Below are 142,594 nucleotides of genomic sequence, written 5' to 3' on the forward strand. Positions count from 1 at the left end.
GCTTTAAAATCTCAATCACATCCTAAAATAAAAACTTAAAATGAGATAAAAATGAATAAAACGCTGCACTTTTGGCCTTCCTCTACTATTATCGCGAAACGAAGGGTTAAATGCGTTATTTTTAGCACGGAACACCTGTGGCAGCGCCGCCCTGTCTAAGGCTGGGGAGGTTTTAATGCTAACAGTATTTGATCATAATCTTTGGAGGCTAATAGAAGAGAAGAATTGGAAGGTGATGAAAAACATTTCTCTTCAAGAAGCATTTTATAGACATTAAAATAATTCTTCCCGTTGTGGAAATCCAGCTTTTTGTCGTATCTTTAAATAATTGTCAGTGTTTTTGTCAAGAGGCCTAGAGCAGAAACGCAAACGTCCGCCGGTGAAGGCCAGATCTGTACACGATGGACTTATCTACACGCACGCACGCACGCACACACACACACACACACACACACACACACACACACACAGTGCAGACACATAAGGTCATATATTATAATGACATCACATTTTGTCAAATACCTTTTCCTCTGTGCAAATTTTTAACACCAGTGGTTCAATATAAAAAACCTTAAAGAAAACAACCCCCCCTCCCGGAAAAAAAGGTCTCAAAACGGCATTAAAAAAAAAACACAGAACTCAAACATAAATTGTGATATCCGTCGCCCTGGCGACAAATGTCCGGATGGTGGTGCATGCGAAACAGTCAGCAAGCGTTTCCTGCGTTTCCTCCGTCCGATCGTGGAGCAGATTTTTACGGTCTAATATCAGATTACTGAAGCTGCCCACCCGAGGACAGATGGGCTCCTGGCTTCCTGCCCCTCCGTCACACGACAGGAAGGGAAGTCTCCCGTCTCTCCGTTTGCCTCCACAGATGTACAACTATACACACACACCTATCTACAGCCTTTTTAGTGATCGTCCATCAAAAAAATACTACATTTATATTTACAACAATTAAATAGGTCGATTAAGCACTTATGTGGCGTGGTGGTGGGTGTAGCTGTGGCGAAGTGATTTAGTCCGTTTCCGCTTTTCTATTCTTAAAAAAAAAAAAAAAAAGAGCGCGAAACAATCCTGACTGTTACAGGTTACATCATGCCACAATAAATAATAATGTAGTAAAAAAAAAAAAACAGTTAAGAAAAGGTTGAAGGAGAAAAAGATTCTCTGTGCAAGATGGCTCTTCTGTGAAGCTTTAGCGCAGTAGCGGTAGCGGTAGTAGCATGTGTAGGCTAGTAACAGAATCAGCGCTGAATTGGGACTTCTGTGCTGGACGACGTTCTCCCCCCCCCGTGTGCAGGGGGGAGAGGCGGGACGGCGACAGGAAGCATTCTGGGTTTAAGTCGCTCTCGTCTGTCTCGTGTGGAGGGACTGGCCTCAGACCGGCTATTTAAACCCCGACCCACGCCCCCGCCCCCAGCTGCTCTACTACAACACGGAACACGGATCAGACGGGGGGTTGGCCGGGGGGTTGGGGCGTGTGTCTCAGTAGCTGTTTTCATGGCCTGCCAGGATGTAGAGGTTGCTGTGGGCCGTGGGGTTGTCTGTGGGTCGACTCTCCAGGACCACCACCCTGCAAGACAAACACACAGCCGATCTAAAACCAAATAAAAAACGCACGCCATACCCGGGTTCACCCCAAGGGTTAGTCCCAGTCTTCCAAGGCCAGATGAGAAGACCCCACCCCCCACCTGCGTTTGTGTTTCCACACCGAGGAGGACCCGGTGTGGAAACGTAAAGAAGGCAACAACCCAACAACAAGATTCTGGGCGTGGCCAGAGGCTGTACCTGAATGGAGGGCGGCCTCGGCTGGCAGAATCTACTGGGTCTCTACGGTCGGCACGTCTTCAGTGACAAGCATCAGAGAGGATGTTAACAGGTGAGTGCGTGTGTGTGTGTGTGTGTGCGTGCGTGTCTGTGCACTCACCTATCTGACCCCAGCAGTCTGAAGATGCGTGTGCTGTCAGAGATCTCTTGAGTGATCTGATGAACAAACGGAGAGTCAGACAAACCAAATCGTCACCGAATCCAGATCCAAGCGCGAGTCTCAGTAGAGCCCCCACCTCATTGGTCTTGAAACTCCGCCCCTGCATGCCGTGCCTCCAGAAGGCCAACACACTGTCTTGGAGACAAACTGCAAAGACGTAAAGATGAACGGCAGCAAGGATTATTGAACGGTCTCATTTAACATCGTCTCTGCTCCTGGCAGCGCGTCCTCCAACGTTTCCTCCCGTTTACCTGTGGCCTCGATCTGGAAGTTGAAGGTGAGCTCGGCCGACAGCTTCCTGCTGGATTTCAACCTTCCCTGGAGGTTCACGATCTTTATGCATCCTGCACAGAGAGCGAGGAAGGCAGAGTCGGTTTTGTGAAATGCTAATGCTAATGCTAATAAACGCAAAGAAAAGCGCTTATTAGCATTAGCATTAACTCTGTTCTTGGTGGTGAAGCTACTGTTGTAGCCGCAGCTGCCCCGGGGGGGGGGGGGGTAGAATGTCCCCTCCTGACCACCACCGACATTCACTCGCCCACTGCATTCACACAGGCAATGTGGGCGAAGCGTCTTCCCTCAATCATCGGACGCCCCGCCCCGCCCCACCGAACGTTTGCTGGTAACAACTCCACTCACTGTCCAGGCAGACCAGGATCGTGTCCCTCTCCAGCTGAGTGACGTGGATCACGCACGTCTGCGGCGTGTCTGCAGAGGAAGACGAGGGGAGCGCGTTTCAGAAGCAGAATCTCGATGCCCACGAACCCGTCCGTGAGCCGGTCTCTCCCCCCCCGCTCTGACCTGATTCTGTAAACCAGGAGCAGGCCGTGTTGGGGTTGACGGTGCCGAAGCGGACCACCTGGTTCAGCTCGGTGCCTTTGCTGACTGCCACACAGATCAGAGGGTAGATCTCCTCCGGGACCACCAGCATCTCGAAGACCTCCAACGGACACGGCAGAGGGAAGTCGATGTTCTGAGGAGCAGGGGGGGGGAGGAGCCTCAGCGTTGCCGTGTCAACGTAGGGGATGTTTGGAAGGACAGAAGCTCACCTTGATGAGCATGAACTTCTGCATTGACTCCACCCACTCCAGCAGCATCACACTGGACTGAAACGCTCCACACAGGTACTTGTGGCCTGTGTACGGGTTCCGAACTGAACCACAAACAAACAAACAAACAAACGCATTATCTGCCACGTCTGTACAGACGCGCCAGAGACGTGAAACACGCAGAACGGCTAAGCTACACACGAAACGCCGCCGCCCTCCGACACCGAGACTCACCGACGCAGCACTTCTGGCACCCTTTCGTGTCTGGAATCTTATTGGACACCGCAAACTTCCTGTAAGTCACACACGGACGCCGGCGTCACGTTGCGCAGATAAAACAGCCGCGTCCTTCAATTCAAATGCCTCAGACTAAAAACGTCCGTTTATCGGACATCCATTTCCCCTCCTCCCAAACACCGACTCCACGCCGCCGCCTCCTGCGCCAGTTACCTTGGAATCATCTTGTCAGGCAGTTTGTGTGTGGGAATGGCTACTGGCAGCTTCTGCAGCTGCCTGGCCTGCTCGAACAAACCGCTCAGCGTGTGGGAGTAGAGCTGAGAGGCCTTTCCTGCAGCAGGATGAGACCGATCCAGATGTTGGATGAATGAACGCAGACTATTGACGATCGATCGGCACACAGGGTCGCGTTTATCGCTCACCGGATATGGAGAGGAGACAGTTGTTCATGACATACAGCCAAGTGCACCGCCGTGGAAAAAGCTGCAGACGTACAAATTAGAGATACGAAACTAAATTAGATCATTCACCCGATTCTCAATCCTTGATTTGTTTTTTTTAAACGTTATTTTCATTGTGCTCGCCTGCTCCATCGACGTCTCGTGCAGCTCGTTGAGGTTTAACGTGTAGATTCCCTCTTCAGCGCCGAATATCAAATACTGGTCTGCAACACACACACACGCACACCAAATAAATATTGAACAGCAGCAGGGTTCATCGCCCTTGTGGCTTCCCTATTGGTTACCTCTGGTGTCGGGATTGATCCAGGAAGTGGCGCAATGGATCTTCAAGGGACAGCCGTTGAACACCTTGGAGAAGCATGCGCCCATCTGCCAGGGTGGAGGCCACAAATAAATGCACTTCCACGTTATTCCCTTGCCGTCAAATGCTTTGATTGAATTACATCTCGATCTTGATGTGATGCAGGTAATTAAAAAAACACAAACGATTATCTGTCCAAAACAAATAAATATTCCCCGAAGGAGAGAGAGAGAGAGAGAGAGAGAGAGAGAGAGAGAGAGAGAGAGAGAGAGAGATACTCACGTGGACTTTGGGCGTCGGCGGGAGGCCGTTACTGATGGGTTTCTAGGACACACACACACACGAGGAATAATCAACATTTAGATCGATCCCGTGTGTTATCTGATCGGCGTCCGTCAGTCAGTGGGGGACTGAGTGTTAGCATTTAGCTTAGCATCTTATTGTGATTCAATTCTGGAGCATTTGTGGAAATTAAGCCTCTCACCCTGCAAGATTCCCATTTACACTTAACATTTAGCAGCCCCCCCCACCCCCCCAGTCTCACTTTATTCATTACTTTTCCTTGAATAGGAGAATAAACAGAACGTGAACAGTTTGCCGTCGGTGCTTCTACGCTCCCATTTAGAGGCTCAGGAACTCCTGGTGGTCATTTTTACCGGAACGTCCTTCTTGTCTTTCCGTATCGGGACACTGGGGGGCATCGTGAACTGTCTGTCTGCTGGCCCCTCCCTGTCCTTACTGTGTTGAGAGGTCAGCCCGTTGCCTGCAACAGAGGAGACACGTGTGACAGAAACAGAGAGCGGAGGGAGAGAGAGAGAGAGACGTGTTGTAAGACATTCAGTCGGTTTAAATGAGGGAAATCTAATGACTGGAGACAGAGGAGTAGAATTAAAGCAGGGGGGGGGGGGGGGGGGGGCTGGCAGGAAGAACACAGAGGAGGAGCACAGAAGGTGACCATTCGCCATGTTTACGGCTGCTAATTTATAAAAATAGAAATAATGCGTATTAAATAGTGATTGGGAAGGCGTTTCCTCACACCGAAAACTAAAACATTATCATTATGGAGGACTATTTTATTATATGTCCCTGTCTTTCAGTGAAAGAATAAAACTAAATACATTTTAAACACCACGAAGGTGGAAGTAGGGTACATCCAAAAAGCTCCAATCATGCTGAATATTCCCTAATAAGTGGATTCCTATCCAACGATAATCATTTTATTGGAATTTAAACTGGTTTGATTTGACCTAGGTGCTTCTGTGCATTTTTTTTAAATCTGAAAATTACAAACAAACAAACAATAAAAAGCCTTAAAAAGCATGTTAGCAACAACTAAAGTTGCTTTTAGAACTGACTGAATTAATTAAGCTGCTTCCAAGAACAAGAAACATATTTAAAGCTAAAGCAACACTAAATTGGCCTTTAAAGGAGAAACAGAAGTTCGGAGACGATGTTTCCTCCTCGTTCTTCTTCCTCCCAGGGACGGGGGAATGATAAGAAACTACAAGCTTCTAACCGATTGGATCAGTCGACCAATCAGACGTCACAAGGACTGACAAACACGGAAACTGAGCAGCAGCTGATGGACGGAACATACAAGAAGTTTGGGGGACTGATGGGACGAAGGAATCGGACTACGAGGACACAACCATTCCGACGGGGTCTGTGGACGCTACTGGTGGCTGCTCTTACTCTCTTCCTCTTCCTCCTCTTTCTCCTGCTCCTCCTTCAGCACCTCCCACGCCTCCTCCAGCTCCTCTTCCGTGTGAGGCGTGTGGAGCCACTGCCAGAAATGCCTAAAACTCCCATCATCCTCTGGGCCAGAGTGTTCAAAATCCGTGCGCTTGGGGCTCTCATTACCTAGGCTGCTGCGGCGGTGGGGCGGCAGCTTCGGGGGCGGGGGCCGAGGCGGGACGTTGGAGGAGGGCTTGGCGGGGCTCGCCGTCTGCGGGACCGGGCAGCGTTTGATGGTCCCGCCCCCTCCAGCGTCATCCTCGCTGTGTGATTGGCTATCGTCATGTTTTTGCGGCTGCTGCTGAGACGAGCAGATGGACTTGGGCTGAAGAAAGACAGCGAGGACTTTATTGATCATATTCTGGGCTATGAACTCCCGAGTCGGTGGGGAGACCCATTCAGTTTGACGCACCTTGGGAGGAAGTGGAGGCGGGACCCTTGGTCGCATGATAGTGCTTGATTTACTGAAGAAGAAGAAGAAGAAGACAGTCACCATTCAGAAAAGATTCTTAAAATAAAGAATCACAGAAAATATCTCACACACACACACACACACACACACACACACACACACACCAGGACAAAACTGAGGCATGGCTGAACTTGGCATTTTAAAAAGGACAAGTTTATTGTCCATGCTAGCCCTGATCTTTTAGAGATACCCTTCAAATGACAGAGGAGACCAGAGGTAGCATTTCACAGGGAGATCACATGTTAAAAGAAGTCTTTAAATGACAAGTGTAACCACAGCCTGGCATTAGGAGACACTTAGACCGAGAAAAGGTTTAAAAGTGACACTGGAATGTATAAAGTCTCTGAGAGTTGCAGCGCCGACCCAAAACGGGAAACAGACAACTGTCTCCCGTTTTGGGGCTTCCTACACCCTCTTAGTGCCACGAAGGATCAGCGCCGCTTTAGCAGAGAGTTTATCCATTTGGATTTGAAGAATTGCCGAGCGGCTTGTTAATGACGGACAAAAGAGAATCAGAGAAAGAAATATCTCAGAATGATAATCGTTGAACCGAGACGATGATTTGGCGGAATGACGCCCAACAGACAAATGGCTGAAGCAATGGACACAGTTTACACTTCGGAGTTTAGCCGACAGACACCGCGAGCTGCTGGCGCCCAGCGGCAACGTTCGTCAGCACGTTACGCTGAAATCAGAGCGATGCCGTTTCAGTCGGGAATAAATCAGACAACTGTCGCGTCGCGGAGACAGTCGTACGCTCGATTCGCTCGCTCGCCTTCCGGTATGTCGTAAAACACGTTGTAAACAGACAAAACACAACAACAACAACAACAACAACAACAACAGACCAGTGCGGTCGGAAAGTCAAACCGTCTTCAGGCGCATAAGCCGGAAGACAAATTATGGGTTTTAGCAAAGCATTGACCACCATTAAAAAAAGCCTGATCATTAGTAGACAGAGAGCAGTGATGTCATTGCTGCTTATTTGTCCTTTATATTGTCGTCACTGTCATATTTCCCCATTAGCAGCATTGTAATTCACATTCTACTGGCTTCAGACATGCTAAAAATGCTACGGTACATACTGGTATCATATACTAAATAAGATGGCAAGTAATTTTTAGTGGTCAATGGTTGGCTGCGTGTCGATTGGCCGATTGTTGGCTTATAGAAATGTTCAGCTAATGTTCTCAAAGACGGTGACAAAGTGTTAAAACTTTAAAGTGGAAATGACCAAACCTACACGAGCCGCACGATTAAGAGAGCTTAGAAGTCACCCTCATTTATATTCAGGGCCTGTCTCTCTGATTCCAGCCTCGTCATTGGCTGGTAACAGTCTGGTAAAGGCGAGAGAATACAGGCGACAGATGGCGAGCGGAAAACAAAACGGCAAATCAGATGTCAAGGTCAGGGGATCAGTTATGCAAGCAACAAAACCACACCCACGGCTCATTTCAAATAGTCAGTAGTCGGGCTTCCGAGTCGTCTTTAATGCCGACTTAGAACCGAAAAAAAGGTTCTATGCAGGAACAACTGAACTCCTCATGAAGACCCTCAGGGGAGTTTATAACGCTGGGGTTCCAGTTAGTAGCCGTTAAACGTCACAGTGGCTCCAGCGTAGAAAGCAGACAGGGCGTGCACACACACACACACACACACACACACACACACACACACACACACACACACACACACACACAGATGGCGTGACGGTGGGGTGTGCGGCACAAAGATGCGTGGATGAAACTAAAGGACGACGGGAATCATTCCAAGACTGAGAGGGAAGAGAAAGAGACCAGGGGGAGAGACTTCCTCTTCTACGACTGGGAGGAAAACTTACTGAGTGTGAGTTTCATCATCATCTGCATCATCCTCATCCCCATCATCCCCTAAGTGTGCCACATGGCCCCTGGGAGAGGAGGTGAAGATAGGGGCAGGGGTGGGTGGGGGGGGGGGGGGAGAAAGGAGAGGGAAGGGGTGGGAGAATTTAATTAAGAGGGTTGAGGTGAGGGAGGTTAAAGGAGAAAGGGAGCAGACAAAGGTGACAGCAGGAGGAGGAAGAGGAGGTGGAGCGGAGATCTGAGTGAAGTTTTGCTCAATCCTTTCCTTTCAGCAAAAAAAACGGATAAATCAGTGAAGGTCTGATCCTTCCTGCTTCCACGCCAGACACATCCGACCCCGACTGACCCGATCAGAATAAAGAAGTTAGTAACTCTCATCATTTCTTAGGTGAAAGAAGTTCAAATACTGAAAGAAGATCGATGCACCAAAGGAATAAAGAACAACTCGGATTTAAGAAACTGCCTCATATAAAACTTTTAATTTACACGCTCAAAACAGTTGAGAAGGCTTCAAACCCAAAGACGCGTCTGGTTTCTAAAAATGGAGAACCGAGGTAGCGTTTTTTTAACCCTCTGTTTTTTGTCACAGCTCTCGTGTGTTTTTTATGCTGAGAAAAGGATTCAGAGAAACCAAAGATTGTGACATTGCAATCCGCAAAGGCCCAAAGATACTGATCATTAATATCCTTGGCTCGATTAGAGAAACAGTCTCCACAAATTTGCCAGAAATATTGTCGTCATTCCCAGCTTTGAAGCAAAAATTGTGTGTGTGCGTGTGTGTGTGTGTGTGTGCGCGTGTGCGCAAGCCATGCTTTGCAAAAAAGCCCCTACGAAGCACCGTTTTTCCTGATGACATCAAAGCGTGACACAAGCAGAGGGAAAATATCAGCCACAAGAATCCAAAATGCCGAGAGGAGCAAAAAAACAAAAATAAAGCCTCAAGTCATTAAGACAGTGCTAGTGGCAGGTGATTGGTTGAGATTAGTCCTGCCATGGACAACCATTGGCCGATGGGTGGTTGTCTGGTTAGAGCACCGGCGAATCAAAAGGGCTTGGCTGAATAAGGAAGTGACTTACCTCTGCTGTAGCTCCTCCTCCACGGATTTGAGAAGACTCCTGAGGAGGAAAGTGTGAATGACAAAGATTCTGACGACAGCAACGAGAAACACGTCTCTGGCGTACGAATTTGGGTCAGATCAACACGCTTTAGGAATCCTCTTAGTGAAAACGGTTGAAGCATCAACATGGGGGGGGGGGGGGGGGGTGTATAAAATAAACTCACTTGTTTCCTCCCAGCAGACTCGGTGAATCGTGGCCGTACTCGTGCAGCTGCAAGTCCAACAAGAGAAACAAGCTGCGTTACAACAGGAGGCATTAAAAAAAACCCAAAAAACGTTCTTTGTGTTTGATTCCAGTGAAACCGGGCTGAAGCATAAACCACACACACGTAGCGCTAAAACAAAAAGACCCCGTTCAGTCGCCAAAGCCCTCCAAGGGGCCGATACTGTAGTCGCCGTGGTGACAGTTATAGTAGCCTGCAGGAAGAAATCCCAAATTTAACAGCGGCTTCGATCAAAAACAGACATACGCGGCGAGTCAGAGTAACGCCGTTCACATTGTGGCCTTAAAGTGAACACAGGATGTCAGCCACGACAACATCCCTCGTTTTCACATTTAATAAAGGAAATGCACCTTTTAAATGAAACTTTTAAGATTAAGAATAATAAACTATAAACAGTCGATTTCTGGTCTGTGCAAGAGAAACGTAACACTTCAATGCCATTACATTGAACACAAATCGGACAAAACCTGCAGTCATCCGTTCGTCTGTGGCTTTAAAATGATCACAGCTGATGTTTAATCTACCATCATGCAAGAAAAAAAAAGAGGACGCTCAAGGTCAAATGTCTTCACGTTAGCCCGCAGAAAGGTGAACGTTTTAATTATTTCAGGGGGAAAAAAGGTCAATACAGAAAGATTGGACAACAAATATACAAGAGGCTTGCTACTAGCAGCTAGCTGGAAAGTTAAGCTAGCATGAAGCTACAGCATGGGAGAGCTGGAGCTAATAAGCTGCTTCGCCACACCGCAGGTTAGAACCGACGCTCCGAAGGCGTTTTCGGGTTTGAGCGGAGGATTCTTTACACAAACAGGATCGTGGTGTTCTAATAAACGCCATCGTTTGGTTCGCCATTAAACCGGCAGCTGGACTTGAGCCAGATTCACGTCTTCATAAATAAATGTTTATAAAGGAGTGAGAAGCCATGAAATGAGACGTTATTAGACGTGTTGCATTCTGGGTCACGCCCAAGATAAAAGCAGTCGTGTTGAAAATTATAAAACAAAGCTGGCAGAAGTTTGAAGGCTCACCGCCACCTTCGACTTTTTGTAAAGCCACAATGTGAATGCAGCACTTTGTCAGGTGATTTTAAAGACACACACACACACACACACACACACACACACACAACAGGATGGAAGAAGGTAGCGCACAAATACAGAACAAAAATTCTGTAGAGGACTATTATGAAACACAATACAGGAAACATTCAGTGATTATCGTGTATGTCTGTAAATCTCAAATAAAAAGCAGAACGTTTTGTGAAGAGGGCAAGACATCATTGTCAGATATAAACCCCCCCCCCAAAAAAAAATATATAAAAAAATGAATATGTTTGTTGCGTGTACTTTATGGATCAAACCAATAAAATCATGGCTCATTCCTATCACCATGACAACTACAACACCAGCGCATCAGGCAAAAGCCAGGCCTGGAATAAGATAAACAAAATGAACCGGAACAGATGGATGGAACAGAAGAGAAGGAAAAAGTGAACAAGAATAGAAATGCAAGTTGGACGCGGAGCAGTCGAAGCAATCAGCGCTCTGGAAAGTCTTAAATGAAACGGGGACAGTTTAAGCTGAGCCAGCGAGACAGAAGGAAGGATCAGGACGAGTCAACGAGTGTGAAGAGAAAGACAGGTATGAATGAAGTAAAGATAAAACGACTTGATGTTTGGGTCACAGAGGAGGAGGCCGGACGAGAGAGACAGAAAGAGTACTACCATATTAGATCTTGCGGTATAGTAGAGCTCCTCAACACAGTCCAGATAGGGCTCAGAATCACACTGGTCAGCAAGACAGAGCGAGAGAGACCGTAGTTAATACATTAACCTGGACTCATGGAGGGGATAGGGGGGGAGGACATGTACACAAGGGAGCGACTGATGGGCGAGAAATGGCTTGAGGGCAAAATGTGCTCGGAGGGCTGCAGATCGGCGAGAAGTTATTCCATATATAATCAGAATACTTATAATTGAACTAGGAAGGAATTTAATCATATACACCCGAGAGCTCTTCATGAAAAAAACGTGAACTAACATTTGGGACTGAAAATATCTCACCTTGAATTTATGTTAAAATATATAATAACACAAACGTACCAGTTCAAGTGTTATTTCATTCACTTTAATTTTAAATGTGCACGCTTACAAAATCGATAAAGTGTGAACTGCATTCAATTAAAATATTGGGTCCGCGATGGCGCTCAGGAGTACGACTTTAAACCGCGATCCGGCGTTCCGTGAGCTGGGGAGGCACGACGGCGAACACGGCATCGAGCAGCGCTTCGTGCCGAACATCGAAACCTTGCTGCTATTTTATTACAGATTATACATCAGATTATTCATGTGGTAAAAAGAATTATTGCATTTGAGACGCCATGCGTGACACAGAGTCCCTCCATCGCCCGTCTACCTTGTGATGGAGGGAAATACCAGTCGAGAAGGAGATGGATGGAGACGAGTGAATGAAAGATATCACTCCAGGATTCAGTGGGAAAGAGAAAAGGGGGAATCGTTTTAGAATAATTGGAGGGGAAGGGTGCTTTGAAAAGCAGGATTTATGTGGAAAGTGTGAGTGCAAAAGAAAGGATGGAGAAAGTGGGATGTGCTGAGGAAGATGGTGCGGCTGTGCAGGAAGACTTTTACTACTTCTTTTGTCCACCGGTCAAACTTCTTTCCCGAGAATTGGGATTGTTTTATTAACGGACCAATTTAACAAGCGACGGGGGCTCAAGCCGCGACGTCCCTTTTTAGGTTCGAGTGACTTAGGCTAAAATTCCTTAGCTTCCATTAACCTTTGCCGCGCAGCCTCAGAGGTAGCACGGGTAGCGTCTCCCTCGAGTCTGCCCCAACCCGGATAAATGCAGAGGGCTGCGGCAGGAATGCCCTCCGGCGTAAAACTTAGCTAGAAGGCTCCTCCTCCCCCGAAAGAGGGAGGAGGAGAACCTCTGTCAGCCGGTGTTGCCACCACAGCCTGCTGTAAGGGTCTCTGCTGGGTCGGGCACGGCCAGAAACTGGAGCGTTAAATCCAGCAACAGAAAACGGGATACGAATTCCAGGTCCAGGCACTCAAGCTAGTTCAAGAAGTAAAAGTCGAGATCGAGTCTAATTCATTTTGAGCAACGGATTCTACTCTGAAGTCTTTCTGAACATCAAAGCTCTACACCATGTCCCAACAGGAAGCGAGTCAAGGCAGGTTGTGGTTGGAAAACCAACTCGGAGACGGCAAAGTGCGGCAGCCTGCTGTCAAGACTCCGGTAGATAGGGCAGTAGCAGAATTCCTTCCATCCCACTCAAAGGTCTTTGCGAGGTCGGATCCGGGCTGAACACGGGGAACTATGTGGACTTTGCGTTTGGTTTGACACAGATTGACGACAACACGGACGGATGGGGGGGGGGGCGCTTCGTCGGATTCAGTGAAGATCAGCCATGCTGGTGTTTGGTAAAAGGGGCCGTCCCAAACGCACCCCCCCCCCCCATCTCAAGCACTCGCACACGCACACGTTCACACACCAACGTGCCACGGCTGATAACCCACCGGTTCGTGATGAGGCTCCGTCTCCTTCCTCAACGGAGGATCGAACTTCACCTGACCAACTGAGGAGGTTAAAAGGAAGAGACGGAGAAACAAGGGATGAGTCAGGAAGTTCAAAAGAAATCTGGATGAGAATGTTTAAACTCACAGTTTATTTCCGACAGCGTCTTTTCCTCTCGGGCACTCCTGCTGGTGGAACGGATACGATGAGGAACGGAGACCGGAGACTGTCGGGGGGGGGGGGGGAGGGGAGAAGGAGCGGCTCAAAGACTACTCACATGTTTCATGGTATGAAAGAAGGTTGTAAACACCTATATATATATATATATATATATAAATAAAAACAACAACAATCACTCGGTTTATTTTCCCATCAGCGGGATATGATAACACAGCAAAACAGGCAGCAACCAGTCCGTAACCAGACCAGCTAAACAAAGCAAGTAACATTTAGGGCTCCAACAAATCGTGTGTGGAAAACACAGCAACTCGAAACCATGCTTCAAAACGCAAATCAAGAGCGTCAAAGCGCAGATCCAACGATTTAAACCGCCCGGGATCACGACACACAACTCAGAGTTAGTTCCCGCAATGGCCCTGTGAATGAAGATGGCGCCCATAAACGACATTTACGGACGCAACGATGCGCAAACCGGCGAACCAAAGACAGGATTCAGTCCCCCTTAAATCAAAGTTAGGATTTTAAGTCTCTGAATCATCCTGGATGAGGTTCAGGTGGATTATTTAAGATGTGCGATGACGTCACAGGTTGGGCGCCATCGTCATGATTTGAGCCATTTCTCTATTGCTGCCACAGAACTTGAATGAAAAGCGCTCGCGGACGTGAACGAGGTTTGTTTTGTGTACGGTTAAACGGTGCGTTTCAGCAGATTCTAAGAACTGGTGCAGCTATGCGTAAAGTAAAGCGATCATTTGACTGAGGAGAATGATCGGGCCGAATCCTCTCCCTGGTGTCAAACTACTTGGAAGTTACACGAACGGTCAAAACTGCTCACTGGTATGTCGAGACTATTTGTGTCGGATGTCATGGTAATCCAGAATCACATGCCAATGCCAGTTTCCATGACAACACCAGTAGGCACTGAAGCGAGTGGAAATCCAGTGACGGTTTCTTTTCATTCATTTCTGTGGTTCACCCCAAAGTCAAAAAAAACCCAGCCGCGCACGAGAGTCGCTCGCGTTCAGACACTTCAGACACCGCAGCCTTCGCCGGTACCTTTCTACGGGCCGCAAAGCGGGGTGCACGCCGGGCACCGGGGCTTATGGGTAGGAAATATCCCCTGTACTTAAACTGAGGAGGAGGCAAGGGGAAAGAATACAGTATAAAAAAAAAATAGGAAGCGGGAGAGAGGGAAGATGAGCACAAGGAGATCCAAGGTGAGAGGCGTGAAATAAGAAATGGATGAGGAGGAAATGATAGAGGGAGAAGGGGACGGACAAAGAGCCGAAAGATGAGTCATATGTGGGAGGGGCAAGACAGACTGAGGCTGAGGAGGATGAAGGGCGATTGATGAAGAAGGAATTCAAGGAGCAAACGAGGAGATTGAAGGAAAGGAAGTGAAATCCAGCAGAACATGATCAATCACTCCGTCGACACATCTGAAAGCTTCGGCATCCAAACCAGAGGGGGGGGGGGGGGGCAAAGGTTACCTCGGGTTCGGGGTCATCGTCGTCAAAATCGTTGAAGGTGCTGTGGTCGGGGTTGTTGGATTTGTCCAGCAGCTCTATGGCCAGCGTCCTGCTGAGAGGCTGGGACACGAACGGGTGCTGGAAGGCAAGCGAAGGCGAGGCCCGCGTGACGTTAACGCAACGGGCCGCGACACACGGGACGGGTCGAATCTGCATCGGATTACAGCCGACCTGCAGCAGCTTCTCCGCCGTGGGCCTTTTCTTGGGGTTCTTGGTCAACGACAGTTTGGCAAAGTGGTGGAAATTGTTTGTCCTGAAGACAGAAGCGTTGTCAGGTAAACGGGAGACAACAGCAGCGCAGGCGGAAATAAAAGAGTCTCCCTCTCACCACTTGAGTTTATCTTTTAACTTCGGAGGCTGGAAATTACTCTTGGTCATTAAAAAGAGAGCCCTGCAGAAAAAAAAAAAAAACAGATGTCAGATGCTGAAGGGTTCACCTCCCTAATGTTAAAAACACATACTTGGTATCGCCACCATTCTTTCATTGACAGTTGATGTTTCTGTACCTCATGGGGTGAAGGTCGAACATGGGCGGCTGCAGCTCAGCCAGCTCTATGGCTGTAATTCCCACGGCCCAGATGTCACACAGCTGGTTGTAACCTCCTTTCCTCTCAACTGCTGCAACCTCTGGAGCCATCCTACGGAGACGCAGACAGAAGTGCACGTGAGTGAATCCGCTCGGTTTCTCTACAACGGCACCGCGCCGACCCGAACTCGGCATGACGCACCCGCCGAGACGCTGCCGTTCTAAAAGCAAATCTGGAACCTAGAAGTGAAGTTCGCATTCCTGATGGGTTTTGTTGCCGCCGTCAGCTAACACAATACACACGCATTTACAAACATTTTTTTTTTTCTCTTTACACTCGCACCGATCCGAACAAACAGCGGAACGAACGGAGGAAAACCAGCACAACTAACCAGTAAGGCGTTCCAATGAATGACTTCCTCTTGGCCAGCGTGGCGGTGATCTGGGCCGATACGCCGAAGTCCGCTGGGCAAGGGAGGAGATAGGATAAGATAAGAAAAGCAGAAATGAACGGCGAGCAGAGAGACGGCGTGAACGGACGATCCTGTCCAGACTCGGGCCCCGCGCGCTGCTCTCACCTAGCTTAACATAGCCGTTGTCCGTCAGCAGGATGTTGGCTCCCTGTCGGGGACAAACGCGCAACGTCAGCATCCGACACAAGAGAACCGCATTCAAGTCAAATCTTCCCGTGGAGCGGAAGTGCAAGTTAGCTGCAGAGTGGTTTAGCATCGATCAGCACGGCCTGCAGCTATAAATGAAGAATAAGTGCATGCAATCGGCACCGAGAGTGCCGGGATAGAGTTACACCCGACAGGTAGCACATTCCATTCTCCAGTGTTCTGCACACTCACCTTGATGTCTCTGTGCATTTTGCCTTTGTTGTGTAGGTAGTATAAACCCTGTAAAACACAGCCACGGAGAAACTGGTGCAATCAGAGATGTAAAAACAGGAACACGGAATAAAAGCACACTCACTTCCAAAACATTTCTAAGAGCTTGGATTCACGCGGATACTTTATACGGCAGCAGGCAGTCGCCTCTCATCGCTAAAGCGTTAGCGCAAACAGCCGAGTAAAAGCACATTCTGGTGCCTTCGTCTCCATGTCCTTTGAAGAAATGCGACCAGAGTGTAAATAAATAGATGCCAAACGCTACCTGCAGGGTTTCCCGTGACATGTAGGCTATCTGAGACTCTGACAAAGGCCCGGTGACTGCAGGAGGGAAAACGACAAAGCGTGTGAGACGACGAGCGACTCGTTCAAACATCGTGCGTTTCGGAGCGTGATGTTCTTGCCGTGATAGATATCCTGCAGGGAGCCTCCCCCGCAGTACTCCATACTGATCCACAACTTATCTCTCCTGCACAGGAAACACACACACACACACACACACACACACACACACATCAACACGGCCCTCTAAGACACTTCTGTGACGTCTCCCTCGCGTAAAGGAGTGCGTCTCGGGGTAAATCGATATCTCGCCCTTTAATAACAGAAGCAGAAACACTTACCGGAGATAACTGCCGAAGTATGCCACGATGTTGGAGTGCTTGCAGTCCTTCATCATGATAATCTCCTGCTGGACGACGGCAAAGTCCTCACCTGGAGCAGCACACGACAAGTTTGCATCTCTGTTAGTGTGTGGTTAAATAAAAAGGTGGCTCGGCTTTGTCTGTTCTTTCTTTAGTGGAGGAGAAGGGGTCAGAAACAGATTTAAGGAGACCGATAGCAAGGGAAGGATGTTTCCAGCTTGGGGATTGTGGGGAAAAAAAGGGTCTGAAGAGAGGAGAACGCCAAGGAAGAAGCTGGTAAGATGACGGCAGGGAGAAGGAGAGGAGCTTAAAGCGGCGTTTAATGTCAGGATAGAAAGATGAAAGGCTCACCCGGTTCCAGTTTGATGACTTTGATAGCAGCCAGCTCTCCTGTGTTTACATTACGAGCCTAAAGGGGGGAGGAGAGGAGACAAAGTGAGCTCGGGAAGTCTCTGAAGAACGGAGATCTGGCAACACAAACACACCTCGGGTTGTAGAGGAGCTGCAGGACGAAAGAACGAACAACCAAAGTCGGGTTGGAGAAGGTATCGAACCAATAAACAATCAGCTGGATGAGAAATTGATATCGTTGACGATAAGCGAGTAAAACGTAGAGATATTGTTTAATATATTAGTCAATAACACAAGGCTGAGCTGCTTTCATTGACTTTATCACAGCGGCTACCCCCTCAGATAAGGCACCAGGAAGCCGCCAATAAACGGAAGAGAAGAAGAAGCAATCAGAGAATCAGCCATTCAGAATTTTCTCTGCAGCCACTTCAATATTTCCTGAAAAGCTGACCTCTACCAAAAAGTGTTTTTCTTTTTTTCCAGGACTGAGATCTATTTTCTATAAATAGTGCGTTGTGTTGACATCCCAGCAGCGCTGGGGTGAGGCGGGAGAACAAACGCATGAATAAAAGACGCTCCTTCAGAGGAAACGTGAATTTCTTGCTCCCATAACGCCAAGAATGTGAAACTCCGAGTGCATGCGAGGAAGAAAGAGACGGTTCACACTTACAGATAAAATCAAGTCCCTCAACAGCAGAGAAAATAAGAGCTTTGATTCTACGAGCCGTGGGAGAACGATGCGTCACGTCTGGAACACGGCAGCTCTTTATATCGAGTTCAACTGTAAGCGTTTGCAATTTCTAGTTACCATGGACACTGATAAAAACATCCCTTCTGAAACATGTCCAACTTTATATAGAGCATTAGGAATATGACATCAACGACTGCTTAACTGTAAAAATGCACCCCTTAAATTTAGAATCGCTATAAAAAAAAAAAAAGAGAAGTCTGAAAAGATCTTAGATCCAGATGAAGATCAAATCTAACGTCGGGTCATAAAACCCATTCGTGGTGAGGTGAGAAGATTCAACAAGGTCAAAGTAGGTCTGTCAAACCGAGCTGCCGAACCAACTATCAGTAGGAGTTGTCATGGTTACCACAGCTTCAAGACAAAAGTTCCTAAAGAAGACGCCAACAGGAACCCGACTTCAGCACAAACACAAAAGCAGTGAAGAAGAAAAGATCTCACGGATGACGGAGGGACAAGCAGCTGCACCGCTGAATATTTGTTATTATTCATTTCTTACGCACTGTGGTGGGAGGGAGGAGATGAAACATGCGGGATCAGTAAAGTATATTTCTATCCATCTCTCTGTACAACAAAACGCACAGAGAAAAGACAAAGGCGGTAAAGACGGAGCAGAGACGGCTCAGAGGTGACTCGTAGCATCGGCACAAACGTAGCATTCTTCTACGTTTTTAATAAACCGTTACGCAAACGGGCCTCGGTCTCCGCAGCGGCAGAATTCAGGCGACACGAACGCAGAACGGAACGGCGGACAAAACGTGACGGGGGGGGAAGACGAAAATGTCCGGTTTGTTTTTCCACCACACAGCATCTAACGGGAGTCGTTTAAAGCCAAATTTAGCGTCACAATCCTTCCATTGAAGAAAGCAAACGAGTGAGTTTCCGCTCCAACTATTAAAAACTAGACAATCGGTTGCAGAGAAAAACAAATAAAACCACTGCGGAAGAATTGAGTCTGCTCTAACCAGAGAACTTTAAACCACCAATCGGCTCGTTTCACAGCATTCTTGACTTTGTGGCTGGAATTTTAAAAAGAAGTCGGCTTCACGGACGTGACTGAGCATCCTTCTGCGCCGCTGACATCCATGTTCAGACGCGTGCCGAGCAGCTCAACACGCTAACCCGAATGCAGGTTCCGTAGGAGCGCGCAGTCACACAGACTTGGCTTCGAGCCCCCCCCCCCCCCCCCCCAGCCCAATCACATGAGCGCTCAATCTCAAAATAGGATTTGACACTTTTACCAACCACGGTGCCAAGATCCCCCCCCCCCCCCCCCCCCCCGACCTGTTCGGCAGCAGTCGCTCCTTGGAAGCCGCATAAAAATGACGGCGCTCCGAATAAGCCTGCACACGTTTCCTGTCGTGGTTACTTAGCAGCGATCCAGCTTTGAGATAAAGTGATGAATCATCGTTGCAGGAGCGGCACCGACCCGTCATCGACTCCGAACTATTTGGGTGTCGGCATGCATGGTTTCTGTGCCCTTCTGCTACAGTGCCAGTTAAGCCTTAAATTATTTTAATGACATTTACCGAAAATGCTTTTTTTTCTTTTCCTTCCTGAAATTATACTAAAATCATGACATTAAACTATTTGTGTGGATTTTAAACAGTCCGATCACCCCCATAGTTCGTGGTACAAAGCGAGATTGTGACGGCCGAAAGATCAATGAAGGAAATAGAAGCCGAAACAATAGTTTCCCTCTTCAGGAGCCACGGAATTTTGACAGCCTTGCTATATTCAGAGCTTTTCTCTTCATTCATGCTGGAAAGCAACAAGTGACAAAAACAGGATGGCTCTGGGCCGGTCAGTCAATGTGACGACACCACCTTCGGGTTTCGTGTTGTCGGCCACTAGAATAGTATGAAACAATAGAACACACAGAGGAAGTGACCATTCCTGTGGCTAACCAGCTGTGCCACACACACACACACACACACACACACACACACACACGCGCACAGATTTGTCATTAACTCATCTCTATCCCTGCTGAAGGCCGTTTTCAACTTCCCCAATCCAGAACAACAAGGACTGTCACCTTGATAAGACGGGCCACTCCTCTAACAGCAGCTCCATCAGGCGTCGGAATGCGAGATGATTGGTCGGTGAAATCACGTGACTCACTCAGGGACAACCCTCAACGCTGTGCTAAACAGCACGCAGCGGTGTTTACGACGCAACGCCGCCTCATCCCGCCCTCGGGAGAGACCGCGCCAATTCGTCCGAGTTTGGTACCGAACGACCCAAACGCTTTGACTGTGTTGGGGGAGTGGAGTAATCACGGGTGCCGCCTCCCACAGGAACCGCCGACGGAAGTTTAAGAAGGCTCTATATTTGTGATCTTGCGGTCGGCGGCCACGTTCCCAGCCGACGCTCTTCGGGTTAGTTGATAGAGAGAAAGAGGCGGAGGAGACGACGAGCATCACGCGAGCTCGTCGACTCAAACATTCCGACCCAAGCCGCAGCAGAACCGCCAAATATAGTCATCGATGAGGCTTGTTCAGCAGAGCCCCGGTGCTCACGGCCTTTAACCCGAAGGTCTCGGGTCATTTAAACCTTTCAATTATAATAATATTACAGAAAAAAAACAAAAGGCACCTTGCATTCATTTCTGGTGATTAAATTAATCACATTCATTTCAACATGTGATGAGAAATTTTGGGGTCTGTTTGGACTTGAATCCATTACCGTTTGGAATGTCAGCAAAAATGCATGTTTAGTCAAAAGCATGTTAAATACCTCTGCGACAAAACCGTTATAATATCGCTGAAGTAGAAATGATTGAAAGATAATTATAGTTTACTGGAATAGGCCTGAGAACACTCTGGCTCAAGATGCAAGTCTCCATATCTGCCACTGATTAGAGGAATATAAATTCATGGCTTCCAAACATCCAGAGAAGAGGGAATACGAAGATTTGTGTTAAACTTTATTTTATAATAAAGCATTCCAGAAGGACTTCACATTATCCTGCATGACATTTATTTACTGCGTTTATCCGACGTAGCATGGAGGAAAACGCATTCGTGACTGTAATGGACTGGGGGGGGGGTCGTCGTAGTTCAGAAACGTCCTTTGCTTTTAGGACGTCGGCTGTCTGCTCCAAGCACAGGCCCCGAGGCAGGAGTGAGGCTAAAGCAACAGTTTAGCTCCAAATCCCGACAGCTTCGTAGATATTAGCTTTCTAATTTCTAGCTAGCTAGCTAGTTAAAGCTCGTTAGCTAGCTAGCTTTAGCTGGTGTTAGCGTCGAGGCTATGTTGTTTGTAGCTTGTACAGCGGAAGCTTTAGCCAGACTTGATTTCATCTGTCACTTTTCTGTCGCGGCTAAACGGAGTTAGTTTCAGACAATTAAGCAAACGCTCCGCAATAGTACGTTTAATAGTGTAGCTATTACTATTACTATCCAGTTGGTTTTCTCGCAAAAGCAGCAAATCACTGCGTGTTGTTATTTTCTTTCTTTTTTTCTTCAATGTCTTCACGAAACAACCAAGAGCCTAGTTAGCTTCCAGCTGCTAACAAGTAGACAGGCGCCCATTGTCGGACAGCTAGCAGCTTAACCTCCATGTTCTTTCAGCTCTCGTTTATTTATTTTTTTAACAGTAACGTCGCTAATTATAGAAGTACTCCAGACGATGACCGCAGCAGAAGAATGTCACCGGAGCATACGCGGAATCTTTAGAAACGTCTCACACTTGTAGAGCAGAAAGTAACAGATTCTTTTGCTTGACACATTCAGATTTGTTTACCCGAGCTCCTGCTGCAGGTTTACGGTTAGCACTAGCGGTGATTGGAGATGCTTTCTCGGCAGCAGAACATTATTTATTTAGGTCTACGGCAGAAGTCCACAACGTCTGCTGAATAATCGGGGAGTAATGCCCGAACAGTGACACTTAATTAAAACAGCCTTGGCGCGAGTAGAAGAAATATTGCATCAGTAAACAGCAGTTTTAGCGGCACTAGCTTATTATACATACATAATATGCATTTACCTATTGTGGACAACGCGAATGAGTTAGAGTGGCACACTAATGCAAAAAAAACAAGTATTTGTCCGATAATGGAACTCTGCACTTGCACCCGTACTGCAGTTTTACCTTGTACACATCTCCGTATGTGCCGCTTCCTATCCTCTGGATCAGCTCGAAATCCTCCTGCGGGTTCCGCCGGGACAGGTCGACACTGGAGTTCATCATTCCCGCTGCCGAACGCGCGTCGTTGACGAACTCCGACAACGTATGAAAACAGATAATTTAACAAAAAAAATAAACATACGGCGTCAGAAAATCCCAGCCCGAGCACAACGTAGCTCCAACATGGCTGCCACTGCCGCATTGCGCATGCGCAATGAGCATTATGGCGTACCATCCGCAGCCAGGCGAATGACTCGCTTTGAAGTCGCCTCTAAATGCTTTCATAAATCAAAGGGAGTAATAACTTATGTTGGGGAGTAATAAAAAAAAACTCAAAGTGGATGTATTATTTTAATGAAACAAATATAATACATGTTACCCTTTATTGTATATATAATAATAAAATGAACATGAAGCTGTTTTAATTCTAATCTGCAAACACACCGGAGCAGGGAAATGGATGAACACAACGACGTGCTGCGCGGCCTCATGCGGCTCCGACGCGAAACTGGGCTAAGCGGGGCTGAACAGAAGCATTTGGCAACGACAGAGCGCTTCAGCCAGGCTCTGCGAACTGTGCAGCGTGCAGGAGTCCCTCCATGACAGCCAACAACACAGTTGTCGTTTCAGTCCGCTCAGAAGATCATTCATGGTGTTACGTCACGTTTTTGTGCCCATTATAAACAAATGCAGCAATGAATTCCCAGTGCAGGAGATTAAAACAAAGAACAACAATAAAACATCACAATAACAAATGTCGCTTTGGGCTTGATCTTTATAAAGCGCTTTGGATCGCACACAGACTCGGTTAAAATATCTCCAACAATTGTTACTTAAGGCTGTTTGGCTGATACAAATAATAATAATGTTTCCAATCCACAGGTCTCACAATTTAATAAGGTACATAATCAACATTTTATGTACAAATAAAAAAAAGCAGATAAAAAGCTCCATTAAGTGTTACTTTTTAATGATAAGCCAATAAAATTAGCCATTTACATTACAATGCAACTTCCACCAAAGCTTATCAAGCGTCCATCTTGACATATTTATGGATAAGACCGTCTATTAAGCCTAAGCTGACTCTCAGGGTAGCCTCATGCTTCAGGGAGGAGACGACGGGAGGCGGACTGTGCTGCGTTCCAGGCTGACCGTCCGGTTTCTGGGCCGGTGGGGACTGGATTCCCTGGTGCATTCGGACCGTTTGCTGCCTGGTGGAAGACAGTGATGAAGATGTGCGGTCAGGCGTCCCGGATTGAGGCTTTGGCTCCTTCTGCATGATGAGTTTTTTCAGTTGACAGGATAACGTAGGACTCAGAAGGAGAACCATGGTACCACCGACACAGAGGACCCTAGACAGAGAATAAAATCACATTCAACATATTTAGACTGTCTCACAAATGTACATGAAATGTGCTTTAATAATAATAATAATAATAGGACAGAGTTTATGAAACCACAGACTTTTTCTTACTGACTGACCCAGTCTAAATGAAAACGTGGACACGAACCTGTCCATCTCGGCGAGGATGAGTGGCAGGTCGGCAGCCATATCTGCTTTGGTGCCAAACTTTTTGCCAAATGGCAGATCACAGACGACAGAATCCACGCTGGCACTGGGCAGAGGCAGCGCTGCGCACACACACACACACACACACACACACACACACACACACACACACACGGGAAAACAAACCGGCCAGGACGTAAAAATCTAAACGCTTAAAAGACACACATCCAGCATCTTTCCAGGTTTCCTACCCACGGATGAAGCTTTCAGCAGGTGTACCCTCTTTCCCAGCTCTGCAAACTCTACATTCTCATTGGCCTTCTGCAGCTGTCCGTCATCTATGTCCACGCCCAGGAAACAGGCAGCCTGTAGATAGATCCCAATGAGGGCGATCGGTTGAACACAGCAGATCGACTCGGCATCACTTTGGTAAACATTTCCTATAAAAGTTTTCTTTGCAGCTATCCAAGAAGTTCTGTCCTCACCTGGTGTTCCCGTGCAGCTTCTATTAAAATGGTTCCCACCCCACACATCGGGTCGAGCACTCGGGTGCCTGGCTGGGGAAACGGGAGATAGCATCCAGTGCGACAGTGAATTACGTTCCGATCGCTGCACGTTGCAGATTGTTCAGGCTCAATTTTCACATTGATTTGGGTCTAATACCTCCTTGCTTTTTTAGCGGAGCATAGCTGCACAGACTACCTGTATTTGACCCAGTGAGGCCATAGCCCAGGCTACAGTCGACCTCAGCCCTGTGGTTTTGATGTAGCCTCGGCTAGCCAGTGGCAATCTGAAGGAAAGCGATAGAATACCCGTACATTGTGACATGCCAATCAAATGAACTGGGCCTGACAAGATAGCATAAAAAAAAATATGAATGCTAAAATATAACCTCGTAAGTGGGATTCCCAGCAGGCAGAGGTCATCACTCAAATAAACATTCACCTGTGGGACAGTGTAAAAGAGAAAAACCCCCGTTAGATTTTAGAGGACAAGCGACACCATTATTATTATTTTAGATACAGTCGTGAAAAGAAAGAACAGGCAGCTTCTTTTCCACCTCCAACTGAGGATTCTTCAGGTCAGTCCTCCATCCCAGCCGTCGTCTCACACCTACTCCAATCACTTTACTCGCCTCCTACATGAAAACACACAAACACCAAAGGACGCGGCATCAAACTGCTAAACTGGCAGATTTGTAAGGATCTACTTTCACCGGCGGCATCAGTTTGGGGACCCAAACGTTTTGAGATGCGCCAACCTTTATTTCACGATTGACTTTGGGTTTAACATTCTACAGATCTGCTGTTAAAGCACGATTCACGCCTCCAATACAGAATCCAATGTCCTGTCACTGTTTGAATCACAACGGTCGCTGACTTCCTCTACCTGTGAGCTGAAGTGTCGGGACAGAGATCCTGTACATTTGCAGCTGATCCGGAACGAGGCCGGGAGAGAAGGAGGCTCCGGAGCAATCCTGCTGAGCTGCAATCGATTCTGATCGCTTCCCTCAGTAGATTTCTCTTTTAATACGAGGGCAAAGATGCAAAAAGAGACCAAGAAGCAATTAAAAACAGCAACAACAACAGAAGTGAGAACTTAAACCCCAAGTTAAAACTTTATTGAGATTAAAATCTTCTCACCGTTGCCCACTCTTTCCGAAGCTCCGTCTTCCACCAAGCCACTCGTCCTCCTGCTCGTCTCCACCTTTAGGTCTGCTCCTGGTGTCTTCCGGTCTTTGTCAGGGGAATCCGTTCCTGATATCGTTCCAAGTTTAACATTTCTCGGACTCCTGTGGAACTTTGTTAGCATTCCATTCTCTTCTTCTCCTTCTTTCTCACACATCATCTCCTCCTCTACGCACTTTTCACTCGCAGAGTCCTGAACTGCACTCCCTCTTTCCTCCTTCTCCTCCTCCTCCTCCTCCTCTTCCTCCCTCTTTCTCTTTTCTCCCAGTGTTTGTGCTCTTTCATGTCGGCCACTTCTCTGGCTACTACTCGCCTCCCTCTGTCCTCCTGTACAGTATCCAGACTGGACTCCGCTCCTTCTCTCCTCCTCACTCCCCTTCGTCTTTCCGGCTGCCATCTCCCCCTGCAGGCGACTCCATGTCATTGCAGCACTGGTCCACTGAGTCCCGTCGCCCAGCAGGCTGGACCTCAGCACAGAGGCAGCCTTTGCTATGAATGAGAAACACAGTAAGTCAAAACCAAACAAGCGCATTTGGCTTTAGAGGATTTGCTTCCTCATAGAACTTTCTTTTCAGTGTGTAAGGATAATTGTGTGTTGTGCATCTTCATTTCGTGTACCTGAGCTGGTGCGAGCAGACAGGCACACAGGTGCTTCCTGCTTCAGCAGCAGAAAGAGTCTCTCCGCAGCCTTCAGCTCACCGACTCTATTGATGTCTGCGTACGAGCTGAACAGAACTTTACCTGCCATTTGACGGACCTGGACACACAAAAAGAAACGCCATAAGACGAGAGGAGCAACACACCGTAAGGAAATGCATCACGTGTCGGCTCACTGATGAATCCTCGGGGTTTCTGCTGGGTTAGAAGCAGAAGGGTCCACCTCTTGTAAGAAACAAAACAATGAAAATACTTCTAACTTCATCACTGCAGAATCTGGAAGTTTAATTTCAGACACATTAAGATTAAAAACAAAACGTATTTCAGACATTTTTCTCATTTAAAGTTTCACACTTCTAATTTTGATTTACGATGAAATGGAAGTGGATGACAAATCTGACTGAGCCCAAATTCTGTTTTGGTAAATATTGCATTCACCCTATAAATTCACGCTGGGACGTTAAGGGATGAAACTGTGTTAACAGCTCAAATATGATGACCTGTTTTCCATCAACAATTAAAGTCTGACATGTATCTCATCACTTCATTGAGAACTAATTCTCATTTACAATCACGACCTGGATAGAAGTTGCGTGTTTTTGGTGGTGGGAGGAACCCGAATAGAACCCACGCAGACACGGGGAGAACATGCGGAACTGGATTTGAACCTGTGACCTTCTTGCTGTAAGGCCGTTCATTTGTTTTTCCGGCTTAGCTTTTTAAAATGACATTTGCCTCCTTCGAGCGAACACTCACATCTTCCGCTGCCAGTTTCTTCTTCACCTCCTCCATTAAGAAACGCTCCATCCCGTTTCCGGCGGTACAGAAATAACGAACTAAACTCCCTTCACTAATCGGCTCGGTCATTGTGTGGGGTGATGTCTCTGCAGCGTCATTAAAGGCAACTTGGCTGTCGCTCTGACTTCCCCCAGAGCGTAGCCATATTGGATTTGTTGTTTACACCGGAAACGGAATTACGTCATACAATTGCAGCGACTAACCTATGCCGGCAGGGGTCTCTCTCTCTCTCGCAATGGAAAACCCTGTTGATGTAACTTAATAAAAACATGTTTAAACTGCAACATTGCGTTTTTTGCTTTTTTTTTTTTTTTTACATTATACTGATTGATTGGAGCAAAATCTACTGAAGAAATGTGAATATAACTAAAATGAATTCATTTTGTAAAGATATTGAGATAAAAAGTATACATATTTATATATATTTTTCCATTATCTTGCTGATTGTTGTAAATGCCGTACGTTCGGTGCTTTTAATCGTAATCAAGTTGTAATCAGGGTTTGGCTTTAATAAGTGTTTCACTTCAGCCTTTCAGTCATTGTTCTGTTGTTTCATTTCATTTGATTTCTTTTTTGAGTTAAGATACTGACTGAAATAAAATTACTACTACTACTACTAACATAATTACAAATTAAATATAAATCCGAATAAGCTACTTCAAAAGAAATACCAGGACCAATGAAGAAGAAGGTCATTGAAATCAATCACAGAGTGACAGGACTGGAAACAGAAATGTGTCCTTCATGATGGATAGTTCAGCATGTCGTACAAGTGACACGTAGTACGGACACTTACATGGTTAGCAAGTGGCAGTTTTCATTAAAAATTATGCATGTTATTGTACAGCAATACATAATTCAGGCTCACCCTTTTCTTTGTCCTTCAACTACTTTCATTACTCCACAATATTGGATGTGTCCATGTAGAAAGAAGACATTAATATTACTTTCAACAGCTGCCTTTTTGCAATAATTATCCCATTGTTGCTAAGCGACTACGACACTAAATGGATGCTCTCTGGTGCAGCAGCCATGGCGTGATGTATTACTGTACATTAAGCTTGTTTTTACTCTGGTCCACATGCCACAAATGGTCTGAAGTAGGGAGGCAAAGCAGACAGAAAAGGGAGGATAATCAGAAGAGAATAGAGGAAGAGGAATGATGGAAGGTTGGTTAGGAATGGATGAATAAAAAAAAGACTACCTATTACAATAAACGTCATCACGTTGGACTAATTAGTGCCCTCAATTGTTTTTGTAGAGATGAATAGATAGGATGAGTTTTGACATTGATGCACAGTGATCAGGTTTTTGTTTTGCATAGATAATAAAACACACAAAAAAGACTCCAATGCCCAGATGTGACCTTAATTTCATTTGTCAGCTCAGGCTATACTTTATTTGCACCTGTGGTTCAATTGGTTTGCAGCGAGACGCACATCAGACAATACATAAAAACACAAAACATACAGCCACAAAGGAAAGTAATGCAAAAGGTGCCGAGAAGTTCCAATCATCCAATAAGAGTGATAAATACGTGAACAGCTAGTAGAACGAGTGCAGAGATAAAATAACTAAAACAATGTGTGTCCGGCAGTAAGAATCTCATCAATGGTCTGATTTGTTCCACTCAATAACGGCGACTACAGAACCATCTCCACTCCAAGATGTTGAATTTACACCCAGAAGGAGGAAATTGGAATTTGCTCTGCAGAGAGTAAAACGCATCAGTTAAGACTGAGCTGGCTATTCCCTGTGACTGCCGGCAACGTAAAGACGCTGACGGCGAGCCACGGCTCCCCGACCAGCTTGACCATTTCACAATGTGGTTAAGAAAGTTTCACTCTTCCAACGAAAATATAAATAAATAACAGAATGAGTTCATCATGGGAGTGGGAACCATTTATCAGTCAGAATCATCCCTGGTGTCGCTTCACACAAAAATAGAAGCCGCTTGCCCTCCTCTGAGCTTCCTTTCTTTTCACGTTTACTTTTACATTTACTACAAAGAGACAAAGTGGAAAAGTGCATCCGTGTGTGTGTGTGAGCATATTTAAATACTTGCTGCTCCCAGAGGAGTGTGAAGAGCGTCAACAGAGCCACCCACGGAGAGAGAGAGAGAGCGAGAGAGAGAGCTCATCCAGTAAATTCTGCATCAAACTGTCAGAAGTCATCAAAATCAACAATAGCAGGAGAAGAAAGGAAGAGCAGGGGAAGCAGACTGCAGGGACAGGAAGATGCATTCCTGTCTGCAACATAAAGATGGCATTCTTCATTGTGTGAGGCCTGAGCATGATGAAGCTGAAGATCTAGCCAGTTCAACCTCCATAAACGGAGGATTCCATTGAGCTGCACACTAAACTCGGAGGCTCTACGGAGCCTTTGTCCCAGTTAACAAAGAACCGTTCACACTCCATAAAATCCCAAATCCCTTTGACCCATATTTTATGAAGTAAAAAAGAAAAAACAGCCCAGCCACGAAGGCGGCTGCTCCATTCAGCTCGGAACAGAGGAAAAGGCTATTTATTGATGCGAGTTTGTAGCTATTGCTTGAACGCTTCTTCAAGGGCGTCTCTTTACTTTACTTTATTATTACACGATACCAAAGACTAAAAATAAACTCAGAGCGATAGATAATCAATGAGCGCTTGTGTGTTTTAATGAAACAAACAAATGGTGGCATTCAAGTCACCTCATTCATTATTGCCGTTAGCATCACTTGAGAATCCTGTCGGAGCAACACGCATGAATTCATTTCGACGCTTGATAATAAATACGAGCGCGTCAAAAGTACGACTCGGCTTTAAAACCGATCACTTCATCATTGAACGTTCACGTGATCAGCGCAGCTCATAAAAACGCGCCGCTGGACCCAGTCGTGAGTTTTACACAGCTCCCCTCCTCTGAAACGTTAAGCCTTTCACGCCGAACTCGTCCTTCTGCGGAAGGAAAAACAGCGTCCGGCCCGGCGGCGAAAGGTCATCCATCCTCGACCGTCTCTAGAAGCCACCTGGGAGAAAAGAGAGGCTGAGGAACGAGCGTCTGCTCTGCTCCTCTCACCCGTCCACGGTCGAGCAGAAGCAGGAGGCTAATGGATTAGCTTGTTGCACGACCGCTGCCATGCGCCGCGATGCAGTTTTATCAGGCGAGCGAATTTCCCTTTCACGTTTATATTTTCCAGCCTGCCACCCCCACGCCGAAAATACAAAACCTGTTAGTCAAGGACACGACTTCATCGGCGCCACGGCCGCGTCCTTGTGCACTGCAAACGCAAGCCGTCAGCCCGCCTACGCCTTTCCAGCCCGCCTACCCTCCAGGTCCACTCCCAGGAATATCCTGGTGTACTCGTAGACCACGTAGGAGACGCTCACAGCCGGGATGACTTTGAGCAGGTTGGGGGAAATGCCCCGATAAAGCCCGGCCGCCCCCTCCCGGGTCACGATGCTGCGGAGCAAGCTCAGCATGGAGGGTTTAGGGGCTCCCTTTACTGAAACTGTGGGTCGATAAGAGGACTCGGGTCAGGAAAAGGTCGCGCAGCTCATCAGCGCAGATGTGGTGGACGCTGTGTCCCCGACGGCGATCATCCTGACCTTGCGCCTGCATTCGGGTGCGAATCAGAGCCAGCGGGTAACTGGCCAACTGCCCACAGGTGCTGGACACGGCGCCGCAGCAGACCAGCACCATGACCCCCGGGTCGGCCAAGCCTTTGTTCCTGGTCAGCCAGGAAAGCTTCAGCGTCTGTGGAAGAGAGGAAGGTGAAGGCAGGTCAACGCCGAGAGGCCGTAAAAACGGCGTGTGAGGTCATGCCTCTGACCTCATAGACCGCCAGGTCGATGCCAGCGTAAGGAACGATGCTCAGCATGTTGGGTAAATAGCCCTTGTAGAACGCCGCGACGCCCTCCCTCCGGATGATCTGTCTGGCGCAGTCTGCTATTCCAGAGTACTGGCCGGTTTTCCTGAGGGTGAGGCGAGTCTTCAGCACCTGTTGCAGGAAAAGAAGAACAAGAAAACGGGCGTGAGTCCCGTTTCCTGAAAGAGTCTCCTTGCAGCTCAGGTGACTTTACTACCCCGGTATTACCTCCATCGGGTAGATGGCCGTCTGAGCAGTCGCCCCGGCCAGAGAGCCGGCCACGAACCTCTCATGAGCCCTCAGGTTCCTCTGATCATTCCCGCCACGCATCACCTTCTTGATCTACGGAGAAAGAAAAGGCAACACCGTTCATGTCTTCCCTCCTGCTGCTCCCGATTAGGTCTGCCGGTAACATGTACACAAACAGAACTGGGCCGACAGCCTGTTCCGCACGGAACTGCGGAGGTGAACACTAGAGAAGCGTAGCGTCGGCCGTTATGCTCCGCCCCTAAACACGCTTAGACAGGAAGGGGGTGGGATCAAATTACTAATGCAACACGTCCGCGATGCCTCAAGCAAAGACGTGATTTGACATGGGATCGTGTGTTTCTCGGGTTTAGCGGTGACCCCCCCCCCCCCTGTGGCGAGGCGGCCATGACACAGGTGGAGCTTCCAAGTCTTCATGCTAAGCTAAGCCGAGGCTAGTTTATGCCAGCTGGAATCTATTCCAGAAAGTGTTTACCCCCTGAAACATTTGCATTGGAACGAAAATGAAACATTACACAGAGAGTAAGCTTTCATACATTATTTCAACTATAAATTATTCAAATACAAACAAAAGAAACGGGCCTCGACTCCGCCCCACCTGGTCGTAGGCCGTGAACTTGATGGCAGTTTCTGGGGCAATTTTCAGAACATTGACTCCGTTGCCTCGCCACAACGCCGGCAGCCCTCCCTCTCGCACCATGAACCGGAAACTGCTCCGGACGTTCCCTCTCAAGTCGCTGGAACCGTGGACCTGGAGACGAAGCAGCCCAGAATGATCACGCCGCTGGCTTCAGGCCAGATGATGTCATAACCGCCCACAGACCCGACCTGTCGGAAAACTTTGACACGATCTAAGGGGGCGGTTCCGGTCCGAGCTACGCACCCCGCCACGGCCCCGGCCAGCAGCTGCCGCCACACATAACCGGACTTCTTCTCCTCTTCGGAGAACTCGGCTGGGACCGTCAGCTGCTCGCCGATGTCCAGGATCTGTCGGGACCGTGAGGAGAGAAGTGATGATGACGAAGTGGAAGAGCTGCGGCGCCCACTCAGAGGAGAAAACCTTCCCACGCCACGCTTTTTATTGGACGGCGTGCGTTCCAGGCATCTATTGCCTCCCGTTTCACGCTTTGCTCGTGGGCTCGATCCAACCGCGCGAGGCCTCACCAGCGATCGCTTCCAGTAGCGCGCCACGTCCTCCATGTTACTGAGAGGGTTGAACAGGAAGTAGTCCCGCCACTCGCCCCAGTCAATGGTCATGGTGCCGTCTTTGTCCATTCTGAGCATCAAACACACACAGAGAAGATCAGACATCTGAGGGAAGCAGCAATAATCTGGAGAATTCCCTTCACGGACGCGCGTCCTGCGGAGCAGCGACACGACTCAGATCATTAACCTCCAGGCGAGCGGGACGCCTGCACGAGGAGGCAGACGCCAGCGGGCGCAGACCTTTGCAAAATCCTGGTGGCGTCCCGGAGGCTGATGTTCACGCCGATGGAGCGCAGAGAGTGTTGGATCTCTGAGGCGTCGATCCGTCCTGCGGAGACGCGCAGATTGAAGTTTGATACGATGCGAATCGTTTTCACGAGGGTGAAGCCGCTAACCGTCTTTGTTGGTGTCTAAACTACGGAACACAATCTTCAGCTGCTTCTCGTTGTTGCGAAGAAACTGCGCGAACTCTTCAAAGTCCAGCACGCCGTCCTGGTTCGTGTCTCCGACCTTCACGATCTGAAAACGCAAACAAGCACGCCAGCATGAATCTGATGTCGCCGGTCTAACGCGGGAATATCAGGCTGTTGGGCTAGACAGGATGTCTGCCTGCGAACTGCCACAGGATCAGGTTTCATTTAAAGACAGACATGAAAAGTGACTCCAGGCTAAACCAGTAAGGAAGCGGCGGCCGACACCCCGGAGGAATCCATCAGGGAGGAGAGATCGAGTGCTGGAGGGAGAGAGGTTTGGGTTCTCACCTTACAGAGGCCGGATCCTTGTTCAGAAATAGACCTGTGATCTATAACACACACACACACACACACACACACACACACACGCACGCAGGTGTCCCCGTCTTACCCTCTCAATGGAGCCTCTGGACAGCCCCCGTCCTGCCAGCCCCGCCCTCAGCTCAACGATGTCCACGCGCCCGTCTTTGTTAAGGTCCAGCTGGTCAAACAGCTGGGCCCAGAGCTTCTCCCGGTCCCGGTCCGGACCGGCGGCCCTGCTGTCCTGGCAGTGAGCCACAGGAAACCAGGCCCGGTGGGGTCGCATGACTGGAGCCGATCCGGCTCTGCCGATGGGACGGAGGGGCGTCGGCTCAACCGGAGCCCCCAGTCCTGAACAAAGGTGTGAACAGTAAAGAACCCGAAGCAGCCGGTTTAATCCCTCCGCTGGCCGGGTCGCAGGTTCTGGACGTAAAGTAGGGCTACACTGCAATTACTGATCGACTCCAGCACACACACACACACACCCACGCGCGCACATACACACACACACACACACACACACACGACGGTCAAACGATGCCGCCATTTAGATCTAAATAGTTTCACGACACACTGTCGAACGATGAAGGCCAACAGCCAGAGGACTTGTAGTTAGAATAACACTTATATTTCAAATAGTCACACTTATAATAATCCTTGTATTCAGAACAAAACTTATAGTAATATTAATAAAGCCTATAATAATAATAGTATTTACCTATAACAGGAGCAAGGCCAGTGAGGCCTACAGACCATAATTAATAGCTAATAGAAGGTCAAACGTCATTTTCAGCACAACCGGAACCGAAAACACGCGGTGATAATCGATCTATCGTATGTATTGATAATCATCTGACCCCGACATTAGTCAACGAGAAACACAGCCGCTAATAAGGCGCGTTACTGTCTGAGTTTACCGACATGTTTTACAGTGTAGACGGAACCACCGTGGCTCACGCTGATCAACCAATCAATCAATCTATCTATCGATACTAACACCAACAGCTCCACGTCCATTTACCGACCTGACATTCTCCGGACGCAGCTCTAATAATAAATCCAACGGGACCCTTTCTGGGTCTCACCGTGTTTCTGTCCGGACCGACGGACCGCCCATGGTCGGGTCCGGGACCCGCGCACCGGAAGTACCGGGATACTGGATCTGAGTGTCCTGGAAGCCAGACGACGCGGACCCAGCAGCTCCTTCTGGTCTCAGCAGGACCCGGGCCGACCTCGGCCCGTCATGTTCGCCCTTGTCAAGGATAGCGCGGAAGTAGGAAATAGGAAGTAGGAAGAGGGCGGAACGCTGCGCGCGCGGCCCAACAGTCACAGACCGGAAGACAAGAACTTTTATTGTGAAAAGGTGGATCACCATGGTGATGTTAGCTGGACTGAAAACATATACCCCTTATGTTCAGGACTGAATTCAGGAGTTTAATCACGGACATTATTTTAAATCGTTACCCATTAAATAAATTATAAAGATGCAGATATGATGAAATGCCTAAAGTGACGTCACTTATATCCAGAGGTTGGGGCTGCAGACCGTAACTTTATAAACATCTGTAAAGATTAAAGGCTATATCACCTCAGCTTAGCATAACGTTAGCATGTAAAGTGGCTCAGATCTCTGTAGTGAATCGACATTGCTGATGATAAAATCTATAACGGAGAAGGGATTTTAAATTTCTATTTATTTCTGAAAATAAGATATTTTAAAACAACAAATGTCTACACTGATTATTAAAAGCTTCGTGGAAAGATACTTAAACGCGGCAGAAACATAAAATCAAGCTTTCTTTGTAAATCACCACATTTACATACAAGAGAAAGCAAATTATTCACAAAGAAGCCAAGTGCCCCGTCTGCTCTCTGAGCCGTTTATTTAAAATGAGTGGCATCTCTGTCTCTCCGTCGTTCAGTCAGCTGAGACACGACAGGGCAGCGGTCGTGTGCTTTAAATCTGCGCCGCTGGGCCAATGAAGTCCTCTGATCCCGCTCACGTGTCGTACTTTAAACGGCCTCAGGTCCGCCGGCATGTCCCAGGTCCTATTTGGAGCCGGTTCCTGAACGGCCTGCTCCTTTAGCTTCAGCCCCTTTAACCACACTCAGTGGCTTATGGAGGGATAAGCTCGCCTTCTGGGTCACCTCGTGCTCAATCTTGTTCCTGATGGCAACCTCGAGACCCTTCGGTGAACATCAGAGGAAGTCAGTCAAATGTTAATGAACACATCTGTTAAATCCTTTTACCACATCTGGACCGGTGAAACAGACAGGATGCTCCTGTCATTTCCTTGAACTCCTCCTCACCTTCTTCAGCTTCTGCTGCTGAACCACTTGAGCCTTTTTTGGTGCAATGATCCTCCCTAACAAAGGAAAATACACTTTAAAACACACAGGCCTGAAATTGATTTCATGCTATACTATTTATTATTGCTTTTTTTTATTTCTATTGAATATTGTCTGAAAAAACTCCACTTCCATTAAACCTAAATTTCTAAATGTTTTCTAATGTCATATTTTCTAACTTTGAAGTAAATATTAAAACATGCCTCATTTACAGTAGTTTCGTACAGCCGCCTGTTAATTTGTTAAAAAATAATCTCACGTATTTTTAACGACTCCTCGTGTAATAGGTCCGATTAGTAATCCATACCTCCTTTTTTGGGTCCTTTATGTTTCTTATGTTGCTTTTTAGAGGCTCCTGGCCGCTGGGCTTTAAACTTCTGCGAACCTTGCGCCATTTTTAATTTTCAACCGGAAGAACAAGTTTGTTCTTCGTTGCTTTAAATGTGGTGTATAGCCCTTTGCCGCCCCCTCCAGGACGGCTGGTTTAATGCAGTGTGGTTGAGACGGAAATTATGCTGTTTTCCTCTTTTGTTTTGTTTTTTCATTTGAAAGAGAACTCTTTTATTTCATGTCTGCACTTTAAAGCATTATATTCTTATATTTTATCATTCCAGTATTAAACTATTTTCTCATTACAAAATAAACCAAGATCAAAGAGGCCATGTGAACAACACTCTATGGTCCAGGCCATGCTAATTAATATTCACAAATTATTCACAAGCTTCTGCTGTAATTAGTCAAATTAATGCTTTTAGCAGATGCAGTTCCGCACCGCCGCCGCCAGGGGGAGGTCTAAGGTTACAGCAGAGCTACATCCTGTCTCTGCCCTCTCTTGGCTCGTCGCGTCACTGCAGCAGGAAGAGGCGAGGCGGCCCCGTATAAACAAGTCGCCGCAGAAACTGATGCGATGAAACCAAAGTTCTGACCGGAAGTGAGTCGTAAAGGTCGCGGCACTCTTTTGGAGGTATTTGGGAAGTGTTATCCTTCTTTTGTTTAAATATATTTATTTAAGCTGCGTAGGTTCGTGTGTCTACGATGATGACGTATGCCGAAGCCTTTTAGAATAAGCAAAACACGGAGCGTAATTAAACAGCTGCGTCATCCCGTTGTTGTTTGCCTTTTGTGATGTTTGTTTCTTTTGTCTTTACCTCAGACGCTGTCGTAAAGTAAACACGCCTTTTGCTACGTCATCACGCACAGAATGGGCCAATTGTTCTCGTCAGGAGAAGAGCTCCGCCAAGCGAGGGCTGCTATTGGTTCGCTCCTCTACGAGGCCATGTTGGAGGGCGGTGCCGTACCCGACATCGGAGTGGTCCACCCTCTCCTCTTAGCCAATCACGACGAGCGCTTTGACTCGGGGGCGTACCTCCAGGCGCAGCTCAAACAGGTGAATGACATTTTGAAAGAAAGTGTGATGGTGAGGCTGCGCACAAAAATCTGTTTTGCTTATTGATTATGTTCGTATGGTTCTTGTTTATTTTACTTTATTTTTTTTGTCTGTAAAAGTGCTTCGTGAATTTTATTTCTAGAAAAGTGCTATATAAATAAAGCATATTATTCTTTCCACCCAGGTGCAGCTAAACATTGGGAGCAGGGCACCCGCCTACCTGAAGGATCTGATTGGCCGACTGTCGACCTTCTCAGATGAGCCCCGCTTGGCCGGCCTGTTGGGATTAGTGGTTTCTATGGTGATGGACATGGTGTACACATCATCAAAACAGCCATCAAGTGTGAAAGGGAAGTCGGCGGGGTCATGCCAGGTAAGAGAATGAATAAAAATATTTATTCAATATTTATAATAATTACGTTCCTGTATACATTTCCTGATACAAATCAGCCTGCTTCATGTACCTACTAAAGAATACTGATAAGGGGGACATATAAAAATAAGGAAGCATAAGAAATCTCCAAATCTGAAAGACTGGACCACTTTTTTTTATTTTATTTTAAAATTGATTTTATACAGCGCTGTTCTAGACACTCAAAGACGCTTTAACTTGATATGACGTTGCTATCCCTCCCTCCAGCAGAGGGTTTGGAAGCTCCAGGAGGTGATGGAGGAGTACCTGAAGCGCTGTCGGATCAACCTGAGCGACAAAAGCAAGCTGATCCAGGACTCCATGAGACTCGAGGCCCAGCTCAGCCTCGCCCTCACCCAGCTGAAGACCTGTCTGCTCAGCGGAGACTGTGACTCGAGGTGAGGAAACACAGCAGCGCGGGGCATGAGTCGACCGGCAGAGGTCTCAAGGGGGGGGGGGGGGGTTCCCTCGTATCTCCGTGGTCCTCCAGGTCTCTGAGGCACTGGGCTAGCGGAGCGGCATTCCACGCCCAGATGTTGGTGCAGCTGGCTGACCTCGAGGGGAAGGAAGAGCCGCTGACTGCAAAGGCAGCGCTGGAGCAATACAAGGAAGACCTGACCCAGATCGCACCTGCTTACAGGTAAGGCAGTGTCCAGCCCCCCCCCCCCCCCCCCCCCCCAAAAAAAATAAGGACCTCATCATTTGTCATACGTTCTATGTTCTGTCGCAATTCCTCCCTTTAGGCTTTATAAGTCTCGTACGGTGTTCGTGGTGAAACGTCGAGGAGGCTCGTTCGACGCCTCCGACGAGAACCTGGATGAGGGTTCCATGACGGGACTCGCCGTGACGGACAGAGAGATGGGGAGGAGCGTGGCCATCCCTTTAGCCGCCATGGCGATGGAGACAGGTAGCCGTTCTGAAAGCAACCCAGAAGCTGCTTGTCCTCAGTGAAGTTATACGTTGACTCCAACAGGGACAAGGAGCGCCTCCGGAAGTGGACCTCCCTCCCTTAACCTGGACCTGATCACCTCGGATCAGTACGCCCAGGCATACCTGGACCATTTGTTCTCCGATGAGGGACCTGTAGCACAGCTGGAGGACTACTTGATCAAATCTAAGGACGTTCTGCAAAAGCGAAGCGCTCACCGCGGGTGTGAGAACAAGACCGGGGTCAGACATCGGTCAGGACGAGGAGACGGGGCGCCTCTCAACGATGGCGGGGCGAGCTTAGATGCGGGAGCAGATGAGAAACGGGATGAAACAGAAAGTAGAGGAAGAGAAGAAAAGACGGAGGAACCGGAGCGGAGGGATGGAAATGTGAAGCTGAGCGTTGACGAGTCGCAGCTGGACGAGCGCCTCGAAGAGACGACGGGAAAATCCGATTCTCTTCTCATGCAGTCTAAAGTAGCTGTGCCAAGTTGCCTAGACGACCGCCGGCAGGAATAATGATGTGAAGAGTGACGTTCGCAGGAGAGCTGACATTTCCTGTTAAGTGTTTCTCAGTGTGGAAGGTCGGAAAGGTTCTCGCTCACTTAGCGATGCTGCAGGCGGGCGAGCCGCGAGAGAAAGCTCTTGTTCCAAGTATTTATGATTTCCTGTTTCAGTATAATAATGTAATTTTGCCATCAAACGCAGCTCCGTAAGAATGATTTGTGACCCCCCCCCCCCAAACTGAATTAAACACTTTAAGAAAAGCAGCTGAAGTAAATCATGGGGTTGGTGAGAGACAAGTGATGATGAGGATGATGAGGATGGCGGCGCGGACGGAAAGAGCGCAGTACGAACGTGTGATCATTTCTGTGTCGGGTTCAAATTTCCTTTCATGCATCCGGCCAACTGCAGAAGATAGAATGACATTTTAAAATGCAAAATTCAGTTTTCCTCATTTTAGTTCTGTATCTCATTTCTAAGTGCGAAGAATTATGCCAAATAATATCAAGGTCAAAAGGTCTTTTCACTGTTCACAATGAAAACTGAAGGAATGAGTAGAGGGTCGATCAATCCTTCTTCCTGCAGCGCCAGAAACTCCCGCTTCGCATCCGTGGAAGACGAAAGCGCCGCTGTGCTCGAGTCAATCGACGTAAAACAGCACCGATACGAATCGAGTTTAATTAGTCCATTAGTCAAACAGTTAATCCTCTGCAGCGCTTTGGAGATTTAAAAGCAGATATTCTCTTTAAAACAAATGAATAATGTATGCCTCCTTGGCTTTCTTTGATAAACGGTTGGTAATGTGTGTAAAAAAAAGAAACGAAAATGGAGACGATCATATCATATCTGCGTGGACACACACAAAAAAGTAACGCCGTGAAGTCTGTCTGAATACGTGGGAAAAAAATGACCTCAATGTGTTCTGGGATTGAAGGAGAGAGCCACACACACACACACACACACACACACACACACACACACACACACACACACAAAGGAGGCAGTGGAGTCACAGCTCTCTGAAACAGGGTATCCCAAACTTTAGTTTATTGGTATTATCAGAAGTACCATCAAGAGCAGTCACAGTTAGTGGCAACACACATACAACAACTTTCCCCCATCCGATTTTCAACAAAAATTAATAAAGAATATGGACACACACGCGCATGCACACACACACACACACACACACACACACACACACACACACACACACACACACACAGAGGGGAGTGGGGAAAAAGAGAAATTGAGATCAGGGAACCCGAAACAAAAAGCGTCTTCATTATCCACTACGTTATAACCGCTGCAGTTCTTAACAAAAAAACAAAACAAAACAAAACCCCGACACCGAATCGAAACCGACAAATATGAAATCCAACAACGGAGCGAGAAAAAAGAAACGATGGCTGCAAGTAAAGGCTGGGAAGCTGGGAAGAGGGATTTATCAACCACCAAAAAGCGATAGGACGGGGACACAGGCAGCTTTTTATACCGAACTCGAGATGGACAAACCGCTGAACCAGCAGAAAAAAAGAAAGAGGCCGATAGAGCGAAGCGAGCTTGAAGCAAAATCTCCAAAAAGGCAATATATGTCATTCTTGAGTGCAGCGAGTGTTCCCTCGAAATAAATATGTAGAATTAATTCTCTCACGTCAACGCGATGGCCATATTGTCCACCTCATAACACTGTACAAGTATATATACACATCAGTATTACTCTTGAATGACGAAATAACCTTTAGATGTACATACAGTATTCCTCGCCCTCAGCGAATACAGCCTCGGTATTAGAAGTAGCAAGTGTCTTCTTTTTTTTTGCACAAATACCTCATGCAACTCTCGTATAGATTATTTATTATTTATATAATATTTAAGATCCACAACTCCTTTAAGATCTCATCTTTCATTCAATAACAGCAGATATTGCCTTTTTCTTTAAAAAAAATTAAACAAACTCAATTAATTCACCTCTAATGTGCAAGTTACTCCAAAACAAGAGACTCGAGCTCGAGCTCTAAACTATTTTCAAGCTCTAAGTACGTAAAAAGAAAAAAGTAACCGAACAGAAGAGAAGATGAACAGAAAAACCTGAATCTGTACAACATTCAAACTATTTTTTGTCAACACCGGGAGGGGGGGGGGGGATACGATTCTCTATAACTATATACAGACATGTTATCATTCATGCACAGTGTCAACAAGTAGCACATTGACATTCCATATGAAAAAACATGGCATGGGAAAGGGGCGGGATTAGTTCACGAGGGGGTCAGGGAAGCATCGCTGCTTGTTTTGGTTGCCAGGTAGCAGAGAGACAGAAGAACAAAGAGGGGGGGGGGGGGGGGGGGGAGACAGACGGACGGCTAGACACTATAACGATACACATGCTGGGTAGGAGAAGTCCATTTCAACCTCGCCGACCCAGAAATCAAGGTATGGCTGTAACTTCATGTTTTTTTTTTTCCTTTTTAATATTTATCTTTCATCTCCTCGTTCCACTTTTTTTTTTAAATCTCCATCCTCTTAGATCATACGTGTTAAATGTTACGTTAAGCGTAGAGAACATTCTTATTTTCTTCTTCTTTTCAGCAGTCCAATAATTGCCATGGCGATATCTCCCCATGACGTCACACAGCTTGTACAAGCAGGGCTTTTTAATGTCTTTCCTTTTGTTTGTTCACATCCTCGTCTGGCGGCACGTTTTTTTTTTTTTTTTTTTTCATGAGTCAGTTCCCAGGCGAACGAGGCGACCCAAACGCATCGTCAATCTTTGCATCTGAAGCATTGTTGAGGGTTCACAACTGATTCGGAACTGCTGTATATTTTTTCCTATATCAGGTACAACATTATTATTGTGTACATCAATCAAATTTGTTGTTGTTGTTTACATCAGAAGCAACTTCGTGTTTGCAACAAATCAGCCGTTTCACCAGAGTGACAAGAACCAGTGCAATGCTTTTCCTTCATTTAAAACTCTTCTTTAAACCCCACCAGGGAAAAATTATATCTATATATATATATATATATAAAAAAAAAGATCTGCAATTTTGTACAGCCCATTTTCCTCGTCTGCTCTTTGTGTCGTATTTACAGCGGTGGCCTGGCTAACCTTTGACCAGTGAGTCTAAACCAAGCCGGGAAGCTAAATTAGAAAGCTTTGTCTCAGTAATACTTACTGTAAGGCAGATAAAGCTGGCAAAACGTTCTAGCCCTTTTCAGACAGAGGGTGCAAAATAAAATCAACCTACGTTGCTTTTGTTTAATTGCACACAAAAATAAATCGATGGTAGCACAATGATTCTGCACTGCGCTAGGAAAACGTCTGTTTCCGTTTATTTTTGCCGTCTTCAGTGGGGCGACGGATCCTGGCAAACGAAAGCTGTTTTTGATGTTTTTGGTTCATTCATTCATTCATCTTCCTGACCTCTCTTGTCCTTTACCGGATCTCGGGTCGTGCTGGAGCCTATCCCAGCAGTCAACAGGCGAGAGGCGGGGCACACCCTGGACAAGCCGCCAGTTCATCGCAGGGCCACACAAAAGACACCTATGACAATTTAGTGTAACCAATTCACCTAATTTGCATATTTTGGGTTGGTGGTAGGAAGCCGACGAGCCCGGAGAGAACCCACGCAGACACGGGGAGAACATGCAAACTCCCCACAGAAAGGCCGCAAGTTGGATTAGAACCCGTGACCTTCTTGCTGCGAGGCAACAGCGCTACCACCGCGCTGCCCGTTTTTAGGTTCGTGGGCCTAAATGTCACACAGCCATCCTGCTATTGTGTTAGCTGTATTTAGCTTCCCATCTTGGTTTAAACCGGAGGAGCTGCTAATCAGCTGTTAGCTTCCTGTTTAGCTTTCAAGTCAAGGTAGACACACTGAGAGACGGTGCAACAGAGCCACTGTAGAAAAAGAACGAGCTTCTCATTAATGAAATATGTTAGCTTCTGGCAGAAAACTAATTTGACGCGAACAACTACGTACTGCAAACTTCAGTCCTACACAAAATCACTTGCAAAATAGGCAGCAGCACATGTTAAGTAAATCCAACAGGATAAGGGAAACAATATCCTGTTGAAGTTATTCAAGAAGTGATGCTAACACCTCCCTCAATGCTTTTTTTCTTTTTGCGTAAGCTAGTATACTTTTTTCCTTTTTTTTTTTTTTACAGTGTAAACATTTTAAGCTCCATGCCAGTGAAGAGACAAATGCATACAAATTTATAAAGAAAGATTCTAAACAACTTCAATGCATTTTTGTCTCTGTTCAGTGTCAATGAAATTATGAATTATTTGGTTGGTTTGGTTAGAAATTGTTTTACACTTCGGGCTGTAAATAGCGTCTGATTTCCCTTTTTAGTTTTTCCGATGGCGAACATGGCAAATACAAGTAGAGTTTATAAAAACGTTATTAATGCTTTATTAATAAATTAATAAATTAGGAAACATGCTGGGCGTGTTCCGTGTCCGGTTGCATCGTTAGATGAATCAGCAATTTATCCCAAATTACAAAATTGAAATGTATCTTATTATTATTATTTTTTTTACAGAATATCATTAAAATACTGTAGATTTGCAAACTCAGCTGCTCATCAAATGCTTGGATTTTTAGAACATCTACAGTATGTTCTGTGATTAAAATAATGAACAGTCTCAAATTTAAAGCTCTCTGATAGTCAAGGCTAGATTTATTTTTTTATTCCTTTGGGTTAATTTTCGGTTGTGAAATATTGTCGGGGCGTATTTCTTGGCTGTATTTCCTAATTTCCGAACCGCTCCGTGTGTGATCATGTTGGCTCTTTAGCCTATTGCTTGTTACAGTTTGATGCTGCTGGATGACAGTTTAGCATGTCGGTACTGATGGAATGTTTATATTATTAGAGAATATTATCGGTCGCATCAGATAGTACGCATCTTGTGTTTTTAAGTGAAGCGGTTGAGCTATCCCCACGGTGTTCCTGATGGAATCCAATCCTCCATTCCTTGTAACAAACATAGACTTGTGGTAAAACAAAGGCAGAGGGCAGAGTCACTGCAAAGGACCACAAAGAAGTGACGTCATCAGCGAGCAAGATTTAAAAAAAAACAACTTTACGACTCACTTGATGCTACGCCAGCAGGCAATACCTTCAGTTCAAAAACAGTCTATGAGGCGTCACAGAGGGCGGTTCTTAAGTGTGTTGGACTCTATTGCAACGCTGGGACCGACACGTGTCAATCTCACAGTAAAAAGAAAACAAACACAAACACAAACTGAAGTGTTTTGCAACGACAATAGCTTCTCTAACAGTTTTAAACGGTAGAATGGCCATTGATTTCTCTTAGAAATGGCCATGTTAAAGGTAAAAGCACACTAACCCTTCCCTCAATTCGACTCGGTCCTTAATGTCATTTACGTTATAAAGCAGAAGAGAGACGGCCCAATCAAGAGCGCATGGCGTTACCGAGACATTCAGAAGGGAAACGGGCGAGCTGGAGCGCAGACTCCGCTCTTCGTATTTACATTTCCACCCTCAGTGATGCTCGAGACATTTTCGTCCGTTGGGCATGTCCTCCCACAAAAGTCTGTCTCAGCTCCTCTGAGAGTGAGAGTCCTGGATTATGAAGTCATACTCGTCCTCAAGCAGCGACGGCGACGCGAGGGTCGTGCTTTTCACAGTACCCGACTTTCTGCTCGCAACAACCAAGCACAGAAACACAGTCACACACCAGCACACACGCGGTTAAGTCGTTAAAAAGTAATAGCAATTCGTCTGGATTGGTACGATCGCGTCGTCAGTGTCGTCTGGCGATGCATCTGAATAATGAAAGTTAGCCTCCAGCTCCAACTGGAGGGTGATTAACGGCGTCGTCATCGTCGTGGGAACCACGGACTTCGTTCCAAAGAGGACCGGATTTGTTAAATCATAGCGGGTTTAAGATAACTTGTTTGGTCTGGATTTATCGATTGAGAAAAACAAAAAAAATACATTCCTCGTTCCATCTTCTGAGCGTTTATTCCTCCCGCTCGTGTGAGTTTCCCGTTTGCCGTTTGTCCTTCCGTGCAGCTGTACTTCCTTCCATCCCGTTTTTGGATGCTTTAATGCACCGCCCATTCCTTTCTCTGTACATCCGTCACAAAGGGAGGGCTTGATCGATAAAACAGCCCTCATTTCCAACTCCATCTATTCGTCCGCCTCTCCTCGGCACCTTCCTACACGCTCCCCTTCATTCTTCCTTTCATCACCTCCCGTTTTCTTAGAAGCCCTGGATGTGGCAGTAGGCCTCCAGCGAGGAGAAGAGGATGTAGAGGAGCCACAGGCTGACGAACAGCATGGTGGTCAGGACCTTCGAAGTCCGGGGCCCGCCTAACTCTCCACCGATCTCTGGCCGCCGCCGGTACATCAGCGTGCCAACGGCGATAAAGGCAAAGATGGTGAAGAGTGTGACGGAGAAGGCCAGCCTGCCGGGATCCACCCTGAACTCCTGGTTCTTGCTGCTGTGGTAAATGGCAGCAATGGACCAGGCAACCTGTCAACCATTAACGGAAACCAGACTCAAGTGAGTCACCTGGAACGGTAAAGCGAGGAATCAAGTGAACAGCCTTTAAAACGTGCCGCCGGACTCACCCCAATGCCAAGGAAAACGTTGACGGCATTGGAGCCGGTCACATTACCGATGGATGCGTCTGCGTACTGGTCCTGGATGGCAGCGACCTTACTGGCAAAGGTGTCTGTTGGGATAGCGAAAGGGAGGGATGAAGATCGGATTACACAATGCAGAGCGATCCTCATCAAAAGTGCCCGGCTTTGATCCATGCTGCCATTGGGTGAAGCAGTCCACCAGTCTATTAATAAATGCATCGGAGGAGAGTAAAATAAGCAACGCAGCCATATTTGCTGCGTCACTAAAGTCTGTCCGATTATGTCCAGACGCATTTTGGTTTGGTCGGTAATGGAAATTGAACGTTAAATGAAATGTTCCAGACTCTACATGTCGATCATGAGTCGTTCTGGGAACGCCACGCAGAGAAAGAAAAGGGACTCTGGAATAAAAGAAAATGAAAGGACTGTACCGGTAAGCACATTCTGCTTCCTGCTACCAAAGATTGAATGTAGAATTTTAGCATCTGTTTGCTGGTTGTTTGCGGGATTACACAAAAGCTACAAACTGGCAATATTGTGAGACTATGAATGCTTTAGCAGATGGACCAGTGTCAACATTTCGGTCACCTCTGTGATTGGATCATTAAGTGAGAACAATTTCCAACTAATCAGACCGCTTAGTCCCCAGATTTCCTCCTGGTTTCAGGTGTGCCAAAAGAATTACAGCAGGCCCAAAGTCTTCGCTTTTGTGGAGAAATCAGTGGAAAGAAGTGCCGACCTTGCCAAATGTCCACAATCTGCTCCTTGTGGGAGACTGACTGAGCAAAAAAGCCAGTTAGCGCTCGCTAATTTCCTGGCCATCGTCCGTCTGTACGTGATTTATGTTCTCTCGCTTTCATCCATCAGATACAGCAAAATGAGACACAAAAAAGGACCGACATGGTGAGACAATAGAGAAAAGAGGAGGGGAGTGGCAGCGGGCCAAAGAAAGAGTCCAGCAAAGATAAATCTACTCACTTTACAGCTTCAAGGACAAGATGGCTGCAGTGTGTGTGTGTGTGTGTCCAGGCTATTAATGTGTGCCGTCTACCTGCAGGTGCGTTTCTGACGGACGCCACCTGATGCCACGCCTCCACCAGCTGGCAGAGGGCTGTGAAGGTCGGCCGTGCATCTACCGGTCGAGCCTGATCGAGGGCGTGCACGCTTGGGCTCCTGCATGATTGGTGAATTGTTGCGTGAATCTGTGTGATGCAGGTTCAACTCTGCAGCTTTTCAGTCACAATGGAAGGTGTGAAATAGTGCGACAAAAAGGATCCATGTCTCTGTCGCCGTTATTTTTTCTATTGGACAAATCAAGCAGCGAGTTGCTGCTGCTGCTGCTTGAAGCTTCCTGTTGTGGGTCACACGCTGACGGGAATCACACTCGCATCCTTCTTGCAGACACACACAGATGTCCACTTTGGCGCCGTTACTCGCCGCAGCTTCACGGAGGCTGAACTACGCAGCCTTCCATTGCAGCTTCACAATATTTATTTACAGACGGCACATCTGAAACATGCCGGTTCAAGGGAACTAAAGGCAATCTAAACTTTCGAGTTGGAGTTCTGCAGCAGTGATTTTCCTTTTTTTTTTTTATATATATGTGGTTTGGTTGAAAGATCAGCAGCAGAATGTCTGGAAAGGTCCAAAATGATTTCATCTAATGTTGTAAAGTCAAATAAAAAAGTTGAATATTTGATACTGATGAAAAAAAGGTGTTTCAAGTTCCATGAAGACATTGTTGCCGGTAATATCTCACATTCACAGTGTGTGTGTGTGTGTGTGTGTGTGCGCGCGCGCGCTAACCATGATAAATGAGGTTAATCTTCATAGATCCGAGGCTCAAGATGGGTTTTATTAACTTTAATAGCTGCAGAACTTGAGCTGTGTGAGTGCGTGGGCCACAGGAGGTTCTGTTATTAAGCCTCAGAGCCTCGGAGAGGATGAACCGCTTTGTTGCCATTCTGCAATCCACCATTTAGTGTGTGTGTGTGTGTGTGTGTGTGTATTCCCTTGCTCTTCCTGTTACTGAGCACGTAATACATCGAGATAGCAGCAGGTGTGTGCATAGATTACATGTTTGTAAGGGCAAGTGTGCAAAACCTATTTGATGTTTTACTATACTATTATAATACAAGTACGCATGCGTGTGTGTCTGTGTGTGCGTGTGTGTGTGCGTGTGTGTCTGCAGACACAGGAGACCGAGGCCAAGGTTAAACACATTTCGACAGCCGGCGGTCATCTTTCACATTTAGTGGATGATCTATGCTGCAGCGTTTCCTCTGACAGATTCCCACACATAAAGACGAACCGGAGAGACGAGGAATCACGCCGGCTCAGTCGGGACAAACCTGGAAGCGAACAAACCAAAGACGCGAGCCGTCAAGCAGCTCGTTCCCCTCCTAATTGGATTCACACCGTCCGCATGGTGATCTGGATCATCAAAAGGTTCTGACTTGTTCCTGGTAACTTTATACACCAACCGACCATACACCAAACATCGGTCAGCAATCAACCGAGACATTGAGGAACACATTCTGACGCTCCGTTGACTGCAATGCTAACAAAAATTCCAAAGTGATCCGGAATCCAGGATCTCTTCTGGATTCATCACCAAAATATATTCATCATCTGTTCCTGAAAATGTCATCCAGATCCGTCTCTAACCTTTTGAGTTATGTTGCTAACAGACAGACAAACCAACGCTGGCGATTACACAACTCCCGCCTCGGCGGAGGCAACGCGGATGGATGGAGCTCACGCACACACACACACACACACACTCACCTGGTACAGAGGCGCTCACACACACTCACCTGGCACAGATGTTCCCAGTGCAACAAACACCACGGCTGTCACCGAGTCCTTCAGGCCCACCGTGCACCCGAAGTGAGAGGCCAGGTCTCCTGCGACGACACACAATCGGCGTCAGCAAGCGCCGCATCAACGGCGTAAACGCACGGGCACGCCGGCGGCAGCCTCACCGATGACGGCGGTCAGCAGGCCGATCATGCAGATGGAGACCACGAAGCAGGCCCAGCCGTTCCAGTACTCTGTGGGCGGCACAAAGGCGAAGAAGACCTTCCAGAAGACGGTGAGGAAGTGCATGACGTAGTCGAAGCAGGACGGGAGCTTCTCCTCGCCGCAGTCCTCGTCGTCGTCGTCCTCACCTGGCGGGGGAAAGAGGGGGGGAAAAGGAAAGGACGGTGATGGACGACGGACGGATGGCGCTCCGTGGCGCTGGGTTTGATTGGAAGGAAAGATCAATCCATTCAGCTGCGGTAGCTTTATTGGCTCACTCAATCGCACTGCATGCTAATAAGGGGCATTGATCGCGGCGTTGAAGTCGTATCACTCCCACCAGTCAAAGACATCGTGATCATCTCTAATCAGCTTTTTGTAGATGGAATTCACGCAACAAACGTTCAGGCCAGGATGGACTCCGCACCAACCCCTCGAGTGTTTTGTCCTATTTCGCTGATTCGGCTTTTATGTAATTGAATAATCTCGTTTACTCTTCATCCCTCTAAATCTCCCTCATCGCTCTACAACCTTCTGTCAACGCCATCAACCGTGGAGGCCAGTGATTATCGCCATTTATCAGCCGCCTGGCTGCAAAAGCAAAAGTATTTATTCTGTTTTATTCTATAATAAACAAACGTAAAAGCTATCCATGAGTCATCCATTGAGTAGCATCTCGTGCTAAAGCTACGCTCTCAGGTTTAAAGACTCTCTCACACGCCCAGATGATGATGATGATGATGATGAGTGGTCATGTACCAGAGCAGAAGGAGACTGCAGCTAATCTCTACACGCTTCCAGCAACGTGAACATGTGCAGATGAGAAAGTCATACTTTCAGACATGCGGTTTAAATGTGCACAAATGCACACACGGATTTCACACACACACACACACACACGGATTTCACACCCCAGGACTTGAGGCTGATGAGGCCAAAACGAGCTTCTGTGCAGAAAGCCAGATGATCCTCCGACCGTCATCAGCATCAGTCACGGCCAACCTGGACTTTTATCAAGCCATTAGACCAGCAGGGCTTGTTTGCGCACACGATCTGCCAATCTCCATTTTTTACAGCGTGCCTTTGGCTTTGCGTGTGCGAGTCCACATCCACAGCCCCCACAGAAGCTCCTCCAGCAGACGCCTGAGATGTTCCTTTTGCTCCTGTTGTGTTGAGATTTATACGGTAATTCCTTCCCTTCCTGGACTCGATTCCCTCTTGGCTCATTTTCCTTCTGCGCGGTTGAAAGGTTTTAAATCCATGCCGAACTGTTAATGAATGATAAGTCCCTTTCCATGTGATTCCCCGCCCCCCCCTCGCCCCCTCCAGCACAATAGGACTATCATCTCTCCTCTTTGGTATACAGGGCAGCAAAAAGACACATCAAAATATCTTCATCAAACATTCAGAGGCTTGTTTTGAATGTATTATGAGACAGGCCAAAAATAAAACTGAGTTAAAGTCTCTTGCAATCTGTTGGCTTTGGGTTCGCGTCTCCCTTTTGGGGGGGGGGGGGGGGGCATCATGATTGTAGCTGTAATCAATGTCAGAATGATTCCAGCGCTCTGCAAACAAAGTGCAGACTATGTGTTTCTACCCAAACTAGTTGTTTCGCAGTTATCTGTCCATCCAATCAGCTCCAAGTTTGAGTCGTAAGCATCCAATCAGCTCCCGGTTTGAGTCGTAAGCATCCAATCAGCTCCCGGTTTGAGTCGTAAGCAACCAATCAGCTCTCAAACACTTTGAAGTGCCAAAGATCCAATCCCTACTGGTTGAAAACACCTTGAGAAATCAATCATCTTCCACTGTCATCTTGTTGTGTGTCTGATATGCGTGTATTAAATGCACGTGTGTGTGTGTGTGTGTGTGTGTGTGTGTGTGTGTGTGTCTGTTAGGGCAATGCATTTGACTTAAGCCACACAGCAGCAGCAAACAAGAGCTTTCATTACTGCAAACAGAGCAGAAGCAGAAAAGTATCATGTCATGTAACTGAGGGTGAAGCACGAGCACGAGCACACGCACACGCACACGCACGCACGCACACACACACACACACACACACACACACACACGATAAAGTTGTTTGAAGACACAAATGTGATCAAGCCAGCTACAGACGATGCCCTAAAAGGAACCCAATTTCCACAATAGGAGCAGCAGCAAATTGGGAGATTTATTTTTGCAGCCGTGCATTCGTAGTTTTAATCAAACATTTACACCAAAAATATTTGCTTCATTTAAAAGGTGCGGTCTGCAGATTTTAAATTATGACCTGTAGCGAATAAATGTTAATAAAATATAATACTAATGATTTTGCTAAGCATAAAACAGACAGCAGAAGGAAAGGAAATAACTCTCTCTACTTGAGGCATGTTCCATCTCATCTGCTCGTTGCCCGGCATCCTCAATCTGTCAACGAAAATGAATGTCCTGCTCCTGAGAGCTGCAGCGACGTTCTCCCGCCTCTAGGGGGCGAGTCACCACTGACCAATGCACCCATTGCAGTCCTGCAGTTCTCCTTCTTACGTCCAGCTCCTCTTACTTCTGCAAGACTAACAAATAGCTCACTTTATCTGTCACCTTTGTCAAAGCCGACCCCGTGTTCATGCGTCGCCTCTCCTTTTCCACACTGTACATGTTTCCCAGTCGTCGCCCCCCCCCCCCCCCCTCCCCCTCTCTCACCCTGCATCAAATACTGCATAATGCATGTTCTTCCTCACACACAAGCGTCCCTCATCTTCTACATGCACGCTCTCTCTTTCCATCTTCACAAAATTCATTAAAGGTCACAACAGATCTTGACAGAGATTTTACTGTTGAGTATCCATGTTTACCTACTTACACACGCACACACACACACACACACACACCATGAAATCAGACCTCTTCATTGTGCAGATCATCTGATGATTTCTGCGTCATTAAAGTCTCAAATTCTTCACACGTGTCCCGAGACTTTTTGTCCCCGTCAGACTCGAGGATAAAGCTCCCAACACGCCGACGTCAGCTCCAGCCTTACCCGCGCTCACAGTGATGGCTTCTATGAACTGGTCCCTCCAGCTGTTGGTGCCAACCAGCAGAGCCAGGTTAGTCTTCTTTATGAGCTTGTCCACGGTGTTCTGCAGGAGGACGGATGAGAGAGAGGAGACACCAGCAGTCACTATTTACAGAAGGGTTCACAACATTTGCTTTGGAAAGAGGAAAGAAAGGGCAGCGACCTTTGGCCCGGATTAGAGACATCTTTGCCGTGTTCTGTCACGTCAACTTCGTTAACGCTGGTTTGAACTTTCGACTAAAAAGTGTCGGAGGATGTTTTTTGCTGAATCTGTTTGTACAGCTAAACACTCCACATTTCTTTTTGCTTCCTCCCTCTCTCCCCCTTTGGTTTCGCCTCCTCATCTCCATTGTTATCGGTTATTTGCATTTCTTCAAAGGGAAGAACGTGTGACAGTTCGAGGCGACGCACACTTTCTCAGACCAAACCAAACGCTAACGAGCGCAGACGAGGGCGTTGTTCTCTCGGCTTGTCTGCCCACCTCAGCGGAAACCTGTGCTGCTAATTGTGCCGAATGAAGCTTTGGGGTGTAAATAGTGCCCCTGTGGACACACAACTGCCCCCACATGGAGTGTTTAAGTAACTCTACTCCTCGAGGTTTGATGCTGCCTTTGTTTATTCGCTGCAGGGCTTCCCGTTTCCCCCTGCTGGGTTTGCTCAGGGTCGCCGACCGGCTGGAGGCAACACATGACGCCAACCCAGAATTCATTGCGGTATGATATTGATATGATATGATATTGTGAAAATAATATGTGCCTCACAAAATGTTGAACCTCCACCCGTCGTTCCTGGTGCATTGCTCTGACACCATCGTGATAACTTCACCTCTTACCACTTCAGCTGCACCTGAGTAATCCTATTAACATGCTAAAAACAAGGACTGTTATTCACCATTCAACAACACACACGCACACACACACACACACACCCTCTTACCTTGAACTCGTACGACTCCTCTATGACGACCTCCAGTTTGACGTGATCCCCCAGCACGGGACGGCCCATTTCTGCAATGCGCCGTTCTTCTTCATCTTTTCCCGCCAGCAGCTCTTTCTCCTCCTCCTTCTCCTCCTCCTTCTCCTCCTCCTCCTCCTCCTGCTCCTGTTCCTTCTGCTGTTCGTTCTGCTTTTCCTTCGGCTGTTCTGTAAACAGCACAAAAGCACGGATCAGCAGGCCTCACTTCGACTTCGTTTTGCCTCATGGGGATGATCCTCTGAGCATCAATGCTGCTTTTCAGGGACTCCTGAGGACAGATTTGAATAGAAACACTAAAAATAATCACGGCACTAAAAATAGGAAGCTCATTACTCAATATTGCCTAATCAATCCCTAATCAATGAATCCGCAATGAAGGATTAACAAATGTCTGACTGATGAAATGAAAAAAACAAGATCCAGAAATGTATCCATTCACACACATGATTATTATGATTAACATTATTAATCACACGGAGTGGGGGGGGGTAATTCATATCATGTAAAGCTGAGGGGTCATTTTTACTCTTGGCAGAAAGCCCTCCGTAAAAATGTTGCTTAGCAACAACATTCAAATCAACTATTTGAATAGCATGACGTGTGGGAAGTTTTTGGAACGCCTCAGGACATGAGAGGATCTGAGGGCTGGAGGAGAGGCGTCAGCAGAGGTCGATGACCTTTATGGTATAAACGCTTACTCGAAGAGGAGGAGCAGATACCCCCCCCCCCCCCCCCCTCCCCCCAAAAAATAAAAACATCCCAGGCATCTGGGAACATCTTGAAACATCAGCACCTCAAAGTGAAAGGGTTGAACCTATACTCATTTTTAAATAAATGTATCCCACATTTTAGAATGAAACATCTTAGAATGAACCCAGGAGAGGATTTTTACACCCTGTCTTGTATGATGGACACAGGCTCCACCAGAGGAGACAAAAGAAGACAAGGAGAGGGTAAGAGGGGAGGTGCTGTATCTTTACAAACTGTCAGGATGTGAAAACAAGAGGAGGAGTAGAGGGGGGAGAAGAGGAAGGAGACAAGAGGAGACATGGTTTTTGACAGGATTGAACAGCATGACGGGACAAAGCGAGGACCAGGAGGAAGAGGGAGGAGGAGAGAACCAAGGTGAACGATTCTGATTTGCACTATTGCATAACAACAAGCGAAAACACTCGAGGCATCAGGATTTGGATTATGAGGAGAGAGGACATCGCTTGTGGACAAAGTCTGTGACGCAGACGCACGCCGCCACAGATGCTTCTGCCTGGTCACATGTTGGAATGTACCATGTGTGTGTGTGTGTGTGTGTGTTTGAGGACATGAGGTCATCACCCTCTGCAGGGCGTGTGTGTTTTCAGCTGGTCCCCCTCCCCATCGCCACGCCGTCTCCCACCCGGATGAATGACAGAGGTTCACGGACTGTGGCGACCTCTCCTCCGTCCCGAGGCGCCGCTGGAGCAAATCAAAAATGTGCAATATAACAGGGTCATTTGGAAATGTTTAACGACCCAGCTGTTATCCAAGCCGTGCGTAAAGCACGCGGAGAGCGCAGACCTCCGCCAAGCAGCTCGTTCCCCTCCTAATTGGATCTACGCCGTCCACACGTTGATCTGGATCATCATCAAGAGGTTCTAGATTGTTCTTGGTGTCTTTATACACAAACCATGACAAGTAAAAGTGAATCGGTGCAATAGTAAGAAGGAAGCAGAAAACGGTCGAGGCCGTCATGCAGTTTGCAGATTCCCTGTTTCAATGACAGCTGAAGGTCAATCGCTCCAGCCACTCTGCACACCTTTCTAACGGCACACGTCTGTCTGTCAGGACAAACGCCACTGGCATTAATCCTATACCGACCCCCCCCACCCCCCTTCTGCTCAGCGCAAGAAAGGAGAACAGCAAACAACAACAACAACAGGAACGCAATAAAAGGAAATCCTGTCAGGTCCTATCTGTGTCCCAGAGGCTCTTAACCAAATCAGAACGGATGAGAGGACTTTAACTGTTTTGAATGACAAAAGATGCCCCTTTCAGTCTGAGGCTAACATTCATGAATGCTAAAACGCTTTTGTGGAACTTATATCTGAAGGGGAGGCGCTCAATGGTGAGATGTTCCCGCTCTTCAGCTGCTGCCTCCGAGGCGGGACGCCAGAAAGCCTCGAATGCATCAATCCTGCCTTTCACACTCCGTTAAATCCTTTCAGGAACGTCGACGCACTTTTAAACCTTTTTCAGCTGTTTTAATGTGTGTGGGGGGGGGGGGGGGGTGGTAGTGGGCGGGGCTTAGTGATGTAATGAAACATGTTCAAAATATGACCCGCAGGAAGAGTAATATGGATTCAAATATACAACAAATGATAAACACAGCAGAATCGAACAGTGTTGAATATTCAAATCATCAGGGTGGCCTGGATTCTAATCAATATCTACTATATAACAGTGAAGTAAATATTATCTGGACACCAAAATACAAGACTGTGAAATGTGTCCTGAAACGCACACGTGGATGGCATCCAAGCAAACACGTGACAACGTGCACACAAACGCGCACAAACGCACACAAACGCACACAAACGCACACAAACGCACACAAACGCAGGCTTGCATGGACACATCGATGGACATTGTCCACAAAGGTCCTGAGCTCATTTAGCAGAGAGGGATTCAGTTAATGACGCACACAAACTCATTGTGTGTGTGTGTGTGTGAGTGTGTGTCTCTGCATCCCGGGGTTGTGTTTGATCCTCTGACTGTGATATTGTGATTCCAGCTCTCGTCTTTGATCCCCCTCATCAGCATAAACAGTGCAGATGCCCGGAATACAAACACACACACACAAACACACACCGCTGCCATTAGCACACTGATAGCGCCACTCTATGTGTGTGTCTGTGTGTGTTTGTGTATGAGAGGCAGAGAGGCAGAGAAGCGAGTGCACCCCATAAACCAAAAGTGAGTTTCCAGGGCATAAAAACCCAGCTGTGTGTCGGGAGGGTTCGCCACCCCCCCCCCCCCCCCCCCGCTTCAGATGGAGTTGCTTTAATGCAGGGGCGATAAAACATCTCGGCGGTGGCTGATGGGAAAGTGTCGGACATTTTCCCGTGATGTGCATCAGCAGCTTATCACTCAGCAGCCTCCCTCCGCCCGTTGGGTCACCGCCCGTCACCTGCCTGAGGATGGATACGGCTCGATTTTACCGGCTTCGGTGACGATAGCGTTTAATATCCGGACGTCCAGCGAGAGCAACTGCAAGAAATGTATCATCAATGACATGGGAGCGTTTTGACGGGCGCAAATTGTTATTCCGCACGATCGAACACAAAAAGTCGCTCTTACTGGCCGCTGCGATCACAAAAATGATTTTCCTGAACCTCTGGATTCGCCGCTGATCGGATCACAGCCCCCGTCGGTTTGTTTTCTCTGCGGGAACAAAAACCTCAACGGAGGAGAAGCTCTTTGCGGGGCAGGAGGGAAGCGAGAGAACAGGGCAGAGGGAAAGGCAAAGGAAAGGACAGGTGTGATGCTCACTGAGTTTACTGAGTCCTCTGAGGACAAGCAGAGGAGGAAAGGAAAAAGGGGAGAGAAAGATTGATAAAGTACCGATAGGGGAGCGGCGGACTGAAACCTGAATCCCAAATCAACAGGCCTGTTAAAACCGGAGCGATTGACGCTTTGACTTCCAAAGATATTGATCGCGTGTGTGTCGCCGTATAAGTGAGTAAAATGCCACCATTCCGTGGCCGGCCTGTTGATTCAGGATTCTTTCAAAGCCCATAAGGTGTATTCTCAGTGCTGATTGGCTGTCACACCTGTCCATTCCTTCCTGCTGCGTCTCCATTGGGGGGTGTCAAGCAGGAGGTAGAGGGAGGTCTGCTTATTGTATTCCTCCCGGTCTAAGATCGGAATGGTTATGGTCTTCCTGTATGGGACACACACGCACACACACACACACACATATAGGGAGGTGGTGAATGCATGCATTGTACATACAAAAAAAAAAAACATGGCAATGTATGTACACACAAACAAACAACACACGTATGAGGTGGAGCGGGGCGATGAGGTGGAGGTAAAGTTAAAACCACGGAAAGAGAAAGAATACGCGACTAAAATGTCCTCCTGAAGACACAGCGGCGGAAACTCTGGGGTCAAAGTTCACCGGGTCGTGAGGCTCACCGTCTTCCTGACCTGCGGTGCTGTTGCTCTCCACCAGGCGAGGCTCTCCAATCTCTATGTAGAAGGTTTTGTTCTTCTCGTACTCCTCGTCATCGATTACCTTCACTTTGATGGTTTTGCTAAGGAGGAGGAGGAGGAGGAGGAGGAGGAGGAAGAGGAGGAGGAGGAGGAGGAACGGGGAGGAAAGAAAAGGGAGGAAGCAGAGAAGGAAGAAAAAAAAGTGAGGAAAAGACAGGCTGGAAACCGGAAAACCAAGAGGAACTGAAAGAGCCGGATTTCCCTCTGGCATGCGAAGTCGGGTCGAGTTATCAGCAGACATCAAAGAATGAGTCGACTGACAGAAGTGCTTTTTTATTTGACCCTTACGCCTGATATGAGATTAACCTTCGATGTCACCAGAACGGATCACATTAGTCCGACAAGATTGATCTGATCGATCCTTCATCCCGCCAGCCTGCGGTTCTGATCCCGGCCCAATCCAATCTTCTCCCGCAGCCCCCGCCAAGCGAAATAAAGGAGCGTAGGGATCAATCACAAAGACGAACCTGGCTCGGGTACCGACAGTAAAACCTTCAGCGGGTCCAGCCACGGCTTCACTCTGGATTATCCCAGATTATGACCCCAAGAAGGGAATAATTACTGCTGAAATTAACACCTCAAATCAACGGCAAAAGAGAAAGATAAGATACTAGTCGAGTTTAAGCAGTAGACGGGGGCGCGGTGATGAAGGCACAGCTAAAACAGACGCCGCCGTTCTCCGTCTGAACGCACGACGGTGAACCAGCATCCGACCCGGGTCGCCGTGGCGTCGCTCCAGCAGACTCACAACGGAGTGTGTTTGTGCTGCTGTGGGGCACGTCACACATCGCCACAGTCGTGCTCTGCTGATATCCGAGGTCACGGCTCGGCGGAGCGCGATGAGGTGTGTGTTCATAGTGAGCGTATCAGTACACACACCCTTACGCTGTGTGTGTGTGTTTAATGCGTGTGTTTAATGCGTGTGTTTACCGTATATTTGTATACGACAAATGTCATACTGAACCGGCAGTGAGAAAGTTCATCTGAGCAAATACTCAGAGGGTGGTAAATGAACACAAACATGCACACACACACACGCTTATATAAGCCACTATCTTCATCATACAACCTGTTTTGAATCCCAAAGAGGCGTCATATTAGCAAAAGGACAAGAGGCCCAGCTCATAATCTGTCAACAACACACACACACACACACACACACGCACACGCACACGCACACACACACGCACAAAGACGGTAACCTCACTGGTACCAAATATCAATCACGTGCACACCAACAGAGGTTTATCTGTCAGCAGCACAGTTTAGTTTCCGCATTCAGGGAGTGAAAATCTCCCCTGCCTCAAGGTGGCGCCGTCGAGCAAGACCCTTAACCGCTCAACAGACGAAGGGATGGGGTTCAGGGAGCAGTGGCGTTCACATCCCCGGTGGGAATAGAACTCCTGCTGCTATGTCTAAGGTTGGGAAGCACACAGGGAACACGGCTCCCGTTTGCCTTTCAATATCAGGTAAAACTACACGAATGGCGTCCGATGACGCAACAGCAAACCGATGGCGATCGGTGAGGCCGGCGGCGACACAGACGCCGTAGATTTGCTGCGGATTGAGAACGCAGATGTCCACTAAAATGATCCCAAATGACAGATGGGACCCGAAACAACGCCGGTCCCAAGAGGACGGACGTTCGGGCCACCAACCACAGGCTGTGTGTGTGTGTGTGTGTGTGTGGGGGGGGGGGGGCGTTCAGAGCCGTCTGTGTGGAAAGGGAATAGAAAGTCTGCATAAATATGTAAACATCAGTGACTCATTCTGGACTGGCAAAGATATTTTCCCACTTTTGGGAATGGTGACTCCTCTGTAGAAACTGGCAAACCTCAAAGGCTGGAAAAAAAGAGACGCAAACCTTCCCCGACCATCGACGAACACACGATCTCTCCGCGCCTCTTATTGCTGCGTCGCATCAAACACCCGCGCAAACGGACACGCACGTGGACTCCTGCGTTGCCGTGGCAATGCAATATTTGGGTAACCAACAGGGGTGGGGAAGATTGTTTCCAGACCGGTGATGTGCGTGTGTGTGTGTTGGAGAGGGAGGTCAAATAGTGCGCGCACACACACACACACACACACACTGATTGGTATGTGTCAGTGTAAATATATATGTTTGTATATAATACATAATGACCTGATGTCACACAGTAGCCTCCATTGTTAGCGGGAAGCGGCGCGTCTTTGTATGCCTGTATTCCATCATCGAAGCCTATTTACAGCGAAGCCAGTGTGAAAGCACGTGCACGTCTGGCCGTGCTCGTGCTTTCACACCTGCGAGGATCCCCGTCGATATAAATCAGCTCAGCTACGCTCGAAATGAAGTTCATGAAGTTTTGACCGTGAAATCAGGTCACAGTGCTGAAAGGAACGCGACTAATCGAGGCCGAGCCTCTCGTCGAGAACTCTCCCGACGTGTTCTCAGGCTCATGGAATTGAAGTCGGTGGTCCTCACGGGAACACACACACACACACACACACACACACACACACACACAGAGGTGGTGTGACACTTGCATGTCAACATTCACAAAAGTATCGCACTTGCTTGCTTTAACACCCAATAAGGGGCAGAAATTCAAACACACACACACACACACATTCCTCCTGGGACCACTATGGGTCTGATCCCCCCCCTCCATCACTCCGCCATCTCACTCCATCCCTTCATTCTTTTTTTCCCTCTTTTGCGTGTCATAAACAAAATTCCTAAAGTGTTATAACACTTTCAACACTTGGCTTCCATCTGGGTTTACAAAACATTTCAAAACACTTAAATAGAGAAAGCATCGCTAGAATTAGCTATAAAAACAGAGAGACAATGGAAGAACCAGGCAATGGATGATCCGAAAGCAGCTCCGTTCAGTTTAATCACGTTCAGGTCGGTGACCTTCGCTTTTCCTCTTTGCTGCTCAACTTTGTTCCCGTTTTCCTTCCTGCTGCTGTGATATTCCAGCCTTGTCTCAATACAGAATACATGATTCTGCAGTTCTTTTCGGTGCCTCTGTAAGTGCGTCCCTGAATATTTCCCATGATGCCTAGAGACAGGAAAGTGGTGACAGTCAGCGCTCACTTAAAGCAGAAGATCGCATGATTTGGCTCAGGAAAGTCTAAATTATGCACATTGTCCCCGTTGTTCCGCCATAACAATCATTCATAGCATGAATTGTTCCCTTCCAAAGACGGAACTCAAGATTTTGAAACAAGAAATGTGGTGTTTGTCAGTTTTTCTTGTGAAAACTGTGTGTAGCTGCTAAAAAGAATATTTGCAATTCTAATGAAAGAACTACAAAGTAAGAGTCCTTTTGCATGCTCCCCCTGGCTTATCGGCAGGTCGTATCTCACCCAGCAGAAGAAACTGCCCGTGTGTTATTCCCAGAAGGGCCCCTCTGCTGTTTGATCCCTAGTTTACACTCACAAAGCACTTCCCTCTGCTCACACACACACACAAATAGAAAAATACCCAGGAAGTTGTAAAACACGACGAGCAGCGGCGCTTTCCCCGGCAACCTGCTTTAGCGACGTATTTGGACCGGAAAATTTTAGTTTGGGAACCTCCGTTTTATTTTAGGTTTGTCGGGAAAAAATGCAGTTTCTGTGTGTGTGTGTGTGTGTGTGTGTGTGTGTGTGTTGGGGGCGGGGTCAGATGTTTGCATGGATGCCCGTTTATGCACATTCGCCTCTGTGGTTGTGTAACACTGTGTTCTGTCAACTTGTACTTTAGATGTCTCTGTTTAATTCACAGACACAGTGTGTGTATGTGAGTGTGTGTATGTGAGTGTGTTTGTGTGTGTGTGCGTGCGCGCGCACCAATAAAAAAAACAAACATGTGATAATGAAAGCAGAGAGATTCTATTGGCAAAATCAAATAAATGCTATATGTGTGACACATTTTAACACCCGGAGCACGGCGGTCGGTGTGTGAATGTGTGTGTGTGTGTGTGTGCGTGTGTGTGTGTGTGTGTGTGCATGCAGCGGTTTTATAAGACAGAGCTGGTAATGATGTCGGCTGCAGAGGGAAACCACAACAACAGAGCAGCTCTGAGCCGGGCCGCCTCTAATGAGCTCCAGTTTGTCCACTAATAACAATCCTGACTTCATGGAGGCTAATCTAAACACACATACCGGCCAGCGGTCCCACAGGGACAACATTTAACCCCCCCCCCGATGGTCTTATTGCCGATATTCTTCAGAGCGATAGAGATTCTGAACCCCCCCCCCCCCCCCCCCCGGTTCCTATACACTTCAACCGTTGCCGCTCGTCTCTTTTGATGGGGAAGTCAGATTAAAAACAGAAAGGTGGTCTTAAAAAAAGAGGACTTGGGATTGGGCCTGTGAGGTCAGTCGAACCGCATCCTCATGCACGCGATAGATTCTAGAAAGCGTTTCGCTTTGGGACCCGCTCGGTTTCCTTTGAGAAGCTTTTATGACTTTACCTCAGCCCTTCCAGAAAGTCGGTGAGGAAACGCAGTGACAACCGTCTTTCCTTCTTTCCTTCTTTTCTCGGCCTCTTTGTCAGCCTGACGCTGAGCAGGGTTGTCAAAGTCGTGTTTAGGAATTGTCATTTTCATCGGACAACACTGCGCAAAAACGATAAACAGCTGTCAGACTTATGTTTGTCCTGCAGACGTGTGTGCGTGTGTGTATTGGGGATTAACCGTGTGTGTGTGTGTGTGTGTGTGTGTGTGTGTGTCCTCCCTCATCATCTCAGGGAGTTTCCCTGGCTTCCCTCTCTCTCTCTCTCTCCCCCTGCTTTGCTATCATGCTTTCCATTCATTCCTATCTGAAGTACATCTTGTTTAACCTAATAAGGACTTTGGGACTCCCCGACACACACACACACACACACACACACACACACACACACACTAAACATGGCTGCAATGCTCCGTTCCCGTCTTTCCATCTTGCCTTTGGTTTTGTCGTCCCGGATGCAGGACAACGATGAGGACGGGGTGACGTTTTAAGAGACACGCGACCACGTCGATATTCGTTATTCCAGTCGGGATTAAGCGCCACATGCAGCAGTTTACACAAACAACCTCTAACACCCAAACTGAGGCCCGCACAGCAACACCTCGACACGTAACCCTAACCCTAACCCTAACCCCAACCCGCGAGCAAACTTTTGCCTTGAGACACGAGCAACGTCCAGACGGTGGCGCCAAATGGCCGAGCCGATGGCGATGGAGATGAGGCGTGCAATTATCGATCAACGTGACCGTGGCGGCTGCCATCAGGAACACAAAGCCTTCCAAAGACCTAACTATTATGTCTAAGTTTATATAAGTGTAGGTGGAAAGTACAAATACCGAACTGTAGTTGGAATTAAAGTGAGACAATAGTTTATTAAAGGCCAGGCTGCAGATATGAAAGTGATATTTAAAAATGAGCTCTAAGCGCTACGATGGGATCAGAGCCCGACAGACGAAGATGCAGTCAAGAGGGCAGAACTCTGGATTTAAACCGGCCTCCTCTCTAAGAACTCTAAGAACACATTTTCATTTAGTGCAAAGTTATTTGAAGTTGTTGAGAAAAGCTCTGACCTGCAGGTCCTTTCAAAAAGCAGCAGCGCCAAGCATTTGTTAAAAACTTTCTCTCTCCTCGTGTCACGAAAGGAAGAAGAAACAAGAAACGTTATTTTCCCTGCGGAGCCTTCGTCGGCCCTCGCCTTCCTCCTACTGTCTGTTACCATCTCGGGCTCTTAAATACAAAACAACAGGAAGATAAACGCAACAACAAATCCCAAATCTCCCCGGATTCAATCGCCATATTTACCAAACAACCTATAGAGCTAATTACCGAGCCTATCACAGCAGTCTACGGGCGAGAGGCGGGGGCACACCCTGGACAAGTCGCCAGTTTATCGCAGGGCCGCACACAGACAGACAATCATTCACGCACACACTCTCGTGTCACCGATGGGCCTAACAATGCGTGCTTTTGAGAGAGAACACACATGCAAACTCCCCACGGGAAGCTGCCCCCCCCCCCCCCCCTGTGGCCTTCTTCCTGTGGATCAGCTGATCTGATTCTTTCTACACTCAGTGAGACCTGGAAGCAGGAAGCAGTTCCTGAGCGCTACAGAAAGGCAGCAGGGAAAAATCACTCACAGGGCTGGAAGCCACACAATACGCCTCGCTGTCTTTCTGCTGGCCGCTTGCTCTTTGCCATTTTCCTTTACAAGCTTCTAAGTGTGTGTGTGTGTGTGGGGGGGGGGGGGGGGGGGGCTCCTTTTGGTCTCTCTCTTTCCAACGCTTGACATTTCCTCTCAATCTAAAGATTCACTGAATCACTTCAGCCCTTCTGCTCAGACTCGCCCGCCGCCCCGCTCCTTCCTGTCGTTGGCCGATAGGTTAACCGCGAGGATAATATTCCAGTTGGCAACGCCGGTCATCCTTTCCCTCGCTTACAAACTCCAAAACGCTTTCATTTGCTTTCCGATTGTGGAATTCTCCCGGGTATCTGCTGGGACGACATAGAAACCCTTTCACCCTCCTCTTCCACTCATTACTGGTCTAGATTCTACGCCTCACAATTTATTACGCTTCTTCTTATTGTCAGTTTGAATGAAACTCTTGCGAGTGCTTAAATACTGGCCGAATGCACTGACATGCGTTTCCATGATGATCCCCTTCATCGTCTTCTTCGTTTCGCCGCTTCTCGTGTTTCATGAATTTCAATCAGATCGAGGAGCAAAGTACAAATATTCAGTTTCGCCACGCGATGTGATAAAAAGCGTCGGAGTGTTCGTCAGCGCTGCCAGATCACTTTGCAATGCAGTGGGAATGAGCCGAGGTGGGGGGGGGGGGGTAATTGTTGCCACGGCAACGCGTGGCCGGCACGGTTTCCAAGGCATTTTCCGAGGCAGCTCCATTGCTCTGCTGCCATTACTCTTAGACGGCTTCGCCTACAGAAGCCCACGGGCAGGGGTAGTGGGTGTTTAGTGAGACGGACATAGAGGGGGACGGAGATGGAGAAACGCTCTACTCTTTTCGATTCTCTGTTCTCTGACTCTGTTGGCATCGATTCTACAGCTTCCTTTGTGCTTACAGCCGTATAAATGTGTCAGATTAACCGCAGGAGCCCCCGAAAACCACCGCGAGGGTCCAGCAGCAAGATCAGACGCAACCTCCGTTGTATTATCGATATAATGATCAGTCTGTTTTGAGCAGTTAAAAGGGAGGTTCACGTCTTTTTATAGTTCTGCTGCTTTCCTGTTAAATCCCCGCTGATGTCATGCTATTGATTACATATATTGCACTGCTTATTTGTTAGCTATGCTTATCTGACTGCTACTGCTGTACTCTCAGCCTGTCCCCTGAGGGGTCGCCACAGCAAACCAACCGTCTCCACTTCACCCTGTCCTTTGCATCGTCCTCCTCAACACCAGCCACTCTCATGTCCTCCCTCGCTACGTCCATGTCTCTTCTCCTGGGTCGACCTCTAGTCCTGTTCCCTGGCAGTTCCATCCTCAGCATCCTTCTACCGATATAGTCCCCGTCTCTCCTCTGGACATGTCCAAACCATCAAAGTCTGTCCTCTCTGACCTTGTCTCCAAAATGTCTAACCTTCACTGGCCCTCTTATTGTCTCATTTCTAATCCTGTCCAACCGGGTCCCTCCCAAGGAGAACCTCAGCATCCTCATCTCCGCCACTTCTAGCTCCGCCTCCTGTCTTTTATGTTTTATTCCTCTTACTAGTTCCTCTCGAGGTTGCCTTCCGCCATTGAAATGATTTAACGTGAAACAATCCCAGACATTAATGTTAGTATTGATGACAACATCCATGCAAGGCAGCTACAAGATGACCCGTCTCTTCTGTCTGTATCATGATCATGCATGCTCTATTATGCCCATAAATGGGCAGCGCATTCACACATGTGACCTTTTGATCCCGGTCCTTATAAGGTCGTGTATGGATGGACGAATGTACACAGCTGTCAGCGCGACAACACGAGATGCAGGATGGAGATAAACAGTCATATCACTCTTTTTTTCTGGCCTCCATCTATTTCTGTCCACTTTCCAGACATATATGGTCATACCGTGCAGACGAGGGTGAATCTCTCAATAAGAGGGAAAATAATTTAATGAATTCTCGTGCGATGTAATGACATTCTGTTGATAATTAGAATTAGAATTTTAAACACATGAGGGTTTTGGATTGAAAATACGAAGTAAAAGTATTTTACATTTGGACTAAGGATAAAACGTGGCTGCGTTTCGTCTTCTTTTCTCGCTCCATGTCCGCCTGTTGTTCCAGCAACACACGGCTAATGTTAGCCTGCAGGACAGATAGTTCTGAGGTCGCGGATTTCTCGAGTGCCAGATAGAAATGTTGTGTGAATATTTTAAACTCTTTGATGCTGTCAGACGAGATTAAATGTATGTCTTCCGCTGTGGAAGCCTCTCTCTCTCTCTCTCTCTCTCTCTCTCAACAGTTGCTTAGCCCAATGCCAGATGCTTAACATGCTAACATGCTAACAGACCAGAGGAACCCGGAGATGCCTGCTTCACATTACATCCTCATTCCTCTCCTGCGCACTCAGCCTTTATTTCCTGCTTTTCACTTGCGACATCAGCTGCTCTCGTCTATACCATCATGAAACAACACACCGTCATCGTTAGCTTAGCACCCTAGCACCCTGCTGTTATCTTTTTAAAGTCTTATCTCTGTACTTTTAGTTAATTCATGCCACTGCTATGAACTCCTTCATCAACGCAGACCTGCAAACTTCATCACTTCAGCAGCTTTATCAGGCTCGACAGAGTCATCAGCCGCCACCACCACCTGTATCTGTTCAATGGATCTACCTGTTTCTGAGCAAAACAAACAAACATTCTCTCTTGTGGCTCCTGCTAACAACGAGGGTTTCTTTCTAAGGACGAGGGCGACCGCTTCGCCAGGCAGGTGTTGGCGCCGGATTGACAGGTGTCCGGTTTCATCCGGAGGAAATGGCGGTGGTTTGTCACAACATACTCTCGTCACTGTCACGTAATGATGATGTTAGTTATTCTACGAGTGAGCGATGCAAAGTATGTACCTGTGTTTGTGCAGACAGGACTGCGTTGTTGTTGTTGTTGTGAAAATAAAAAATAAGAAAAATAAGAAACCCAGCGCTGAGAAACCTCCAGGAAGCTTCCACTGCATTCAAAGTTAAAAATAGAATGCAGTGGAAGCTTATTCAAGGGAGGGAATCATGTTGGATGTGATTAGGATTACATTACCAGAACTGTATGCTTTTATTAGTAATATTAACTACAGGTGAAATCTCTCCTCGCCTAAAGCCTTGTTTCTGTATGTGCACAAATGCCTCCCTGTGATTGGTTGAACTCTGTCTGACCCCTCCCAACTAGTCAGGTGGGCCCATTTTAGAACCTGCTTATCTCAGTTTCCTATTATTTCCATTTGCCAATAACTGGTGAAAGGAAGGAGGAGAAATACCTGCTCCGGATTTCCTTTCACCGTCTTATCTCTCTGTTTGCCTCTTTGCCTCTATTGTCTCCTGTCCGTGTGGATGTACTCTATGCTGTGTGTGTGTGTGTGTGTGTGTGTGCATGGGTGTGTGCCCCGGCTGCCAACTGAGAAACCGTTTCCTCTTTGGTCTGTTTCATTAGCGGGTCCATAATTATCGGCCCATCTGCTCTCGGAGTTCAACTGTTCTCTCTGCTTTGCCTTTCATGTCACTTGTTACATAAAAATAAAAAATTAAAGAAGATTCCTAAATGCAATCGGGAGAATTTTCTCAGCAACATAGAAATGAACACTAAACCGCTTGCCAAACAATCTTAAACGCACTAAAAGGCCGTCCAATCCGTTACCGTGAAAATCGGTACCAAACAAAATACATATAGAATTTTACCCTGTGTGTGTGTGTGTGTGTGTGGAAATTCCACCGACAAAGAGATCAAACGATGAAGAGGTAGACGACAGAGTCGGATGCAAAGCGGGAGGAAGGACTCTTCAGACTCTTCGTGTGCAGGTTGAAACTAACAGGTGGATTCGCAGTTGGCAGAAAGCTCCGCCTCCAACGACCGAGACTCCGATGGGGTTTGAATATTAACAATGCAATGACGCTTCTAATTGGCTGGAAAATTACATTTGGAACAAAGTGTCAAACCTGCTTCTGCGAGGCGGTGTGGAAGTGTGGAAGCGTCATGCATGGCTGCACGCCTTATGAAGGTGAAGCTGCTCGCTAGTGTGGGAACGTCTGTGGATGTGCGATCGCAGACACGCTCGGATGACGTCTCTCAGTCTGTTCTCATTATTTCGGGGATGAAAAAAGACACACAAGAGACTTGCAATATCGCCGGCTAAACACGCACGCACACACACACACACACACACCTACACACACAGATGGCATTGTTGTCCAGGCGCTGAGGTATGAATCGCTGGGGCTACAGGGATGCCACCTGAGGAGTCTGCGGTGCAGAAGCAAACCCTTTTTTTCAACCAAGATAATCCTCACAAGATTGCAATGTAGCAACAAATGAGCTTGCATGCTAACAGGCGACTTGTTCCGGCACACGTTCATTCCTCGAAACGCAACGCAGCAAGATAGTCACAGCCGTCAAATCCTGAATGAGATCTGAAGCGGCCCTCCTTCAGATGTGGTCACGATGTGACACTCCAGTCTGGATTTACCGGATCATACAGGACCTGTGGGATTCACACACACACACACGCGTCTCGGATTCCAAAGGACTATTGGATTTCTCTGGTCTCTCAACTGTCATAATGAGTCACGGCGGCTTCCAGCCTCTTCCTCAGGACCAGAGGGGTGGGGGGGGGGGGGGTGCAATGAAACTGCAAATCACCTAAAATAGTCAACAGTTGAACAGAGAAGCTCCTTTCTTCTCTTAACATAATGGTAAAGGACCATTTCTGGGAGCGGGCGACACAATTCGCTCCTCGCCAGCTTGAGAGGTTCAATCACCCTTCGGTAGGCCGGAGGCGGGATTTAAACCACCGTTCGGTCTGGTGCGGAAATAAAGGTTTGATATCGCCTGAGGTAAGGAAGGGTTAAGCCCCGGCTCTGAACCTTGAGCTCCTCCGGCTGCGTGCGGGACATCGGCTGCCCAGCGAAAGCACTTTTGCTAGATATCAGGTGGTAAATAACAACCGCTGCTGACGAACAGATGAGGCGTTACGATAACGCAGCTGCCTTAGCGACGTCGTTTACCCTGAAGGTGAAACGCCGAAGCGTCTGCTCATCGGCGCTTTCACCGAGAAGCCGTGCCGTGATTGGATTTATTTCACATAGATAAAAAGAGAATTCTGTGACCCCCCTGGGTGCCAAAACTCTTTAAAGGGACTTAAATGATCACTCGAGACTCACTTTGTCTGTTCCCCATGCTCTTTAATGCATATTCACATTAAATCTGTGAAGCATGGAGAGTTTTAGAGGCACGAGGGGGGGGGGGGGGGGGGGAATCTGACCATGCACTATAGTTCCAAATTACTTTGATTTTCAGTTGCAGTGACAGCAGTGGAATATTTCATAAGCTGCAGCACTGATTGGAGGGTAAAAGTGACGTTTTGCTCGCCACTGGGCCGCCGGGGGGGGAACATTCAACATTCATTTCATTGGAGCATTATAGCCAAACAGCGGGACCGCCGGACGAACTCAGAAGAGCGGCGGGGGGGGATATTATCTCATCTGGTCTGTATGTTCCTAGCAGAAGGGGATTTGTGTGCGAGCATTTAAAATGGCGCTCGTTCACCTCCACGCGAGCACAGACGGACGGAGGCGAGAGAAAACGGCAGGCCGCGTGCGAGACGGATAAATGGAGAGATCGCAGCGTGTAGAAAGACACACTGAGTGAGTCAAAGGCAATCTGCTGCTGGGACGGACGGGCGAACTCAATCGTTTGACCGTTTATTGATCGGGCGGCCGTCTGGCTGCTAACCGATCGGGTCGGTGGCTGAATATCGGAATATCCTCGCGCTACTTTCCAACTCTTGGGAACACGTTTTGCCGTTTGCAGGAACAACACTTCATAAACTACCGTGTGAGCATCAAAATGAAGGACCAGGTCTCCCACGGCAACGGCCTGGCTCTTTGATTTACTCTAACTGCATTTCTACAATATGACGCAGGTGAATAAGATGTGTGTGTAGCTACACTGACGATGCTCAGGCTCCATTCAAATAAGGCAACGCAGGCTATATTTAGTCTTTTTGCAGGACCCGAGCGTCACTGAAAATCCCGCAAGCCGCAACAGATTCCGTTTCGTGTTTGTTGTTTTTGCATTACGTGCACAGACCTGCAGTTTGACGTTGAAAAGCTGAAAGGAGTCCTAAGAAGGCTGGAGCTTCGGGAAGACAGGTGAAGGGAAAGCAAAGTTGTGGTTGACTCCAAGAGCGAAGAGGACATGGGGTGAGACTGAGAGGGACGGAAGGAGGACAGAAAGAGAGAATATTTAGGGAGAGTTTAAATAGTAGGAGAAGATCTGGAAGATGAGAGCAGAGATTTACCAGGATGCACAAACTTGACTCGATCTGTGATTGGTCGACATCATTTCCTGGTTTTAGGCAGATTGTAGATGCACCACTTGAATGTTTTATTATGTATCTGATTCATGACTTTGTTCACGCATCGGACCGGTCGTCGGCGCTGCCCCGTCCGTCGGGACGAGAGTTTAAGACGAGAAAAGAAAAAAGAAAACAATAATAACATTATGCGATACCTCTGGCTGTGTGTGTGTGTGTGTGTTTGGAATAACGTAACTTATTCTTGAAAACATTCAGCTGCAACATCTGTTATTGGTGCTGTAATTATGCAAAAAGGAGCCCTGCCTGTGGCTGCATACAAGTATTACTACCTACTGTGTGTGTGTGTGTGTGTGTGTGTTCATATGTCCATGCCAAGCTCCACTTGAATGTATTTTTCCCCTGAATTTCTTCGGTTCTTGTTCCAGGCATCCCAAAGAAAACTTTTAACCCCAATCTGTCACAGCAGACAGCAGAGACGATCTTCCGAGGCATCCGTCAAGCGTTCTCTCGGAATTCTCACTACGGGCTGCTTGAATTCCTCCTCAGCGTCTTTGTCTGCGTGACGTCGAGAATGGAAAGCTGCTTGTTCAGTTTGACGTTTCTCGCTGTCATCTCATCATCTACCGTGGTGCGTTCAAGGGCTGGATTTCTTTTGTAGGAAAATGCTAATAGTCAAATCAAGTCGTAGGAGAACAGGAAGGACAGACATTTGCAGAAACGTCAACGCAATCAAGGCGGCAATGACAGGAAATCAAACCAAATCGAACGTGGAATCAGACGAGCTAGTTAGCTTTTTGCAAAAAACAATATTTCTGGTGCCAGGCTTGAACAAATATTCACCAAATTGTTTCTGGTTTTCAAAGAGTGCAACAAACAAAAGGCAGCGATGAATCCGTCCATCTTCAGACGATGAATCCACAAACTCTCGGACACGCCTGCAGCTGGAAAAGAAGTGGAACTGTGATCCGAACCGGACTGAGAATTTGCCACCATAGAGAAAATCCCACATTTTCCGTCTGTGTTCTGCTCGCAAAATCCTCAAACGGTTGAACATATAGCGCTGTCAGTGTGTGTGTAGTGTGCACGAGAACACAGAAGGCTACAGGGCTGCAGTAACAGTCAACATCTGTCATGTTAAAGCTCAGTCAGCCTAAACATGGAAACTCTCCCTCTGTGTGTGTGTGTGTGTGCAGAATAGTGTTGGAACATGTTAAGTGTTTCCATATGAAACACACACACACACACACACAGAGAGACTGAGAGGAAAAATATCTACGTTTTAAATCTGGTTTGTTTTGATTGAATTCAGTCGAGGATTCTCCTCCTTTTGCTCTCTCTCTTTTTCTCCTCCTCTGGTTTCTCTGTCTCTCACCCGGAGCCTGCGGGTCTATTGGGCCCAGGACAACGCTGAATACGTTAAAGATCACCTGCATCTCATTTGCATGAATTAAATATGCAGAATTAACACTTTCCTTTAACAAGAATAAATAAAATAATACAATATATCCATACCCATTTGGTTTTGCTGCATTCAAATACACTTTTCTCTTTAAGTGTGTGTGTGTGTGGGGGGGGGATTAGCTAGACAGGTTGTCCTGCAGTGTGAACCTGAAGTCATGGAAAATACGCAGCTTGTTTGCACTGGTTCTCTAAACAATGAGAAACGGACAGAAAGTGGGTGAGACAAACATGTGGGATGAGGAGATGAGAGAGAGAGAGAGAGAGCGAGAGACAGAGAGAACAAAAACGCAAATCAGAGGAAGAGAGAAGGAGAAAGGAGAGGGAATGACATCGTTATAAGCCTGTCCTGGAAATCATAGTACCATTTGAGTGTGTGCGTGTGTGCGTGTGTGTGTGTGTGTGGCAGGAAGCCTTTGAAAAGAGCACAAGTCATGTTTCATCATGTCCACACGTGCAACCGGCCGTGCCAGACCAAAGCAAACATCTCAATGGTTTCCACTGCGGCGGTTATTCTCAACACTTCCACGGAGTCGGCGCTCAGGTCGGCGTTCAAGCGCACGACATCCGTTACAGCAACGCTTTCTGGGGGGGGGGGGGGGGGGGGGTGTAAATGACTGATGCTGATTCATGTGAGGAGTTGCATAAAAACACACACACACACACATCTGAGACACACACCAGGAAACAATCGTCACGGCCTTTAACTGGAGGAGGAGAATAAATCCTCCTCGTTCCTCGTCTCATATCTGAAGGACCCATCTGGGCCCATCCAGCCCTGCTGCCCGTCTGTACCGACTACCGCTGACAATCATCCTGCCAGGCCATTGGCCAATTAGAACACGGTTGCCATGGTTGCCGGCACACACTCTCGCGCTCGCGCTTCTCACCTCTGACAGCGTCCGCCTACTCACGGCATGGAGAGAGAGAGAGAGAGAGAGAGAGAGGTGCGCTGTGTGTTAAGAGCCAAAAGCCGTAACCAACTTTGAAAAGAATCTAAATCTTAATCAGTCCGTCAGACCGGACATGACGGCATGCATTGGCTGCACAGACACACATGTAGACACACATTTACACACATGATCCTGCAGCAGAAGTGTTTGAACGTATGACACACACACACACACACACACACACACACACACACACACTATAGTAAAAGCTGCCTCGAAGAGACAATCGATAAAATACTTGGTAAATTGCTTTACACAGAGAGAGAGAGAGAGAGAGAGAGAGAGAAACCTCGTTAGTCATTCCCATCCCTCGATCATCCCATCTCTGCCCAACGTGGAGGAGGAAGATGAAGGTACGATGTTGTAGGAAGAGAGGAAGAAGATGGGGGGGGGGGGGCAATGTGGGAAACAGCAAACTGAGAACCAAACCGTTAGTCACAAGTTTTTTGAGGAACTGAGGGATGAAAGAAGGGATGGAATGGAAATTGGATGGAGGATGGGTGTGGGGGGGGCAATATTAAAATTAAAAGCAGAACAAAAAGGAGGACTGGAAGGATGGAGTCAATTAACAGGCCATAAAGAAGCGTATAATAAAATCTTAAACATCAGAGGCCATGAGGAAGGAGGAAGGATAGAAAGAAAGGATGAAGGAGGGGAACGACAAGACTGAGAAGAAAGGGACTAAAAGGCACCAACAGAGCAGTGAAAGGAGACTGGGAGGAAGAGGGATGTTGGAGGTGATGAAGAAGAGGGAAGAGTGAAAGGGGATTAGAGGGAGACGGCAATAGGAGGTAAACAGGAAATTAAAAGGGGAAAAGGGAGATGATGGAATGAGATAAGAGCCGGAAGAGGAGGAACGAGGGAGAGATGGGAGGAATCCAGAGAGGAGACACGATAAGACAGTGGAAGATAACATCCTGAAGAGGCTGGGGGGGCGGGGCAATCTGCACACACACACACGTTCATTTAACACATCTCTGATCATTCCAGGCTATCAATCATATAAATCAAGATGTCCTTCACGTGGGACGAACACACACAGCCTGCTGGCGCCAAAATTCAACAGCATGCGTACCCACAATGCAACAGGTGCGGGACAGGCGGCAGACTGAGATTCACAAACGCCTCCTAAATGAACTTCATCAAACAGTACTGCACTCCTTTACATTAAACACACACACACACGCACGCACACGCACGCACACGCACGCACACGCACTCGTGCAGACGCTCACACACCACCACGGATATGAAATATGAATTTGCAAGAGTGGTGGATAAATAAAAGACGACGGCGGAGGCGGAGTGGAGGAACCTTCGCTGTCACACGCTACTAAAATCAAGCCTCAGCTGGGACTTCTTCCGTGTCCCGGTGCTTATCGGGACGTGTCAGAGGACAGGCGGGACGCTTTCCTCGGAAGACTCCCGGGCTATGTTTAGTTTGCCGCCCTTTGCTCCGGCGCGCCGGGCTGTCAGGTAGCTATGGCGCCCGTCAGACGACGCTCCAAACGCCCGAGGGCTGGTCGCATGCCGCGCTTTTGTTTTTCCCCGAACTGCAAGACTTGCGTGCGACGACGGATCCAAGGGTTGGTTGAATTTCTCCTGCATTGCTGCTGTTGGATGCTAAATGAGCGCGCAGAGTGGGACAGGGTGCGTTTGTTTTATTGTGCTGTTGTGGTTTGGCCAGAGATTGCTGCAGATTAGTTTTTCAGAACAGACGCAGTCTAAAAAAAAACCCAGAATCACCTGATCGATGGCGAGTCGGGGGAAGCAGACCCACAGCGCACGGTATTATTGTTCCCGGCTCGGTCGGATCAAAACGTAATCCTGCAAAACACCGCCTTAATACCCACAAACTATTACGTCAGTAAAAGTAGCGCGTTGGGGGGGGGGGGGTCTTTATTCTCACTGGGAATGCAGGGGGGGGGGGGGGGGGGATTAAGAGAATTCCCATCTGTCAGGCAGGGAGATGAAGGGGGGGGGGGGGGGTGATGAAGAAATGATTCTGAGCGAAAGAACATTATAACTAGAAAAGCACTCGGCGAGCGCAGACCTCCGCCAAGCAGCTCAGTCCCGCTATGTTGTGATTTACAACAAAAACTATTGTCCTCCATTTATTTTATCTCCGTTTTTAGATGCCTGAACCGTGAAAACAAACCTTTAACAACTGGATTCACGTTGATGTCGTTAATAGTTTAGAAGTTGATCACTAAAAGCAGACTTTCAGTGGTGGCGGGTTCTTCCTGGGTCTATAGATCCGTAGCTTTTGAAGATGCATTAAATCCGTTTTGCCCACCACTGATTCCACAGCGTCTCGGCGAAAGGCAGCAGAAACAGAAACTACTTTTTGTGGAGGGAATTATTGAAAGGGTCCAAAAACAAAATCACTTTGTTGAGAAAATGTAGCCCCGATTTCAACTGGATCCGTTTCCTCAGGCGTTAAAGACAGAACAAATCCGCCGACCTGCTCCGGTGTGGGATCGACTCGGCTGTAAGACGACGCCCGTTACAAATCTCTGTCTCTAATATTAAACGCACCGTCGGCCCAAACGCTGATCTTTAGCTGCAGCTGGTTTCCGTGTAAAGAGTCGTTTCAATCCATCCGTGAGACCGAATAAGAGGAGCCAGGAGGAGTGAAATGAACGAGGTTGTGGGAGATGATCAGGTTGACAGACCAGTGGTTTCATGTGTATTTTGGTTCGCAGCCCGATCGGGCCCATCTGGTCCTCAGAGAGAAGCTGCAGGCTGATCGGAGCTTTAATCACCGACCACAAGGCGTCCTGACCCCGAATGCATCCGCTCCAGAGCTCGCGGTTCAAGTCAGTCCAACCGATACGACCCCCCCCCCCCCCCCAGGCGCGCTGTAATGTAACACCCCCAACCTGAAGGACAGATTTCTTCCACACTGCAGCGGGTTCAGAGATCAGACCCACGGCTGCGTTCACATGCATCCATTAGGCAGACGAGCGCTCCAGCCTGTCTGGCTAAATCAATTAATTTGAATGGTTAACTCGCTTAATGTGTAGAAGATGAGTAGGCGGAGGAAGAGGAAGAGGAGCGGAGGGAAATTGCTGCGTCTCTGAATCGATCTGTGATTGAACGTAGAGACGGGAAAACTGCAATCAAGGAAGCGGCGAAAGAATCAGCAGTTTGATCAACAGCGAGCGTAATCAATCAGAGATGCTCAAAGCGAGGGAAGAATGGCTCGAACCAAGTAATGGGTGATAACGGATGAACGAAAGGACGGAGGCGGAGGAGAGGAAGTAACCGATGAATGGCAAGGAAAGTCTCAGCGGGGCAGAGACGGCGACGTTTCATTCCGTCTGCCGACTCATGATGGCCGACAACCAGGAAGTCAAGAGAACAAACACACACACATTTAGATGTAGAACACGACCTCGTTCTCTTCCATTACTCTGCTTCCCGACTACAAAGGAAGCTTTTCCTCAAACGCCGGTCGCTGTGCGTCGTGAAAACCCACCGCTTGCCGTGCATCTTGGGAATATTAGGAGGCGGAGCCTCCGAAGAGAATGTTTGGACAAGCAAACAGATCTCTGTTTTTTTTTCTTTCGCAGATGACATTTTGAAATGCCACAGCAGGAAAAGCACAGATGCAATTACGGGCATTACCGATGGCCGCGTGCCATTTAGTGCTGCACCTTCCGGAGGCTGGCGCTCGCCGACTCGATGGCACGGCTTACCGGAAGCCGTAAAAGAAATGAGTTACACCTGTTCTCTGTTGCCGTGACGATCCGGAAGGCCTGGAAAAAGGTTGGAAACGTTCACACAGAAAAGATACTTCGTGTGTGAGTGTGTGTGTGTGCGGACAGAAGGTCTTTAAGGGCACGGGGCTGTGACAGGTGGCGGTCTCAGAGGGGAGGAGTCACAGCAGAGACTCACTGTGAGCTTTAAAATGAGCACCGCAGACACACAAACGCACACAAATATTCTTCCTATTGGTTATAGAATCATTAATAATAATAATTCCCCATAACGTATAAAATGAAAAGTAATGAGCCGCATTTGGGCTAAACTTGTGGATGTTTTCATTATAAGATGGGTGAGATGAGCTAAAGAGGATTATTCAGGGATTAGTCCTCTTTTAGTCCGGGTTCATGGTTCCAGCTCCTGATACGCTGCTTCGTCTGTTCAGCCATCGAAAGACAATCCTGGCAGTTTTCTTTTTTGACTTCATAATGAATGAATGAATGCTGAAAATAACAGCATAATGTAGTAGAATTTAAAAAGATTAGTTATAAACTGCAGGTGAGATGCTTTATCACATCAATTAATCATCAGAATAATCTATAGCTTAATCTATTACTAAAAAAAGTCAGTTACTGCAGCCCTTAAATAAGCAACTGTTTGCTGACTCACACACACACACACGCACACACGCACACACGCACACACTGCACCGACGTCAAAGTGTAATCATCGCTGAATTGTGCGCTGAAAACTTATTTCTGCTGCTTCGAAGTAGCTAAAAAAAATTTACATTTAGCTTCGGCTTCGGTTAATTGCTCCTTGGAAAGCAAAATAGAGATGGGGGGGGGTGTGTGCGCGTGTGTGCGTGTGTGTGTTAGAAAATGTGTGTGTGGAGCCACAGAAATCTGCAGGCTCGATAGGTATGTGGCTGCTCAAGCATGTTGTCTAATCCAGCGTCAGACTATTTATATCCAACAAACAAATAAACAAGTCTGCGTGCACACACTCACACACACTCACACACTCACACACACACACACACACACACACACCGGGATCTGAAGTCTTTCGAGCTAGTCATTTACAGAGTGCCTGGCTTCAGCGACGGTTCATTGACTTTTCCTACATGGATATGACATACGTAAACATGGCAAGCACCACACACACACACACACACCCACACACACACACACACACACACGCACACACACACACACAGCGGTGCAGACGACAGCTGGCCCACTGACTGTTGTGTCATGACCTCACACAGGAACTCCGGGGGTTACATTGCAGGAAGCGTGAAGCGAAGCCGAGCGGACGCCATTGTGGTTCCGTGAGGTTCTCTTTCACCGCTGCGGCGAGCTCGCTCCTCACCATCGGGGGGGGGCCTGGCGTTCAACCCGATCCCGACTTTTAGGGCCAAACAGATCCGACCCACATTTACCAATCGGCTTGCCAATATTCCAGCGGAGGAGCACGGATCCGAAACCTGGATGCAATCACGCTTTACTGTTCCTTAACAAAGCCTAAAGGAGGTTTTCATTACGTCTCCACTTAGAACGACGGCTTAACAAGGCCAAAACGAGGATCATTAGCCGTATAGTGGAACTGGAGCTGTGAGGGGACACGCTGGACCGGAGCTCATTAACGCTTTAGTGTTCCCAGGCTCCCCGACTCAAGCAGCCACTTCCATATCACCGCATCCCAACCTTCATCGTGTGCCTTGTCGCCGTAAGACGGAATAGCGTCACCTCTGCAAGCACACGCACACGCACGGTGTGCAAGAGGAGAAACAATCATCACTCTATCAATGCGGGGATTAACAGCGAGGCGGGGAGGGAGGGAGGGAGAGAGGGCGAGGCTTGCAGAAATGTCAGAGAGATTAGTAGATCCGTGTAGAGAGGCCAGATAGAGCCCATTCGACAAGGTGGAGCGTTTTCGGGATGCTGTGCTGCAGGGTGGAACGGAGACGAAAGGGCAGAAAGGAGGGATGAGAGAGAGGTGAAGAAGGACGCTGGACTCAAAACGACAGCACGAACCCGGGTTCCCACAAGAGGGGGCTGATTAGCGCTTATGGGCCCCAACATGAAAAGGTCATAATTAGCCTGGTTGTGTCACTGAATGGTTTGCCTGTGGAGCTTTAGTCGTGCTAAGATAAATGTTTTCCCGGGGATTTCTGTGCTCTTCAGACGGTTTACACGTCAGGCGTCGCGAGGCTCCGACTCAAGATCTATCGTCTGCGACGGCTGAGGATTCAGCAGGGTGACAAGCACAAATAAAGCGACGTTCCGCCCCCTCCAGGGCAGGGCGACGTCACGATTCTACCGCTACGCGGATTAAAGGTTACCTCTCTAGGTCAATTTGCCCCATTTGTTGCCTGATTGAGCATCTAAGAGTATAAATGCACGGTTAAAGCCATTGTCTCGGGTCAAAACACTTCAATTACTTTAACATCATTTTTTAAAAATCATCATCCAGACCTTTGCATCCTGCAGGTGGGGGCTAATCCATAGCGGCACTGAGTTATTCAGAAAGGCAGGCATCTCTAATGGAAATAAAGTGTTCATTCATTTATGAGTGCCTGGAAAGAATTAAAAGGATGGGATTACTCCAGACATCCTTTAATGAGTTGTTTCCACCGCTTCCTCGCTTTGATGCGATTTCCATGGCGATCGCAGACCAGTTAAGTATAATAATAATAATCATCATCAGACTTTCCTACAACCTGAATTAACAATCTGAATTATGACGAAAGATGCCACACAATGACTGAGAACTATTTTCTCCAGGGAAGCTCAATAAGGGGGAACAATTCCTGATCTGGAGAGTCCAACAAGCTGGAATGTGCCGATAGCTCCTGTGTCGCTGAAATCCGAAGACCCCGTTCGATCCGTAACTCTGGATCCTTCTGCTTTTATGAACAAACAAAAAGAGTTGTAAATAGAAAGTCTGCAGGTCACCTGAGCCCGGATGTGTGTAACAGAACAGCAATAAATAAACCTGCACGTAAGCGTGTCCCTACAACGCACACGCGGACACACACACACTCACAACATGATATGTGCTGAATACTGTCTCACTGAAATCTGCTGGTCGAAGCTGGTTTGCAGCTGTGCGCATGACCGCGCGTGTGTGTGTGTGTGTGTGTGTGTGCGCGCGCTTGCCTTGTAGCCCCTCCTGTGATTCTGACTGCGCTCTAAAGATGTGTGAACATGATGATTAGTCCCTTGTTGATGACACACATATTGCATCAGACATAAATGCCGACTGCTGCCCACATATAGAAAAAATGACTCATGCCCATGCCCACACACACACACACACACACACACACTAAAGAGGATCACCAGTGCTCTCTGATCACATTTAGCCACGCATGCTAATGAGCTTAGCTTCGTGCACTGGGTGACTTCGTCACACCGGCTGCTTTTAAACTGGTTTGGATCCCGTCTCCACCTGAAGCCCAGGTGAACCCACAGACCCAGACGCACGGCCGCATCGCCGCAGGTAGAAGCTATTAATACGTGGTTGAACCAGGACGGCCAAAGTAGGGAATGGAAGCAGGCCGACAGCCTCAGGGAGACGGAGAGTTGCCCTGAATTTAACCAGAGCACTGCCGGGAATATCAGCCTGAAGGACCAGCGGGAATACCGAACGGGAAGAAGGCTCTCTCTATGAGACAACCTGAATCCGCTCTAGTCACGTCCGCTGCCATCGTCTCTTATGTGGATTGATGTGTGATTCATTCTGCTTCACTTACAAGAAAAAAAGGTCGGGAGGTGAAAACGTTTTCGTTTTATCGGGGGAAAAATGAACTTTTTACCTGTAATTCAGAGGAAAGACAGAAAAGGAAGAGGAAGAGGAAGAGATGGGACTTTTAGACTGAACACTGTAGAATGAGAAGCATGGAGTCCAATAGCCGTGCTAGAAAACACAGCTGCTGCCCTGATCTTTCTGTCTCCATGTGCGCGCATGGATGTGTGTGTGTTGTGACAGATGCCGCACCACGCTGCGTCCCAGCAGAGGACGGGCTTAAAGTTCTCCGGGAAGGTCATCTTGACATTCGGTCTGTGATATAAGACACCTCCCAAACGCCGAGGCCCGCTGGTGGAACAATAAACGCGACCTCGATCGCCGTGTTCATGAACCCTTACGAAAGAAAGACAATACCTCGGAATTCTGCTTTTCCCGTTGCCACATCAGGCCGGATTCTGTGAGGATTACACATTTGTCAGAAATCGAGTTTCTGCAAGTCCGAGCAAAGAATTGATCCAGACGGGAAACAGGAATACAATCTCTACGTTTCCTGGGAATATCCAACAGCTTCTTATGGTTGTGTCTCCCTGTCAGAGAGTCGCCACATCATAAAGAGGAGACCCCTGTTTCCACAGAGATGGGTCAGTGGGTAGAACCTCCTGCCGTAAGGTCTACATAGAATGCTTTCAGAACCGGTTTGTGTTTCTAAGGGGAGCGACGAGCACGGAACGCACCGAGCACACTTCTGCTCTCCATCCGACAGTCAGCAGAGAAGAGCCTAAATTGATTTCCACTTTTATTCCTCTTCATAACAACCAGGAGAGCTGAAGAGGGGAGGATGAGGGGTGTGTGTGTGTGTGTGTGTGTGTGTGTTTGAATACAACGGTGATATTCTGAATTATGAGGACTCACAATCTTGCATTAATTGTGTGTTGTTGTTTTTTTTAATACATTTTCTAACAGAGAGGGTGGGTGGGGATCTGTGGGGGTGTGTGTGTGTGTGTGTGTGTGTGTGTAGCCAGGGAGTGCAGCGTTAGCCTTGCCGCCCTCTCTGATATCCACTCAATAACGGCTCACATTCACAAGCACAACGATTTCTTCCTCTCGCTCTTAAACTCAGAAATATGCAGAGGCAGGCACACAAACGCACAAATGCACACAAACATGCCACACACTGACCCCGGCTACTCCGGCTTTTTCTGAGCGCTTGGGAATGGAAACATTCCTGAGAGAGAGTCCCGGGAGAGAGGGAAGAAAGAGGGGAAGAGGGATGGAGAGCTGCGGAGCCCCAACACAGTGCAAACCCAGACTTCACACAAAGGTGCTGCAGCGTTGCCTCATCTTTCTCACATTCCACCTCGTTCCGTTCATCCAGCGTCATTTCATTCTGCTCTTTTCCTTCATTTTTCCTTTTAATGCCAGGAAAACGAAAAACAGAACGAGTGGAACACACACACACACACACACACACACATGCACTAACCCTTTTAGCATATTCCATTACACGATGAAGGATAATGATCATGATCATCAGTCTTGCTAATTGAATACCTGCATGACCTCGTGGTGTGTGTGTGTGGGGTCGTGCGCGCGTGTGTGTGTTTACTGCGGCTGCATGCATGTGTTTCATGAGCATCCCCCTCCTTTTCTCTTCACGACAGCAGCTACCGAAACACAAAAGGAGGGGAGGGGGGGGTCTGAACACACAGACAAACAAGAGGATCGTGGGAGGAAAAGGAGGAGAGAGAGAGATGGAAGGAGGAAAGAATGGTGACATATCAGAAGCCTTTAGAGGATTTTTAAAAAGCTGATTTGACAATAAGGCGGAATAGACGAGGCTTCATTTCTGTCTTACATAAGGAGACGTTATCAATGTCAGAGAAATCCCTTCTGTCATCGATTAAAATGTCGATCACCAATAGAAGTCGGTCGCCGGTCTGGCACCGGAGGCCGAGGCCTCCAACGAGGGCTCGCGTCAGATCTGCAGTTATCTGCTTCCTCGCGGAGAGTCGGGGGCTTCTATCGATCCGCACGTGCTGGGGGAGCCTTAACTGTGAATAATGCACACAACCTCTAAAGCCACCAGCAGAAACACATGCAAGCCATGCTGTGTGTGTGTGTGTGTGTGTGTGCCACAACACAAAGATAGGGGCTTGAACGCACCATAGGCCCCGGTGATGGTGCCGTGTGATGTCATTCTTAGTTTCCAGAGACGCACCACAAGCCAAGCCTCGCACAGCAGACTGGGGGGGGGGGGCTATCAGACCCTGGTAATCACAGCTTTAATTACAGATTCTGTTCTCCGTCTTTTCCTCCCCTCTGTTTCACTCTTCCTCTCCTTATATCTGTCTCTTCTTGGCAAGAGTTTGCGGCCAGACGTTTGTCACTTTGCCATCCTCCTCATGGCTTCCTCTCTCCATGTGAAGCAATGGAAAGAGGATTTTTTTAGTTCCCCCCCACCCCCCCCTGCCTGGCCTTTCTTTCCACTTCCTAATTTGTTCGTTCCACATCTCTCTGGCCAACGTCTCTCTCTCTCTCCGTCTCTCGTCCCTCCCCCAGTTCACGTTTAGGGTGATTCAGGCACTTAGAGCAAATTTGAGTCCAGTATGTTTCTGCAAGCTACTGCGTGCAAAAACGGAATCAAAATGACAAGTGCAGCCGCAAATGGCACAACGCGTGCAAGCGGGCGACATGTTTCATTTATGTGCAGATGCTTTTTAAGCGGGCAAAATAAAGCAATGCAGGGAACTGCATTGTGTTTTTCCGTGCGTGCCGAGCGTACAATAATGCAGCTTTGGAAAGTAGAAACACAAACACACACCGTGGTCCAATCAGAGTCTGCCTGACCCAGTTTCGTCTCCCCGTGACATCTCCGTGGTTTCACACAGCAGAATAAGAGCGCAAGGGATCATGCTGCGCTTTTACAAAAACCGGGTCACACTTGATTGGCAATTTGGTCAAACTATTAGATGCTAAAACGATGATAAAAATATCTTGATTGCAGCCCAGGAGTAAAACTCTTCCCTGACACCGAAGAGGGAAACAGTGAGTGTGAAGAAAGCACATTAAAGACTTAAAGCATCCCTCAGAGAAAGTTAAGATGGATAAAAGAGAGAGAGAGAGAGAGAGAGAGAGAGGAGGAGGAAGGAAAGCTGGAGGCCTTTCTCTCTTCTCATCCTCGGCAGGGTCATTTGAACCTGTTAGAAGAAAGAACAGCTGATCGCCTACATCCACTGCTGGCCCCGGCTTCCTGCAGCGAGCGAAACGGACAGGACACGGCTTGCAATGCATTCTGGGAGTTTCTACCACTATCTTCTACCAATCCGTATTGAGTCTCCACCTGACTCCATCTGGAGGACCAGATGACCCTTCCACCCCCCAAAGAAGCTGGACGCCCCACCCTACAGTGGAGCGAGCTAAAAACGACGCGTACGGCCAAGGCGGGCGGGGATTGGAATCCTCTTCTTCTTTCGATATTGGATATTGGATGTTTCCAAACCCGGCAACAAGGAAAGAGAAGAACTTTAAAGATGATTTCAACGGCGGAAGGAACATTAAATGTCAGCAGCTGCCGCTGCCCTCAATGATTCATCTCTTTATTGCATCAGCAACCCGGGTCTAACCTTAATGAAGTAAAAGCTCATTGCTCTTAATCTGGCGAGCTGCCCCCCCCCCCCCCAGCTAACCTTCAAGTGTCCATTCTGCATCACACACCCCATTCGTCTTGTTAAGGACTGCAATTCCCCTTAACCGAGCAAAGTATGCCCCCCGCATTCCGGCCCGCGCAGGAAGCAGGAGGTGGAAGGAAACAGGATGAAGACGCCTCCACGAGCGTCGCGTTAGATGCCCGTTACCGGAGAGTCACGTTACTGCAGCAGAAGAACATGTAGAGAAACGACGGACTGTCAGCCTCGCTACACCCGGGTTAAAGTCCCGTACGAGCCAAGCACACACACCGAATCCCACCGCCGTCACATCCAAGGCCGGGAAAAGCTGCGAGGCGACTCCCCGTTGGACTTCCCGAATTCTCATCGTCTCTCAGGAACTGACATTAAGAATTAAGCAGAATCTGTCACATATCATCAGCAGACGCATGCATTATGCACACATGATGAGAAGACCTCCCATACACACACACACACACACACACACACATCGCTTTATTACAAGCATTTTCTGCACGCAGATTATCATGGATTATAAGGGAAATTCATCGAGAGGGTGTGACAAAGCCTTTCCACCGTTGGAGAATATTGATTCTTAAAGCTGCAATCCATGACGATGTTCATCATCGCCCTCTCTGCCGGAGTGTCAGCGAGATTTCTCTCTCTCTCTCTAACGCAGAGCACACAGACTCGGGAGATGGATGACGTACGGAGCAGCAACAGCAAGCAGGGGTCTGAAAAGCCGACAAGGCAACGACCCAATCGAGTCCCTGCAGCTTTAAAAAAAAATTAAAAAAATCCAAGCCGCCGCCCCTTCATCCAAATCCCTGCCCATAACCGGAGTGGATTTAACGGGAGAAATCAATCACAGATGAGATCCTGGCTTCTCCTGATCAGCTTCTTTCGTTGAGAGAGGATGAGGATGCAATAGAGGCGCAGCGTTCAACGCTACGAAGAGAGAGGGGAGGACGAGGAAGAGGAGTCAGGCTCCTGTAAACTAGCGATTCCATCTACGGGAGCTCGTACAGTGTGTGTGTGTGTGTGTGTGTGGTGACTATTAGGCCCACACAGCGTCATCCCAGCACAGCTCCAGGTGAGACTCGGACCTCTTGGTTTTCTGGCCTCTCAGCTGACTCTCATAAACATTATTTGGGCATTAAAAAGACATCAATGCAAAATATCCGGCTTTGCTCCGAAAAGGAATCTCAAGTCTTTTGGCCCGAGGCTCCACGACTTCTTCCACTTTCTCACATAAAAATTCAGAAGTTAATTATTTAAAGTGAAACCGGCAATAAAATCAACACAGATTCTTAGTTTGAACAGAAGAGCGTCAATCGGACTTGAGTGAGAGAAATTTTAATGACCAGGTCCCCCCCCCCCCCCAAAAAAAAAACATTAGAGAAGAAAAATGTCCGTGTCGCCGCATTAAACGAGACAAATGGGTCAGCGCCTGCAGACGTTTCTCTCGCTGTAGCCTGTTGCTCGTTAGCGTTCCTCTGCTACTTTGGCTAATATGGTCAGGCTGACGACAGAGAAGACGAACTCGTTATGGCACCGCGTTTAGAAAGAAGAACACGACACGTTTAGGATCCTCTTTAAGTTCTCCACAGGAAGGATGCGGCTAGGGCTAGCTCTTGGCTAGCGTCCCTAGCCAATGGGGTGACCTCGCTTTGAGTCACCTGCACCAAACACGAAGCCGAACCTGTTGGGAACGTCAGCATCTGCTGTTTTAACACAGAGGGACAGAGAACAAGGATGAGAGGAATCTCTTCCTCCTCTCCCATTTCCTGTACACCTCTCTCTCTCTCTCTACCCATTCATCACGCCACCGTCTTTCCTTTATCATGCCGATTTTTCTAATGCTGTCAGTGCGGCGCAATAGGCAGCAGAGAAAGAGAGAGGGAGGAGAAGAAGAAGAAGAAGAACTCAGTTAAGCGTGAAACGGTCTGAGCTTTTTTACAACTGGCAGCGTTTGACCGCATGCTGCACCAGCCTTTGTGTAGCCACGGCAACACATAGAATGGCATGCTGAAGAAAGTAAAGCCGGTACGTTCTGCAGGCGGAGCAGGTGGTTATGGGTAATTTCAATACATGCAGCACACAGAGTTTATTGTAGAGTCAAACAAACACCCAGCCTTCATCGACTTCCTTCGCTCCTGATGTTTACATTTAAAACATTTTTTTTGGGGGGGGGGGGGGCTGTTTGTTTACAAAAGTTGGCCTAAAGATGCAAACATTTAAAAACGCACCCCCAATGTGATTTTACTCTGTGATGAGGCTTTTAAAAGGTTACAGCGCCAACTACTGGCCTGGCATGCACGCTGCAGCATTTTCAACTCTGCTGGTGCTTGAGGAACGAGATGTGCTTTCACAATGTTGTTCTTTGAATGCAGAACTTTTTTTTTAATACAAAGGATAAAGTTTTCTGTTTTCCAGTCAGCCTTTTTCAGGGCCTGACCCTACGTAATATTTTTCAGGGATTTGTGCTGACTTTTGGCACACACTTTTCTCAGCAATATCCAATTTGCTTTACCTTTTCCATAAAGTACTATTCACACCCTGCACGGATAAACGACAGCTGGTAAATCCTGAACTTGTTTGCTTTTAAAACTGACAGTTATATAATCCACACAAAAAATGATGAGATGTGGCAGCTGGTGAGAAGCGAGCGATCGCACCGGTTCAAATAATTCCACAGTGAAGAAGCTTTTCCCGAATGACTAAGGAATTCCAGGAAGGTTCCTCGTTTTTTTCCTTCCTTCCATCCATTCCTGAGCATTAGCTTGTCATGCTAATATTCAGTCTGTTTTCACTCTTTGTCTTGAAACGCATCACCCATAAAAAAATCCCCAAAAAACAAAATCAAAACATGAAGCCAAATTTAAACCAGCTGGTAATAATCCCCCCCCCCCCAAAAAAAAAATGTTCCAGGCTTCAGGCAGCAGAACTCCAGCACGAGAACGAACACGTTCAAATGAAATAAACCAGGGCATAAACAATGATGATATCTCTGTTCATAAGACACACACACACACACACACACACACTTGACTGTCTCTGTAGTGTCTGTGTGAATTACATGGACGATAAATAACCCACTGAGATCCAGTTCTAATATCACAGGCCCTGCTGGCCAAAATTAACATCAGCATAACAGCATTAGCCTGTTCACTGTCATCCATTAAAACTACTTAGGGCAGACAGGTGGGCAGACAGGTGGGCGGGCGGGGATAGCGTCCTCTTATTAAAGCGTTTCCCTTGCACTGAGCTGTCGGCCTGCATGTGAAGATGCCACAGGTTTGCATCCTCTTCATCAGCATCATCATCATCATCAGCATCGTTCTGCTCCCAATCAGTGACGTTTAGATAAAACGCACAAAAGTTTAATGCGTCTCTTCTAACACGAGATCTATGGAGAAGATTTGAAATCATTTTGATTATTGAATTCAAGTGTGGAATTAGGAGTTTCAGAATGTAAAACCAACTCCTTCTGATATGAGATGAAAGCCGTATCTTCTGGCTTTTCACAATAAAAGCACAGAGTGGACCTCCGAACCCTTTGTGATCCCTTTGAGATCTGTAGCCGCCGCTTTGTCCTCCTTCCTTTCTCTTCGTGAAGCTTTGTGAGCGAGATCCACGGCACCCACCTGCGACATCAAATACCATAAGACTAAAAAACCCGATCCCTCCCCAGCTGGTTCAACCACCCACACCTGTTTTTTGGGGGCTAAATTCTTGAGCCATTCTAAGGAATTGGAAACTGAGCCATCACCGGCGAATGGGTGTGGCTGAAAGAAGACACGGAATGACCGCTTTCTCTAGAACTAAATGTCACAGGCGGTGAAATAAGTGAGCCCTGATTAATGGCTGTTTGGAAGCTCACAAGTATTTAACTGCTAAGACTGTTGCACCTTTTTCGTAGAATTTAACTTTGCAGATGCTGCATGAAAACGCTCCGAGACAATAGCCCTCCTCGTTTTATTACTGCAGAAATACTCCAAATCAGTAACTGTGAAAACAAAACCAAAGGGACACATCTGGCAGCACAGGGAACAAATAAAAAGAGAATTGACTTTCCCATCCGATCTCCCAGCCTTTACTTTTCTCTTATCCGCTCTGCAGCAGACCACCCTCTTCCTCACTCGCTCTGCATCTCACTATTTCTCTCTCTTCATCCCAGTGGTTGTCAAGGCGATGGTGTTTTGTGGAGGAAGCTCGAGGACTCATTTCTCAAGCTGCCTCTTAATCTATCCGTCTCCCTCTCGTCATCCGAGACATATGTTAGTCGTAAAGGAAAGGACGTCCAGCATCCACAGAAACGATGATCAGAATGAGATTCTTTCTTATTAATAAATGCAACAGATATCTCGCATACTCTGGGCCAAATAGACACTGGTGAGAAAACACAAAAGGGACAAACACAAAGCAGGTGAGGATGTTAATACCGCGTGATCTGGAACATGAGAAGCATCACGCCTCATCCGCGCGTGATTATGTGCACGTGCTAACAGTTCCAGGCAGGTATGATTTTACAGTTTGTGCCGTTTGTAGATACAAATGTATTCAAATGCAAATCAATGCAAGGCACACACACAAGCAGGGTCCCGCCCAGTTGTCATCACGCATCCATTACAAGCGCGGCTCTCCCATAACACTCATTATCGTCCCGCCGATTATTAATTCACCGGTTCTTTAGGTGTACGCCGCCGCAGAAGGGCGGCGTGGCGGCCTCCGACCTCATCAAGGCTGATTACCATACAACACCTCTCTGGTGGGAGTGTGTACCGTGCACACACACACACACACACACACACACACAAGCGTGTGTGATTTTATTGCGTGTTTACAGGCAAACAAGCATATTTCAAGCTATTTTTCAGGTCTGGACATGTTGTAAAGAAAACATTTAAACGCACGCTCTTTAACTGGCAGATTGTTGTCGGATGATGTAGCCTCGTGTGGGTAATTTTGCCGATTTTGGCCTTTAGGGTTGAAGACGTCTGTTTTTTTTTAAAGTCTCAGATGGCCTTCATTCTGCACATCTGACTCATTGATGGGGTAATTATCCCCAAAGTGCTGCAGCGCCCTGTTAAGACATCAGACAAGGGAAGGGGCGGGAGGAGAAAAAAAGAAAGACGAGCAATAAATACCGAGAATATTGTGAATAACTTTGCTCAGACTATCATGAGCTCTGCAGATGAGTCCGTGTAAAAGAACAACACAGCCACATGCATGCCTGAACGCAGCTCACATCCTGCGCTGGTCATTCGGGTCTGAACTCTATTTTGTGTGTGCATGTAACACGATGCCTAATTTCATTATTTCCCTATTTATGGAAGTTGCATAATCTGCCTGTGTGTTTGTGTGTGTTTTGCAAGAGTAGCCATGCATTCCCTCCCTCTGGGGGTGAAAAAGTACAATCGTAAAACATGAATCCGGCGAAAGGATCCCGTGCGACTTCCCATTTGTTGTTGTTGTTGTTGTTGTTGTAAATCTTCTCCCTTTAATGCGTGTGAATCAAAGACTGGTTGGAAACGCTGACAGCTGACGACCCACACGGCGTGAGGTCACTGAGCAAATCCAACCTGGCTGCCCGCCGTCGAAAAATACAGCTTTCAATCCAAAAAGCTATGAGAAGGAAAAAAAAAAAGAGCTGGATTGTCGACCTATTTTGTACCAAGTGGTCAGGAAATCCCATCAGGACCACCTATAACAGAAATAGAAACACGTAAACTGCTGTAAGGCGGTCTGGATGAAACCTTTTCCTTGTGACAGGTGTGGTGATAATACGGGTTTATAGCAGAGATGTGTTAGCGCGATAGCACGTTACAAACCTAATGAGCTCTTTCGTCTGACCCGAGCCCTGAAAGGTCTTCCTTCTGCAGCAGGGACACAAATGGAAGTGAAATAATTCTACCCTCACGTGCAGTTTTCATGCTTTTTTATTTGTTTGAACTTTAAGGCATAAATATGAAAGAAGCTTAAAATCCTGGTAGTGACACCCTCAAAAAGCCGGCCTACTATTTTTAGCTGGAACCAGGGCGCGCTCGTCGCTTTCATCCGTCGTCATTACAAGAAGTGGAAGAAAACCGTGAAGGATTAAAAATAAATCAACATTTCTGGGATAAATTATCCCACAGATTGTGACAATTATTATTATTATTTATATTGATCTATCTTGCGACCAGAAGGCTATCACAGCCCCACACTAACACACACACACACACACACACACACACGTAGAACTGAGATGGTGCTTTCTGTGACATGATGGGTTGATGCTTTCCTTGTGCTGGAAAGTTGTCGGCATTTTCTCACTCTCTCCATCTTCCTCTCCCACACATAAATCTTTCCACGGTTCAAAGAAAACAACAGACAAGTCCCCGCGAAGCGCTCCTGAGACAAATCACACCTCGTCTGTCGCAGACTCGGAGAAAGAGAAAGTCTCGGAATAACGATAAGGGTGAAAAATCAACAAGTCTGCAACTTTCTCCATCTCTCGGATTCACTTCATCCTTTCCTGCCAGCCGTCCACTGAGAAACAGAATCGGGGTAGAGCCAGCCTGAGGGCAGCCCTATTTAGAAAAGCAATTTCATAATCCTCTTTTTCTTGCAGTAAAAATGTCCACAGCTTTTCCCTCTGGGGACAGACTCGAGGTCGTGGCTGATTGGATGCTGAGTTTCCACGGGAACACATATTTTCTATAGACAAGATAATTCATTTCTATAAATGCTATGAAATGCTGCAGTTTACTTTGCAAATACAAAAGTAATTGACCTAAATTTGAGGTATTTGTTTGCAGCAGTTGCCCTTTCTGTCAACAGCACAACAAAGTGCTTCAGCACAGCATCTATTTTTACCTCAAACCAACATGAAAGGTGTGAAACTTTTACCCAGAAGACAACGCAGAGGCGAGAAACGTTGCTTCGAGTGAAGCCTCGACAGCCTAGTTCACCTGGATTCTGCCGTACACGAATTGACCTGGATGAGCCAGACGAAGCGAAAACCCGCTTCAAATCGGTGCAAACCGAGAGGCAGCGTGCTTCAGACCATTCAGCCATGATGGCACTGCACGCCGTTTCATGCTACTGCGGCACAAGCCTTCATCACAATCAGAACTCTTTCAAACACCGATAGCAAGCATTTTGTTTCCAAGGCAACACACACCGCAGCGAACCACTGACGAGCAGCGGAAGAAAAAGAAGACACAGCGCTGTGCCGATCCGCCCTTCTGCAAGTTAAGACTTGTTTCCACAGCAAATCCACAACCGGTAGTTTCACAGCAGCAGCAGACGTTTTCCTCTAAAAGATGGCATCAGCAATAAATAGTTCAAATAACTCAAATAAAAATAGAAAAACTAATTTTATCTAATGAATGTTCTCATTCGCCTGAAACAAAGGGAGGGAAAGACCGACAGCCCACCGTCATGGGTCATTTAATGGTTTTAACAAAGAACTAGAAAAGCACTCAGAGACCAGACCTCCGCCAAGCAGCTCATTCCCTTCATAATTAGATCTACACCGTCCACATGGTGATCTGGATCATCAAAAGGTTCTAGATTGTTCTTGGTGTGTTTTTAGCTCATTATGGGGATTTCAATCTTAATATTTTATATATTTTTTCTGACTTCATGCTGAATCCAATCTAGATGAAATCTGGTGGTGAGTTAGAGACCCCCACCCTACATGACTGTATCAAATCCCATAAACATCGATCAATAATCAACCGAGCTATTGAGGAACAGATTTTGACGCTCCATTGACTGCAATGTTAATGGGTAATTCAAAGTGATCCAGAATCCAGGATCTCTTCTGGATCATCACCAAAATGTAATCAAGATCCGTCTGTAACATTTTGAGTTATGTTGCTAACAAGCAAACAGACATCAAGACACAAACAAACCAACGCCGGTGATTAGAAAACCTCCTGCAAATTCCTTCTCACCGCCAGCAGGAACGCATCGTGTATGGGGGCGTCCTCTTCAAGACGGAAGGTGTTTTAGGTGTTTGCATGAGCAAACACCTAAAAAGTAGAATGTAATCAGCAGACAACCCATAAAACACACTTAAAATGATTTACTTTCAAATTCCCGTCACTTCTGCAGTCATGTCAACAACTCGGTCCACTAATGAGTCGGATTCCCACAGTGTGGTCAGGATGAAGAGTCGGTTCAGCCGGCTGTGAGCAAAACTGAGTTAAAAGCTTCCTGAAGCGCCGTGATCGGGAGTCGCCGACGTCACCGCGATTCTCCGTCAGCTAATAAGGCCACTGTTGCTAAGAAGAGCTGTGAACTCGGGCCGGAGCATTTCTCACAAGGGATCCATAAATGGAGTTTAAGTTCTTTTCACAGCAAGACAGACAGCAAGGAAGCTGCAAGTTGGCTGCATGACTGGCCGTTCTGGGTTGTTCTCAGGGTCCGAAGCCACGAATAAAGGAAGCAAACGGTCTTTTTGTATCTCGATCAAGTGGACTGGATAGGCACTTGTTCCCTGCAACTCATTCCAGCAGCCACGTTTCCTGGTTTTCCGCTGAGTGCCTTATTTAAGACACACATTCCTTTAGGTTAGGTCAGATAAAACGTGAACCTTGCCGACCTTTTTCCTAACTTGGCCGCCGTGTGGGAATCAATTGCAGCCGTAGACGAGTGAAACAGCAGCAGAAGACAAAGCAAAGAGCAACAGAGTGATGGGGAGGAAAGAAAGGTCTTAATGAAGGCTGAAAGTACAAGGAAAAGGGGGGGGGGGGGGGTCGAGGGGTTGGGGAGGCACCCTAAAGAGCCGTCCGCCTCACCGATCATCGCCACCACCACCTCACACTCACCCCTCCGCTTTCTCATCATCATCGGGAATAATCAGGCAACAAATATCGCCGCAACTCAAATTTAAAGCTACTCACAAAATTTCGTCGTTCTGAAATTCCAGGATGCCGTGAGTGTCTTCGAAGTCCTCTCCGCCACCCCGCGCCGTTCCTTCCATCGTCTTGTAGGGCAGCATGACCACGCCGCGAGCCCCCGACGTCCTCAGCACTTTCACCTCCATGGTGCCCACACTCTCGCTCACGTGGCACACAGGCTCCTCAAATGTGAAGATGCCAGCGTGGTCGTCGTCGAAGATAGTAACGGTCGCCGTGGAGGGCAAGCCGAGGCACGCCACCGACTCCATGTGATTGGAGGAGTCCCCTTCCTCGGGCTCCTCGCCTTCCGATGTCAGCACCTTGATGTTGGAGAGGTGAATCAGGAAGTTTTCATCCTCTTCGAAGATGTCATCGTCAATGATGCCCACGCGGATCTCCTTCAGGGTCTCGCCGGGCTTGAAGATCACCACGCCCTCTGTGAACTCGTAGTCCGAGCCGGCGTTGGCGGTGCCGTCTTCCGTCCGGTATTCCACAGAAACGGTTTTGCTCAAATTGCCGCCACGTCGCAAAACGTTGACGGCCACCGTGCCGCAGTTCTCAAGACACTGGTAAGAACCGGGCTCGAACAGGATCTTTGAGATGGGGTCATTCTCCCCGGCGTCAGAGCGAACCTCGTGCATGCTGACGGCCTTTCTCGCCTGGTCGGCGGCGTGCTTCTTCAAGATGTTGCCGGCGCCCGTCATCAGCCGGGTGGCCTGGCATCGATAGAAAGCACGACTCTTCTGCTGCTGGCTCAGGACTTGATAGTTGGCAAGCTCGATGAGTTGTTCTACCTAGTGAGGAAAAAAAAAAGGGCATGGCACCAAATATCAGTTTAAACAGGGGCTCTCCAGCGGTCGCTGCTTATTATTTCAGTCGTTGCTCGAGTTTCGTCTTTATTAGGTCGGCCAGAAAAATGGCGACACCGATGTCTGGATCGAAAACAAGACAAGTGTGTCGTGGGGAGAGTAGGACGGGTTCTGGAACTATGGGACACTCCTCCTCTCAGATACTATTGTTACAGGATAAAAGCATCAGCGATGAAGAAACAATAAGCCGTACAGAACAGAGCTAGAAACTAAAGGCTCTCGTGCATATGAAAGAGTTCCCATTTCAGTATGCGCTCTAGTTCTAAACCTTCAAACGCAGAGACGTGACCAGAAGAAGAATCCTCGAATTTTGCTGTGTCATGAAAACAAACCGAGAAAAAAAACAAGCATTTATTTTGTCTAGTTTACACAATCATAAATGCAATGCACTGTAAATTTCCACCCTACAAGGCAGCATGTCTCCAGTAAGACGGCAGAAATCACACAAAAACAAAGTCATTTATCACGCCGAGTCGGGCCGGCGGCTAGACGGAGCCAGATAAATGGAGCTCCAATGTCGAAATTACAATCCTGTCTTTGCCTTTTTCCCCTTACATTTACATTCATCAAATAGTTGATCGATTTCCCGTTGAATTTCTCCTTCAGAAGTGCCATTACAAAATGAATCGATGAGCCGCTGAGGCTGAGCTGCGTTCATCACAGGAATCGTGATGATAATGGAAGCAAATAGGGAGAGCGTGATCTGCTGTGGATGTCTTGGAATTGCGTGGAATAAAAAAAATAAAATAATAATAATTAAAGATGGATTTAAATCTCTTATTTTGCGAGATGTTCGATGAATTGTAAATGAAAAACGAAAGAAAGGAAAAAACAGTCCTGACCAGAATACCGGGGACAGTTTGGCTTGTTGCCCCCCCCCCCCACATGGAGATCTTCTGACTACGTTACCCACCTCCTTGTCAGGATGCTTTTGTTTAAGCTCCTTCAGGATCTTGGCCATGTCTCTCCGGGTCTCCTCCTCATCCAGGTCCTTCTCATCTAAATCCAAACCCAGCGGACCATCCAGGAAGTCAATGCCATGAGAGTTCAGCATCTTCCCATCCATCTCGATGTCCACCTTGTAGCGATAAAGAAAGGAATTTAATCAGCGCTGCTGATGGTCGGATTTGGAGCGGCGCTACAAATCTGAATGCAAACTTTTCTGGCAATCTCCTAAATGGGAATTACGGGACTGCCAGCAATGCCTTATAAAAATAACAGGAGAAATAGCGGTGGATGTTATACCCCAATAAACTTCAATGCTAAATGTTTTCTTACTATAAAACTGAGCGACTTCGGGTTGATAAAGTTTCCCGATGTTGATATCATTTATAAAATACCATGATCGTACAGATCTCCCCACGTTAGCATTTGCTATCGTTTGTCATCCATCTCTTTCTTTCAAAGAGTCTTTCATTGAGAGACTGTTTTCCTTTGGGTACAGATTCATTGATGAAACGCTAGAGTGAGCGATGAGGAATTGTTTATTCCGAACTAAATTACAGGCTGTTGCAGACATTTCCTTTAGAAAATGGACGTCAAAATGCAAGTGGTCCTTGTGGGACCAGTGGCGTATCAAGGAATGACAACACAAGCTTCTGGCACTGAGAAACTAAAATCGGCAACATCCTCGCCGTCGTGGCAGTCTTCCTTCCCCTTTCTGATTGAATTGCACTTATTGATGCCCAGGAACAGACTTGCTGAATACAAAGTTGCTGATAGTGAAGCCCAATCTACAAAATGAATGCTAAAAAAAAAAAAGTACATGTGTCATAGTGGTAAAGATTCTGGCGAGGATACCTTGGAAGGAAGTGGACGGTCTCCCTCGGTCTCGATGATCATGCCACGCTGCTTGCCGGTCCGGTATCGCTTGTAGACGTACTTGTAGAACAGCAGGCGGCGATCGGCCACCCAGGCAAACACCACGCAGATGGGGAAGAAGAGGAAGGTGAGCAGCCCCTCCCACACCTGCACGACGCCAGGCGAGATCACTGACAGGATCAGGTAGAGCCAAATGTAGGCGAAGATGCTCCAGGTGGCCGTGACGAAGAAGACACGCAGGTGCTTGACCTTCCTCGTCTCGCCGTCGGGCACGACGTACACGCAAAGCCCGATGATGACAAACATGTTGAACGCCGCCGAGCCTACGATGGTGGAGGGGCCCAGCGTGCCAGCATCGAACCCGTGGCCTATGACCTCTATGACGGAGAGCAGGATCTCTGGAGCCGAAGAGCCCAGAGCCATAAGGGTCAGATTGGACACGGTCTCATTCCAGATGCGAACGGTGGTGGTGGTGGTCTCCCCGTTGGGTTTCTTGATGGTGATCTCCTTTTCCTGGGAGGTGATGACCTCTATCGACGCCATGAATCGATCCGCAATGATCGATACGCCCAAAAACATGTAGAACAGAGCCACAAAGTACACCGTTGCCCGGGCAACCTTGTCACCAAACGATGGGTTTTGGGGCTCCCAAATAGGTAAGATCACCCCCCTTGAGCACGGCTCAGCCTTGCTGCATTCAGTCTTGTTTGTGGACACGGCGGAAACAGAGCCGCCCAAGATCTGCTCTGGGATGGTGCCGGCAGCTGAGGGATGGAGCTTGAGGAGGAGAATCGCCATGACGACCATGAGCCTCAAACCAGGGGACGAGAGGGAGGGGTAATCCCGGTGGCCCATGTTGACTTCCGGACCAGCGCTGCGGACGGACGCTTGTTGAAGATGTTGACCCTTGAGAGAGAAGAGAGGAGGACAGACTTGAGACGGGCTCATCAAAGACATGATAAACATCTACGCAACAAAGACTCGAGCTCAGAGGCATCGATTTTCAAGAGGACTCCCTCCTCCGCCGCCCCGCTGCTCCTCGTGAAACCACGCCAAGAGTTTTGTTTCCTGGTAGCAGTCCAGTTGAATTTGCTACATTCTTAGATAACCAAAGCTTGTGAAAATAAATGACAGCAATTCCAGAGTCGTGGACATGCATTCACCTAAAACAACCTCCAACCGAGACACAAAATCCGTCACTCAACACCTAAAATACGGAACAACGAGCGTAAAAATTAATTCAGATTCGGCGCAGCGGCAAGCTAATCTCACACTGCTGAGTCTTCCTCCGCGGGGAAAGTAATCCATCCATCTGTAATTGGTTTAGTCGTGAAACTCTAACTCTGCACTTACAAGTTCTCATGTCTATGTGAAAGGGCACATATAATAATATTACACTTGGTAAAACTTTCTTATCGGGGCAATTGCAAAGCTCTCTGCAGGAAAGGAGTAGAAGTCGTTTAACTTTTACATGTTACCGTGTAGCATTGTAGCAGAGTTAGCTTCTTTGTCTATAAAGAAACCGCTAAGTATTTTAAAGACGACTCAGCGCAACCTCATTCAGTCTTTACTCAGCCTCACATTTGTACCAACAGTTACCAGGAAGCAAACTTTTACCGTTGCCTGCTTACAAATTGCATCCTTTTAATCTGAGATCAATAGCAGGACCGCGAACAATGATCGTCCTCCAACGAGCTTCCTGCACGTTCCTGCATGCCGCCATCCGTCCGGCGGCTCGTGCAGACGCAGCACTCCTCTCCCAACATCAATAATTACACCAGTACCCTCCTGTTTTTTTTTTGTCTTCCCTCCTTCTGGTATAGACAAAGCTGTAAATTCTCTAACAAGGAGAATCACAGTTTCTCCAGCGTTGCACGCGGCGATCCTTCGGGGGTCCTGCCACTAAAAGCACATCACAGAATCCATTTTCACAGCACAGAACGCAATCAATGTTCACTCGTATAATGTCTGTGGTTAAGAAGCCGCTGCGTGCGCGCCGATGAATTCAAACATTTGAACTAACACAAGAGTCACGAGCGCTCAATTTGACCGCCGTGCATCATGTGGCGTCAGATATTTGCTCCGATTTCAAACAACATTCCATGTCTAACATGATTAAATGTCGATTCAGGAGGCTCATAACCAAACAGCCTCCTCTTGCCTAACGGGATCCAGCCCTCCGTGGTCGTCTTGTGTGGGCGCACACAGCGCTTTGTGTGGCATTTCCAAGTAATCAATAATTGAGTGCGCTTTGGGATTTGGTTGTTTTCACTTAGGGATGTCTTTTTTTTCTTCTTCTTCTTCTTCTTCTTGTTTTTAGCAGCTGCCGTCTTAAAGAGATAGACGGCGTTCAGCATTGTTGCCCTGCACCAGCCGATGCTAAAGGTGAGGCCAGAGTAAAGCATGTCGACGCTCATCGGCTAGCTGTCAGGGATGCTTTAGAGGAGCTCTGCGTGAAGAAAGAAACCGACGTTGGTTATTGCTGTCAAAGCATCTCCAAGGCATCGGTCGTGGAAATGGGGGGGGGGGGGGATTTTTTCTTCAATCAAGTCATGCATTAAATATACCGCATGACCATTTCAGGCAAAGATGCTCTTGAAGACGAGACTTAATCACCGAAGTTCATCTTAAATCTCCCTGCAAAGCTCCAAAAAGGATGTACCGGTAAATCTGAGATGCCAGATTCACGGGTGCTTCTACAGGCCTCGAACAAACAAATGGGGGTTGCAGTGCCTTGCAAAAGGGCGCCGGAGCAAAGGTTGTTTGAACAGCCAACCATGCTCCAGTTTCCCTTCCTTCTCCTGAGAACCAGTCAGCTTGCTTATAATTCCTCCCCACGAACAGCAATCCTTGATCACCCTTGCTTGCTGCTAACAATTACTTGATTACTTCACGCTCCATCAGGAGATCACGCAGCAGACGACTTCGGTTGATCACCTCGTCTGTTTACAGCAACGTTCTGCAGGAATGACAGACGGCGCTTCGCTCTGCTTTGCAATCCTTTAATGGCTATTTGATCAAGACAAAATTGACACCCAGATATCAGCTCCAAACTCAGGGGGGGGGGGGGGGGCTCTGTGTCTGAACGGTGGCTGCTATTTTTGATTTAGTAATTGAAAGATCAGATTTCAGAATATCCCGGCGTGATTTCCCCACCACACACACACACCGTGTAACAACCTCAAAAACTTGGCACCATTTCAGAAGGAGCACAACATCAGGGAAAGCCATCCCGACGTGGACCAAAAAGCCAATTTGCTATTTGTTTTTCGTGATAAAATGTTCCGCCTGTGGATAAAATCAACTTTATCAAGACATGGGTGAAATAAACCATGTTGGCCTTGAGCAAATAGATTTTTTTTCATGATTGCCTTGATAAGCAAACATTGACATACAGCATTTTATGGAAATAAAAACCCTGATGAACACGTCAGCGCAATTCCTTTTAACACAACAGTGTGAGATTAGCTGACAAAGAGACCCGGGTTCTCGTTGAAACTGTCTTCTTTTACATGTTCGTCATAGAAAATGAGCTAAACTCTATATGACACTACAGTTGAAAATCAACTTGAATGTGTTTTTCTTCCAGTAAACACTAAGAGCATGTCCTGCAGTCCTGGACGCCACACTACGCGCCGCTATAAAAAAAATATTTAAAAAATAAAGCAAAGACGCTCCTTCTTTGCCCCAATAATGTCATTCTTGAAGAGTCTCTAAAGGCAGACGATGGAAGCGGATTATAGGAAAGAGGACGAGGAAGACGGAGGTGTGAGGAAGATAAGAATTTGCTTGCTGGAAATACAGATTTCAGATATGGCGTCAACAACAAATACTCATGCCGCTTGTTGAAGCAGAAAGAAATGTCTCAAACTCGTCTAATTACAGGCAAGAGTTAATAGAATAAATAAATTGAATTAAATTAATAGAGGTAATGAAAGAGAAACGGACTGAAAGGAGTGTAATAAGGGATGTCGCTTATGAGTCTTAAATACAATAAAGGACAGGGGTCACCTGAATGACCTCATCTCTCATCAGGACACCCGGTGCAAAGGCTGCGAGTGTGAATGTGTGTGAGGGCGAGTCAGAAAACACAAAATTAAAGATTCAATGAAACATTCACCGTTCAGGCCCTCTTTAAGCTGGAATTTGCCTCGTAGCCAATCCTGTAGCCAGGATTCTATTATAGTCGGAGTGAAAGAAATGATCAGGCCGACGTCGTAAGAAACAGGACGCCGTCCTCCTGTCCGTCTCTCTCTGTCCGGGAGGTTGCAAACGTGTGGGAAGGAGATGATAGGCTCTGGGAAAGGAAAGGGAATTGTGTGGGCATCTTAAAAAACAAATAAATCACTCGCCGGGTCTCCGGTGCGCTCGAGCTAACGGCTAACCCTTTGTTTAGCGGTGGGTGGTGCGACGGCGTTCACGGCTTTGGCTGAAATCCACCCTTCGGCCATCTTCTCTACCTCGTAACGCTTCTCACTTCGGTGCCGCTGAAAGCTGAGTTTTATAGGATTCATCCACAACGAGTTGCCAGACACTTGGCGACGCCATCACGGCCGTCGACCTCTGGAATATTTGATTTATTTCGTATATATACGACTCACTGAATCACACCTCATCTGTTGAAGTTATATGTGGTGTGATGAAAGGGGGCAAAGATAATTAGATTATCCAGCGGGCGCCTGAGTTCTTACTGACCCTTTTAGCATCTTTAAGCGAGTTGTTTTGGTTTTACCACCACGATGTGTATGAGGGTCATACAGGCATCTCCATTAAACAGGAAGGAGGTGAAATAAGGGTCCCAGGGAGGAAGTGGGCTGTCCTGACGCTGCAACGCACTGACACAAATGTATACGCCATATAAATCATTTAAATTGACCTCTGTGAGTGCTTGTCGCCACTGGTTCCGCACGACTCAATGCCCCGCATGCAACCTCGGTTGGGTTCATCTTTTATCGTTGTTCTTATCTGCCGGAGGGGGGAGAGGGGGGGGGGGGGGGCTGTGGCAACTATACACACCTATTAGCCACAAACCAGCTCGTTCCACTCCTAACTGGATTTACACCGTCCACATGGCAATCTGGATCATCATCAAAAGGTTCTAAACTGTTCTTGGTATCCAACCATGAAAAGAAAATGTGAATCGGTTGCCGTGGATTTGGAACCGATTTTGAACTGATCAGATCCAGAAGATGTTTTTCATGGTAGTTCATATCGGACTCCTCTATGACTGGGATTTCTGGTGAGTGAAATGAATACATATTTTACAAGACATGTTTTTAAAGCCTCCATTATAAGTAAATGGGAAGAAAAAAATAAATAAATTGCTATCCAGACGGGTCACTCACAATATTTAATGGGATCTAAGTCAGACCAAGACCCATCTTCAGATCTTTTTCATCAAGATCCATCAAGTTTTTCTGTGTCTCTCACACACGTGCTTCTTTCCTTCTAGATGAAGCTCAGTTAATTACCTTGAACTTATTTACAGCAGCGACCCAGCAGGAGCAGCACTGCAGCAGCTCCTCTTCACCACCTTAAGAACAGGCCTAACCACTGATTGATGAAGACTCAGAGAGCTCACCTGAATCTGGTTTAGAAGATAAAGAAGGTTTTGATTGTCTGAACCAGATGCTTAAAAATAAAACCCTAAATAAACCCTAAACCTCATATTTACCTGCTCCACTGCTGGAACGTAAATGAAGCAGCAAAAGGCCTTTGGGCATCTCGTTTTTAGGAATACATATTTTATACCATCTGTGTTTGGCACATAAAACAGAGTTCAGCCAGCCGCTGCGTGGGAAGCCTCGATGGCACCTGCCTCAAGATGAAGCTTGTGCCTCCTCTAATTTAATCTGAGCCATCCTCACACAGTCGGGCTCACATGTCAAGAGAGCGCCCCCCCGTTACAGCACACTGCACCTAATACACGCATTTCTCCTCGGATTGGACGCGTAAAGTCAAAACACACGAGATCCGGTTGGTTTTCATTTCAACATTTTTTTTTTTAGAATAAACCAAATGAATGAAATCGGTTCAAAGTCACCCTGCGCTGAGGCGCCCCCCCCCACGTCGGCCCACACAGACTGGCGCAAGAGATCGCCGCGGACGCGCAGGAGAACACGATTGTGATCTCAATGCGCTTTAACGCAGCTGGCTCATCCGTCCTTTGCGCATTAACGTCTCCAAAGCGCATGTTTCGCCACCGAACTTCCACTCTGGACAGCCTATAAAAGGGCGCCAGTGTGGGCGACTGAACGTGCCTTGCATCCGTGATCATGTAGGTCGGCGGTCGGACGCGCACAAGAGAGGAAGGCAAAAAAACACGGGACGCCCCGGTTTCTAAACTCGAGCGTCATTTTCATAAAGAAAATGGAACAACGCGACTATCTTCCACTGCAGCCAGTGATTGAGGAACCATCAGGCATCTGAATCAGTGGAGGAAAAAGCGCAGCGTGGAAAAGCGCGGATGAGGCGAGGAAACATCCTTTCCACATCCCATCCAAAGCCTTTCGACGCGTAATGCTTTCCGATCTCCAACCGGGGCTCCACGAGGTGTCACCATCCACTTTCCCCTCCACTCTCTCCATCCTCCTCCTGAAAACAAACTTGCATTCCCCGGACAATGCAGCGAAAGACAAGCAAAGACCCCCCCCCCCCGAAAAGAAAAGATCCCGTAAAACTGCATAACGTCATACCTTTGTGATCTGGAGCGCGTCCGACGAGCCGGAGGAGACGACCGGTAGTAAAATATCAGCGGCGGAGCTCAACAATCTGCAGCAGCAGCATACGAGGAGGAGGAGGAGGAGGAGGAGGAGGAGGAGTGGAGGTAAACCAGCGGTGTGGAATGGTAACGGAGACGCACGGAGCTCTTATACGGCAGTCGAGGCGGCGTATCCACCGAGCGAGACGCGCGGGCGAAGGGGAGAGGAGTCGGGGTTCCCACGCTTTGTGTGTTGTTGTTGTTGTTGTTTTCCGTTGTTGCCGACTCCTCGTTTCCATGTAGAGCGACCTGTATGATCGGATGACCGGAGCGGCGCGGCGCTTTATCAGCAGACCCACATTCGTTGGGAGGAGGCGCGCAGCGCGGCGGACTCCTTCCTCATTCTTCCCTTCGCGTTTCTTCTCGCTCCGGGCGCACAAGAAAAGGAGAGAGCCAGGGGAGACAGAAAGGAGAGGAGGAGGAGGAGGAGGAGGATGAGGGGGGAGCACGCGTGCGCGCCAGAGAGTGACTGTGTGTGATTTTTTTTTTTTTTTTTTTCAGCAGGAGAGAGCCGAGTGTGTGTCCGCGAAAGCAGGTCTCCGGTCTTCTTCTGCTCCTTTACGCATTGACTGAGGAGCATCTCGCCCTCCTCCGTTTTCTCTCCGGGTGCGCGTCCCCCCCCCCCCCCAATCACCTTTCTTTAGACTCCTCAGTGTTTGCTGGGGGTGTTTCTACTTGGCGTCCATTCACATCTTAATAGATTTGCATCCTGGATCACAAAACCACACCTTGTGGGAACCAGTTTGATCACGTGGTAAAAAAATAAACAAATAGTAACTTAACTAAGGATGGAAGCTCCACAAAAACTCAGGATAGCATGTAAAAGAAGACTCGGAAGAGAGGATGAAGAGAGATCGGCTGCTTCCTTTTAGGAGGAAGTGAAATTTGAAACTGTTGAAATGCGGAGGAGTTTCACAGCCTGCTTGAAATGTCCCCTTCCGTCTACTCCGAAACGATTCGCACCTGAAAGACTTGGTCATTAGAAACCGCAAACTGGGTCTGGGGAGCAGCTGGGTCGAAGCCGGATGGGGTCAGGTGACCTCTGGTGGACAGGTGAACCAGGAAGTAGAGGGGAACAATGCTGAAAATATTCAGTGTTGCATTAGTGTTAGCATGTTAGCACCTTGCGATCTGAAATAATGGGATCAGTTTTTGTGATGATCCAGAAGAGATCCCAGATTCTGGGTCACTTTGTCAATGGAGTTTCAAAATGTGTTCACCAATATCTCGGTTGATTATTGTCCCAATGTTTATGGGATTTGACATAATCATGTAGGGTGGGGGGCCTCCACCCGACAACCGAATTTAATCCAGATTGGATCTAGAATGGAGTCAGTGATATTTATTAATTTTAACATTGACTTTGATTTTTCATGGTTGGTGTATAAAGATATACCGAGAACAATCTAGAACCTTTTGGTGATGATCCAGATCACCATGTGGACGGTGTAGATCTAATTATGAGGGGAACGAGCTGCTTGGCGGAGGTCTGCGCTCTGAATACTTTTCTAGTATGGTCGTTATATTAATGATTTCCTTCACATATTACCAAGTTAAACATATTACTGTCTATGTAAAGAATATTTCAAAAAGAATTGTCTTTTTATCCGTTCCTGTGATGATCTGGCCACTAGTCCAGGTTCTGCCCAGCCCCCCTTGCAACCATACACAGGTAAAGCTGTTACAAACAAAATGAATTAATAAAAATATGAATGATTGTTGAACTTGGACAGACAGGAAATGGGAGAACTTTGAAGATGAGCACTTGAAGCAGAGAGGCGAGAGTTCCTTGTTTCATCATTTGAAACGCCTCTCATGATCCATCAGACAAACCAACCTGGCAACGTGAGCCGTGAAGGTGAGATAAGGGAAGTTGACTGGAAAACAAGTCCGGTTTATGCAGCTACTCTTAAAGTAATATGGTACCCTTTTGTTGTTTTTGATTTGCTGCAGTGCAAAGTGAATATTCCACTCTGTCCTGTGAACGCAGGCTGAGCATCGCCACAAGGACGCATGCTTACTTGACCGTCCCCCATAATTATGATAATGGTAGAGGGCTGTTTTGAAAGAGGACAATTTACATTTTAGTATAATTTGGTTGTCGCAGAGTAAAATATGGCAAAGACCTTCTGCTAAAGATGGCAATTCATCACGCAGTTTCAAAGACACACACGCGCACACACGGGGCACAAAAAGGTTGCGTATAAGCTGATGCTAAGCCTCAGCGCGATGATTCCTTCAGGTGAGTTAAAACTACAGACACGAGGTATTATCACAGCAAAAGGTAAAAAAAGGAACGTGAATGATTGTTTATTTTTCATTTGGAGCCTTTAATCTGTCCATTAAAGTAGAGCTCTCCAGAGGTCTTAAAGACGATGCTCTCATTGAAGTCGCTACAGATCCGTCTGAGATTCCTCCTTTCGGTAATGTCTCCACTCTCTACTCTCATACGTCCCAGTCGGTGTTAGTAATTGTGAACGTTTTGGGGTCCCATTTCTACTCACACCAACCCCGTGTACAAGTGTATGTACTGTATGTATAGAGTAAAATGTACTACCTATTTCCCCAGGGACTCCATCGAGGCGGCATCTACTGCACGGATAAACGTATCATTGAGTCGACATGCATGCTCTGCTGAACACGCTCACGCATCCTGAAGCCAAACCGGGAAACCAAACACTGCATGCACATTCATGGGAAACCACACACACACACACACACACACAGGTAGGCTGGTGCAGGCTGGAGGTGAGTAATCTCGCCAAAGGGGGGGTCCACCAAGGTAGCATTGAGTCATACCCCACCCCCCACCCAATCTAGATGGTGTCATGTGATGTGTTCATTCTGCTCCGCCCCCCTCTATCCACCTCTTCCTGCAAAAAAACAAATACAACATTGGGACACATTATTTTTTGAGCGATATGAGCCTTTAACATCATCATCATCGCCCGGTATCCAAGCTACAAAGACATTCAGTCATCAGGATCAGCCGAGTCATCAGCCACCACCACCACCACCAGTGTCTACAAGGGGGGTGGGGGGGGGGTATATCTTGCTGCTGCTCAGGACAAGACGCCCTTTGATCGCAATCATTGCTCTCGGCCTTTATAGCACTAACAAATAAGTTCACAGAGAACTTGTCCTGTGTAACACGATACAGCCTCCCTCTTGGATGCTCTCAATGCTCTCCGGTCTTCCTAATCTCTTTGTACAGCCACTATGCAAAGACAATAAAGGCTTTCTATTCCTTTCCACCAGCTGGCGCACCTGCTGGAAGCTGATTGGCTCGGAACAGGTGGGAGTCATTTGCCGGTGCCCTGATGCTGCTGTTGGTCTCATGTGGTCTAGTCCGAACCAGAGGTGAAATAAAAAGGGAGCGTGTCAAACACGAGCTCCGTCCATCAGTGGCATGTGTACAAGTATCCAGAATACGCCAAAGGTGGAGGGACGAAAGTCCAGACACGTACTTAAATGTGACATTCGCGTCATTTAAGTCTGCAGTGTGTGGCGATTGAACTTTAACGGCCAAGGTGTACCTCAGGGAGAAGACAGCCGTTAAAAAACACGCCCCCAGAGAAGGCGGTGAATAGAAGCACCTTTAAACTCCGCCTCACACACAGGCGTGATGCGTTCATGGAGAGTAGGACAGTGAATGTAATTAGATTTAAATATTTCATTTTCTCATAGCCTTCTTTTAGACAATAGTATTATGGGATGGACTGATGTCTGAGCGCGCTCCGTCTCTTCTTCCCACCTGAAGCCAGTCCCCTGTTATTGGGGACAGCCTAAAATAGGAGAACTATTTTGGAGGGGGAGCTGAGCTGATCTCCTTTTCTTCACCTGCTCCCTCCCTCCTCCTCCCTTCTCCTTTCTAGTCGCCTTGGGCTCCAGTTAAAAGGGAGCAGGGCAAAATGAAATAGTCCTCACTGGAGCCGAATGACGCGGGAGAGAACGCTAGCGATAGTGAATAACCGAAGTCACGAGGAGACGATTTTGACATTAATTCAAAATTCAATTACATGATGCTGCAACATAAAGACTTAGAAATAGAAATAGATAAGGCACAGGAGGGCAAACAATTAAAATCCGAATGATGCACACTCCAAAGTATCTCTATCCCCCTGTGGTTGATAAAGATGTTGTATTGAAGGATCGAAAAATGTCTTCCCTGTTTTTCAGGTTCCTCTCATTCTTTCTCTTTCGGCTTGTCCCCTGAGGGGTCGCCACAGCAAACCAACGTTCTCCACTTCACCCTGTCCTTTGCATCGTCCTCCCCAACACCAGCCACTCTCGTGTCCTCCCTCACTACGTCCATGTCTCTTCTCCTGGGTCGTCCTCTGGCCCTGTTCCCTGGCAGCTCCATCCTCAGCATCCTTCTACCAATATAGTCCCTGTCTCTCCTCTGGACATGTCCAAACCATCAAAGTCTGTCCTCTCTGACCTTGTCTCCAAAATGTCTAACCTTCACTGTCCCTCTTATTGCCTCATTTCTAATCCTGTCCAACCTGGTCACTCCCAAGGAGAACCTCAGCATCTTCCTCTCCGCCACTTCTAGCTCCGCCTCCCGTCTTTACCTCAGAGACACTGTCTCCAAGCCGTCCATCATGGCTGGTCTCACCACTGTCTTAGACCTTTGCTTTGCTTTCCTTTCCATAGCACACCTGATACTTTCCTCCACCCGCTCTAGCCCATGCAGAATGTTCACATTAGCTTGTTGATGATGATGATGATGATGATGAAGGTGGCAGGTTTCTTACTGAGCATGTCTCTTGTGCACCTCCCTTTGGTGTTCTGTCAGGCTCATGCAAGATAGGATGAAGTTAGAGCCAGAGCTCACCGGCTGAATCTCAGGTTCCTCCAGGAGCCGAGCTTTTGTAATATCCTCTTTACCCTGCTGCCACGGCAACCCGCAATGGATGATGGCGATTCTAAAGTTTCCTGCAATAAGATGTGGTAAATTTCCATCACATATGCCTCACAGTGCATGATATCAGCAGCTGGAAAAACAGTGCAGCTGCTTTTATATTTTGCCCTTAGAACAGACAAACGACACCTGCAGCATTCCCAATATCAGAACGGGATGGTGTCCACACGGAAAATAAAACTCTGTGTTCTCCAGTAGAACCAATCCAGACGCGAAGGGTCAGCGGGAAAATCCCACCAAGAAAGAAAGAAAGAAGGAAAGAAGCTGAGCGAGAAGGTGAGTCAGGCAGAATATGAATGAAATGAGAGAAGGAAGAGAGGAGTAAAAGAACAAAGGGAAAAGTTGCTCATAATATAAATGAGCACGAAGTGGCATGAGTTGAGAAATGTTTGCTGCCACAGCACATTCCGAGGACATCCTACATTTACCCCCCTCCCCTTCCATTCACTCCTCTCTCCCTCCTCTCATTATCTAACCTGTACATCTTGTCCCTCTTTTTTTTTTGCTTTCCTCTTCTCCTCCTGCTGCATTTTCTGCTTTCATCTTATCACCTTCCCCACACTTCTTCCCACATCCCTCCTTTCTGCGGCCACCTTTTCTTCTGCACATTGCTTTCATCACCCCGTGCTTTTCCAACCTCTCCCGCTCCTTCCGCTCTTTCTGTATTTACTCTTTCATTCCGCTTCCTCTCCTCTCTTTCCCCTCCCTCCCCCCATATTTTCCTCTGCTCTTATCTCACCAAACATTCATTCGTTGCCCCTCTCCACCCGCCTCTCCCTCTGTACTTTATCCTTCCTCTGCTACATTCATCTCTCCTTTTGCATTTCCACTCCTCTTTTTTCCTTCCGCGTCTCATTCCGTTCTTCTCTCCCCTTTAAGGTCCAGCTCTTTGTTCATTACCTGCACTACAAACAAGGTTGACATTTACACAAGTGCTAATCGCAGTGGACATGTCTCTGTGATGTGTCCGGTCACACACACACACACACACACAAACGGTCATTTGCAGAGAGAGTTCCTATAAAGTGTTAGATATTTGAGTTATGCATGCACGCTCACAATACACAGGTTGCACAAACACTCTTAGTTTCTTTATCTCTACATACTTTGTGGTAATAATCACACACATAGATTAATCACATATAAAGCATCACATTGTTAACTGATACACGATGTGAATGAGTTAGGGCCCTAACGGCCCATCCCAGCAGGAGGGTGTAAGCACCCCCCAGGAGGAGGGTGTTTTGACGCCCACTATAAAGATCACTGCCGTAGAACATTTGGGACCCTTCTACAGAGTCCCGCTTCCGCATCTGTAGGAGAGTCCAGCGCTGTATTTCCTTACCAGCTTTGTACTTACTGAAAACCTTCAGTAAACTTGATTCGTTTTATAATCCTGACTCATTATTGAATAAACACCTCCAACATGAGATATAATAAAAGAACCGAGGGAAAAAGGAGAAACCTAACAAAAGCATGCAGCTCTCTCCGCCACAAAGGCAATCAGACCCCCTCCCGCAGCAGTATTAGCATTTCCTTTATGAATGCTAATGCTCCCCAGCAGTCAATACTCCTGGGGGGTCTGATTGCCTTGGTGGTTTCGGTCCCTTCTTTGTTTCTTGTCAGAAAGTATTTTCTGTTTAGACTCTATATAGGGATTGAGGTTGAAGAGCGTCTGTCCTGGTTAGCAGCAAGATACATATTCTCTCTTGTAATCCAGACACTGGTGGTGTTGGTGGTGGCCAATGACTCTCCTGATGACACAGCGTGACCATGATGACTAACCACTGCACGGCCTGGGGGTGGAGCTTATCCAGGGCTGATTTAGGTGAGGCACGATGATAACTTGGAGAATTTGGACCAACCTGGCCTTCCTTCTTAAGCATTCAGTGAATTATCTCTTTGTCATCCCAGGTATTGATCATACCGAGCACTTATGCCTTAGCAGCTGTTCTGCTGTCAGATTGAAAAGGACCCATGCCTCTTAATGTGATGTGCATGAATGGATTATTTTTCTCCTAAGTACTCTAACTTGGCACAACCTTCTGAAGAGAAAGCACCTGTGTGTGCATGAAATGGTGCAGCATGCCGTCTCCCTGGTGGTGTGTGTGCTGCAGGGCTGAACCTTCAATCAATAAAATCTCATTTAAATGTTATCCGGACTACAAAATAATGCGCTGCAGTCATCTTTACACAGCTAATTAATCAATATAATGATCTTTTCTAGGGATAGATTTTGCAGGAAAGATGAACGAACTCCATCAGCTGAGAAGCTGACCAAGTGTGCAGGTGAAGATTTTCAAAAAGCAATTGAACAAATTAAAAAGTTGCTAAAATCCCACAAAGCAAAAAACGAAATGCACAACGTTAAACTGATGGAGTGACTTTAATGTCCAGCGCGGAGAGCAGTTTGGGCCAAACTGTGAGGACTCCCACAGACCGAAAAGGCAATTATCTTGTCTTTGAGGCGCACTAACAATGAAAACGTCCTACTAAACATGGAATGTGATTACTTTTTCATAATATACAGCAGCTGTAGCTTTATTTCCAACATCACGGCACAAAGATACACAATATTCCCCCCCCCAGAAACGAGATGGGATTCAACAGCAACACCGCAACCGTTATCATGAATTCATGCTGCTTTGTTTTGATCTAGTATAATAGAATAATAGAAAGAATAACAGGTCATGGTTGAAGTTAGAGCTAATGTTGATTTGTTGGATTAATATAAATTGTGATTCCCTTCATGGTTTTCAAAAGTCAAGATGGCACACAGGGGACAGGGAATGCTGCGTCCTTCTGCAGTCCTATTCCAATCATTTTGAGTTAGATTGCCTAAGAATGATGCCCTGGATTAAACGGACTCCAGGGAGGAATAAAATGCAGCCTTAACGCAACGCTGCATTGAAACACCAGCTGTTGTTGGTACAAGCGTCATGGGAGCCCAACTGTTCTGTCTCTGTCTCACATAGTTGCTGTAAATCAAGGGCCTGCTGGACAGGTAGCAACACGCTGTACCCTCACAGGTGACACTTCCTGTTGTGCTAACTGTTGTTCAGGCTGTTTTACGCAAGTTGCAACCCTTTTCTTTATTGATTTTAGCATAGCGTTAGCCGGCTAGCATGCTTCTATTTATGTGTTCACTTTGTGCATGCCACTAAGGTTAAATTACCTGCTGGAACGTACCTTCATTTTCTTTGTCTTCAAGCTACCCTTTACAGCGCACAGCTAAAATTTGGCTTGGCTTTACGTTTGTTAATTAAGTGACTCACAGAAGAGGGAACGATTCAAGATTAGTTTTGCTTGAGGAGTTGGTAATCCTGTGGTTTGCTGAAGTGATTTAAAATTCCGTGTTCCTCAGGAGACGATGAATTCAAAGGCGTTTTAAAAGATGGTGCAGGAAGAGCATAAAACATAAATGCTGAGAGCAGTTAAATGATTCGAGTGAAAATCGGACAGTTTAGATTTGAAATAATTCAAATTCAAGGAACCGTTTGGGCTTCATTTCATGAAGTATTCTTCTTAATCCCATGGACCTTTTTTTTGCGATTCAGGTCCATGTATACAAACACGAGGCAAATCGCCATCTCCTTTACGGAAGCACTTAGAGGTGTTAATAACAGCGGGGAAGGCTTTTACACGGTCCATTTCAGTGTTTACGGGGAGTCCGCATGCTCTTAAACCAGACTGCCGATCAGAAACTGAGGACCGGAACTTCTTCTTTTATGATTCCCAAGAGCAACACTGCAGGCTGCAAGCCGCTGCAGTTCTCGCCGGAACCTCAAGGCCACGTTCCGACTTCGTTTCTTTTAGAGTTGACAATTAAAACCCGAAGAAAATTAAGTTGGTTTTGTGCCGTGCCGTCTCCGTTTCAACTGGTCCTTTAACTGATCTGCAGCTCACCAGAACGCAACAGCAGAATTGCAAAGCACACCAATTCTGGCTTGCAAACACGGATAGGATCTATATTTTCCTTCATGGAGTAATTTAGAGAAAGAAAGAAAAACGTAATTCTGAAATTTCCTTTTAAGGAGTTGCTTCCATGAACTGAGGGTGAATCCTCAACTTACCCAAATGTTTGTCTTCGACACTCACTTAAAGTGCCGTTTACAATGTGGCTGTGGACGTGTTTGAAAGGGAGATATTGTAAACTCCCCGCTCCCGTTTGTGAGTCCGACTGGGATGCATGACAGGCTCCTTCCCACACACGGCGGCAATCACAACTTGCTGCCTCCAGACACTCGTCAGGGAACGCAGTCACAGCTGTCAAAAGAAGCTTTAGCACTTAATTTGCCACCAAGTGTCCATCAGTGGAAGAGCACGATGGGAACTCCGGCTTTGCAATGGGAACCAGGGAAGTGGGGAGTTAGGTGCGCTTGTTGTGTGAACGGAGAATCTGCTAGAGAAGTGTTGACCATTGCTTAAATTCTTAAGCTTTCAGTTCAGCCTGAAAGAATATACCTACTTTACTTCACCTTTGAGGATTTGTGATTTTTATGGACTGAAAATAATGTATTTACGATGCAATTTTCGAGATGTTAGAGTTTATCGGAGCTTTGCTTCCATATTTGCCCTGCAGGAGCACTTTATTTTTTTTTGCCTGTTTGACTTTTTAATCAGGACATTCTTTATCTTTATGAAGGCCTCCTGGAAAAAGTGTTTAAAAACAAGCAGTTAAAGATGAATTACGCCAAAATATGAAACTGCAAAAAAGCACATATTAATATCAACGTACCTGAACCTCAGTGGGGAGGGGGGGGGAGTGTTGTTTTACTAGACCTCTTGTTGCCCTGTGCTGCAGAGTCCTTGAGCTGAGGAGGTGATTAACATTTTAATAGGCTGGTTTTGGCTCAGTAGGTAGTCATAGTTGCCCGATTATTGGAAGGGAGGTGCCAACTCCGTGTTCCTCCTGTCCACACGTTGATGTATCCTTCAGCCAGATAATGAACTTTAGCTTGTTCCTGATGTGCTGTCTCAACAACACAACAGTCCGTGCAATCCCAGCGTCCCATTGAACCCGGTGAGGTGCACGCCATCGGGCTTGGTGATGCAGGCATGCAGCGTTTGGCGCCGTGGTGTGAGTCCACAGCTCCATGCGAAGATGCTGCAGGTATTACAACTGATGTCTCGCAACAAGTAATCAGGCAGTAACACTGTTGGGTTAGCAAGCATGCTAACGAAGTGAGACCTTGGGATAAAGTCGAATCGGTTGCTGTTTGTTTCACTGCATCGCTCCTTTCTTTGTTGTTTATCCGTTACTCCCGTATTTTATATCCAGTCACCCGCCCTCTCTTTTCTGCAGTATTCCTGTGGGGCTCAGCCATCTTTTTAAATCCAGAGGAGAAAAAAAACAAATAGTAAATGCAGAAAAAAAGAGAGGGGGGAGTCAACTAAAGGGCATCCATCAATGTGCTTAAGCCTAAACTTTGGTTCTGCAACTTTCTGTTAAAGTTTCTAGTGACTTTCACACTGCTTCTCTGCTGCTATCGGCAAGTTCCAGGTGTTCTCACCAGATAAAGACTATGCAGTAAAGAAAAAAGGTGTGTGTGTGTGTGTGGTCATTGTTTATACAATGAAGTACCAACGAATGGGTCCGGAGAGCAGGAGTCTAAGAACTGATTTCATTCAGGCTTTTCCAAATTTCAATGACATTTTCTTATTTCATTCATCTTGCAAATGACTTTGTCTTTCCTCGTCTCTGTTTCCTAACCCTGACCCCTCAGCGCGGCGTTTGTGTGATGTCACTGACGATATCAAAAGGTGCTGCTGCACCAATCCCGCGTTGGTTCGTCCAACGTGCAACACAGCAGGCCGCAGACCGAGCGATTTGCAGCGTGGAGGTCGCATCCCACTTGACTCATAGCTGGGAAATCTGAGTGCAGCCGATATGGGAGAGAAAATGTTTCCACGGACGTTTGCAGAAAAAGGCAACGCACAGCACAAAGTATGGCAGCTCCAAACAGAGAGCGAACGAACGCATGCCCTCCTGTCGCCCTGCAGCAATTCCACCAGGATATTGTTCTATTAAGGGGACATTCTTTGTCAAATGGTTCATATAGAGTCTGACAACCTGATGTATGAGAGGAAATAAAAAAAAAAAACCATTTTCCCAGACAGTGAAACCGTGACACAAGCGGAAATAGAACGAGACAGGAAGAAGACATGCAGCAGCGGTAGCTCATAATGAAAGGAAGACAGAAGAGGCGACTTCTCCTTTGGTCGCCACTTTAGCAGCCGCTTTCTGAGCAACGGCGTGAGCAGAGCGATCGAGGGAGACGACAATGAAAAAGGGGCTTTTTTTTCCCCCAACTTAAAAGTTTCCGGGCAGCAGCAGCTGCACCTTTCTCCCAGTTTGAGTCAGAATGTGGTCTCTGATGGAAAGACTACAGGCAGGAGGCTGAAATCCTGATGGTCGTCGGATGGTAGTTTTCTTTGGCTGCCGTTCTGCGAGCTGCTTAACACAAGGAGAGCCATAAATAAAGGCGCATCTGACTGCTGCTGTTGCCGCGGACTTCCGCAGTGATGCAGGCTGGAGGGGCGCTCGTGGAGCTCATCGCCCTCAAGCATGTGGCTCACACCTCCTGAGGGGGTATAAACCGGGGGGGGGGGGGGGTCAGGAAAACAGCATGAAATCTAATGAAAAAGAACAAGTGGGAAAACAAACCTGTCCCCGGGTGCACGATTCCTCGGCGCGCTTGCTCCTGAAATGTTTAGAGCCTCAGCGGTAATCTTGACACAAACGCCCGAGCAAATTAGGATGCAAAGTAGCTTCTTTCCTTTGAAAGGTGGAAAACACTTCACCGTCCCACTTTTTCCCCGAGGGGGCACAAAAGAAACCAGAAATGTTCATCTTAAGGTAAGAATTTCAAATTGCGCAAAAGCGGCCAAAATGGCAGAGGATAGAAAGATGGTTCTTTCACGCAAAATGAAATGACTGCTCAGGTGTGATGCGCTAAAAAAATGCGTTAAAATCACTTTGTTTATCACTTTGTTTCTGCCACCAGAAGTGCTCAAGGATCCGACGAATATTGCCGCACACTTCAACCACTGTTTTCTTTTGCTAATGCTTATTTTAGGCCTCGCCTGCAGCTTCAAACGCCGTGTTTGTGCAGCCGACACTGCAAATGTGTCACACTGGAAGTGTAAAGGTAAATGTGCAAGCGATGGAAAGCATTCATTCTTGCATGGTTGCTTTTTTCCACATATGTAAAAACAGAAACCCGGAGTTAGTCGAAGGAAAAGTGATTAAGGCAGAGAAAGGGCGGAAAGGACTGGATAAGGAAGCTTTGTGCGTGTGGCTGGATCCTGCGGGACGTTATAACCCGACACCTGGGAAATGTACGAGTTCTGTCCTCTCTTCCGACGAAATCATCCAGCTCATTTATAGACATATTTGTCCTACGAGACATTTGTATCTGTGTTCTCACATCCTTCGATTTTACCCCATGGATTAGGATTAAAGTCAGATCCCTAATTTTAATCTAATTTTAAATGTTGAAAACCCGATTTGCTGCTACCGTTGTCAGTAATGAGCACAATCGGTTGCAAACGCCGCCCTGCTTGCAGGCAGTGGAAGCTAAAGCTACGGGGCCGCTGCATTTGAAGGCTTTCTTGAGCCATCTGTAACTCTGGCAGCTCCACTGAGCCGGCAGGCGAGTGAACAGGAAGTGAAACGCTTGACTGATATTTGCAAAGACTCCTCATTTCAGCCGAAGCCTGAAGGCAAACGAGACGTGCAGAAACAAAAGGCCCGTAGGTACAAAAGTAGGTGCCGCATTTTGACACTGATCTGTGGACGCCTTTTCAGCATTGCCATCTGTTCATCACCCTGCTGGATCCGAGTCGCGGCTAATGATGCGTGCAAACGGCTAAACAGCAGCTATAAGGAGCGAAAGCGGCTGCAGCCATTGTCTTCAGATCAAAGGAGATCGTCTTTGAGACCGTTTGCTGAAACGGCGCAGCGTGGATTTCGACGCGCTGCTGGTGCATTTAGCCGTCGGTGCATTTAGCCGTCGGTGCAAGCGTTGCTCGTCTGATAAAGGCTCTGCTGATAAATCAGTAAGCGAGGGATTCAGGTCCAAACTGGGGTTTCACCTTCTTTTTTTTTGCTGGTGTAAATCAGGACTTCCTAAATGTGTTCAACGCTCTTGTGTCATCAAGGGACAACTTCGCCTGTGTACAAATTCAATATGTCAATTTAAATAATATGCAAATAATGGATTTATTCATAATGAAGTGTTGAATCGGCGCCCTCCATCGAGCTCCTTCGTCCTCCGCTGGTGGCTGGATCCCTCTTTCTCTGGCGCTTTCACTATTTCTCTCCTTTTGATTGTTTCTTCACGGCTAATCGTTGCTTCTCTGCGCTGAGCCTCGGAACCAGAACTTCTCCCCCCCCTGCCTGCTCTCCAGATCACTCCCTCTCTACCCCGTTCATCCGACCCGACCCGGCTCAGACCCTACAACCCTCCACACCGCCAACCTTCCAGCTGGATGTCAGCATTTCCGCCCATCAAAACGGCGGCCCCCCTAAGCTCTTTGCTGGGGCCCCTTGGGGGGGGCCAGTCAGAAGCAAGCATTTAGCTCCCCGGTGTTAGCTGCCACCTCTGGGCTCAGAGGGGAGCTGAAGCCTGACTGGGACGTCCAATTCTCCAGCAGCTGCCTGAAGCGAGTCGCAGAAAGAGGGAACAAGAGGAGACAAAGGCAAAGTGGTTGCAGAGAAAAGGTCGAGAAAGGGGACGTGAGGAGGATGCGTGAGGAGGATGCGCAATCTTTGGTCGTGTTTCTGCCTTTGGGACGGGCTGTCAATGTGGAGTTGTCACTGTCAGACATACGTTTGACCCTCGGGGGGGGGGGGGGCGGCTGTCACCCGCCTCGGGCGACCCACGGTGATGGCGATGGTGTGGAGAGCTGTACAGAGGACGAAAGAGAAAAGGCTTTGCTTGCACCCTGTCACCGACCAAATCACCCCTCGGTGTGTGACTTTTGTCCGTGTGTAAGATAGAGAGGACCGAGGGCCCAAACCGTCACCGATCCTCAGCCCGTCAAAGCGCCGGGGCGTGCACGTGCCCTCGTGCTCTGATCGGTACGAGTGTAACTCCTTACACTTCACTTTATCCGGCGCTCCTGGGGAGCTGCTGCTCAAATATGTTGTGATATAGCAGAGATCAAATGCGTCGTAACCAGACAATATTCAGGAGGCGGAACGTTTCGGGCTGCTCAAACAGTTTATTTCTGCCCAGCTAATCCGGAGGAGGGGGGGGGGGGGCTTTTCCCTCCAGACTCAGATAATCCAATATTAATTGCCAAACAGACCAGATCAGCAAATAACTCTCTTAATGAATAGTCTTTTGTCTGGCTGACCTTGCACACAGGCAGGAGAAGGTGCATCGGTGCGAGCATTGCTCTTCTGGCGGTAACACGTTTACAAAGAAGAGATAACACACACACACGCACGCACACACACACACACACACAAAGAGATGTGCAAATCTGTAAAGTGCTAGAGAAGGATTCGATGCCTCCCCAGGAATACCCGTGAAATAAATCAGGACGTCTTCCCATCTTATAAAGATTCTCAACTTAATAAAGAATATTATTATTTCATTTTATTTTGTACTCGGGGAATTAATATTCCAAGATGTTTTTGCTGTTCCTTGTCTCGGTCTTGGGTGGCTGTGGCGCTGTAAGAAAAACATTTCTTCATTGGAGAAGGACATTAGGAACTGGAGATAATTCTCTTTTATATCTTCCAAACCAAGTACAGCATAACATTCAATAAGACAGGAAATACTATATTATAGTATTTCATGTCCTGTCCTGTTTCATGTCTTCAAAATTGTCCTTTTGAAGACATGTTGGACAGTGGGGTTTTTTTACGCTGCTGCTGCCCGATGAGGCAAGTTAATACACTCAAATCGCTTCTTCCATTTTCCACACACCCGTAACTCCATACCAAGATGAGATATTGATTAATGATGAATTGATTGAAATGCTGCAGGATTTTTAAATCGCTGCAGAATTTGATCTCAGAGAAATTACAGCTGAATCATGGATTGTTCCTGTCGACAGGAACGCCGTTTTCGGGCGCGTAGTCTTTGCTTCAGAACCGGCATTGAGTCCAAGTAAGGTAAGAGCTAACGTCGAACGTCCTGCACGTTTACTTTGACATCATGACGTGTCAAATGAAATAGCTGAGAGTCTCGGAAAATCATCTCTTCTCTGGCAGGTTGGTGTCACAACAGCGAGGGTGCCCCCCCCCCCCCCCCCCTACGGGGCAAGGCGGGTCTCCTGGCAGGCGTTTCCATAGAAACTGAGCTTGTACCATGTTGAACCAAATCTACAGAGACATGCTAACCCTGCTGCAGCCTCTTGAGTTTTTGTAGTCCCTCAGATGCCCCTCTAGGTTTTGAGTGAAAGTCAACTTTTGTCATCTCGGCTGAGAGTTTTTTGTCCTGCGAGCCTTGAGGTTTTATATTAAAGGCTGCAGTCAGGATTCAGCGTTCAGGACACGCCGGCGTCCTCGTCATGAGGAGGCGGGCAGGAAAGCCTGGTGGACAAGTAAGACCAGTAGACAATCCGGCAGTGACTCTGAGGCTCAGTGGCAGGCGGAGGAGGCCGGCAGGCAGACTGGATGCGCAGGTGAAGGTGGGATGTGGAAATGCATAATGCTGGCGAACATGAACTGAAGTGCAAAAACGAGGGCGAAGAGTTGCAGACAGTTCGGTTTAATTAATTATAGCTGTTAAAGCGGCAGCGGTCGGAAGCCAGCAACCAACTGGCACGATCCTCCAATGAGGAGCCGGCCTGATAGAACCAGAACACCAACTGGCATGTTCTCCTGTCATCCAATCGCTTGCCACCCCCCCCAAACACATCTTTGTTTACAAGCAGCTGTAAACCGTGCTTTTTAATTTATTTCCTGACATCGCTACATGCCCTGTAACGTACCCAAATGTCCACCCATGGTGGCTTTATTGTTCCAGGTTATTATCACTGCATTCAAGGCAGAAAAGTTTTGCCATTAAAAGTCAAAAGCTTGAATCCGGCTCTCGGCTTCCAGAGTCTGTCAAAGAGAAGGGCTATTGTTCTTTGCTGCCTTTTGTTCAGCACAGTCAGGTTCGCTCCATAAAGGGAATTATTCTTCAACTGCCTCCGCTCTCATGATGGCTGGACATGAACGCGTTGTGCTTTTTAAAGCTCTCGAAGGCTGAACCTTTCAGAAAAGGGCTGCACAACTCCCCCCCCCCCCGCCAAACGGGAGTGAAGGACGCAGCTTCATGCCGCTTGGGAGCGCGGCGCAAAGACAAGGCCTCACCAATACATGGCTGCACTGTAGACTAAATAAGAAGGCGGCTTTGTCTTCTCCTTTTTGACCGACAAATTGAATTAGGCTCTTCGTGAGGTGCACTTTGGTAAATTTGCTGAAGGCAGAAATGCCGTTCGGAAGCCAAGCAGGTGGATGAATGACGTCTGTCAGCGTGTGACGGATGTTATAGGCTGCAGAGGGAGAATCAACACAGAGCGGCGGCCCCTGAGTGTCTACGAGATGAACATTACACCTGTCGGATCTAGATTTTTATTAGGATGCAAGACAAACTAAATTTGTCTTTTTCAGTTTTATCAAAATCTGATTATTTCCTTTGAAAAAAAGAAAATGCATAAATAAAACAAAATCTATTCCTTTACACAGATCTAAAAAAATGAATGAGGTCTGCCTACAAATATATATATATTTCTTATCTCACTTGAGAAATGGATGCGTGAGACACGATAGGCCGTGAGAAGAAGTAAGACCGCTTCCAGTTTCTCGACGACACGCCCGAATCGACTGAGCCGAAGTGAAACTCTTCCAAGGTTAAGCTTGTGTTTTCCCACTTGGGAGCAGAGCCAGGAAAAAGAATGAGCACGATCGCATGCAGCTAAAACAGCAGCACAATGGGGAGATGCTGAACTAATGCAATTAAATTAAAGCGCTCATGTGTACAAGTCCATATATCCGGTCGGGCTGGAGGAGAAACCGCAGCGGCAAAATCAATGTCCTCTAGTCGGTGCCTTCTATTTAGGATCCGTTGTTTTAGGCGATGGAGATGAGGATTCCTCAACGCTGGCTGGTAAACGGGGGAGCCGAGAGGGGAGTGTGAGACGCAGATCGGAACCTCTGACGGGAGGATTAGAGGATTTGAGGACGGGTCACTTCCCTTCCTTTTGTTAGGAAGACCCCGTCGCTAAACGATTTCCTGGTTAAACGGAACCCGTGTTGATTGACAGCTTGGCCAGCATGCTGTGTGGTCAAAAATGGTTTAACCCGCGATGTGCTGGCGACGCTTCCGGTTTATACCCCGCCTCTCGCTCCCATGCAAAAGCTGGGACAGGCTCCAGCAACACCCGCGACCCGGAAGGCGGATAAAGTGGACATGAAGATGAATCGATGAATGAAGATGTTTTTTTGCGTATTACCGTTCATGAATATTTCCTTTAAATGTTACCTTTATAATGAGAAATCGGTGGAAACTGAGCGGTGCGCCCATCGTTGTCGTATTTTCCTGCATCGGCTTGTGTGACGTTCGAACCTCATTAAAGGAGCCTCGAGCCTGTCAGATATCGACTGGTAGAAATGAATGCACCGTCTTTATTAGACAGGAAGTCCACAAACAAAACACGGTGATAAAATTCAAAGGCGACGGCCAGAAGTCTGGTGGAGATAAGATCAAAGGCATCGCCGCCTCAAAGGCGTGACTTTCTGTTGTCTCAGCTCCTTCAGGTGGGACCGAGCGTGTCTCCAGCCCATAATACATTCGTCTTTCTGTGTGCAGAGAGATACCAGCAACGCCCCGGGTGCCGACGGCGCCACTTCAACTATCGCCGACGTCCAATTTCAATCTGACTCTAGAGATCATAAGTCTCTGTGAGCCGGTTGCCCCGAGCAACACAGTGGTCTAATGACTGAGAGCCAGGAAGAAGGGGATAGACAGAGGTATCCAGACTGGATGGGAAGATCGGTGACCTTGGCAACTAAGCATCATCAGGGGGGGGGGGGGATTTAGCAAGCTAAGCTTTACTCCCACCCCATGAGGGAGAGCTGGAGAAAAATAATCATAAGAGGGCTCCTTCAATCATTTCAGGAAACTTCCCGCTCTCCAAGGTGTCCTTCCCATCCCACCCTGAAGGGCAACTTCTGCCTGAGCCAAGAAAGCTCAGATTTCCCATGATGTCGCTGCACTTGAAAGCAACAGCCCGATGAGCCCGATTTAACCCTCATAATGTGTCCCCCCTTGACCACAAAAATCTGCTGCCGGATTTTGGAACGGTATCAGTAGCCTGATTAATTTGATGGTTGTTCAAAAATGAAAATATTCGACTCCTGGAAGTTCTCTTTGGGATCGACTTGACTTTTCCTCTGACTTTTAAGTCGATCATCGATTTAATGCTCCGCCGAGCCAGCAGCAACCACGAGTGACCCAAATCTGACACGGCCGCAGTGGGATCCCGAGGCTGGGATGTGCACGCTGGAGCGGCGGCGTGTTGTTCGTCTATAGGTCCGGTCCCCATCGACTTCTTCTGAATGTAAATAATCCTGGACGTTACATCCGGTGTGTCGCCGTCTTTCCCGAAGCCGTTGAGAATATGGAGAGAATTGGAACAGCAAATAACTTAACATGTTTCCTCGGGAACATAAAAGGCTTTAGGCAGGACAATGTTTTTTTTTTTTTGTGTGTGTGGAGGCACAAAATAAAAAATGCATGCCATGAACCCCCCCCCCCCCTCTCTGCTGTAATCCCTTATTCTCTGTGTATCCATTTGGGTCAAGGCTCAACACGCCGCATATCTGCCTCATAAGGAGGTTTAAGACGAGGGGAAGGGTAGGGCCCTGAGCTTCTCCTCCTCCGTCCCGCCATTACTTAAAGGAATTCTGAAGCAGGAAGAAAATGGAGAAAATGAAACATAAAGGGGGGGGGCGAGCAGGAGCAGGGAGGCTGTAATAGCACGGGGATGAATGGATAGATGAACGGATGAGTGGAGGAACCGATGGATGGCTTAGATGGATAATAGATGCATGGATCTGAAGGAATGAGATGACGTAACAATGCAAATGCCACGCATGTGAGGGGCGAGCGAGAGCGAGGGACTACGAGGCGTGAAGGGATGATAGCAGCGGGTTGGACCCAGCCAGAACCGACCCGGCTCCTTCCAAACACACCCTGCTGCCGGGGGGGGGGGGGGGGGGCAATTACATAATCCTTTCACACGCAGACGACCAGCGAGTGGAGCCGGGTGTCAAAGGGCCCCCGCGCTGCGGAGAAATGATGTAGCCGTCTGTGGAAGGAGATACAGGGAGGTGCAAGGAGGAGCAAGGCAGACATGGGAGAAGAGATGATGGAAAGACATGCACAATAAACACACACACACACACAATCATTGCTGACACTTCTCTGACTGCGTTTATCTTTATTTCCCTTCAATTCTTTCCGTTACTCCCACCGATTTCAGAGTTTGCTTCCCCCCCCCCCCCCCCCCTCAGCAGACCACCGAAGACGAGGGCTCCTCTTATCCAATGTGCTGCTAAGGATCATCTCTGATGTTCGGAATAATAAAGACCCTCATTTTTAGTTCATTTCAAGTCAGGCACCTAATTAGCATCTCCCAAAAGCATATCATTCATTAAAATGATCATATCTGAGCTTCTCCCTGTGTGAAGCTATATGTAAATATTAACAGTGGGGGGCATTTCTGTGCGGGTTTGTTGCCCCCCCCCCCCCCACCTCCCTGATTTCCTCACACAGTCCCAAAACATGCAACACGGTCCTGGGACGAACTGCTGTGCCCTTCCTCTTGTCTCACGTCAGCCGGGTAAGGCAGCGTCCCATGACCCTGCAGAAGATAAGCTGCCACCGACAACAGATGGACCGCGGTTGATGCGTGTTCTGACTTCAGACACATCAGAACAACCAGACGTAAGCGCGCAGCGACCCTGACAGGAGACGGACGTGAAAGAACTCGAAAGAACGCCTGAACGCGGCCACAAAGAGCGGCCGGAACCTCTGTTTGGCCTCCTGTCGTCTCTGGATGTTGCAGCTGAGGGGTCTCAGCTTGTCAGCGACAGCTGGCCTGCTGAACGCCTGCAGAGAAACGCCAGGATGGATCGACAGCAGGCAGCTGAAGGACAGGAAGGGTTCAAGCTGCGCTTTGACCTGAAGGGACAGTTCAGGGACAATTTGAATTCTAGGCAGTAAAAGGTGACATTCAGCTCATCCATACTTTTATTGTCTGTACCCCATTAAAAAGTACAAGCCCCCCCCCCCCCCCCCCTCATGGAATTTCACCGACCAGACAGAAAACACAAAAGCCGCAGGTTTCCGTCGTCGTAGCCATTTTATTAATCTCCCACAGTCATCTTCATGCTGGCGAATCTAAAACATGCCGCCCTGCACATTTTCCTTTCACGGGGACGTTGATTTTTCTTCTCCACCTCCTTGTCAAAGTCATATTTATTTAAGTATTCACATATACTACACCAAGTATTGCAAGTACAAAAAGGTATAACTCAAATGAATAAAACAATCGAGAGTGAAAAGAAAAGGGTGCGAATGCGGCGAGAACGTTTTCCTGTGAGCTCTGTGCTTTCAGCTGCAGCGGCGCCGCGTGACGCTTACCCGCTCAATTATCTCCCGATGGCCTCGCGGAGCAGCCCGGAGAATCAGGAATATCAGAGCCCTGATTTCAAGCAGTCTGAGGTGAATTCACTGTCGGCGTTAGGATGAGGCTCTCCTGCGGATGTGTGAAGTTTATGCGAGTGATTTCGCCGTTAAGCAGATTTACCGCTTTGTGATATTTGCTGTCTGGCTGGCTGCGGGACATCTGGACCACGGCTGCATGCTAAGTATCCCACGGGGAATTGCGTGTGCGTGTGTGTGTGTGCGTGTGTAGATGCGTGCCTGGACGAGGTTCAAGTTTGAAATGAATAGAGGATGAGGAGGATAAATTCTTGCTGAGACATACGGAAGTGCAGCAGACGTACAGGTGATGTTAAGGAAAGAAAGATGATTTGGGAAAACTCTGCGACCTGTAAGAAAGATGTGGATGAATAATGCATGGTTCTCCTCCAGCTCCCTCACATGGCCGACATAAATCTCCTCTTAGACCTGCTGCAAAGGCCGCCACTCGTTCCGCCGCTCCCCTCTTCTCCCGTCTCTATCATTCTGGCCCCTTCCATCTTTTGTGTCATCTCGACTTCACCTCTCTCATTCGCTTTTGGAATGATTTCCATCTGTGCTTTTGGCCTCGGCCTTTCCATTACAGGTCTGACTGCTCCGCACCTGAGAGCACGCAGCTTCCAGCGGAGGTTCGGATGAGTCTCCCTGACCGGGATTTGCCTCTCACGACCATGAATGTGTCTCGAAAGCGCATACTTTTAATGACATTTTTAAAAAAACATTTGTGGTTTTAATTGAACCGGCGGTTGCAGGGAGGAAGACTTCAATCCACGGTGGGATGCTCGATGAAGAGCTGCAGACGACAAGCTGAAAATAGCTCAACTCCAACAGGTAAACAACCCATTTACCCTGCTGCGTGATGGAAAAGCACTCAGCACAAATATCAGGACACTTTTACGGTCCAACATTTTCACAAGCAGAGTTGGAAAAGTTCAAGTCGGAGGTGACCTTGGTGACCTTGGATTAGGAGAACCGGGGTTGGCTGAGGAGGCTCCGTCACAACGGGGTATAAAAACTTAGAAGACAGCGCTGAATTCTTTGCCTCAGTGAGCGCATGTTAAAGTTGTGTGTAGTTGTTTTGCATGTGTGTGTGTGTGTGTGTTCCCTCCCTGAAGGTTTTGTACCTTCTAGCAGCCCAATATCCAAGAATAAACCCAAGTGTCAGGACAAGGTACCAGCAAACATTCACCACAATGTGACACGCACACACACGCACACACACACACACACACACACACACCTGACACTGCTCTTTCCTACGAGGAAGACTTGAAAGCAGAAACATGCGTTATCTGTGTCTGTGTCCTGTTCAGTTTGAACGTGAAGCACAAGTTATTTAAACAGATTATTTTGTGTGTCTGCTTGTCTAGTCCGTGTGTGTGTGTGTGTGTTTGCTCGAGCTGGTAAATTGTGAAAATGTGCCGTTATGTTCCTCCTGCAGCTCCAGAACTGTACCGTTTTCATGTCAATGCATTCATGGGGAAACAAACTTACTATAATAAGCATTACTTAGTTGTTTTCGTGTGTTTTATTACGCAAAGGAAACAAACTGTTGACAAAAACAGGTCGAGCGCAGAGCTCTCGTTGCTTCAGGGCTTCGCTCGGAGGGCAGGAGCGTGCAAATGCGCTAATTATGCAGATAATGCTGCCCGTTTTCAAACAGTGGCTCCTGGAAGGCGTTCGTGCAGCACACATGCCTGGTTGAGTGAAGCAAAATGCAAATGGAGAGATGTGAGTCGTGGAGGAACAGCGAATTAAATCACAGCGACGGAGAGGGAAAGGAGGAGCAAAGGTCGGGGGGGAGAAGGGATGAAGCGTTAACGGAGGAAAAGAAAGGAAAGGAAGTGAAAGCAAGAATGAGACACAATTAGCCCCACATCGTAACCCCCCCCAGGACAGGATGTGGGTCTGACTGAAACCGATTAGCATCACATAGTCCATACGGTTTTGTTGTCTTTATCTTAAATGGTCCTCGATGGGTTATAGCTACGCAGATAAAAATGGAGAAAGCAGCAAAAGATTGAGGATGTAGCGATAGCTGTTTCCCCTTATAATGCTAAGCTAGGCTACTTCCTTAGCACCTCGGTTGGGCATGAGCGGTGTCACCCTAACAGAGTACCAAACACATGACCCGCGAAGAGTTTGTGAGTTCACTTATAATATTTTAATGGATGAAACCAGAGGGCGAGCTGCTGAGTTCACACTTTTGGGTCCCCCACCGGCATGTGTCTCGTTGAAATGAATAAATAAGTCCACAGCGCTGCCGAAGGACTCCCACTCAGTGTGTGTGTGTGTGTGTGTGTGTCAGTATACTCAAACACACAAACACGGATGTGTTAAATGGAACCTTAAAAATGTGAGCGAAGGGAACTCACATTTTAGTGAGTGTCGGACTTCTGGAGGATCGGCGTTCCTCATTAGTGTGTGTGTGTGTGTGTATGTGTGTGTGCGTGTGTGTGTGTGTGCGTGTGTGTGTGTGTGTGTGTGTGTTCCTACTCAGCAGGACATACTGTGTCATTAGCCAAAGTGTCATGTCAGCCGTCCTCACTGCAGCTCTCTAGTCCAATTAGACTGTCAGCTTAGGCAAAGGTCTTGTGTTTGCGGCAGGGCGGGGGGGACGGGGACGGGGGACGGGGGGGCGGCCGTCCACTCAAAGGACATTGGAAGCTATTCCCGGCATAATTTGGACGAAGGACGTCGGTCTGCTCCTCACATCTTTCATCCCAGATGGGACGGCAGTCACATAAGGTCTCTTCAGCTCGGCATCTATTCATTATTTTTATTGCCCACTCGGTAGTTCAGAGAAATGGAACCCCGTCACGCCTTGAGCATTTTCAGTCGAGGTTTGCACTTTAAAGTTTGAGTTGAGTCGTCTCGGCTCCGTCCTTCCTTCAGACTGGTTGTCAGCGTTTGTCATTAAGGCGTTCACAGGAAACAAATCCAGGCCTCTTTTCCATCACAGGAAGGATCTAGATCATTTCTTATTATTAAAGCCAGAGCCTGACTGTCCTCGACTCCTCCTCTTCCTCACACCCTCTGTGTCTCCCTATATTATGAGCCTTGGATGGACTGACTATGAATTTAAAGGTGGATTCACCTCCTTATCACTCCTCACAAAGGAGTGTGAAACATCTTGGTTCTTTCAGCTTAGATCTCGTGTGTGTAGCGCGATCTGGTTTCTGGCTGAGGCCGGATTTTACATTTTAATATGTCTGAGTATTGGACTGCACATTCAAGGCCGTTGAGACCTTTTAACAGGGATGGCTGGGTAGGATGTGATAATATTTTTAAAGGACCGTCTTTCTTTATGTACCGGTACTCATTTACCAAAATAAAAGCATGGAAAACATATTTGAAAGCGCATCAACCCCAAATTTTGTCACGATGATAATATCCACACTGTTTAATGGTCTTAAGACGCATTTATCCTCCTCATTAAAGACACAATCTCACGCTCCAGATGTAAATAGACACACCATTTGAAATTGATCGATCTATTTCTGCAAGCAAATGAAGTATAAATAAGCTTTAAATCTCCGGTGCTGCCTTTATCCTCATTGGCTCGCGTCTTCCTACGGTGTTGACTTTGTTTCCTCACCCTGTCCCTCTTTCTTCTTCCCCCTCCACCTCGCTTACTTGCCTCTCTCTGCTCCTTAGCGTTATCAATAGGCACTATTTGAAAGTGCTTGATGTGTGTCAGTGGTGTCAGTAATAGATTCAAACAGAGAGGAAGCTATTGATCCGGTTAGTGCATTCAGATGTGCTCGGCTTAGCGTAGCGGGCACGCTCGCCAAACAGTATGACGAAACAAGCAATGCGTCTGGCTTCGAAAGAGCAGAAGAGGAGATTAGGAAAAAAGGAATATAGATTTATATAAAGATGTTAAATCTATGTTTAATTTCAGGTTATGGTTCAGAGTTGGGGAAAGTTAATGTGGCTCAATGAGGAGGTTTAAGGTTAATTAATGCTCTGTGTTCCTAAACAGACGTTCGTGAAACATCCTTTAAGTTCCCATGATTAAACCATATTTTTGCTGGTTTTATCCCCCCCGCACCCCCCACAGATTTAAAAAAAGATCCCCATTATCTCTTTAAAGTGTATTGACCAAGCTCTGCTGGAAAAATGTTTTTGGAACAGTGCTCAGTCCCCATTGAAGAGGTATTGATCTCCATCTGAGCACCGAGCGCAGCTTTTCTTACACCATAATGTACTGTATTGATTTACTTCTTAAGTATTAAAAGTTGATCCCCCCCCCCCCAAAAAGGGAAAAAAAAGGAATATAAGTCGGCTACAGCTTTTCTGAATTGACCATCTTTTCCAGTTGTGATTGGCTGAAGGTCACAGGTTTGATCCCCCGGTCAGGTGGATAGCTCTGCAGGAAAGGAAGCCCTGACAGAGGAAACAGCCCCCTACACGAATGCCGAGAACACCGCGGTATTTTAAGTGTCGCATTTTACCGATTGCACCACGTTTTGCAAAGAGGTCTACGAGGCTATCGATACCACTTTCCTGCTTTGTTATTCTGCTGCAGCGTTGCTCGCATAGCAGCTCCAGTTCTCCTTCTTGAAAATTCCAACATTTGTCACAGCCCATTTCTCCTTGTGAGATAAGATTAGTTTTCTGCTCATGGGAAGTGATAAGGTCACATCCTCTTCTGTTTTTCAAACTCTCTTTGTTGAAGTAAGAAGCTTATCCAAGCGGATGCCAGTTAGTAAAAAAAGAAAATACAAAAAACTCAAAAATTCGCAAACGCTCTCCTCACTCTGGCTGCAGTCCAGACATATTACACAAAAAGAGGTGACAGACTTATAGGCAGAAAAAAAGTGAAGGACAGAATAAGGAATTGTTTGGAAAAATCTAATTTGGTTCCCTTGTCAATTTTGGGAGATAAAGGGCAAATAAAGGTCTGAGAATAAATGCTTAAATTAAATTGGGTTGAAAAAAGGAGCGACAAAAGACTGCAGAGGCTGGTGCAGAATTGGGGGAAGATGCAGGGAACATATAAAGGGTGGGAGAGGCTTTTATGGCTGCCGCTACAGAGCAACAAAGGGAGCATTGCAGGGATACCGTTCCAAAACCAGGAGGGTGGGAGATGATATGAGCGGCAGTGCTTAAGTTTTGTGGGTAATGGAAAAGAGACCAAATAGAGAAAAGCTACTTAATAGAGAAACATTCTGCAGCCTGAAGCACTTGTGCTTCAAACGAGGGCTGTTCCCTACTGTCTGGTGATGCTGTTTTGATTGGCTGTCTCCTCTCGTGCACTGCGCATACACCTTAGAGGTGCATACCTACAAGTTGCACCAACCGGAGTATCAATGGTAGCATTTTGTGCTTTAAGGTATGATAGAACTATTTGTAACAAATGCATATGATGTGAAGACATGAAACAAGCAGAGGGTTCATTGCTGATAATGATTGCCTCACTTTATTTCCCATTGATTTATTTGTTATGATTTTTACTTCCAAAATGAACGCAGTGAAAATCAATGGCAGCAAGAACTAATAAAGGAAAACAATTAATGGAATAGTGAGACGGATTTAATCAATCGGAAAATATTAAATGTCAAAAGAAAAAAAAAAAACACATGGCCGAAAACCCGAAGAAATCCGAGCATCTTCTGTGGCTGTTAGAGAGTGAACCTTAACCGTGGCATTAAGAGGATGGTCTGGAAAATGCAGTGACCTTCATCAGAGCCGTCCAGCGGTATTAAAAGCTAAACCACATGTTCTTTCATGAGTTGGACTTCTTTATCCTGATGGGTTTGTTAATATGAGCTGCATCAAGAGCATCACTTTATTTAAAATCCACAACTCAATTCATCAAAGGATGTTAAAATAATGAAATACAATCCTCTTAAATTTGTAATTTCATTTCTGGAGTTTATGTTTCAGTTTTATCAAAGTTCAAACCTGCGGTTAAACCCATTAGCAGGGTAGAAAACTCATAACAGCTCGCTCAGTCAGGTCACGTCCTTGGCTAAAGTCGAGTCATTAAGTTGCGTGTGTGTGTGTGTGTGTGTGTGTGAGTACCAGTATGGCCTTGTGTGAGTTTCCATTCTTCAGCATTGTCCCTACATCTTTTTTCTTGTGGAGTCAGCACCCCTCCACACTACAATAGCGGAAGTCTCGGCACTCCTCCCTGTGGAACTCCTTTTTCCGCCCCTTTCACTTGACAAAATTGACAGTGTTGTTATTTTCTTTTAGTTTTTATCATTTATAATGTTTTTTTAATTGATTCCATGTTAAAGAGGCTCAAAGTAGCAACAATTCTGAAATCTTGGGTGTTTTCTCTATATAAATTCACACATTTATTTTTTAATATTCATGATCATTGAGCCAAATATGTTGCTTTTCATCTCTGTTGCTTTCCCTTCCTTTGATTCCAACGTTTTCTCTCCATTATCTGCCCATCTCACGTTAACATAATATCATATCCTAAATGTTAAATTACTAATGTCGAATCATAAAATATACATGACTTTAATTAAAACTAAGCCGAACCACCCTGCAGTTGTTATTTACCAATTAATGAATGACTTCAACACCAGTGGAACAAATATGTCTCCAAGCTCATTTTCATTTATTTAAAAGTAAAACTCTGGGCCTTCTGATATCCCTGTAAATTAATTTCAATGATTTTGCAAGACAACAACAAACTTTCTTTCCTCGAAGTGGTCAAAGGTCAGCTCAACGGCACCTCAACAGCATTCCCGCGGCCCTCTGAGGATCGTGCACAAGAGCAGCGCAGCGCAGAGAAAGGATATAATGAGGTGAAATGCATTTCTTTTATTGCAGAAACAATTCTACTGGGGGCTGATCAAGGCTGTGGTGACATTTTTAGTGTCGCCTCAGGATCTTCAGGATCCGTTTTAGAACAAGGAAACTTTAAAGTTGCAGATGAAGAGGCTTTGGGTGAATTTGGACGGCTTGTAATCAAGACCAACAACCTTTCACAACATCATTAAAGGTTTTGTCAAATCGTGTTGGTCAAAAAATTGAGACATTAATTCATGCGTGCCGAGATGTTTTCATGCGTTTGAAAAAATGCCGCATGCATCCTGTCTGCCGTCTGCAATGTGAAGGTTCTGTTCCCAATGACTAAGCTGAGTGCGGTCGTAATGGCAGGAATTAAACTGCAGGGAGGACAAACTGTTCTCAGAGGTTGCACAAGATTCATGCGCATTACAACCGAAACGTATTTTGTTCTCTGGGCTGTGAACCGGCAGCCTTAGCTTGCCCCCAGAGGCGCGGGATGGGCGCGCGCAAATCTCCGAGCGGTGTCACTTCTCACACAACAGTCCCACAAACAGAGACACGCCCAGTCCAGATACAGATCCGCCAGTCATCACACGTTTCAATGCTCGGATGCCGTTTAGATAAAAGTGCATCCCACGCTTGTCCTAGCAGGTTGTTCTCACCTTCGTGAGTCCGGGAATCCCAGATGTGTGTCAAAAGCGCTGCAACAGGGTCGGCGTGGCGACCCAAGAGGGGGAAACCCTGAAGGGGCCAAGCAACATTCAGTCATATCAGTTTATTTCATTTCCGTCTGAATCAATCAAGTATTCCCGATCAATCATCCCTGTGATGTAAACTAGACCTCGCGGCGCTTCGAAAGTGTCGATATCTCTGACGGGGCTAAAGCATTTAGTCGACCCTGACTCAGTGGAGTCAGAGACTCAATGATTGACTCACGCTGCCATTGGCTGCTCCTCATTAGGTCATTACGGCAGCTGGGCTGTCCATCAACGGCGTGCAGCAGGTCCGGACGGGCGCCGAACCCGATCAGGCCAGAGCGACGCGGTTAGCTCCCCTACGAATGACCCCATGTGACTCCGTGTCGCTTTAACTTTGAGGATAATTGCATTTTACTGCATCGCAGCAGTGACCCGAGCTAAGCTATGATGGTGATGCTTGGGGGCGTGGAGGGGGGGGGGGGGGGGCAGCCCTTTTAATATAATCAGCCCATCATCCAATGCTTCATGTATGTCGTGGCAGAGGGCACGATCATCCGCCCTTTGTTTCTCTTGAGTGTTGCGGCAAATCAAACGTGATTTAATTATCCCGCTGTGCGTCACGGCTTGCCCTGAACATGTAGAGAGACACTTCGGCCTGACACGCCGCCGTGAGGGGGTGTCATCCGTGTCGGTTTCGGCTCCGTTTCCGAGCCGCATATTATTAAGCCCGGCAGTGCCTTTGTCTCTGTGTGTGTGTGTCTGTGTGTGTGTGTGTGTGCTCTGTGGTTCCCGTGATGGCCGGCCTGTTAGCTGGCAGAGTTGTCATGACTGCGTCTCGTTTAGCCTCTGGGACAATCTGGCCTCTCTGGATAATCGTCTGCGAGAGAGGCTTTCACATCAGGCGTGGAAGAGGCGAGCCAACGAGACGAGGGCGATTCAAGAACAGACACAGAGCCTTGGAGAGAGAGGACAGAGCAGAGCGAGTCCCAGCCCGTGCTACCGCTAATGGAGGCGCATGGAGCGGCCTGGTCAGGATGTGAATTGACAGATAATTAAACGCAGCTTTGATCTGCGATGGCGGTGACGAGCGTCTCAGATTTGACTCGTCCACGGCAAAAGAGGCTGTCAGAATGGGGGCAGGCCTCCTGGAGGTAGCATGAAGGAACTGCAACAGGAAGATGCATGACCTTGGCTGTGCAGTGCTGACCTTTGTATTACGGAAACATAACTTGCGTCTTGCTTTCTGATTATTCCTTCCAATTACGGATTGTTTAAAATGACTTGAAAAGGCCCGTGAAAATTACAAGAACCACAGGTGGGGAGGGGGGGGGGGGGGGGGGGCAGGACGATATTAGTAGCTGTGAACATGTTCTCTCAGTTTGGAGTCACAAAGGAGGAAAAGGACACGCGCAGCATGTCAGAACATTTTCTACACCCGCTAATAATTTTAGGAGCAAACGGTGGTTGCCGATAACGATGTGTTTGTTGAGTCTATCCAGGCACGAGAGATGAAAGGTTGTGCAATGTGTCTGCATTTTAGGTTGCCGTGTGTGTGTGTGTGTGTGTGTGCGCGAGCTGCCTGAGATATTTGGAAATCTTGAGTTCCACCAATGCTGTCCAGGCTGAGAAAAATATGCTGATGTTGTCAGAAAATACTGACTAGAGCGGCAAAACATGCTACGCTAGCCTGCAGCCGTTTGCTTCCTTAGCATTAGCACAGCTGAGACTAATTGGTCTCTTATTAGCTCTGTGGATATTTGATGCTAAAACAAAGTAATGCAGGCATGAAGGGGAAGAGGGGATGCAAACAATAAAAAAATGATCACGGTTGATGAATCCTGAAAGAAATTGAAGCAAGCAAGGATTCGTCAGACAACGCCGGCAGAGCGACCTCAGAGAGGGAACGCCAGACTAAAGAGAGCAGCACTGATGAGGTCACTGATGTCTCGGCGCTGATATGCTGAGCCAGTCTGGTCACTTTGACCCGAGGCCGGCGGCGTTACAGCAGGACGGTGAAATATACGCGGGAGCAAACTGCAGTTCGTTTCCACGCAGCGATTCCTTAACGACGAAGACAACGAGAGCGCGAGGAGTTAAAAGGGTTGCTGTTGATTTTATCTCGCTGGTGGATTGTCCGGCTTCCTGTTGGTTTCTCTTCCTGCTGCTCGGAATGTTGTTTCTGTAGATATCCGAGGATTCTCTCCTCCTCTTGCCAAAGTAAAGATTAAACACTCCCTAGAAACGTTCCACTTTGGAGGACTGTTTATGGTTGGCGCAGAAAATTGTTGCGGCTGCCGCTATCACCTGCGATCGGCTGCTCACCGGGATCGGTGTCATACAGGAAACCAAATCCAGTTATTTAAGGGTGCTTTTGCGTTTGTTGAATTCTATTGTCGCTCCTTATGAAAGAAACCCAGGAAGGTAAGCAAGGCAAGAGCAAACATCGTATCATCACTTTGTCTGTCGGATACAATCGTCTACATGGAGAAGCAGTGATTTCATACGGGCTTAAGAATAGATGTTGGAGAGATTTTTGGTTTGGGCCATGTAGAAGTCCCGGGTTGGAAAAAGTCACATAATCCCACTCAATCCAGTTTGATACACTTCCTGCCTGTGATGAGCTGAGCTGGAATTGAATGGACATGAAGACAAAAAGGTTTAGACCTGCACTCTTTCTCCTGCTGAAAAACTAAAGTCATTCAGACCCACCATATCCATCATTTCAGGGATATTTAAACCAGAGATGTTGGTTTATAGTCTGTTTGTTTTTCTCTTTGACTGAAAGCTGAAATCACAGAATTTGTTGCTCATGCTGCAATTTTTTTTTGAAGTCCAGCTGGATAGAAATATAATAGCAGAAATAAAACATGCATCCAGTAAGTGGCTCGCCCTGGAACAATCCCGTCGGTACAGACATTCACGGGGACGCTGTGTGAAAGGAGTGGGCTTAAGTATAAGATGTCAGATGCAGGAGGCTGTCGGGAGTGATGGTGCATGAAGTGGCAGAAGGACATGAAGGCTGTGACAGCAGGAACATTCGCAAAAGAGAGAGGGATACTTGAAAACACAAATACTGTATACGTAGTGAAACTTGTACAGTACAGGCCATGTGGGGGGAAAAAACAAAAACGATAAATGACATTTAACTGGAGCTCAGTCATTTGGAACCGAAAATGAAACAGCAAACAGTTTGTGCGTGGGAAGGTGTGGGAGAGAAGATATGGAAGGTATGATTAATGCCCAGGCAGAAAACAAAAATACACATTCACTTGTATCCTTGACGACACACAAAATAGTCATGTTTGCATTGCGGTTTGTGTTCGTCTGTATCTGTAGTGATGCCATCGCCTTCGGAACGGCGGGTCGATGGAAGGAAGTCACCATCGCAGCTGGAAACTTACTGTGAAAAGCACTAAACGGCCTGAGAAGACCAAGACGGTGTATTATGGGTACATTAGGTACCCGATCCCGATAAAGACTATGTGCAAAAACAAGTGAGGACGGATTGGCCTCGTCGTCATGCGTGTGCGACGGAGATTTCCCATCATGCTGTCTGGTTGGTTGCAGACTCCAACCAAAGTCGTGCGAAAAGCTTGTTTCCAGGCAACGCCACACATATCTAAGCCTCGCATCCACATGCTTCATGAAACCATCGGAGGCCAGAGCCGTGGTCAATGGCGGAGGAGGATAATATTCTGCATGCTGCGTGGTTTTTAAAACGCATTTCTGTCTTCACCTTACGGCCGCGGCGGAAGCAGGAAGTCAGTCTTATGGAAGAGATCGACTTCCAAACATGGAAAAAGACTCTATATGCTTCACGCGTTGGAAGAAAGCTCAGCAATGAACCATCTTCCTTCAGAATCCCCGACCGGCAAAATACTCACTCCAATAGGATCCCCGTTCCACGTCATTCCTCCCGGAGATTTGACGTCAGCTGCAGGAAATACTTTGGATTTTTTTTGGGGGGGGGGCCGTACCGAGTCTGCACCGAGTCACTTTGCAGCCATTGTTCATCTTTTTTAATCAAACATTGTTTGTGTTATTCGACGCTAAGAACTAAATTAATGAAGGATCGACGGGAAGCGTCTATGATGCTGGATAAACACCTGAAAGTACGATCTTAAACGGTGCAAAGAAACAGGCAGTGATGACGTCTGCTGCTGTGCAGGCCTGCGATCGACGCCGAGATGGAACCGCAGATCGTAACCGGATTGAATTCGCCGAACAGACAGAGTCCAGGAAATGTGATCCAAATCAGATTTCCAAACTCTCGGGCGCTCCGGCTGCTCAGATCAGATTTTAAAAGACAAACAAACCCGAGTGGGAGCAGCGGAAGCGCAGCCGAATCCATCCATGTAACAACGGTGGATAAATACACACACCTGGATTAACCCGGGTTACGCCGAAGTCATGATGGTGCAATCATCATTCTCGTTTTTGTGCCATTGGGTCACTTTGGTTCTCTGTTCATGCAGAGGTCGGTTGTGTCTCGCTGCCTCAGCAATGACTGGGAAAACGCAGAGGGGAATGAAAGCAGATATCGACGGATAGATTGATCCACATTAACCCCCCCCCCCCCTAGGGGAAATCCCCTCCTTTCAGCAGCAAACTGAGAAAAAAAAATTAAAAAGCGCCTCAGGCTCAGTGAATGAAAAATACAGCGATTTTGAGAACATTTTGGCTCTGGGAGCCTTTACCTTTCTAAAATGGACTCATTTACCGTTACCCCAGTAAAAGGAGGGAGGGCTGCCTTCTGATGCTTCCAGCTGTATATCGTCTTTACAAATGAATCTCATGCGGGTCATAAACGGGATAATGAAAGCGTGCCCCAGTGCAGAAATCTGTCCGAGGAGTCTGGGCTCATCGGTTGAGGTCGGAATTTTCTAGATTCACCCAACAGTGACAGACAGCTCAGCTCAAAGGCTGCACGAATGGAGGCGTCGCCAAGCCAGGGTATGTGTTATACGGAAAGAAAGTCAGAGAGGCGCAGAAAGGAAGCTGCAGTACTTGATGCTACGGGAGGATCAATATGTTTGTGTAACGGTAAAATGCATCGCCTGAGTTTTTTTATTTTTTTACTCCATTCTGCACAAACTCAAACTGTAAACGGCATTCATATTCCTGAGGAGGCGACGCGTCGGAGAGCAATGAAGGTCAAAGTAAAAGAAAATGTTATTTGGCACGGCGGCGTGATGAAGAAAGACAACATGAGAACAGGAACAGCTTAATGGGCAAAAACAGCCCAAAAACAGGAAGTCATTCAAAAGTAGGAACGAAAATCAAAGCCCAGCGATGCAAAACAACCCTCAGAAAGCATGACGAGCACGTAGCAGCAAGAACTAAGGTTTAACACGGCTGCCGTCTCCGTGAGGGATCGAGAACAGAGCAGAGCCCAAATAGTGTGACGGCTGATGAGGAGACGAGCAGCAGGTGTCTCCGGTGGCGCAGGTGAAGCCGGTCAGCTGATTGCCGGCTGGCTCTGGGAAGGCAGGTGGAGGCAGCATGGACGGAAGCTGTGGCTTACCCAGAAGCATTAGATCAAACCATCTGATGTCCTAGAACTCTGCTCCGATCTACGATGATGACGATGATGATCAGCAAAGTACGCACCTTTATCAATGACAGGCTTTAACTAGCCTTGTGCAAGTTACTATAATGTTTGTGTGTTTGTCCCAGGGAAGGGATGACCTCTAAAAAACATTTCATCTGGTGTTTCCTGTGATAAACAACATTTTTTGATTCTGATCTGATCTGACGCCGCCATCATAACAGCTCGTACAGCTCGACGGATAAACTCCTGAGTGTAATCAGATAACAGGGTCCGGGGCTGGGGTAGAAAATGTTGCGTCATTAGCAGCCTCCCAAGGGCAATCTGTGCAAATAATTAGTGTGTTTAGTCAACCAGGATGCAAAGCAGGTGTTGAAGAGCCTCTAGTAGCTTAGCCGCTGTTTGGAAGCTGGGAATAAAGCAAACATGTTCCGCACCGGGAGGCGGACAGGTTGTCGAGCTCTGGCAGCTGATGCTCGATCATATTCCATCCCTTTGAAACTCGGCCTACAGTCTGCTGCAACGCTCACTTTGAGCGCTCGCCATGCCAAATCAATTAGCGTTGAGCGAGCGTGAACGTTCACGTGGGAAGCCAGGAAGCATCGTCTTCGATGAAGATGCTCCAAAGATCGACGTAAGGAAGGAAATTCTTCCTGTTCACAAATGTTCTCTCCGGGTTCTCCGGTTTCCTCCAAAAACATTCAGCTTAGGTGAATCGATTACTCTAGAATAGAGTCTACATTGTCCGTAGTGTCTGCGTGGCTCCACGATGCGCTGGCGACGCATTCGGGGTGTGCCCCGCCTCTCGCCCGGAGCTGGGAAAGCGGAAAAGCAGAAGAAAATGGATGCATGGATGTATTATTATGTGTGACCAAGTTGATTTGGAATATAACAATCAGGCCTCAAGTCAGAGAATGAATGTGCACAAAAGCGCTCACTTATTAAAGGCCGCATTGCTCGGTGGGAATGCCGACTCAGCAGTCCTGCAATAATGAATTCGTTCTGTTGCGGAGTTCTGAAAGGATTGGGCTGCAGTTGTCTGTCTGGCGCCGGCTGAGGAAGCCAAGCGAGGTGCCATGGAAAGATGCCACTCGGGCTGACAAACCAAACGGCAGGAGGGAAGCGGAGCGTCTTAAAAGAAATCCCGACAGCGCCCCGTCCTGCATTGCTCCTCATTTACCGCAGAGAATGGTTCCAGAAAATGTCTTGTTGTAGTCTGAATGTCAGGGTATCCTGACTCCAGCGTGGGGACGAGGAACGGAGAAAAGAAAGTGGACTTTCATTATATTCATGTTCAGAAAGGGACAAACAGCGTCTGTTACAAGACAACGTTTTCCCCATTGCAGCCACTGATTGATTGATCGATTGATTGACAGACTGACTGCAGCTTTGGTGGCCTAATTATAGCTCCTGTCCGACAGCCAGCTCAGTTTTCCTCGTTATTTCTAGGGCATCTAAAAGCAATAATCCAAGAGTCCAATTAAAATTCGACCTTCAAGATATGACCTAGAATAATGTCACCCACAGTCTTTCTGGACAACTCATCAACTAACTTTGTTCCGAGTAGGCAACAGTCAAACGACTATTTTATTTATTCACAGCTGGTTGATCCCCCCCCCCAAAAAAAACAAAAAGTTGTAACAACTGATAAATTATAATTTTGTAGGCAGCCTGTCTGCTTCAGCCTAAAAGCTTTCTAATAAAGATACTTTAGCTTGCCTTTTCTTTTTTTCTTTTGAGGGGGGGAATCCAATTCGAGTGACTTGTGGAAGGCGTGCCAAGTCGATTCAATGGCGGTAATTTAATCTCATGATGAAACAACCCCCATTTGGGAAAGAAGATGTTTGATCAGAACTTGGCCTGGAAAGGAAAAAAAAAAAAATGAACGACACGTGAGAGAGTTGAATCCAGAATGGTAACAAGAGGGAACCAGATGGGTCACGTTGAAAATCTGTGAACTAAAAAGGGAAATGTTATCTGCAGGAAGTGAAACACATATTTCCTGTCATTCACTTCCCACATCTCCACCCTGATTTTTAAAAAACAACTCGGAAAAGACAAATTCCTGACAGACTCCCAGATGATAAGCTAAGCTGAAGCTAAAAGTGTCCTGACTGGAAACATGACAAGTTTAAATTAGTCCTTTATTGCCTGAGACAGAACGATTCTGCAGCAGGTGAGCAAACGTTTGACACAAGGCGTCCCCAGAAGACAGCGGCGTCCCCACCCCGGCCTGTCCGCCGGCCGCCATGTGGCGAGCGGCTAGCATTAGCAGCTTCTTCCCTCAGGCGGTGAAACTCAACCGACCTGCATTACTATTCCTTAGACGAGCATTAACGCACAGCGCAGGTTTGGTTTGCCCTTCCCACAGCTACGTGGAACAGACTATTTGGGACTATTTAGCCTCAATTAGTCAGTAAAAGGTATCAGTTTAACAGGGACAGACTTTTATTGAAGTTTAATGATAATTGGAGAGAAATACAAAAATGGGAAGCACGGCCATAAGAAGGAAACTATGTGGAGGAAGAGCGGTTAAAAGAAAATGAATGAAGGAATTAATTAATTAGTTAATGGTGACATTTCGGTAAACACACACACACAAACACACACAAACACACACACCACTGGCTTTGACTAGAAACAGAGAGATTGTCATTGAAGCAGCTTTAAAGGCAAAAAGCAATTAAAAGCTGCTATAATTAGCTCTAGTAGCGCCGCAGACTGCGTTTATTACTCTAAGAATGGAGCAGCACTCTGTGTGTGCGTTCTAGTGTGCTGCAAGTGTGTGTGTGTGTGTGTGTGTGTGTGTGTGTGTGTGTGCGCATCATTTTTATTGTCGGTATATAAATGCTCCAACGATGATGTCACAGCTCTGGTAAACAGAAGCAATCCTTGATGCAAACAGCACACAACAAGCAGCAGTGATAAAAGACAACGCCATTGAATCCGCCACAAACATTCGTGGTCCCCAGAGGATGCGAGCCCCCCCAGGCGAACAGAAAGATGTTTCGTCATGCGTTCTTCTTCAGACATCATCAGACTATATAAAACAACAGGGGGGGGGGGGATGCGCCGGTGGCCGGGGGCCGAGCCTGGGAGGAGAAGGAGATGGAAAGATTTGGGCCGGCGATGAGCTCAGATTAGCGGGAAACGGGGCGCTGGGTTATTTTTGATGCCGCGTGTTTCATTTTGGAGTAGATCCGATCCGGTCTCCAGCCGGGAACACAAGCGGCAGAGACAGATGGAGGCGAACAGCAGGCCAGAGATCCTCACGCTGCAGGAGTGTTTGCTTTCACTTGTGTGTGACGTCGGTTGTGAGTCACACAATGCGTGATTTGTGATTGCAGCACGTCTGGATGGCGGTCACTCCAGTTAGCGACTTGTAGCCGAGGGCTTGAGTGCGTCAATATTTCTGCGTGACGTGGAGTTTAATGGAATTCAACCTTCAGCGGGACGTCAGGTTTATTTTTATTTTTTTACTTTAAATCAAATATTGAGCGTTTTGACACTGCTCAAAGGCGATTCTCACATTTCAAAGAGCCTGAGGGCAAGGCCGTTTCTGTTCCGCAGCAAATTCCTGTTAAAGGCTCAGCCTTTTCAGTCGTGAGAAAATGGTGAATGCTAGTGAAAGAAAAAGTTAGTCAAGGACAATGTTTGCCCTTTGGCTTCGCTTGTGTTTTGTCTGTGTTTGTGTGCAGACAGAGAGCAGAAGCTCCGTTGGCTTTTGGCAGGCGGAAGTGAAAATGATTACGGTACATTTTGTTCTCTCCCCTTGTCTGTTTTAATCTCAGCTTTAAAGCAAACGGAGGAAACGGGCGTGGGAAAACTCAGCGCTCTTGTGTTTTAAGATGCTTGATTTGGACTTGATTTGTCACGTTCAGAATATGAAAACGATCTGTTCTAAATTAAATCAGACGCAGCGCCATCTTAAACCGGATTGTAGAGTTCACATCATTTCATTCATCCTGGTGCCTCTTACACAAGATGCCCAAATAAAGACGATGACAGGCAATCTGAGCGCAGAGCCTCGTTTTGATGCAGGGTGGAGAGATTATTCAACTCGGCTGCTGCTGTCATTCATCCATTCCTCTCTGTTCTTTAATGCTCACGCGACGCCTCTCCCGTCTCATGTCCACCATTTATCAGCTGTTAAATGTGTCGAATGTGCATTTTTGAACAAAATGTGAAACACTTTAACAAACGCTGTCCTCGCCATCATCATCATCAAAGACGTATAAAAACTCAGACTGATCCGCTCACTTCCGGGTAGACCCCGGATTTGGGGCAATCCCTTTTGTAAAATTTGCTTTTTGAAATGTACATTTATTTCGTGATTTGTTAATGTGAGTTTGCACGTCCCGGCCACCGGACAGCAGGGACAAGGACGGAGGTATGAACTCGAGAAAACACAATCAAAGGCACTTCTGCAAACTGAATGAATTGGTGTTTTTATTCATTGTGTTCTATTTACAGGGACGATGAAATGAAGTACACATTTCAAATATCCATGGAGCACGCACTGGACAATCCCTGAAACACCTGCGTATCATGATTTGATTGTCCTTCACAAACATCACACCCATAGAGCTGCTCCGGTGTCCTCCCCTCACGGCGTCCTCTGCATCATGAGTGTAAGGAGAAGCGATCCGGCAGCTCGCAGCTTCCCCTAGCGGAAGAGGAGGAAAGCTATTAAAGGCGTTTGTGGATGTGGATTTCAGGCATCCCTCCATTCGTGTTATTCCAGCAACATCTCTCTCTCTCTGATTTCTTCTCTTCTCTTTCGTCCCAAATCTCATCAGGCGTTCCTCCCGTCGTCCTTTTTGCAGCCTCCCCTCTTTTCATTCATCACGGTAAGCCCCGGTGACAGGGGAGCGTTGCTCGGTGGCAGTCCACTTAGTAGGGCCCGAAGCGCACGGCCGTAAAGCCAGCCTTGCAAAGTGAGAGAGAGAGAGAGAGAGAGGAGGGGTGAGAGAGGTAACGTCAGCATGCTGGCGGGACGAGGGAGGTGAAACGAGAGGGGGGGAGCGAGAGAGAGAGAGAGAGGACAAAAAGGTCATATGCTCTCCCAGTGGAGCCGTGATTGGTGTGTGTGTCTGTGTGTGTCTGTGTGTGTGTGTGTGTGTAAAACCACAGCCACACAAAAATCTACAATCAGCAAGAAATTCAGGGGAAATTAAACTGAAAGTTTAGACAGACAAAAGAAGATTTCAAGGCAAAACGTCCCTTTTTATTCATATTTATCTGTTGGTTGTTTTTTTAGGAAGAATTTATGAGAAATTTTCAGCGTTGAAAAACAGAAGGACTGAGCATTGTCTAGACTTAAAAAAAATGTGCCATCTCCATCAATTTCTATTGAAAACAAATGCCTGATAACTGAGCGTCAATAATCAATGACTTTATTATGCGTAAATCCATAAATAATTCTCAACTTTCTAACCAGCAAAATACGCAGAAATTAGGAATGCAGCTGCAAAAACCTACAAACCTTCTAATAAAAGAAAAATGCATAGCAGCTTTACTTTTTGATTAAAATGTAACATCCAATCATATTTTGCCGTGGTTTGTGTGAGCCAATCGCCTTGCCGATATAACATTCTCTTTGCTCTTTGGATGAAGTGGCTGCAAAACATGAATAATGCAGCCTGCCAGGTGCATCAGCTTATTGTTTCTAACCACTTCTCAGCTTCTTTTCCCGCCCCGAGGCACGAATGGCAGAAATAAAACATCTGCAGTACTATTTGCAAGAACTTCATAGAGTGTACGACAAAGTCTGCGGAGGAATACAATTACAGAATTAAATGAAATACACCTCTTTCCATTCTTTCATTCAAGGTAGGCTTGACGGTCTCCTCTCTCAATCTGTAATGAAATGGATTAATCAGTAAAATGAATTAATCGTAATTACCAAAACAAAATCAATTGAGCCGCGTTAGATATATTTTCATTCCTGACCGTAAAAATCTGAGCTTTTGTTCCGTTCTTTTAATCGGCAGAGCCCGAATGGCCCCGATTAAATGAACTGCAGTTAAAGGGCCGTCATTAGAAACACTGCATTTGTTGAAAAGCAGTAACTGAAATTTAACGTTCCCATCCAAAGGTTTACGATGACTGTTTCTTGCATCTCCAAAATATAATTACTTTGAGGAAAATCCAATAGCATCCAAATGTTGTTGATCAGTTAAGTGCAACCTATTATACGCTGCAGCTTCCTCAAGTGAATTGATGTCAGCGCTTTGTTAGGGAAAAGCGTCGTGTCGTCTGTAAACCGAAAATGTTTGCTCTTCAGTCAATTTCAAATCATCTCCAGCCAGTCGTGACGCCTTCTCTTATGTTTCAACCAGTGGATCAATATGTGGGCCAAAACAATAAAAAACAACAGATTTTGCAAAGTGTAAAGCTGCTAAAAGGAAGGAGGAGATGGATTGACCGGGAAAGGAAGAAACGAAGAGGAAGCGGGAAATGATTTAAGATGGAATAAAGGGACAGATTGGAAATGAGAGATTGGAGCACATGAATGAAATTATGCAGGGCTGCAGGGCAGGGGGGGGACGACGACAGGAGACCAGGTGCAAGAGGGACATGTTGCTGGAATAGTGTGAGGTGAGAGACAGGAGTAATGAGACGGGTGCAGAAAGATGGATGGAGTGTAGAGGGAAGAGCAATTCTGCATTGAATCATGTTGATGGAGGACTTAGAGGAGCAGGGGGGTCAATCATTCTGATCGCTGCTGACTGAGGTGGATATTGCATCAGACGCATGGATCCTGGGATGTAGCGGGTTCACATCCGTTTCCACCTCTTCATCAATCATTTGAGGCATCATACCTGGAACCTGTTTGACCAGCTTCTGCGTGTCCATGGATGACGCTGGAGCCTTTCCCCCGTCACGTGGCTGCTAGCGATCGATTCCCAGTCACTGAACCAGTATCCCAATAATAATCCCAATAACGACTAAAGACGGACAAGGCGACGGACTCTCCAGCTCTTTCAGTGAAACCCCGATGGGCTCTGCCACCTTTTTTTTAATTCTCCTGCTTTCCTTCCCCATGATCTCCTTCTGCAGCCTGCTGGAAGCCTGCCAGCTCCGGGATCAGCACCCCGGACAGCGACGCCTTTCCTCAGAGCGAACGCTGCAGCAGACGCGCTTTATTGATCCCAGAGCTGGGAATACTGCGTCTCACTGCCGAGCAGGAGTGGAGCTAAACGCTGAAAGGAGCGCCTCCTAATCCCAACCAAGAAGGGATTCTAGATGGGAAGAGTGTTGCGGCATCGTTACAGATGTTGGAAACACAAAACCTCAATGTTAGTTCAGGTTCAGCTCATCGAGGAGGAAAGGCCATCTGCATCATCCAAGTGTCGGTTGAGAGTTTTCCTTAACTCTCATTGGTTCGTTTATCTCCTTCAGAGGTGTACGATCAATAAAGAGAGATTTGAAAGACATTTAAACACAATTCAGATAAAAGTTGGTGATGAAATCAGCGCTGGCTCCGGACTTTGTTCTAATTCCTCCGCTCATGTCCCTCCCTTGGGGGAGGGTCCAATGCAAAGCGATCAAACACCTCCATGGATCAGGATCTACTATGCGTGATATAAATGCAAACTAATGTGATTTCACCTGATCAGTATAATCAATAAAGATAAATGTCGTGCAATGTTTTGTAAGCGTGCAGCAAATGGAATTTCCATCTACACAAAGACTGTTCTCACGTCGTCATGGTTACCCTCCGATGCTGTCTGAGTGTAACTTCATGTTGGTGCCGAAAGTGATTTGATAGAAACGCAGTTCCAAAGCCTTGACCCAAAAAAGCTTGTGCAACTCAGCTCACAGAAAGTCACACACACTCACGCATGCATGCACACACACACACACACACACACACACCTGTCAAGAAAAATGTACACGCATGCATCAGTAAACAAACAAACAAACACACCCCTCGGTGCCATCCTATCAACCTAGTGGTAAAGTACATCTGCTAGAAACACACACACACACACACACACGCACACACACACACACACCCTGTACAGCTGCACTCCTCTTGGCAGCCATCATGCCCAGCAGATGACTTGTTTTGCAGGAGGTGGTGAACAGAATAACAATGAATGAATGGAGGGTGAAGAAGTGAAGGACAGACTAACAGGAGTGGGAAGAAAGGATAGAGAGATGAAGAAAGAAAGGAAGATGAGCGCTTTTTTTAAACATTTGTCTGAAAATTATATTTAAAGTAAAAAAAAAAATCGTCTTTAAAAGGATGATGTCATCAGTAAAAGAGACGAAGTAATGGCGCCGAAATGAAACTGACTAGAAGGTCGATTCCTTTTACAGACGACTGATTGGTCAG

General features: G+C 47.2%; 6 protein-coding genes across 8 annotated transcripts; 1 reads left to right on the plus strand and 5 right to left on the minus strand.

Moving 5' to 3' along the window:
• Positions 1-1,371: 1,371 nt before the first annotated feature.
• Positions 1,372-22,088, minus strand: LOC137896034 (mitogen-activated protein kinase kinase kinase kinase 3-like). The gene is made up of 35 exons (XM_068741565.1): positions 21,928-22,088; positions 17,085-17,142; positions 16,713-16,803; positions 16,494-16,558; positions 16,355-16,410; positions 16,051-16,098; positions 15,778-15,820; positions 15,592-15,664; positions 15,180-15,311; positions 15,002-15,064; positions 14,845-14,926; positions 14,635-14,751; positions 13,112-13,190; positions 12,967-13,025; positions 11,148-11,213; positions 9,368-9,414; positions 9,163-9,201; positions 8,085-8,153; positions 6,185-6,236; positions 5,731-6,097; positions 4,695-4,801; positions 4,321-4,362; positions 4,022-4,106; positions 3,861-3,940; positions 3,699-3,759; positions 3,490-3,607; positions 3,274-3,332; positions 3,040-3,143; positions 2,792-2,963; positions 2,630-2,698; positions 2,242-2,334; positions 2,067-2,137; positions 1,931-1,986; positions 1,792-1,833; positions 1,372-1,576 (listed from the first exon to the last, which is right to left on the minus strand). Exons 1-35 carry the CDS (start codon positions 22,024-22,026, stop codon positions 1,489-1,491), a joined length of 2,952 nt encoding a protein of 983 aa, XP_068597666.1. The 5' UTR covers positions 22,027-22,088; the 3' UTR covers positions 1,372-1,488.
• Positions 22,089-22,848: 760 nt separating this feature from the next.
• thumpd2 (THUMP domain containing 2) lies at positions 22,849-26,685 on the minus strand. The gene is made up of 11 exons (XM_068741700.1): positions 26,548-26,685; positions 25,792-25,918; positions 25,117-25,650; positions 24,863-24,996; positions 24,534-24,611; positions 24,366-24,418; positions 24,176-24,263; positions 23,959-24,030; positions 23,725-23,839; positions 23,475-23,595; positions 22,849-23,315 (listed from the first exon to the last, which is right to left on the minus strand). The coding sequence occupies exons 1-11, from the start codon at positions 26,683-26,685 to the stop codon at positions 22,991-22,993; spliced, it is 1,785 nt and encodes a 594-aa protein (XP_068597801.1). The 3' UTR covers positions 22,849-22,990.
• Positions 26,686-27,985: 1,300 nt separating this feature from the next.
• LOC137895467 (mitochondrial adenyl nucleotide antiporter SLC25A24-like) lies at positions 27,986-32,998 on the minus strand. The gene is made up of 10 exons (XM_068740937.1): positions 32,804-32,998; positions 32,335-32,458; positions 32,180-32,267; positions 31,898-32,009; positions 31,562-31,720; positions 31,332-31,484; positions 30,695-30,808; positions 30,431-30,598; positions 30,207-30,354; positions 27,986-30,109 (listed from the first exon to the last, which is right to left on the minus strand). The coding sequence occupies exons 1-10, from the start codon at positions 32,996-32,998 to the stop codon at positions 29,904-29,906; spliced, it is 1,467 nt and encodes a 488-aa protein (XP_068597038.1). The 3' UTR covers positions 27,986-29,903.
• Positions 32,999-34,571: 1,573 nt separating this feature from the next.
• c7h19orf53 (chromosome 7 C19orf53 homolog) lies at positions 34,572-35,486 on the minus strand. The gene is made up of 3 exons (XM_068741414.1): positions 35,369-35,486; positions 35,023-35,078; positions 34,572-34,899 (listed from the first exon to the last, which is right to left on the minus strand). Exons 1-3 carry the CDS (start codon positions 35,454-35,456, stop codon positions 34,762-34,764), a joined length of 282 nt encoding a protein of 93 aa, XP_068597515.1. The 5' UTR covers positions 35,457-35,486; the 3' UTR covers positions 34,572-34,761.
• Positions 35,487-35,917: 431 nt separating this feature from the next.
• Positions 35,918-38,548, plus strand: LOC137896008 (uncharacterized). Of its 3 annotated transcripts, none has more exons than XM_068741537.1 (7): positions 35,918-36,025; positions 36,215-36,448; positions 36,633-36,821; positions 37,089-37,258; positions 37,351-37,500; positions 37,604-37,767; positions 37,834-38,548. In XM_068741537.1, the coding sequence occupies exons 2-7, from the start codon at positions 36,263-36,265 to the stop codon at positions 38,304-38,306; spliced, it is 1,332 nt and encodes a 443-aa protein (XP_068597638.1). In that variant the 5' UTR covers positions 35,918-36,025; positions 36,215-36,262; the 3' UTR covers positions 38,307-38,548. The 3 variants fall into 3 exon arrangements, with proteins under 3 accessions (XP_068597638.1, XP_068597640.1, XP_068597639.1); XM_068741539.1 differs by having other exon boundaries at positions 37,092-37,258; XM_068741538.1 differs by having other exon boundaries at positions 35,946-35,992.
• Positions 38,549-44,529: 5,981 nt separating this feature from the next.
• On the minus strand, positions 44,530-94,706 carry slc8a1b (solute carrier family 8 member 1b). The gene is made up of 10 exons (XM_068741776.1): positions 93,831-94,706; positions 92,944-93,108; positions 91,165-91,955; positions 56,156-56,258; positions 51,928-52,089; positions 50,956-51,055; positions 47,900-48,085; positions 47,732-47,821; positions 44,901-45,004; positions 44,530-44,802 (listed from the first exon to the last, which is right to left on the minus strand). The coding sequence occupies exons 1-10, from the start codon at positions 94,704-94,706 to the stop codon at positions 44,530-44,532; spliced, it is 2,850 nt and encodes a 949-aa protein (XP_068597877.1).
• Positions 94,707-142,594: the final 47,888 nt, after the last annotated feature.

The sequence above is a fragment of the Brachionichthys hirsutus genome, chromosome 7 (genome assembly GCF_040956055.1).
Source record: "Brachionichthys hirsutus isolate HB-005 chromosome 7, CSIRO-AGI_Bhir_v1, whole genome shotgun sequence".
NCBI classification, from domain to species: Eukaryota; Metazoa; Chordata; class Actinopteri; order Lophiiformes; family Brachionichthyidae; genus Brachionichthys; species Brachionichthys hirsutus.

Coding starts and splice junctions, on each gene's coding strand:
- LOC137896034 (XM_068741565.1), bottom strand. CDS start 22,026: ATGATGAACTCCAGTGTCGACCTGTCCCGGCGGAACCCGCAGGAGGAT. Junction 15,065..15,179: donor TTCGACCTTCACCCCATGAG/GTACAGAAACAT, acceptor TTTTTTCTGCAG/GGCTCTCTTTTTAATGACCA. Junction 1,577..1,791: donor CGAGGCCGCCCTCCATTCAG/GTACAGCCTCTG, acceptor TTTGTCTTGCAG/GGTGGTGGTCCTGGAGAGTC.
- LOC137895467 (XM_068740937.1), bottom strand. CDS start 32,998: ATGCGACCCCACCGGGCCTGGTTTCCTGTGGCTCACTGCCAGGACAGC. Junction 30,809..31,331: donor AGTTCACGGCCTACGACCAG/GTGGGGCGGAGT, acceptor CTTTCTCCGTAG/ATCAAGAAGGTGATGCGTGG. Junction 30,355..30,430: donor TCGACCTGGCGGTCTATGAG/GTCAGAGGCATG, acceptor TCTCTTCCACAG/ACGCTGAAGCTTTCCTGGCT.
- LOC137896008 (XM_068741537.1), top strand. CDS start 36,263: ATGGGCCAATTGTTCTCGTCAGGAGAAGAGCTCCGCCAAGCGAGGGCT. Junction 36,822..37,088: donor AGTCGGCGGGGTCATGCCAG/GTAAGAGAATGA, acceptor CCCTCCCTCCAG/CAGAGGGTTTGGAAGCTCCA. Junction 37,259..37,350: donor AGCGGAGACTGTGACTCGAG/GTGAGGAAACAC, acceptor GTGGTCCTCCAG/GTCTCTGAGGCACTGGGCTA.
- thumpd2 (XM_068741700.1), bottom strand. CDS start 26,685: ATGACCGAGCCGATTAGTGAAGGGAGTTTAGTTCGTTATTTCTGTACC. Junction 25,651..25,791: donor ACCTGTGTGCCTGTCTGCTC/GCACCAGCTCAG, acceptor TCTCATTCATAG/CAAAGGCTGCCTCTGTGCTG. Junction 24,264..24,365: donor CTGGGAATCCCACTTACGAG/GTTATATTTTAG, acceptor GCTTTCCTTCAG/ATTGCCACTGGCTAGCCGAG.
- c7h19orf53 (XM_068741414.1), bottom strand. CDS start 35,456: ATGGCGCAAGGTTCGCAGAAGTTTAAAGCCCAGCGGCCAGGAGCCTCT. Junction 35,079..35,368: donor TAAAGGACCCAAAAAAGGAG/GTATGGATTACT, acceptor TTCCTTTGTTAG/GGAGGATCATTGCACCAAAA. Junction 34,900..35,022: donor AGCAGCAGAAGCTGAAGAAG/GTGAGGAGGAGT, acceptor TGTTCACCGAAG/GGTCTCGAGGTTGCCATCAG.
- slc8a1b (XM_068741776.1), bottom strand. CDS start 94,706: ATGGGCCACCGGGATTACCCCTCCCTCTCGTCCCCTGGTTTGAGGCTC. Junction 52,090..56,155: donor TGGTGGAGAGCAACAGCACC/GCAGGTCAGGAA, acceptor AAGGAACAGGAG/CAGGAGGAGGAGGAGGAGGA. Junction 44,803..44,900: donor ACGTTTTCCTTGGCATTGGG/GTGAGTCCGGCG, acceptor AATGGTTGACAG/GTTGCCTGGTCCATTGCTGC.